The sequence below is a fragment of the Heteronotia binoei genome, chromosome 13 (genome assembly GCF_032191835.1).
Source record: "Heteronotia binoei isolate CCM8104 ecotype False Entrance Well chromosome 13, APGP_CSIRO_Hbin_v1, whole genome shotgun sequence".
NCBI classification, from domain to species: domain Eukaryota; kingdom Metazoa; phylum Chordata; class Lepidosauria; order Squamata; family Gekkonidae; genus Heteronotia; species Heteronotia binoei.
Genome location: NC_083235.1, coordinates 6,309,301 through 6,429,914, shown reverse-complemented (window position 1 = coordinate 6,429,914; position 120,614 = coordinate 6,309,301). Strand labels below are relative to the sequence as shown.

The following is a 120,614-nucleotide window of genomic DNA, read 5'->3' as shown; positions in this document are numbered from 1 at the left end:
TTTGTTTTCAATTCCCTTCCTAATAATTCCCAGCATGGCGTTGGCCTTTTTTGTTGCAATCGCAAACTGTCTTGCCATTTTCAGTGAGTTCTCTACCACGACCCCAAGCCTTTTCAAGTAACATAAGAACATAAGAGAAGCCATGTTGGATCAGGCCAATGGCCCATCCAGTCCAGCACTCTGTGTCACATAGTGGCCAAAAAACCCCAGGTGCTATCAGGGGGTCCACCAGTGGGACCAGGACACTAGAAGCCCTCCCACTGCCCCCCCCCCCCCCGCAAAGCACAAAGGATATGGAGCATCACTGCCCCAAAGAGTTCCATCAATACCCTGTGGCTAACAGCCACTGATGGACCTCTGCTCCATATGTTTATCCAATCCCCTCTTGAAACCGGTTATGCTTGCAGCTGCCACCACCTCCTGTGGCAGTGATTTCCATGTGTTAATCACCCTTTGGGTGAAGAAATACTTCTCTTTATCAGTTCTAACCCGACTGCTCAGCGATTTCATTGAGTGCCCAGGAGTTCTTGTATTGTGAGAAAGTACATCTCTTCAGGTACAATCCTAACCTTTCAGAGCCAGAACCATCAAGCTATTTGAGAAAGCGGGCAGGCCAGGTGGGATTTCTTCCAGGTAGGGCTTGCGATTGGCTGTGCTGATGAAAAGGTATCCTATCAAATAGGTCTTCTGCCTGAAACACTGAGGCATATAGAACTGCCCTCCCTAACGTTTTGCAGTTGGCTGCGTGATCGGCTTCAGCAGAGAGGGCGGCCACCTTGTGGCTGCGCCCACCACCCTACCTCAGGATTCCGGAGGTGCCCAAGGGCAAAAAAGTTCAGGGACCCCTGACCTAGAATCTGGGATAACATGGCTCAAATCTCCACAGTGCCATGGAAGCTCACTATGTAATCTTGGACCAGTAATGCACACTCTCAGCCATCTAGTCCAGCTTCCTGTCTCACACAAGGCCAACCAGTTCCTGTGGAGGGCCAACAACAGGGCAGAGAGGCTGAGGCCTTCCCCTGAGAAGAACCTCAGAAGAGCCCTGCTGGATCAGACCAGGGAGGGTCCATCTAGTCCAGCCTCCTCTCACACAGGGGCCAGCCAGTTCCTCTGGAGGGCCAACAACAGGGCAGAGAGGCTGAGGCCTTCCCCTGAGAAGAACCTCAGAAGAGCCCTGCTGGATCAGACCAGGGAGGGTCCATCTAGTCCAGCCTCCTCTCACACAGGGGCCAGCCAGTTCCTCTGGAAGGCCAACAACAGGGCACAGAGGCCGAGGCCTTCCCCTGAGAAGAACCTCAGAAGAGCCCTGCTGGGTCAGACCAGTGAGGGTCCATCTAGTCCAGCCTCCTGTCTCACACAGTGGCCAGCCAGTTCCTATGGAGGGCCAACAACAGGGCAGAGAGGCCGAGGCCTTCCCCTGAGAAGAACATCAGAAGAGCCCTGCTGGATCAGACCAGGGAGGGTCCATCTAGTCCAGCCTCCTGTCCCACACAGTGGCCACCCAGTTCCTCTGGAAGGCCAACAACAGGGCAGAGAGTATGAGGCCTTCCCCTGAGAAGAACATCAGAAGAGCCCTGCTGGATCAGACCAGGGAGGGTCCATCTAGTCCAGCCTCCTGTCCCACACAGTGGCCACCCAGTTCCTCTGGAAGGCCAACAACAGGGCAGAGAGTATGAGGCCTTCCCCTGAGAAGAACAGCAGAAGAGCCCTGCTGGATCAGACCAGGGAGGGTCCATCTAGTCCAGCCTCCTGCCTCACACAGTGGCCAGCGAGTTTCTCTGGAGGGCCCACAACAGGGCAGAGAGTATGAGGCCTTCCCCTGAGAAGAACATCAGAAGAGCCCTGCTGGATCAGACCAGGGAGGGTCCATCTAGTCCAGCCTCCTGTCCCACACAGTGGCCACCCAGTTCCTCTGGAAGGCCAACAACAGGGCAGAGAGTATGAGGCCTTCCCCTGAGAAGAACAGCAGAAGAGCCCTGCTGGATCAGACCAGGGAGGGTCCATCTAGTCCAGCCTCCTGCCTCACACAGTGGCCAGCGAGTTTCTCTGGAGGGCCCACAACAGGGCAGAGAGGCCGAGGCCTTGCAGGTTTGTTGTGAGGATAAAACAGGAGAAGAGAAAGACAAGCAACCTCGGGTACCTTCTGGTGGTGTATGGATGAAGGAAATAATTTTTACATTTATTTATGTCCCATTCAATGTTCCCTCTAAGCTGTGGAGTCTTGTGAGCAAAAAAATCTACTTTGTGAGCTGCTGGCATTAAAGTTGTTAGCTGCTGCCCCAATGAGTTTGCTCTGGGGCCATTTTTCATGAGCTAAGACAAAAATGGGTGAGTCGGAGGCTAAAATACTGTGAGCTCACTCACGCTTACTCAACTTAGAAGGAACACTGGTCCAATTCCCCTACTTTCATTATTGGGACTCAAAGTAGCTTGAAGCCGTCTTGATTCTGAATCAGTGGAACAGTCCATCGAGGTCAGTATTGTCTACACGGACTGGAAGCAGCTCTCCCGGGTCTCAGGAAGAGAAAAGTCTTTCCCATCCCCTCCTGCCTGGTCCTTTGAACTGGAGATGCCGGGGATTGAACCTGGGACCTTCTGCATGCCAAGCAGAGGCTCTGCCACTGAGCCAGGGTCTCAGGTCAAGGTCTTTCCCATCCCCTCCTGCCTGGTCCTTTGAACTGGAGATGCCGGGGATTGAACCTGGGACCTTCTGCATGCCAAGCAGAGGCTCTGCCACTGAGCCAGGGTCTCAGGTCAAGGTCTTTCCCATCCCCTCCTGCCTGGTCCTTTGAACTGGAGATGCCGGGGATTGAACCTGGGACCTTCTGCATGCCAAGCAGAGGCTCTGCCACTGAGCCAGGGTCTCAGGTCGAGTTCTTTCCCATCCCCTCCTGCCTGGTCCTTTTAACTGGAGATACTGGGGACTACTGCACCCTTCTTAAATCTTCGTTCACGAAGTCAAGCCGAGAGAGAGAGAGAGAGACTGGGGATTGAACCTGGGACGTTCTGCATGCCAAGCGGAGGCTCTGCCACTGAGCCAGGGTCTCAGGTCAAGGTCTTTCCCATCCCCTCCTGCCTGGTTCTTCTAACTGGAGATGCTGGGGATTGAATCTGAGACTTTCTGCATGCCAAGCAGAGGCTCCTCCACTGAGCCAGGGTCTTGGGTCGAGTTCTTTCCCATCCCTTCCTGCCTGGCCCTTTCAACTGGAGATGCTGGGGATTGAACCTGGGACCTTCTGCATGCCAAGCGGAGGCTCTGCCACTGAGCCAGGGTCTCAGGTCGAGTTCTTTCCCATCTCCTCCTGCCTGGTTCTTTTAATTGGAGGTGCTGGGGATTGAGTCTGGGACCTTCTGCATGCCAAGCAGGCCCTGAGAGCAGCTGCCAGTTCCCCCTCTTGCATCGAAGAGCTTAGGAAATCCCACCCTTTGGCCTGCGGGCTCCAGACCCTTCTCTGCCGTCAACAGCTTTTAAAGAAGCCACCGACAGAATCGAGAGGTGGAAACAAGAGGCAGAATCAAGAGGCAGAATCACCATTCTGAGTTTATTTGAAGAAAAACGTAAAGATCGTTACACGCGGTCGGCGGCTCTAGCAGCTGCTAGACAAGTACTTAAGGAGCACCTTCACAGTACAGACAAGTTTGCAACGAAGAATCGCCCTCTCTCTGCACGCACACAGAGAGCAATGTGCGTATGCGCGCACAGGCCCAAAACACAGAGGGAGGGAAGAAGGCTGTGGCTGAAGCTTTTCCGTGCTTCTATGGAGGGGGGAGGCCCTTACCTCTGGGCGGTTCTTCAGTGCAATTCCAGGCAGAAAAGGCACAATGCTGTGGGCACTCCAGATCAGGCGTTGAACGCTGAAAGGCAACGGGTCAGCAAAGAAAGGTGGCGGCACGGCTCCATACTCGAGAGTCAAGCTCTTGCAATACAGTTATGGAGCAGAAAACAAATGGACGGGGGCTTTTTTGCCTTTTCTGGGGAATTGGGAAGGTTTTTAAGGCCAACGGTAAAAGCTAACCAAACGTTGCAGCTGCAGCTTCCAAAGCAACGGTGACTTTTTAAGAATTCCGGAAATGCCTCTGTTACCCAAAGGCGGTCCCCGAAGACTAGAGAGCCACACACCCCCACACACTTTCACAACAGAAAACCCCTCAGGGGCAGGTTCTATCAAGCCATTCGTGTTCCTGCAAGGAGATTCAACCAAGCCGTTATGGGATCTTTCTGTCGCCCTCCATCTCGGAGACCTTTTGGGCTTGTGCGCTGTGCCTGCCCCACTCCAAATCTATATAAACCCAAGAACCCGCCACTGTAAAAAAAGCCAATACAGTAAAAGACATCCAACTGTGTAGTGCTACAGTAACATTTCTTTGTTCCAATTTTTGCAGTGTTTCTCTGTAACTATTTACTTTATGATCCCATGGAGGAACAGTTAACAGTATAATCAAACAATAACAAAGAGTATCGGTTGAGCTTATAGAAGATATTGGATTTATATCCCGCGCCCTATACTCTGAATCTCAGAGCGGCTCACAATCTCCTTTATCTTCCTCCCCCACAACAGACACCCTGTGAGGTGGGTGGGGTCGAGAGAGCTCTCACAATAGCTACCCTTTCAAGGACAACCCCTACGAGAGCTGTGGCTGACCCAAGGCCATTCCAGCAGCTGCGAGTGAAGGAGTGGGGAATCGAACCCGGTTCTCCAAGGTAAGAGTCCGCGCACTTAACCGCTCTCATTCCAAGTGTTAAATTCCAGTGCCTTGTAGGTAAAAAGGATTCCAAATGAACCAAAAACTGCAATAAAGTCACTCCCAAAATGCTGCTCCCAGATCTGGCCAATGTTTCCAACCTTCTTCAGATCCAGAAAAAATCGGAGCCCGGTTCTGGATCTCAGCCCTGCATGCAGGAAAAGGCGGGATATAAATCCAAATAAAAATAAAATAAAAAACGGATCCTTGATGCGACTACGATGTGAATAAGCCCACAGAAACACATTAAAAGTACCCAACGATATCACCAGGATACTTCCAAGCGGAAATATTTGGGAATATAGGAGCCACGGGGGGGGGGGGGGTTTGAGCAGGAATGCAGTCCCGGCTGGCTTGGTGCCAGGGGTGTGTGGCCTAATATGCAAATGAGTTCCTGCTGGGCTTTTCCTCCAAAAAAAGCTGTGCGAAACAATGGCGACATCAGGGGGTATGGCCTGATATGCAAAGGAGTCCCTGCTGGGCGTTTTCAACTAAAAAAAGCCTTGTTTGAAACAATGGTGACATAAGGGGGTGTGGCCTAATATGCCAAGGAGCTCTTGATGGGCTTTAGATACGCTGGTATTTAACCCCTGCCCAATTATCACACACAGTACCCTGAATATTCCTCCTTGGTGTTGGAAAAGCTGTGGTAAACGGGGCACCTATTTTCGTAACGGGTGGTCTTGTCTGGCTATTCAAGTATTTTGGAATCAAATACTGGTAGAAATTGCAATATTACTTGGTTGTGTAGTACCCTTGACCCCTCAGATCCCTCTTCTGAATTTATGGGACAATTATAACATCTCTACACACACACACATATATGAACATATGAAGCTGCCTTCTACTGAATCAGACCCTGGGTCCATCAAAGCCAGTATTGTCTACTCAGACTGGCAGCGGCTCTCCAGGGTCTCAGGCTGGTTTTTCACACCTATTTGCCTGGATCCTTTTTTGGAGATGCCAGGGATTGAGCCTGGGACCTTCTGCTTACCCAGCAGATGCTCTACCTCTGAGCCACCGTCCCTCCCCAAAACCTCACAACTGATTGCAATTATGTTTATGGTAGCCAAATCTGCCATCACATTGAAATGGAGAACTAAGGAACCCCTCTAAGCAGACAGGGTCTAATAAGTTGTGGGAATACCTTATATTGGATAAATTTGCCCATGATATGCAAAAGAAGTCCTAGGCTGTTTCACAATCTTCATTTCTAAAAAATTGGTTACCTCATTAGGAGGCGGCTGACAGGTGATATGATCACCATCTTCAAGGACTTGAAGGGCTGTCATCTAGGAGATGGGGTGGAATTGTTTTCTGTGGCCCCAGAAGGCAGGACCGGAACCAATGGGTTGAAATTAAATCAAGAGTTTCTGGCTCAACATGAGGAAGAACTTCCTGACCGTTAGACTGGTTCCTTCCTCCTTGGGAGGTGGTGGGCTCTCCTTCCTTCGAGGTTTTTCAACAGAGGCTAGATGGCTATCTGACAGCAATGAAGATCCTGTGAATTTAGGGGGAGGTGTCTGTGAATTTAGAGCAGTTCCTCAGTGGAACAGGCTTCCTCCTTGGGAGGTGGTGGGCTCTCCTTCCTTGGAGATTTTTCAAGAGGCTAGATGGCCCTTTGACAGCAATGAAGATCCTGTGAATTTAGGGGGAAGTGTTTGTGAGTTTAGAGCAGTTCCTCAGTGGAACAGGCTTCCTCCTTGGGAGGTGGTGGGCTCTCCTTCCTTGGAGATTTTTCAAGAGGCTAGAGGGCCCTCTGACAGCCATGAAGATCCTGTGAATTTAGGGGGAAGTGTCTGTGAGTTTAGAGCAGTTCCTCAGTGGAACAGGCTTCCTCCTTGGGAGGTGGTGGGCTCTCCTTCCTTGGAGATTTTTCAAGAGGCTAGATGGCCCTTTGACAGCAATGAAGATCCTGTGAATTTAGGGGGAAGTGTTTGTGAGTTTCCTGCATTGTGCAGGGGGTTGGACTAGATGACCCTAGAGGTGACTTCCAACTCTATGATTCTATGGTTCTATGATTCTTCTTCAAGAGTTCAGACACAAAAGGTTTTCCTCACCACAATAATGTGACACTCTCCACTCTGGCTTTCAATCGACTATTTTATATTTGCTTTTCTTTTGTGTGTGTACATACACACACGAGAGATATTTCATGACTATGGTTTAGTCTGTGCTACCGTGGGTATGTCCTTTTGTTACGAACACAAAAAGTAGCTTTGGTTTTCTTTCTTTTGCAAACGATTTGGATGGCGCTGTGCTGCGGTTGCGCTCTTGTTTAACGCTCAATGACGCTGTTTAAAAGCTAAAAAAACAAAAAAGCACACAGAAACCCTGCAATACATAGCGATCAAGGGATTTTTACTGCAGCGCTAAACAGCTGGATATCTATTGTATTGACCGTTCCGAAATAGAGACAGTGCCACAAGATGGACATCGACGATAGCTGCTCCCACCTTACGTTCCACTGGTCGAAGGTTTAAGAGGACGGCTTGGTGTAGTGGTTAAGTGTGCGGACTCTTATCTGGGAGAACCGGGTTTGATTCCCCACTCCTCCGCTTGCACCTGCTACAATGGCCTTGGGTCAGCCATAGCTCTGGCAGAGGTTGTCCTTGAAAGGGCAGCTGCTGTGAAAGCCCTCTCAGCCCCACCCAGCTCAGGGTGTCTGTTGTGGGGGAGGAAGGGAAAGGCGATTGTGAGCAGCTCTGAGACTCTTCGGAGTGGAGGGCGGGATATAAATCCAATATCTTCATCTACCTCAGAGGGTGTCTGTTGGGGAGGAAGGTAAATGAGATTGTGAGCTGCTCTGAGACTCTTCGGAGTGGAGGGCAGGATATACATCCAATATCTTCATCTACCTCACAGGGTGTCTATTGTGGGGGAGGAAGGGAAAGACGATTGTGAGCCGCTCTGAGACTCTTCGGAGTGGAGGGCGGGATATAAATCCAATATCTTCTTCTAAGGAATGCAATGCCTAGCATAAGTATTTCAAGACACACCTCCTCCCTGCCAGCCACAAAACGTGTGGGTGTTGGTGGGTCAGACCCGCGGGTCAACAAGGAGATCGCTGAACCCCAAACAGTTCAAAGTCCTGAAATATTTGAAGGGTGGTAAATGCAGAACGGGGGACTATCTTCACCTTTTTTAATGCAGAAGGCCATCCTTACGCGCACCCCCCTTCCCCCTCGGCAACCTTTCCCCAAGCGGCATTCCGCTGAGCTGCGACCAAGAAGTAGGGCAGGGGCTGCTTCTAGTCTGTGGCGCTCTGGAATGATAGGAAAAGGCTCAGCAGTCGACGGCTGCATTACAGCCATTCGCCACTCCTGCTCACAAGACGTGAAGGGGGGGTGAGGTTTGTCAGAGCTTTTTTTGTACCAGGAACTCCTTTGCCTATTAGGCCACACTCCTCAGGTGCAGCCAGTACTCCAAGAGACAAAGACAAAGTGTGCGGACTCTTATCTGGGAGAACCGGGTTTGATTCCCCACTCCTCCGCTTGCACCTGCTGGAATGGCCTTGGGTCAGCCGTAGCTCTGGCAGAGGTTGTCCTTGAAAGGGCAGCTGCTGTGAAAGCTCTCTCAGTCCCACCCACCTCACAGGGTGCCTGTTGTGGGGGGAGAAGATACAGGGGATTGTAAGCCGCTCTGAGTCTCTGATTCAGAGAGAAGGGCGGGGTATAAATCTGGAATCTTCTTATCTGGGAGAATGGGGTTTGATTCCCCACTCCTCCACTTGCACCTGCTGGCATGGCCTTGGGTCAGCCGTAGCTCTGGCAGAGGTTGTCCTTGAAAGGGCAGCTGCTGGGAGAGCCCTCTCCAGCCCCACCCACCTCTCAGGGTGTCTGTTGTGGGGGAGGAAGGGAAAGGAGATTGTGAGCCGCTCTGAGACTCTTCGGAGTGGAGGGCGGGATATAAATCCAATGTCATCATATTCTTCTTCTATATCTTCTCCCCCCACAACAGACACCCTGTGAGATGGGTGGGGCTGAAAAGGCTCTCACAGCAGCTGCCCTTTGAAGGACAACTCCTACAAGAGCTATGGCTGGCCCAAGGCCATCCCAGCAGCTGCAAGTGGAGGAATCAAACCCCGTTCTCCCAGGTAAGAGGCCGCACACTTCACCACTACACCAAACTGGCCCTAAGAGCTTACAGGGCTCTTCGTACGGGGCCTACTGTAAGCTCCAGGAGGATTGGCTACATCGGGGGTGTGGGGCCTCATAGGCAAAGGAGTTCCTGTTACAAAAAAAAGCCCTGGGGTTTGTCATTTGCAGGAATCCTGACTCCCCCACCCTTTTCTATCCTCTCCAGAAAACCACCGCTGCAAGCCAACGAGACAGGATTCGAGTGCAAATCTGAATCTCTCAAGGTGCCCTTTGGTGGAACGAGCCACCCGAGAGACGAGTCTGTTGACAGCTGTCTGCCCCCCCTCCCTGCCCCTCTCAAAAGGAGGAGCAGCCTGGGACAAAATTCAGCGTCCTCCAGAGACAGGTCAGACAAACGCAACGTGGGACAGATCCCGCTACTAGAAAGAGAATCGCGTGACCCAAAGAACAACGGGGACACGTTCGCACCGAAGGTGGCCGTTAACTGGTTTCGCGGCGCTCCCTCGAACGCGGCAGCCATCTTACAGCTCTGCCGCCTCGGACAGGATCCAAAACGGGTCCGTGAAAAAAGAAGTCACCGTCCAAGAGGGGAGTCGCCTGGGCGTAGACAGGAGCCAGAAGCTGGCAACGAAAGCAAACGTTCTTGTGGTTCCAGATGCAAAAAAGGCATGTTTATCAAAAGGCAAGGTGTCCCTTGCTCGGAGGAATACGAGGCAGCCGGTTTCTCCAAGATGCCGGCTGGCCGGCAAGGACTGCGGTCGCTACTCAAGCTTGGTTAATGGGTAGCGGCTTCCACGGCAGCCGCTGCAAAGCTTCGCTCTTTTTTTACCGTTTCGGCACGAGTCGCAGGCCCGCCGTTTCCTGCCCGCCCCCTGCTCCTCCGTCAAAATTCACATTTTCCGGGTGGCGACGGCAAGGGAGGGAGCGGAAGGGAGACTTGAACGGTTCCCGAGCAAACCGGGTGCACGATGCAGCCCCGAGAACAGTCACGGGCAACGAGCTGCGGCGGCCGCAAACCGTCCGAGCCATCTGGGAAGGCAGGCGGGAATTGTCCTTTGGGAGGAAAGCCAAGGCCCCTCCGCGGAGACGCACCAACCTTTAGCGTAAGACATTCTGCACAGGGAATTCCCTTGGAATCCAGCCCGCTTAACCCTCTCGTGGGTAGACGAGGACTCCTTCCAGCGAAGGGAGGCAGAGAGGCAAACAGCATCTTGGAAATGTCGACGGTCCAGCGATTGTTAAGTAAACGGGGAAATGGGAAAGAAAGACACGTTCACATATCTTTGGGCATCCAAAGCGTTGGCTTTGGATGTAGATTAAAGGCAGGTTTTGAGGGGTGGGGGTGGGGGGGGGAATAACACACACACACATTTCTTTAGAAAAGTGTTGAAGGGAACAGGAAACAGACAGACAGTGTTGGGTTCCTTCTGTCCGGTAAGCAGATGTAGCCCTAACTGCTCTTAAGCGTCACACATCTGCTCCAACGCAGCTCTTGCCCACGGCTGGGACCTTGGACGTCCTGCCTTCCTAACCCGGCAGCATCCTTTTAACCGTAGCTGCTCACTTAGTCCGCGCTAGACCGACCAACAGGCCCAGAGGTCCGTGAAGGCGTAAGTGCACGTCAGCACAGCGGCTGACTTCTATGCGCTCGCATCGAGCATGGCGCCTCCTTCGCACCGCTCAGGCAAGCCGCGCAAACGGACGGCAGACGCGGTTTCCTAACCCCGCCTCTGCCTTCGTTCCAGGCAGAGCAGAAACCAGGTGGGCTCAAGCGGCATCACATTTGGTGGGAGGGGGACCGGCCCCCCTTCGCCGAGGTGGGGGCGTTCGGCATCAGTTCTGGAGGTCAGGTGGCAGAAGTCGCGCCAAAGCAGTCTCCGCACCACCGCGGCTTTCCAGAGGTGGAGATGGCGTCGAGACACTGAGTGCAAACGGGAGCGTGGGCTCCGGGCGAGGGTCTCCGCCCTCCCGCTCAACAGACGCTGAAGACCGAGGGCGCCTGGGCCCTGTACTTCTCGTGGAAGGCCTTGAGGATGGGCACGAGGTTGGCAAAGGTGGGGCGGAAGGCGGCGTCCGATTCCCAACAGTTTTTCATCAGGCGGTAGATCTAGGGGAGACGGGAAAGAGGCACAGGTGAAGGAGGAGCGTAAGAACATTTCCCTGCGAAGAAAGGTTAAAGCGTTTGGGGCTCTTCGGCTTGGAGAAACGTCAACTGAGTGCTGACATGATAGGGGTCGGCAAGATTCTGCATGGGATGGAGAAGGCAGAGAAAGAAGTCCTTTTCTCCCTTTCTCACAATACAAGAACTCGTGGGCACTCAAAGAAAATTGCTGAGTAGTTGGGTAAGAACAGCGGAAAGGAAGTATTTCTTCACCCAAAGGGTGATTAACACGTGGAATTCACTGCCACAGGAGGTGGTGGTGGCTACAAGCAAAGCCAGCTTCACGAGGGGACTGGATCAACATCTGGAGCGGAGGTCCATCAGTGGCTGTTAGCCACAGCGTATTGTTGGAACTCTCTGTCCAGGGCAGTGATGCTCTGCATTCTTGGTGCTTGGGGCAGGGAACAGTGGGAGGGCTTCTAGTGTTGTGGCCCCACTGGGGGACCTCCTGATGGCCCCTGGGTTTTTTGGCCACTGTGTGACACAGAGTGTTGAACTGGAGGGGCTACTGGCCTGATCCAACAGGGCTTCTCTTATGTTCTTATGTGACTCAGAGTGTTGGACTGGAGGGGCCATTGGCCTGAGCCAACAGGGCTTCTCTTATGTTCTTATGTGACACAGAGTGTTGGACTGGAGGTGCCATTGGCCTGATCCAACACGGCTTCTCTTATGTGACACAGAGTGTTGGACTGGATGGGCCACTGGCCTGATCCAACAGGGCTTCTCTTATGTTCTTAGGTGACTCAGAGTGTTGGACTGGTTGGGCCACTGGCCTGATCCAACAGGGCTTCTCTTATGTTCTTAGGTGACTCAGAGTGTTGGACTGGATGGGCCACTGGCCTGATCCAACAGGGCTTCTCTTATGTTCTTAGGTGACTCAGAGTGTTGGACTGGAGGGGCCACTGGCCTGATCCAACATGGCTTCTCTTGTGTTCTTATGTGGCACAGAGTGTTGGACTGGAGGGGCCATTGACCTGATCCAACATGGCTTCTCTTATGTTCTTATGTGACACAGAGTGTTGGACTGGAGGGGCCACTGGCCTGATCCAACAGGGCTTCTCTTATGTTCTTAGGTGACTCAGAGTGTTGGACTGGAGGGGCCACTGGCCTGATCCAACATGGCTTCTCTTGTGTTCTTATGTGGCAGAGAGTGTTGGACTGGAGGGGCCACTGGCCTGATCCAACATGGCTTCTCTTATGTTCTTATGTGACACAGAGTGTTGGACTGGAGGGGCCACTGGCCCGATCCAACAGGGCTTCTCTTATGTTCTTATGTGGCACAGAGTGTTGGACTGGAGGGGCCACTGGCCTGATCCAACATGGCTTCTCTTATGTTCTTATGTGACACAGAGTGTTGGACTGGATGGGCCACTGGCCTGATCCAACATGGCTTCTCTTGTGTTCTTATGTGACACAGAGTGTTGGACTGGAGGGGCCACTGGCCTGATCCAACAGGGCTTCTCTTATGTTCTTAGGTGACTCAGAGTGTTGGACTGGAGGGGCCACTGGCCTGATCCAACATGGCTTCTCTTGTGTTCTTATGTGGCACAGAGTGTTGGACTGGAGGGGCCACTGGCCTGATCCAACATGGCTTCTCTTATGTTCTTATGTGACACAGAGTGTTGGACTGGATGGGCCACTGGCCTGATCCAACAGGGCTTCTCTTATGTTCTTAGGTGACTCAGAGTGTTGGACTGGAGGGGCCACTGGCCTGATCCAACATGGCTTCTCTTGTGTTCTTATGTGGCACAGAGTGTTGGACTGGAGGGGCCACTGGCCTGATCCCACACGGCTTCTCTTGTGTTCTTATGTGGCACAGAGTGTTGGACTGGAGGGGCCACTGGCCTGATCCAACATGGCTTCTCTTATGTTCTTATGTGACACAGAGTGTTGGACTGGAGGGGCCACTGGCCTGATCCCACACGGCTTCTCTTGTGTTCTTATGTGGCACAGAGTGTTGGACTGGAGGGGCCACTGGCCTGATCCAACATGGCTTCTCTTATGTTCTTATGTGACACAGAGTGTTGGACTGGAGGGGCCACTGACCTGATCCAACATGGCTTCTCTTCTGTTCTTATTTGACTCAGAGTGTTGGACTGGAGGGGCCATTGGCCTGATCCCACACGGCTTCTCTTCTGTTCTAATGTTCTTATCAAAGAAGCCATGTTGCATCAGGCCAGTGGCCCATCCACTGTGACTCTGTGTCACACAGTGGCCAAAAGGCCAGGTGCCACCCGGAGGTCCATCAGTGGAGCCAGGACATTAGAAGCCCTCCCACTGTGCCACCCCAAGCACCAAGAATACAGAGCATCACTGCCCCAGACATGTATTCAAGACAGGCCCCCACAGGGTTACCAGCTCCAGGCCTTTTCTCGGAGCCAGTCTCATGCTCAGCTCTGGTTTTTAAATCTATTGCTGGATTGTAAAAAGGCACTTGGATTTTCAGTGGTTTACTGGCCTTCCAGAGACCTTTCCCAAGCCTCTGGCGTGATGTTCCAAAGAGAGCCAGTTTGGTGTAGTGGTTAAGCGTGCGGACTCTTATCTGGGAGAACCGGGTTTGATTCCCCACTCCTCCACTTGCACCTGCTGGAATGGCCTCGGGTCAGCCGCAGCTATTGCCGAGCTGTCCTTGAAAGGGCAGCGTCTGGGGGAGCTCACTCAGCCCCACCTATCTCACAGGGGGGCCTGTTGTGGAGGAAGAAGATATAGGAGATGGTGAGCCGCTCTGAGACTCTGATTCAGAGAGAAGGGCCAAGCTACAGGCATAGACAGCTTCAAGAGGGAAATGAATACACATGTAAAGCAGAGGTTCATCAGTGGCTATGAGCCACAAGGCAGTGATGGCACACTCTGTGTAGGGCAATGAAGTTCTGTCTTCTTGGTGCTTGGTGGGCAACAGTGGGAAGGGTTTTGGAGTTCTGGCCTGGCTGGTGGACCTCCTATGGCCTCTGGGTTTTTGGCCAGTGCGTGACACAGAGCGTTGGACTGGAGGGGGCCACTGGCCTCATCCAACATGCCTGTCCTTGAAAGGGCAGCTTCTGTCAGAGCCCTCTCAGCCCCACCCACCTCACAGGGTGTCTGTTGTGGGGGAGGAAGGGAAAGGAGATTGTAGGCCGCTCTGAGACTCTGTCCTTGAAAGGGCAGCTTCTGTCAGAGCCCTCTCAGCCCCACGCACCTCACCGGGTGTCTGTTGTGGGGGAGGAAGGTATGGGAGATGGTGAGCCGCTCTGAGTCTCTGATTCAGAGAAGGGCGGGGTATAAATCTGCGGTCGTCGTCTTCTTGGCCTGCAGATCTGCTCCTCTAACCTGTCCAGGACTCACCTCACAAGGGCAATCCTTGGGGCTGGGCAGTCGCCTCCCTCTGTCCAGCAGTTCTATCAGCCTCAGCACCGTCATCTGCCCCTGAGTTACGCCGATCATCTCAATGAATTTCTACAGCAACAGGGGAGGGAAACAAACCGTCAGAGCGCGCAGACAGGAGCAACCCAATTCCGCATGCCGTGGAGACCCGGTCTGCGTAACAACTGTCTCCTCCAAATGCACAAATAGACTGGGGTTCCTTGTACTTCCGATGGGATGCTGGCTGGTTCCATCAGGCGCACAGAGAGCATACCAGGAAACGGAAAGCACATTCTCAATGCAGAAAGCACAAGGCATCTAGGAATACAAGTGAAGCTGCCTTATACTGAATCAGAAAAAAGAAGGGCAAAAACCTCTGGAACGATAGAAAAAAGGGAGATGTGCAGAACACACCAGAACAGGGGTGGCAAGGCTTGCTTAATGCAAGAGACGTGTAGAAGAAATGTCAGGTGTTTGAGAGCTGGAACACATGGATGTCAGATGTTGGAGGGAGGGAGGGGCAAAGGGAGGAAGGAAGAGAGGAGGGAGGGAAGGGAGGGAGAAAGGAAGGGAGGGCAGGGAGAGGTGGAAAGAAAGCATATGTGGCTCTTTCACACATATTGTGTGGCTCTCAAAGCCCCCATTAGCACCATTGGCTGGTGGCTTGGAGATTGCATTTAAAAGTAAAGCTGCTTTCTTTCCACCTCCACCTCCATCCCCCATCTATTTCCTTCCTTCAACTCTCCCAGCTCATGTCTTGCGGCTCTCAAACATCTGATGTTTATTCTAGGTGGCTCTTGCGCTAAGCAAGTTTGGCCACCCCTGCCCTATAACATAAAAAACCAAGAAACTGTCTTATACTGAATCAGAACTTTGGTCCATCAAGGTCAGTACTGTCTGTTCTAACTGGCAGCAGAACTCTAGGGTCGCAGGAAGAGGTCTTTTACACCATCTCCTACCTGGTCCCTTTAACTGGAGATGCCGGGATTGAACCTGGGACCTTCTGCATGCCAAGCAGAGGCTCTGCCACTGAGCCAGGGTCTCAGGTCTTTCCCATCACCTCCTGCCTGGTCCTTTTAACTGGAGATGCCGGGGATTGAGCCTGGGACCTTCTGCATGCCAAGCAGAGGCTCTGCCACTGAGCCAGGGTCACAGGTCAAGGTCTTTCCCATCCCCTCCTGCCTGGTCCTTATAACTGGAGATCCTGGGGATTGAACCTGGGACCTTCTGCGTGCCAAGCAGAGGCTCTGCCATTGAGCCAGGGTCACAGGTCAAGGTCTTTCCCATCCCCTCCTGCCTGGTTTTTCTAACTGGAGATGCCAAGGATTGAACCTGGGACCTTCTGCATGCCAAGCAGAGGCTCTGCCACTGAGCCAGGGTCACAGGTCAAGGTCTTTCCCATCACTTCCTGCCTGGTCCTTTTAACTGGAGGTGACAGGGATTGAACCTGGGGCCTTCTGCATGACAAGCAGAGGCTCTGCCACTGAGCCAAGGTCTTTCCCATCACCTCCTGCCTGATCCTTTTAACTGGAGATGCCGGGGATTGAGCCTGGGACCTTCTGCATGCCAAGCAGAGGCTCTGCCACTGAGCCAGGGTCACAGGTCAAGGTCTTTCCCATCCCCTCCTGCCTGGTCCTTATAACTGGAGATCCTGGGGATTGAACCTGGGACCTTCTGCATGCCAGCAGAGGCTCTGCCATTGAGCCAGGGTCACAGGTCAAGGTCTTTCCCATCCCCTCCTGCCTGGTTTTTCTAACTGGAGATGCCAAGGATTGAACCTGGGACCTTCTGCATGCCAAGCAGAGGCTCTGCCACTGAGCCAGGGTCACAGGTCAAGGTCTTTCCCATCACTTCCTGCCTGGTCCTTTTAACTGGAGGTGACAGGGATTGAACCTGGGGCCTTCTGCATGACAAGCAGAGGCTCTGCCACTGAGCCAAGGTCTTTCCCATCACCTCCTGCCTGATCCTTTTAATTGGAGATCCCGGGGATTGAACCTGGGACCTTCTGCATGCCAAGCAGAGGCTCTGCCACTGAGCCGCGGCTGTTGCTCCATACATGGGTCTTTGACTCATTCCCCACAGCTCAACCGGGCTCAGCCCAGGCTACAGCAACTGAACTGCAAGGACTGGAAGCAGTGAACCCTGACAGCCAGTCCTTTGATTCTGTACTAGCCCTCAACGGGAATCACACGGAGGCCTCTTGGCTTTGCCATTCCCACCGCTGTGCTCCCACCCACCAATATCCCCACTCACGGGACTCACCGTTGGGGGGCTCTGACCAGGATCACAGTGTGTCAACAGCTCGTATAAAGTCACCCCAAAGGACCAGACGTCAGAGGCATAGTAAAACTTGCACTCCTTCAGGCACTCCATGGCATACCTGCGGCACAGAGAAAACAGAAATGAAGAGCTGCTGAGTAGTTCAAAGGGCAAGATTTGCCTCCTCTGATGGAGGAAACGGTCCATCTACTATAAACTGAAGAGCCCTGCTGGATCAGTCTAGTGAAGGTCCATCTAGTCCAGCATCCCATCTCAATTAGTGGCCATATGTAGGGTCAACAACAGGGCAGAGAGGCTGAGGATTTCATAAGAACATCAGAACAACCCTACTGGACGAAACTAGGGGTCCATCTGGCTCAATATTCTGTCTCACACAGTGGCCAGCCAGTTCCTCTGGAGGGCCAACAACAGATGAGGCCTTCCCCTGAGAAGAACATCAGAAGAGCCCTGCTGGACCAGACCAGTGAGGGTCGTTCTAGTCCAGCCTCCTGTCTCACACAGCGGCCAGCCAGTTCCTCTGGAGGGCCAACAACAGGGCAGAGAGGCCGAGGCCTTCCCCTGAGAAGAACATCAGAAGAGCCCTGCTGGGTCAAATCAGCGAGGGTCCAGCCTCCTGTCTCACACAGGGACCACCCAGTTCCTCTGGAGGGCCAACAACAGGGCAGAAAGGTCCAGGCCTTCCTCTGAGAATAACATCAGAAGAGCCCTGCTGGGTCAGACCAGGGAGGGTCCATCTAGTCCAGCCTCCTGTCTCACACAGGGACCACCCAGTTCCTCTGGAGGGCCAACAACAGGGCAGAAAGGTCCAGGCCTTCCTCTGAGAATAACATCAGAAGAGCCCTGCTGGGTCAGACCAGGGAGGGTCCATCTAGTCCAGCCTCCTGTCTCACACAGTGGCCAGCCAGTTCCTCTGGAGGGCCAACAACAGGGCAGAGAGGCTGAGGCCTTTCCCTGAGAAGAGCATCAGAAGAGCCCTGCTGGATCAGACCAGGGAGGGTCCATCTAGTCCAGCCTCCTGTCTGCAGTTCCTCTGCAGAGTCAACAACAGGGCAGAGAGGCTGAGGCCTTCCCCTGATAAGAACATCAGAAGAGCCCTGCTGCATCAGACCAGGGAGGGTCCATCTAGTCCAGCCTCCTGTCTCACACAGGGGCCAACCAGTTCTTCTGGAGGGCCAGCAACAGGGCAGAGAGGCCGAGGCCTTCCCCTGGGAAGAACCTCAGAAGAGCCCTGCTGGGTCAGACCAGGGAGGGTCCATCTAGTCCAGCCTCCTGTCTCACACAGGGACCGACCAGTTCCTCTGGATGTTGCCAACCTCTTCCTCTAGATAGCCAACAACAGGACACAGATGCTGAGGCCTTTCCCTGATGTTGCCTCCTGGCATTTGGATTGCATTAGTCCCCATGGCTTGAATGGAAGACCACCGAGGCAGGCCAGGGTTGTTACGCAGAGGGAGGGAATGGCCAACCACCTCTGTGTGTCTCTTGCCCTGACCGGGAGGGCCCAGGTGAGCCTGATCTCACCAGATCTCAGAAGCTAAGCAGGGTCAGTCCTGGTTCATACTTGGAGGGGAGGCCACCAATAAATCCCAGGGCTGCTATGCAGAGGCAGGCCAGGGCAAAACTACTCCTGTCCATCTCTTTCCTTGGAAGCCTTATGGCAGGAGTGGCCAACGGTGGCTCTCCAGATGTTTTTTGCTTACAACTCCCATCAGTCCCAACCATTGGCCACGCTGGCCAGGGCTGATGGGAGTTGTAGGCTAAAAAAACATCTGGAGAGCTACATCTGGCCCACCCCTGCCTTATGGGATCGCTGTGAGTCATCTGTGAGCCGACAGCACTTTCCAATCCCCCCGCCTCTAGGTGCCCAGGTGTTCTGCAGCTGTTTACCTACCAAAAGACAGGGCTGTCTCCATCTTCACACACCCGGTAGTACTCGTGTCCTTCCGGGATGGCTTTGGCCAGGCCGAAGTCCCCGATCTTGACCACATTCTCATTCTCCAGGAGGACGTTCCTGGCTGCCAGATCCCGGTGGATGTAGCGGAGGGAGTGGAGATAAGCCATCCCCTGGCAAGAGCAAACACAGGGTGAGCACCCAGCTTCCTCAGCTCAGCAGGCCCAAAAATCCGGTCACCAAAGGGCTTGAGGGGAAGACGATGACTGTAGATTTACACCCCGCCCTTCTCTCAAAGAGGCTCACAATCTCATTTCGCTTCTTCCCCCGCAACAGACAACCTGTTAGGTGGGTGGGGCTGACAGAGGTCTGACAGAAGCTGCCCTTTCAAGGACTGCTCTGCAAGAGCTCTGACTGACTCAAGGCCACTCCAGCAGATGCAAGTGGAGGAGTGGGGAATCAAACCCAGTTTTCCCAGATAAAGAGTCTGCGCACTTAACCACTACGCCAAACTGGCTCTCTAAGATGATGATACTGGATTTGTATCCTGTTCTTCACTCTGAATCTCAGAGCGGCTCACAATCTTCACCTTCCTCCCCCACAACGAACACTCTGTAAGGTGGGTGGGGCTGAGAGAGGTCTCCCAGAAGTTGCCCTTTCAAGGACAACTCTGCAAGAGCTATGGCTGACCTAAGGCCATTCCAGCAGCTGCAAGTGGAGGAGTGGGGAATCAAACCCGGTTCTCCCAGATAAGAGTCCGCACCCTTAACCACCACCCCAAACTTCTCTCAGTGACCCTGAATCTCAGCTTCTGATTTAAAGGACACCTTCCCTTTTCAGAACCAGAGAAGAGGTAAACCAGCATCCCCCCACCCCCCCCACACAACAGTTCACTCTGTTCCCACCGCAGGAAAGAAAAATCTCCAGGCACACAAATTCAGGGCCTGAAGGGGGATGACGCTCACCTCGCAGACCTGCTGGGCGAAGAGAAGGATGTGAGCCAGGCTGACGTGGTGCTTCGGAAGGTAGTCCCTGAGGCTCCCCAAAGGAACGTACTCCATGATCAGCTGCACGACCTTTTCCCCTGCAAACGGAGATGGGAACTGGCACTTGAAACTATTCCATCCAAACTTCCTTCCCCTCCAAAATCACCCCAGAGAGAAGAAGCCAAAGGGAAGGCAGAGGGGGAGGCGGAGCCAGAAAGGAAAGTGGAGGCAGAGAGGGAGGAGGAGCCAAAAAGGGAGTTATAGGCAGAGAGGGAGGCGGAGCCAGAGTTAGAGAGGGAGGCGGAGCCAGAAGGGGAGCCAGAGCCAGAAAGGAAAGTGGAGGCAGAGAGGGAGGAGGAGCCAAAAAGGGAGTTATAGGCAGAGAGGGAGGCGGAGCCAGAGTTAGTGAGGGAGGCGGAGACAGAGTTAGAGAGGGAGGTGGAGCCAGAAGGGGAGGCAGAGCCAGAAAGGAAAGTGGAGGCAGAGAGGGAAGAAGAGCCAAAAGGGAGTTAAAGGCGGAGGTGGAGCCAGAGGCAGAGAGGGAGGCAGAGCCGGAAAGGGAAGTGGAGGTAGTGGGAGAGAAGGGAAGTGGAGCCAGATAAGCCTTCGATATTTCCTCTGCTTACCCTGCATGAGTAGAATGCAGAGTGGAAGCCTGGAGGAGAGATCCCCCGCCTCCCATCAGCCCCTGGGGCGAAGTGCCCGTACCTTGCTGGCTGCAGCAGCCCTTGTACTTGACGATGTTCTCGTGGTAGAGGGTCTTCAGGATCTCAATCTCCTTCTTCCAGCTGGCCAGGAGCTGCTGGCTGCAGCCCGACTTCAAGGCCTTGACGGCCACCATCTCGCCCGTCCCGTCGTTGGTGGGGTCGTAGCAGTACAGGCTCACCTTCCCGAAGTGGCCCTAGAAAAGCCGGTGAGGAAACAAAGGTGGGGATTTGGCCACTGCAGGAGGCGGCGTCTCTTTGACAGCTGTCACTGGGCGTGGCCGGGGTTAGGGTTTGGGATTAATTTGCTCAGAACAAGAACAGAACGTGCTCCGGTGGGAACGCTCTTTGCCGCAACCCTGCGTAGAAGTTCTTCTGAGAAGAGGACGTTCTCCCACCAATTTTGGCAAACACAGGAATTCATGACTTCCTCGGGCTCTCAATTCACAGCCTGGCAGCCAATCCTCAGACCAGGGATCTCCAGTGGTTTTAGAAAATGGGTGGGGCCCAGTCGCACTTTTGCCCAGCAAAGCCTGAGATGGGCCACTTTTGCCCAGCAAAGCCCATGACGGGCCACTTTTGCCCAGCAAAGCCCGTGATTGGCCACTTTTGCACAGCGAAGCCCGTGATTGGCCACTTTTGCCCAACGAAGCCTGAGATTGGCCACTTTTGCCCAGCGAAGCCTGAGATTGGCCGCTGGGGATTTCACTGGCTGTGCAGATTTTTTAATATGTTGCTTTGGCAGCAAGCTGACGCCACACAGCAAGATTCTTCCCTGTGTGACTGAAGGTCCGCCACAGCAGCCATTTTTATTTCGTTTCATTTTAATTTTTAAAGATTTATACCCTGTCGTATGCCGCAAACAGGCTCAGGACGGCTTATGGGTGGGGCTCTGCCCCGTGGGAGCCATCCCGCTGTGCCAGGATTCCAAAGGTGCCCACAAATACAAACAGAGTGTTGGACTGGATGGGCCACTGGCCTGATCCAACATGGCTTCTCTTATGTCCTTCTGTGACACAGAGTGTTGGACTGGATGGGCCAATGGCCTGATCCAACATGGCTTCTCTTATGTCCTTCTGTGACACAGAGTGTTGGACTGGATGAGACATTGGCCTGATCCAACATGGCTTCTCTTATGTCCTTCTGTGACACAGAGTGTTGGACTGGATGAGACATTGGCCTGATCCAACATGGCTTCTCTTATGTCCTTCTGTGACACAGAGTGTTGGACTGGATGAGACATTGGCCTGATCCAACATGGCTTCTCTTATGTCCTTCTGTGACACAGAGTGTTGGACTGGATGGGCCACTGGCCTGATCCAACAGGGCTTCTCTTATGTCCTTCTGTGACACAGAGTGTTGGACTGGATGAGACATTGGCCTGATCCAACATGGCTTCTCTTATGTCCTTCTGTGACACAGAGTGTTGGACTGGATGGGCCAATGGCCTGATCCAACATGGCTTCTCTTATGTCCTTCTGTGACTCAGAGTGTTGGACTGGAGGGGCCACTGGCCTGATCCAACATGGCTTCTCTTATGTCCTTCTGTGACACAGAGTGTTGGACTGGATGAGACATTGGCCTGATCCAACATGGCTTCTCTTATGTTCTTCTGTGACACAGAGTGTTGGACTGGAGGGGCCACTGGCCTGATCCAACAAGGCTTCTCTTATGTTCTTCTGTGACACAGAGTGTTGGACTGGATGAGACATTGGCCTGATCCAACATGGCTTCTCTATGTTCTTATGGCTGGAAGGCTGAGTCAACCTTGAGCCGGCTACTTGAGCCCAGCTTCTGCTGGGATCGAACTCAGGCCGTGAGCAGGGCTTGAGCTGCAGTACTGCAGCTTTCCCACCCCGCACCACGGGGCTCCCTGGAACTAGTCACGGACGAACAGGACAAATCAGAACACTCTACCTCTCCCAGATCTCGGATCTTCTTCAAGTATCGCTTCTGAAAGACTGTGGGGTCGGAGACGGGGCTGACGGGGTCGACGGAGGTGATGTCGAGGAGATCTGGAGAAAAGAGAGAAAGAGCTGAGAGGCGGCCCAGCGCTGTACAGAAGGAAGCAGGCTCTGGCGGCAACATCCGCTGGTTGACAAACACGCTGCGGCCTGTGGGAGGAGCACTGGATTCTCCAACAGGTTGGTCTCAAGAGCGCAGCTCAGGTGGCTTTAGACCAGGTCTGTCACGATCTGTGCTGTGCGTCAGAGGCCTAGTGGGCCTAGGGAGTCTGTGAGGCCTGTGTCGCAGCAGGGAGAGGCAGCCTACAATCCCCAGAATGCTTGGCGCTGGTCTTAGCCAATCGGCGTCCGAGTAGGCTCTGAGGGGAATTGTTTAAAAGCTCTCTCAGGGACAGACGCTGTTCTTTCCTCCTAAGAGCCCGAACAGGCAAGGGTCTAAGTGTCTAGAGCAGGGATGGCCAACGGTAGCTCTCCAGATTTTTTTTTTTTGCCTTCAACTCCCATCAGCCCCAGCCAGCATGGCCAATGGCTGGGGCTGATGGGAGTTGAAGGCAAAAAAAAACAAAACATCTGGAGAGCTACCGTTGGCCACCCCTGGTCTAGAGCACTTCAGTTTAGTGGCATTAGGGGGCTTCATTTGCCTTCACCCACGTGACTATAGCTTTAAAGCACCTTATCCGTTCACTTGCCCTTTATTGGTTTTCCTAAAATAAAACCTTTCTGTTGTTCTTTGTTCCCCTGCCTCGTCTATTTTCTTGGCCAAAGCAAGGGGAATCTGAAGGGCTTGGGAGGGGACTCTGCGCCTTCCCATGGGACCCTAATTCCAGAGTGGGGGCAGCGTCAGAGGGCGCCCCCATCTGGGTCACGACCTCAGGGATCACTACTGGGGCGGCCCTGTTGCGCCTACCAACACCCTTCTGGACACTCACCCAGTGCTTGTAGAAAGTGGGTGGAGTCAAGTGGGGCTTTTGCCCACCAAGGCTTCTGATTGCCTACCAAGGATTTGATGGCTTGCAGCTGCCACCGCAACAGAAAGATCTGTGAGGTGGGTGGGGCTGAGAGAGCTCTGACAGAAGCTGCCCTTTCAAGGACAGAGCCTTAGAGCAGCCTACAATCTCCTATATCTTCTCCACCCACAACAGACACTCTGTGAGGTGGGTGGGCCTGAGAGAGCTCTCCCAGAAGCTGCCATTTCAAGGACAGAGCCTCAGAGCAGCCTACAATTTCCTTTATCTTCCTCTCCCACAACAGACACCCTGTGTGCTGGGTGGAGCTGAGAGGGCTCTCCCAGAAGCTGCCCTTTCAAGGACAGAGTCTCAGAGCGGCCTACAATCTCCTTTATCTTCTCTCCCCACAACAGACACCCTGTGAGGTGGGTGGGCTGAGAGGGATCCCTTTCAGCGACAGAGAGTCAGAGCAGTCTACAACCTCCTTTCCCTTCCTCCCCCCACAACCAACACCCTGTGAGCTGCCCTTTCAAGGACAGAGTCTCAGAGCGGCCTACAATCTCCTATATCTTCTCCCCCCATGACAGACACCCTGTGAGGTGGGTGGGGCTGAGAGAGCTCTGACAGAAGCTGCCCTTTCAAGGACAGCTCTGCGAGAGCTCTGGCTGACCCAAGGCCATGCCAGGAGGCGCAAGTGGAGGAGTGGAGAATCAAACCCAGTTCTCCCAGATAAGAGTCTGCACACTTCACCACTACACCAAACTCAGGGTTTCCCCTTGGTCGGGTTCAAAACGTCTCTGTGCCAAGCTTACTGTTTGGCTGCAGCTGGGTGAGGTCTCGCAGGATGGTGCGGAAGGAAGGCCGCTCCTCCGGAGTGTAGTTGAGGCACTGGCTGATCAGGGTGGCCAGCTCCTTGAAGGACGGCTCCGGCAGGCGGTGCTTCTTCTCATAGAAACGCTCCTTCTGTGGGGAGGAGGAGGAGAAGAGAGCGTCAAGACAGGAGGCTGGCCGCACGGTCAGTTACATCATCGGACTAAAAATGGAAAACTGTCAGATGCCCCTTTGGTAATATGCACAGGACTAATAAAAAGAAACACTTGCATATGAAACAGGGAGGGAGGAAGGAAGAAGGAGAGGGCAGACGTGGAAAGAAAGCAACTTTTAATGCATTCTCCAAGCTGCCAGCAGGCTTGGCTTGGAGAAGTAGTTTAAAGAGAGAAATCCCTTCTCCAAGCTGGAGGAGGAGGAAGAAGAGGAAGAAGAAGAAATTGGATTTTCATCCTGCCCTATACTCTGAATCCCAGAGTGGTCACAATCTCCTCTACCTCCCCCCTACAACAGACACCCTGTGAGGTGGGTGGGGCTGAGAGATCTCTGACAGCAGCTGCCCTTTCAAGACCAGCTCTGCGAGAGGTCTGGCTGACCCAAGGCCATTCCAGCAGCTGCAAGTGGAGGAGTGGGGAATCAAACCCGGTTCTCCCAGATAAGAGTCCGCGCACTTTTGTATGAACACAGATATGACAGATAAAAATCTGGAATTTCCCACTAAATAGTAGGTTTTTATAGTATATCAAAAAGTCTGTAGACTTTAAAAGTAATATGTACTACTTTTGGATACTTGCAGATATAATGAATTTTACTTTTTTTCCCTTTCTTGATGTAGTAATAAATGTAATCTGCTCTTTTATTTTCTGTACCTTATCCCTGATCCTCTCCTCGATTTCCTAACCTTCCCTGTTAAGACTTAATAAAACTTGCTTACACCTCTAAGAGTCCGTGCACTTAACTGCTACACCAAACTGGCTCTCAGAAGGGGCGGGGGAGGGGGGTTGAGGGCCACACAATGTGTGTGAAAGAGCCACCCCTGTCCCAGACATTTCCCTGTCTTCCAATATATAGAAACACAGAACTGGAAGGAACCCTGAAGGTCATCTAGCCCAACCCCCTGCGCAATGCGGGACATTCAGAGTTCCCTTCCCCACTCCTCTGGTGACACCCACTCTATGCCCAAAGTAAGGCAGACAAAGCCCCTCCAGGTTCATTGAGCCAATCTGCCCTGGAGAAAAATTCCGTCCTGGCACCCAAATGGTCACTGGTATCACCCCAGGCAGAGAAGAAGGGCCACAAGAGCCAAGAACCGTCTCACCCCCTTTTGCCCTCCCTCTCATGATCTGTCTAAACCAGGGGTGTCAAACATGCAGCCCAGGGACCGAATCAGGCCCCCAGAGGGCTCCTATCAGGCCCCTGAGCAACTGGCTCCTGTCTGCTTCGTTCTCCCTCTCTCTTGCTTCCTTCTGCATCTCAGCTTGCTTTGCCAGGCTCTCTCAATCGCACAGCAGAGCTACTTAACCAAGCCTCTCTTCTTTCTATTGGCTGAGGCTCCTCCCCCTCCTGGTCCCCTGGGGAAGGAATGAAAGAGCCAGAGCTTCCTTTGCCCAGTTCCCTGGATCCCCTGGGAGAGATGCAAAGAAAGCACCTTTAAGACCAACAAATGCTAATGTTTTAAGCATGTTTTAAAGTCTTTTTTTTTTAAAGTCTTTAATTGTGTTTGTGTCCTTTATGAAGTTTATATCTCTGCGACCTAATCTTAAATCGGAATACACATGGTGTGGCCCAGCCTGATATGGGTTACCATATTTTGGAAAACAAAACAGAGGACCAGGCTTCATTTTGGGCAGGAGCTCACAGGAGTGGAGTTCTGGAACCTCTAAATCAAAGGTGTCGAACATGTGGCCCCGAGCAGCTGGCTATCATCTGCTTCCTTCTCTCTCTCTCTCTCTTGCTTCCTTCTCCATCACAGCTTGCTTTGCCAGGTTTGCTCAGTCACACAAGAGCACAGAGGAAGGGGGGAGGCAGAGCTTGCCTTGCCTGACTTTCTCAATCACACAGCAGAGCTACTGAACCAAGCCTCTCTTCCTTCTACTGGCTGAGACTCCTCCCCCTCCCTGTCTCCTGGAGAAGGAAGGAAAGAGCCAGAGCTTTCTTTGCCCAGTTCCCTGTATGCCATGGGAGAAATTAAAAGAAATCACCTTTTAAGACCAATGAGCACTAATGTTTTAAGCATATTTTATCTTTTTCTTTTGCTGTGTTTGTGTCCTTTATAAAGTTTATATCTCTGCTACCTCATCTTAAACAGGTACACACGTGGCCCGGAAGGGAGGGAGGGAGGGAAAGAAAGCAACTTTTAATGCATTCTCCAAGCTGCCAGCTGGCTTGGCTGAGACTCCTCCCCCTCCTTGTCCCCTGGAGAAGGAAGGAAAGAGCCAGAGCTTCCTTTGCCAAGTTCCCTGTATGCCATGGGAGAAATTCAAAGAAAGCACCTTTTAAGACCAACGAGTGCTAATTTGTGTCAGATCCGGCCCTCATGACAAATGAGTTTGACACCCCTGGTCTAAACACTCCGGGGAGATCCCAAAAGCGCACGTGCGCAACAGGAGAGCATGGGCGGACCCTACCTCGGAGGGGGTGCGCTCTTTCAGGGGCACATCCGCGTCGAAGCAGATCTCCAGCAGCGTCGCTCCGAAGCTCCACTTGTCGGCCGCGGTGCTGAGGTTGCCGACATCTTTGACGCACTCGGGAGCAATCCACGGGATCCTGTCGACTCGCTCTTGGGGACGGGGGAAGAGAGAAACTGAGAGTTGAGGCTCGCAGAAGGAAGGGAGGCGTTAAAACAAGCAGACAGCAGGCTGCCCCCGAGGTTCGGCGACAGCTAAGCAGGCGTCCCTTGCAAAACAAAACAGAAACTCTGTTCACAGGGACGGGGAGGTGTGGTGAGTTCTGGTCAACGCACCTCAAAAAGGACATTCCAGCATTGGGGAAAGTGCAGAAAAGGGCAATTCGAATGATTCAAGGGTTGGAACCCTTTCCCTACGAAGAAAGGTTAAAACGCTTGGGGCTCTTTAGCTTGGAGAAACGTCGACTGCGGGGTGACGTGATAGAGGTTTACAAGATTATGCATGGGATGGAGAAAGTAGAGAAAGAAGTCCTTTTCTCCCTTTCTCACAATACAAGAACTTGTGGGCATTCGATGGAATTGCTGAGCAGTGGGGTTAGAACGGATAAAAGGAAGTCCTTCTTCACCCAAAGGGTGATTAACATGTGGAATTCACTGCCACAGGAGGTGGTAGCAGCTACAAGCATAGTCAGCTTCAAGAGGGGATTGGATAAACAGAGGTACATCAGTGGCTCTTAGCCACAAGGTCTAGATGGAACACTCTGTCTGGGGCAGTGATGCTCTGTATTCTTGGTATTTGGGGGGGGGGGGGCACAGTGGGAGGTCCTCTGATGGCACTTGGTTTTTTTGGCCACTGTGTGACTCAGAGTGTTGGACTGGATGGGCCATTGGACTGATCCAACATGGCTTATGTTCTTATGGGCCATAGGCCTAATCCAACATGGCTTTTCTTATGTTCTTCTGTCTGGGGCAGGGATGCTCTGCATTCTTGGTGCTTGGGGTGGGCAACAGTGGGAGGGCTTCTAGTGTCCCGGCCCTACTGATGGACCTCCTGATGGCACCTGGTTTTCTGGCCACCACGTGACACAGAATGTTGGACTAGAGGGGCCACTGGACTGATCCAACATGGCTTCTCTTATGTTCTTATGTCTGGGGCAGTGATGAGCTTGCTTCTTGGTGCTTGGGGGGCAACAGTGGGAAGGTTTCTGGAGTTCTGGCTGCACTGATGGACTTTCTGATGGCACCTGGGTTTTTTGGCCACTGTGTGACACAGAATGTTGGACCGGATGGGCCATTGGCCTGATCCAACATGGTGGTGGTTTGCCATTGCCAGCCTCTGTGGAACAACCTTGGGCTTCCTTAGCAGTCTGCCATCCAAGTGCAAACCAGGGCAGACCCTGCTGACCTTCCCGGATCTGACTAGATCGGGCCAGCCTGGTCAAGGAAAGAGACAAGCAGAGGTGGGCTTGCCATTGCCTGCCTCTGCAGAGCAACCCTGGTGGTCTCCCATCCAAGTACAAACCAGGGCAGACCCTGCCTAGCTTCTGAGATCCAACAACATCAGGCTAGCCTGAGCCATCCCGGTCGAGGCAAGAGACGAACACAGGCGGGGAATTCCGAGGAGGAGAGGGCGTACCTTCTCGGGAGAGGACGGTGAAGCTGACTCCAGGGTCGCTGAGCTTAATGAACGGCTTCAAGCCGTCTTCCAGGCCTTTCCTGGCCAACAGGATGTTCTTGGCGCAGACGTTCCCGTGCACCAGGTTTTTGTCTTCCTGGGTCAACAGAGAAAAAAGCATCTTGTGAGAAATCTCTGATGTCGGTGCAGGCTGAGCCAGTTCAGAAGCCCCGCCACCCCCCCCCCCCCCACACACACAAAAGAGCTTCCCGTCAGCAGCAGGAACTAGGAGGAGGAAAGCATGGAGTTAGGAGGGCAAGGGTGTCAAACATGCAGTTCGGGGCCTGAATCAGGCCCCCGAGCAACTGGCTGTCACCTGCTTCCTTCTCCCTCTCTCTTGCTTTCGTCTGCATCGCAGCTTGCTTTGCAAGGCTGGCTCAATTGCAAAGCAACTGCTACGAAGCAAAACCTCTGTTGTCTCCATTGGCTGAGGCTCCTCCCTTGGGGAGCATGGGGGGGGGAGGGAGAGCTTGCTTTGCCGGGCTCTCTCAATTGCACAGCAGAGCTGAGCCAAGCCTCTCTCCCTTCTATTGGCTGAGGCTCCCCCCCCCCTACAGTCCCCCGGGGAAGGAAGGAAAGAGCCAGAGCTTCCTTTGCCCGGTTCCATGGATCCCAAGGGAGAAATACAAAGAAAGCACCTTTAAGACCAATGAGTACTAACGTTTTAAGTTTTAAAAAATATATATTTGTGTTTGTCTGTGTCCTTTATAAAGTTTCTATCTCTGCTCCCTAATCTTAAATAGGTACAAACATGGCCAGCTCCTACATGGCTTGGCCCAACCCCACATAACCCAGCCCAACAAAGTCTCATTTATGTCAGATCCAGCCCTCATAACAAATGAGTCTGACACCCCTGTAAGGGGTTCCCCATTTTGCTGAGCCTGCAGGCCCCCTGGGAATTCCAACACAGCCAGGCGGGGGCTGCCCTGGAATGGTTGCCACAGGTCACCTTCAGTCACCCTGTGACAATCTTCTGAGCTGTGGTCAATTGATAAGAAATTACTGTTGCATTGTAATTTCAGCAGCCATTCTATAATCACATTCGTTCGACCACTGAAAAAGGCCCAATGGGCCACAACGCATATGGTCAATAAGGGTCAATAATGGCCATTTTTGGTTGTCATGGTAGAAGAAGAAGAAGATATTGGATTTAAATCCCGCCCTCCACTCCGAAGAGTCTCAGAGCGGCTCACAATCTCCTTTCCCTTCCTCCCCCACAACAGACACCCTGTGAAGTAGATGAAGATATTGGATTTATATCCTGCCCTCCAATCCAAAGAGTCTTAGAGGGGCTCAAAATCTCCTTTCCCTTCCTCCCCCACAACAGACACCCTGTGAGGTGGGTGGGGCTGGAGAGGGCTCTCACAGCAGCTGCCTTTTCCAGGACAACCTCTGCCAGAGCTATGGCTGACCCAGGGCCATTCCAGCAGGTGCAAGTGGAGGAGTGGGGAATCAAACCCGGTTCTCTCAGATAAGAGTCCGTGCACTTAACCACTACACCAAACCGGCTCTCCACTTAAAACACACAGCGCACTTAAAAAAAAAGAAGTATTTATTACACAGTGTAACAATTGACAATTAAAAGCAAGCTAGATACACAGAAATGCTAAAATCCAACATAGAAATTACACATCAACTGAACATGAATCACATAACAGATTATCTAAAAAAACAAACAAACAACCCACTAGGCCAGATGCATTTCGTCTATAAGAGCCTTCCTCAGTGGCCAAAGCAGTGCGCACTTAAAACAAATCTTCTCACGATGTGACCGAACTGCCACAGCCTCAGTTGACTCATTTTCGCTGCTAGGAAGAATCCTGCCAGAATTCACCTACCAAGTAACTCAGGGCGCTCGCTAACTGCGCAGCGACAGTGAACTTCCAGCCGACCGTTATCCGCCCTTTGTTTTTGCGCAAGAAGACATCCAAAGGGCCATGTTCAATGTACTCTTCCACCATTATGTCTGAGGGCAGCAATGAAAAAGAGAGAGAGAGAAGGTGAGCATGCTAAGGTGAAGATGGAGGAAGCATCGTTGCTTTGAATTTGTAGGTCACTGGATTGGATGCAAAGCCACAGGGGGCCATGGAACGGGCCCTGTTAAAAGGCCAGATACAAAAAGAAGGCAGAACACAGTCCAGGAAGCTGGGGAGCACGAGGGAACTCAACCACAGCCAGCGCTGGATGGTGTCACCACGTGACGCCCATCTTTTTTCTCCATACATATATCTATATCTAACTCTATATCAGGATGGCCAAACTTGCTTAATGTAAGACCCACATAGAACAGGGGTGGCCAACAGTAGCTCTCCAGATGTTTTTTGCCCTACAATTCCCATCAGCCCCAGTCAGCATGGCCAATGGCTGGGGCTGACGGGAGCTGTAGGCAAAAAACATCTGGAGAGCCACCGTTGGCCACCCCTGACATAGAATAAAAGAGCTGCGAGATGTGAACGTCAGAGAGCTGGGAGGGAGAGAGAGAGGGAGGAGGGAGGGAGGGAGAGAGGGAGGAAAATAGATGGGGGAGGGAGGGAGGGAGGGAGGGAGGGAGGGAGGGAGGGAGGGAGGAAGGAAGGAAGGAAGGAAGGAAGGAAGGAAGGAAGGAAGGAAGGAAGGAAGGAAGGAAGGAAGGAAGGAAGGAAGGAAGGAAGGAAGGAAGGGAGGGAGGGAGGAGGGAAGGGAGGGAGGGAGGAGGGGGAAGGGAAATAGGAAGGAAGGAAAGTAGGAAGGAAGGAGGGAGGGAGGGGTGGGAGGAGGGAAAGAGAGAGGGAGAGTGGGAGGGAGGAAGAGAGGGAGGGAGGAAAATAGATGGTGGGTGGGAGGGAGGGGAGGGAGGGAGGGAGGGAGGGAGGAAGGAAGGAAGGAAGGAAGGAAGGAAGGAAGGAAGGAAGGAAGGAAGGAAGGAAGGAAGGAAGGAAGGAAGGAGAGAGGGAGGGAGGGAGGAGGAGGGGGAAGGGAAATAGGAAGGAAGGAGGGAGGGAGGGAGGGTGGGAGGAGGGAAAGAGAGAGGGAGGGTGGGAGGGAGGAAGAGAGGGAGGGAGGAAAATAGATGGTGGGAGGGAGGGAAGGAGGGAGGAAGGGAGGGAGGGAGGGAGGGAGGGAGGGAGGAAGGAAGGAAGGAAGGAAGGAAGGAAGGAAGGAAGGAGGGAAGGAGGGAAGGTAGGAAGGAAGGAAGGAAGGAAGGAAGGAGAGAGGGAGGGAGGGAAGAGGGAAGGAGGAAGGTAGGAAGGAGAGAGGGAGGGAGGGGATGGAGGGAGGAAAATAGATGGGGGAGGGAGGAGGGAGGGAGAGGTGGGAAAGAAGCAATTTTAACTTTATATACGTTCTCCAAGCCATAGGCTGCCATTGGCTTGGTGAAGTGACTTTAAAGAGAGAAATGCCTTCTCCAAGCTGGCTCATTGGGCAGTGTGGGCTTCAGGAGCTAGACAATATGTGCAGAAGAGCCATGTGGCTCCCAAGCCACAGTTTGGCCACCCCTGGCTCAGAGGAAGCGCTGCTCAGAAGACCAGATTACAGCCTCTCCAAGAGGCAGGCACGAGGCAAGGCGAGAAGCCCTGCAGAAGACAGAGTGGGGTGGGGGTGGGGTGAGGCGGAGGTCATACTTACTCTCGGAGCCCCGCACGCACACCCCGTGCACAAATGCCAAGTGGATGTGGGAGACCTGGTTCATGAGGCTTGCGGTCTCGAAGAACGCCTGTGGGTAAGAGAGGGCAGGCCGTCACCACGCGAAGGGTACAGCCGAAATACAGAAGCGGGATTCTACTGGCTGACCGAGAGCCTGCTGAAGGTGGGGCGTGGGGAAGGGGAGCCCACTATGGAACTTCCGCTACCGTCGACCGTTTTAGGACAGCGGTAAGAAATGCCGTCAAGCGGGGCAAGATCAGAGAGTCCTCAAGGCAAGAGATGGTGGTTTGCCACTGCCGGTCTCTGCGCAGCAGCTCTGGATTCCCTCAGCGGTCTCCCGTCTAAGGATCAGCCCCGCGGCTTATCTTTCCACAGCTGATGAAAGCAGGCTGGCCTGGGCATTCGAGGTCAAGGCAGGAGATGTTCAGAGGTGGTTTGCCGTTGCCTGCCTCTGCGTAGCAACCCTGGACTCCCCTGGTGGGTTCCCATCCAAGGACTGATCTGAGCCCACCTTGTTTCGCTTCCAAGATCTGACAGGATCAGGCTAGCCTGGGCCATCAAGGCAAGACACATGCAGAGGTGGTTTGCCCTTGCCTGCCTCTGCATAACAACCTTGGACTTCCCTGGTGGGTTCCCATCCAAGAACTGATCCGGGCCCACCTTGTTTCGCTTCCAAGATCTGATGAAAGCAGGCTAGCCTGGGGCATTCAGGTCAAGGCAAGAGACATTCAGAGGGGGTTTGCCATTGCCTGCCTCTGCAGCGGCCCTGGGATTCCTGGGTGGTCTCTCATCCAAGTGCTGACCAAGGCCGTCCCTGCTTAGCTTCCGAGATCTGATATTGGGACAGCCTGGGCTATTCCAGGTCAGGGCAAGAGACAAACAGCAGCGTTTTGCCGTCAGCTGCCTCTGCATAGTGACCCCGGGGAACCTTTTTTTTCTGACAAGGACCATTTGGATATTTATAACATCATCCGCGGGCCGTGCAAAATTATCAACTTAAAAAACAGTGCTCCGCCAAGGGAGAATGATTCAGGCCGGCAGAATTAATGCAAATAATTTTTTTCTATCAGAAGTCATGTGGGGAGAGCCTAATTCAGCGCGCACACACACACACACACACTGGCCTGCCGCTCTAGGCAAATGCCTAAGTCCAGGCATATTAGACCGCATCCCCTAATATTAGCATATTAGGCCACACCATCTGGGGTAATCACATGCAAATTGAACTGGTGGTAGCTGGCTCCCACCCCTGCCAGCCCTCCCTCCCTCTCCCTTCAGCTGCTCCCAGCAGACCTTTAGAAACACCCTCATACCCCAGCAGCAGTCCTTCACAATGCCCACAAGAGAGAGGGGGGACTCAGCCCAGCAACCCCTGACCAAGCGATCTCGAGGGCCGTAAATGGCTCTCGGGCCTGATGTTCCCCACCCCTGTCCTAGAACTATCCACCTTCATACTATCCGGTGCCAACCCTGTTTGCTTCTGAGATTGGACAAGATCAGCCTAACCTGATCCAAATCAAGGCAAGAGAGGTGGTTTGTCACAGCCTGCCTCTGCATAGCCACCCTGGACTTCTTTGGCAGTCTCCAATCCAAGGGCTAACACTGCTTATCTTCCAAGATCTGATAAGACCAGGCTAGCCTGGGCCATCGAAGTCAAAGCAAGAGACATTCAGAGGTGGCTTGCCGTTGCCTGCCTCTGTGTAGCAACCCTGGAGAGTTCCCTCGGGGTTCCCATTGAAGGAATGATCTGGGCCCACCTGGCTTATCTTCCAAGATCTGATAAGATCAGGCTAGCCTGGGCCATCGAAGCCAAAGCAAGAGACATTCAGAGGTGGCTTGCCGTTGCCTGCCTCTGCGTAGCAACCCTGGAGAGTTCCCTCGGGGTTCCCATCGAAGGAATGATCTGGGCCCGCCTGGCTTAGCTTCCAAGATCTGACCATATTGGGCTAGCCTGGGTTGGACGAGAAGGGAAACAGGCAGTGTGTGAAGTGGCCCTGTCTCCCAGGCCCTTCTCCATCTCTTGCTTCTGGTCCGAATTCAGGATGCCAGAGAAAGTAGGGGACGGAGTTGGCCCTGTGCAGTCCATTATACACACAAAGCGGCCTTCTAATGAATCAGGCCTTTGGTCCATTGAAGCCCGTATTGCCTACTAAGACCGGCAGCAACAGTTCCAGGGTCTCAAGGAGGTATTTCCCATCCCCTCCTGCCTGGTCCTTTGAAGTGGAGATGCCAGAGATTGCGCCTGGGAGCTTCTGCATGCCAAGCAGAGGCTCTACCCCTGTAACCTTATAAGTGAATCAGACCCTTAGCCTATCAAGGTCAGTACTATCTACTCACACTGGCAGCTGCTCTCCAGGCAGAAGTCCTTCACATCACCTCCTGCCTGGTCCTTCTAACTGGAGATGCTGGGGATTGAACCTGGGACCTGGGAAGGGTCCATCTAGTCTGCATGCCAAACAGAGGCTCTACCACTGAGCCAGGGTCTCAGGTCAAGGTCTTTCCCATCCCCTCCTGCCTGGTCCTTTTAACTGGAGATGCTGGGGATTAAACCTGGGACCTTCTGCATTTCAAGCAGAGGCTCTGCCACTGAGCCAGGGTCTCAGGTCGAGGTCTTTCCCATCCCCTCCTGCCTGGTCCTTTCAACTGGAGATGCTGGGGATTGAACCTGGGACCTTCTGCATGCCAAGCAGAGGCTCTGCCACTGAGCCAGGGTCTCAAGTCAAGGTGTTTCCCATCACCTCCTGCCTGGTCCTTCTAACTGGAGATGCCAGGAACTGAACCTGGGACCTTCTGCATGCCAATCAGAGGCTCTACCACTAAGCCAGGGTCTCAGGTCAACGTCTTTCTTATCACCTCCTGCCTGGTCCTTTTAACTGGAGATCCCGGGGATTGAACCTGGGATCTTCTGCATGCCAAGCGGAATCTCTACCACTGTGCCATGGCCACCTCCCAAACAATGGAAGTTGTTGCCCTAAATCCAGAGCTTCCAAAATAAAGAGGGCCGCCCATCCAGGCAGGCAGGCCGAGGGCATGCTCTGCTCTGGGGCCGCCCATCGCGTCTACTCACCAGTGCGATGTCCCTGTGGCTGGGGTCCAGCATCTTGAGCACCACCCGCATCTCCCGGCTGTTGTTGTTCTGCTCCGTGGAGAAATACTCTGTCTCGTCGTCACCGCCGGTCCCACCACACACGCGCAACAAGCCGTCGTAGATGTTGGTTCGTGTTCCTTGTCCCAGGTGGGCTCTCTGAAGGAGGTGAAGACCCCAGTGTGTTAGCAGAAAGCGTTCCTTCGCCCCGAAAGTAAACCCTATTGGGCTCAAAGGAATCTTTTTCCACAAGAAAGGACGCTGCTCACAGCATCCCAAAGACCTTGCTATGAAGCAGTGGAGCTTTTCCCCCATCAATAGTCCCGGTTAGGGACTATGGCTTGCTTTAATACAGTAAATCAAGGGTGTCAAACATGCAGCCCAGGGGCTAAATCAAGCCCCCGGAGAGCTCCTATCAGGCCCCCAAGCAAGTGGCTGTCATCCGCTTCCTTCTCCCTCTCTCTTGCTTCCTTCTGCATCTCAACTTGCTTTGCAAGGCTTGCTAAATCGCACAAGAGCTACAGAGCAAAGCCTCCACTTTCTCCATTGGCTGAGGCTCCTCCCTTTTAAAAAAACCCATTTAATTGTGTTTGTGTACTTTATAAAGTTTATACCTGTTCTAAGGTAAAGGTAAAGGTAGTTCCCTGTGCAAGCACCAGTCGTTTTCGACTCTGGGGTGACGTTGCTGCCACGTTTTCACGGCCGACTTTTTACGGGGTGGTTTGCCATTGCCTTCCCCGGTCATTACACTTTCCCCCCAGCAAGCTCCTTTGACTGACCTCGGAAGGATGGAAGGCTGAGTCAACCTCGAGCCGGCTACCTGAAAACCCAGCTTCCACCGGGGATCGAACTCAGGTCGTGAGCAGAGGGCTCCGATTGCAATACTGCAGCTTTAACACTCTGCACAGGAAGGAAGGAAGGAAGGAAGGGAGGGAGGGAGGGAGGGAGGGAGGGAGGGAGGAAGGAAGGAAGGAAGGAAGGAAGGAAGGAAGGAAGGAAGGAAGGAAGGAAGGAAGGAAGGAAGGAAGGAAGGAAGGAAGGAAGGAAGGGAGGGAGGGAGGGAGGGAGGGAGGGAGGGAGGGAGGGACTGGTGTGCAAGCACCAGTCGTTTCTGACTCTGGGGGGACATTGCTTTCACAACGTTTTCATGGCAGACTTTTTACAGGATTTTTTGCCGTTGCCTTCCCCAGTCATCTACACTTTCCCCCAGCAAGCTGAATACTTAGTTTACCGACCTCGGAAGGATGGAAGGCTGAGTCAACCTCAAGCTGGCTTCCTGAAAACCCAGCTTCTGCCAGGGATTGAACTCAGGTCATGAGCAGAGCTTAGGACTGCAGTACTGCAGCTTTACCACTCTGAGCCATGGGGCTCTTTTTTCTTTACCTGTTCTACCTAATCTTAAATAGGTAAATGCATGGCCCGGCCCGAAAAGGTCTCATTTACGTCAGATCCGGCTCTCAAGGGGCTAACGCCCCTTGTAGTAAACAGTTTCTCTAGTTCCCTGGGAAACAAAGAATTCACCCCAAACTTGACATATTAGGAGCTACTAAGCCACCGGATCTCCTACATTGAGAGTTAGATTGGGGCGCAGAGTTCCTTACACAGGAGGAGAATGTAGAGTCCTTCTTAGGCTGCGTTAGCCTTAGCCAGGACTATTCTTTCAGCCCCAAAAGATGAAAGAGAGCTGACCTGGGTGATCTCGTCCTTTCGGATCTGGTGGAAACTCAGCTGGCTCAAGTTTAGAATCTGACGGCTGCCGTCTTTCACCTTCCGCGTGATCAGCAAGTCTGAGATTTCTGCAAAAGGAAACGGAGTTTGAGGTTCGGCAGGGAAAAACCCACCAAAGAAAGAATGCAAAAGAAGGCAAGTTGGATCAGTGGCCCACCCAGTCCAACACTCTGTGCCACACAGTCCACCAGTGGGGCCTGAGCTTCAGAAGACTTCCCACCATTGCCCCCCTCAAGCACTGCCCCATACATAAGAACATAAGAGAAGCCATGTTGGATCAGGCCAGTGGCCCATCCAGTCCAACACTCTGTGTCATGCAGTGGCCAAAACCCAGGTGCCACCAGGATGCCATCAGTGGGGCCAGGACACTAGAAGGACACTGTTGCCCCCACAACCACCAAGAATACAGAGCATCACTGCCCCAGACATAAGAACATAAGAGAAGCCATGTTGGATCAGGCCAATGGCCCATCCAGTCCAACACTCTGTGTCACGCAGTGGCCAAAACCATGATGCCATCGGGAGGTCCACCAGCAGGGCCAGAACTCCAGAAGCCCTCCCACTCTTGCCCCTCCAAACAGCAAGAATACAGAGCATCACTTGCCCGGACATAAGAACATAAGAGAAGCCATGCTGGATCAGACAATGGTCCATCCAGTCCAACACTCTGTGTCACACAGTGGCCAAAACCCAGGTGCCTTCAGGAGATCCACCAATGGGGCCAGAACTCCGAAAACCCTCCCACTGTTGCCCCCACCCAAGCACCAAGAAGAAGACAGCAGATATATACCCTGCTCTTCACTCTGAATCAGAGTCTCAGAGCAGCTTACAATCTCCTTTATCTCCTTCCCCCACAACAGACACCCTGTGAGGTGGGTGGGACTGAGATAAAAATAAAATGATGATGATGATATTGGATTTATATCCTGCCCTCCACTTCGAATCTCAGAGTCTCAGAGCGGCTCTCAATCTCCTTTATCTTCCTTCCTCACAACAGACACCCAGTGAGGTGCGTGGGGCTGAGAGAGCTCTCCCAGAAGCTGCCCTTTCAAGGACAGAGTCTCAGAGTGGCCTACAATATCCTTTATCTTCCTTCCTCACAACAGAAGTGAGTGGGGCTGAGGTGGGTGGGGCTGAGAGGGCTCTCACACCAGCTGCCCTTTCAAGGACAACCTCTGCGAGAGCTCTGGCTGACCCAAGGCCATTCCAACAGCTGTAAGTGGAGGAGTGGGGAATCAAAAACGGTTCTTCCAGATAAGAGTCTGCACACTTAACCACTACACCAAACTCCGGTTCTCCCTGATAAAGAGTCCACACACTTAACCACTACAACAAACCACTACACCAAAAGAAGAAGACGACATTTATATCCTGCCCTCCATTCCGAATCTCAGAGTGGTTCACAATCTCCTTTATCTTCCTCCCCCGCAACAGATGCCCTGTGAGGTGGGTGGGGCTGAGAGAGCTCTCCCAGAAGCTGCCCTTTCAAGGACAGCTCTGCAAGAACTATGGCTGACCCAAGGCCATTCCAGCATCTGCCAGTGAAGGAGTGGGGAATCAAACCCGGTTCTTCCAGATAAGAGCCCGCGCACTTCACCACTACACCAAACTGGCTCTCAATCATCATCATCATTATCATCATATTAATGGGATATATATCCCACCCTTCCCGCCAAGGTGGCTCAGAGCAGGTATTGTGCCCGCCTCCACTTGGCCAAGGTGTCTTCCCGCGTTGGCCTATACAACTGAAAGCAGGTTAATGCAGCCGACTCTTTGTACCTCCTGGTTTGGGGAGGCAGCACCTCTTCAAAACAAAGGTCTCGTTTCCCGATCGTAACGTGCATCCTTTGAGAGCGTTCATCAGTTCCTGCACGCTGGAAAACTTCTGCTCCCAGCCTTCCAGCACGAAGGAGCTTCCTTTCCTCTGGATCCGGAACTGTCTGTAGCTGGTGGCATCCTGGACCCGGCCGTTCTGGAGCAAACAAGGAAGAATAAGCGAGGGACGGAAGCCCACCAGCTTGGACAGCCAGCACCACTGCTGGGCGGCTCCATCCAAGTACGAACCGCAGCCAACCTGGCCTAGATTCCAAGATTCGGCTAGCCTAGGGTATCCAGGACAAGTCAAGAGATGGACAGAGTAGCCTCGCTGTTGCCTGCCTCTGCAAAGCAACCCTGAACTTCTCTGGTGGTCTCCCATCCAAGGAGCAACAGGGGCTGACCCTGCCTAGCTTCTGAGATCCAACGACAGCAGGCTAGCCTGAGCCATCCCGGTCAAGGCAAGAGACTAACACAGGCGGTGGTTTGCCATTGCCTGCCTCTGTGGAACAACCTTGGGCTTCCTTAGCAGGCTGCCATCCAAGTGCAAACCAGGGCAGACCCTGCTGACCTTCCCGGATCTGACTAGATTGGGCCAGCCTGGTCAAGGCAAGAGACAAGCAGAGGTGGGTTTGCCATTGCCTGCCTCTGCAGAGCAACCCTGGTGGTCTCCCATCCAAGCACAATCCAGGACAAACCCTGCCTAGCTTCTAAGATATGATCAGAGCCATTCAGGCCAAGACTAGAGACAAGCAGAGGTGGGTTTGCCATTGCCTGCCTCTGCAGAGCAACCCTGGTGGTCTCCCATCCAAGTACAAGCCAGGGCAGACCCTGCCTAGCTTCTGTGGTCTGATGAGATCAGGCTAGCCAGGGCCATTCAGGCCAAGTCTAGAGACAAGCAGAGGTGGGCTTGCCATTGCCTGCCTCTGCAGAGCAACCTTGGTGGTCTCCCATCCAAGTACAAACCCAGGCAGACTTTGCCCAGCTTCTGAGGTCTGATGAGATCAGGCTAGCCAGGGCCATTCAGGCCAAGTCTAGAGACAAGCAGAGGTGGGTTTGCCATTGCCTGCCTCTTCAGAGCAACCCTGATGGTCTCCCATCCAAGTACAAACCAGGGCAGACCCTGCCTAGCTTCTGAGGTCTGATGAGATCAGGCTAGCCAGGGCCATTCAGGCCTAGTCTAGTGACAAGTAGAGGTGGGTTTGCCATTGCCTGCCTCTGCAGAGCAACCCTGGTGGTCTCCCATCCAAGTACAAACCAGGGCAGACCCTGCCTAGCTTCTGAGGTCTGATGAGATCAGGCTAGCCAGGGCCATTCAGGCCTAGTCTAGTGACAAGTAGAGGTGGGTTTGCCATTGCCTGCCTCTGCAGAGCAACCCTGGTGGTCTCCCATCCAAGTACAAACCAGGGCAGACCTTGCCTAGCTTCTGAGGTCTGATGAGATCAGGCTAGCCAGGGCCATTCAGGCCTAGTCTAGTGACAAGTAGAGGTGGGTTTGCCATTGCCTGCCTCTGCAGAGCAACCCTGGTGGTCTCCCATCCAAGTACAAACCAGGGCAGACCCTGCCTAGCTTCTGAGGTCTGATGAGATCAGGCTAGCCAGGGCCATTCAGGCCAAGTCTAGAGACAAGCAGAGGTGGGTTTGCCATTGCCTGCCTCTTCAGAGCAACCCTGATGGTCTCCCATCCAAGTACAAACCAGGGCAGACCCTGCCTAGCTTCTGAGGTCTGATGAGATCAGGCTAGCCAGGGCCATTCAGGCCTAGTCTAGTGACAAGTAGAGGTGGGTTTGCCATTGCCTGCTTCTGCAGAGCAACCCTGGTGGTCTCCCATCCAAGTACAAACCAGGGCAGACCCTGCCTAGCTTCTGAGGTCTGATGAGATCAGGCTAGCCAGGGCCATTCAGGCCTAGTCTAGTGACAAGTAGAGGTGGGTTTGCCATTGCTGGCCTCTGCAGAGCAACCCTGGTGGTCTCCCATCCAAGTACAAACCAGGGCAGACCCTGCCTAGCTTCTGAGGTCTGATGAGATCAGGCTAGCCAGGGCCATTCAGGCCTAGTCTAGTGACAAGTAGAGGTGGGTTTGCCATTGCCTGCCTCTGCAGAGCAACCCTGGTGGTCTCCCATCGAAGTACAAACCAGGGCAGACCCTGCCTAGCTTCTGAGGTCTGATGAGATCAGGCTAGCCAGGGCCATTCAGGCCAAGTCTAGAGACAAGCAGAGGTGGGTTTGCCATTGCCTGCCTCTTCAGAGCAACCCTGATGGTCTCCCATCCAAGTACAAACCAGGGCAGACCCTGCCTAGCTTCTGAGGTCTGATGAGATCAGGCTAGCCAGGGCCATTCAGGCCTAGTCTAGTGACAAGTAGAGGTGGGTTTGCCATTGCCTGCCTCTGCAGAGCAACCCTGGTGGTCTCCCATCCAAGTACAAACCAGGGCAGACCCTGCCTAGCTTCTGAGGTCTGATGAGATCAGGCTAGCCAGGGCCATTCAGGCCTAGTCTAGAGACAAGCAGAGGTGGGTTTGCCATTGCCTGCCTCTGCAGAGCAACCCTGGTGGTCTCCCATCCAAGTACAAACCAGGGCAGACCCTGCCTAGCTTCTGAGGTCTGATGAGATCAGGCTAGCCAGCGCCATTCAGGCCAAGACTAGAGACAATCAGAGGTGGGTTTGCCATTGCCTGCCTCTGCAGAGCAACCCTGGTGGTCTCCCATCCAAGCACAATCCAGGGCAGACCCTGCCTAGCGTCTGAGATATGATCAGAGCCATTCAGGCCAAGACTAGAGACAAGCAGAGGTGGGTTTGCCATTGCCTGCCTCTGCAGAGCAACCCTGGTGGTCTCCCATCCAAGCACAATCCAGGGCAGACCCTGCCTAGCGTCTGAGATATGATCAGAGCCATTCAGGCCAAGACTAGAGACAAGCAGAGGTGGGTTTGCCATTGCCTGCCTCTGCAGAGCAACCCTGGTGGTCTCCCATCCAAGTACAAGACAGGGCAGACCCTGCCTAGCTTCTGAGGTCTGATGAGATCAGGCTAGCCAGGGCCATTCAGGCCAAGACTAAAGACAAGAAGAGGTGGTGCTGCCCTTCCCTGTCTCTGCGGAACAACCCTGGACTTAGCTTCCGAGATCTGTCGAGATTGGGTTAGAGTGGGGCATCCAGGATAAGTCAAGGGATGGACAGAGAAGGCTTGACATTGCCTACCTCTGCATAGGGACTCTGAACTTCTCTGGTGGTCTCCCATCCAAGCAGTAACCGGGGCTGAGCCCTGACTAGCTTCTGAGATCTGATGAGATCCAGTTAGCTTGAGCCATCCTGGTCAGTGCAAGAGACTAAGACAGGTGGTGGTTGGCCCTTGCCTGCCTCTGGGGAGCAACTTGGTCTTTCTTGGTGGTCTCCCAGCCAAATATTAACCAGGGCTGACCCTGCTTAGTATCCCAAACCTGGGAAGATTGGATTAGCCTGGTGATCTGTCTAAGTCAAGAAGAAGATATTCAGAGCAGTCACAATCTCCTTAACCTTCCCACCCCCCCACCCACAACGGACACCCTGTGAGGTGGGTGGGGCTGAGAGGGCTCTCCCAGTAGCTGCCCTTTCAAGAACAGCTCTGCGAGAGCTCTGGCTGACCCAAGGCCATTCCAGCAGCTGCAAGTGGAGAAGTGCGGAATCAAACCCCGTTCTCCCATATAATCAAAGGCCTTTCACTTGGGAGTCTCAGAGCGGCTTGCAATCCCTTCCTTTCCCCACAACAGACACCCTGTGAGGCGAGTGGGGCTGAGAGAGCTCTCCCAGAAGCTGCCCTTTCAAGGACAACTCCTACAAGAACTATGGCTGACCCAAGGCCATCCCGAGAAACAAATCATAGGAGGAAGCCATGCGATGGAACACTGCACAGAAGCAAAAAGCTCACGTCACAATACTGCAAATGGTATAAATTGTATTGAGAAATATACAATAAAACACACATGCTTCTTTTCTATTGGGACTTCTGGACCAAGTTCTTTTTGAATCCACGTGAGCAACAGAACGCAGAGCATGGCTCTTTATTATTTTCAACAGCTCCTACGTGGACGTTGATTTAGGTCTATTGCATTTTGCATTAAGGTGTGTCAGTTTCAAGGCAGCGTTGAAATCAAGCGTCTGTGCACAGTATAGAATGATTGGGTGACAAGAACGTTTTCATAAGTGTTTTACTGTACATTTCTCAATACAATTTATGCCACTATGCTATGAGCTTTTTGCTTCTGTATAGTGTTCCAAGGCCATTCCAGCGGCTGCAAGAGGAGGAGGGGGGAATCAAACCCGGCTCTCTCAGATAAGAGTCCGCACACTTCACCAATACACCAAACTGGCTCTCGGGAGACAGACACCCTGTGAGGTAGGTGGGGCTGAGAGAGCTCTGACAGAAGCTGCCCTTTCAAGGACAACTCTTGCGAGAGCTATGGCTAACCCAAGGCCATTCCAGCAGCTGCAAATGGAGGAGTGGGGAATCAAACCCGGTTCTTCCAGATAAGAGTCTGCACACTTAACCACTGCACCAAACTGGCTCTCAGGAGACAGACACCCTGTGAGGTAGGTGGGGCTGAAAGAGCTCTGACATAAACTGCCCTTTCAAGGACAGCTCTGCTAGAGCTCTGGCTGTCCCAAGGCAATTCCAGCAGCTGCAAGTGGAGAAGGGGGGAATCAAACCCGGTTCTCCCAGCACACTTCACCACCACACCAAACTTGCTCAGAGCTAATTTGCCTAGGAGGGTCATTAGGCTAAGCGGCCTGCTCCTCTGTAGAGCGCCAGAAGCAACCCACCACCGGTCCGAAGCAGACCGCAGAACATTTTTTTTAAAGGCCACTGTGCCGTTTTCCTAGAAACTCACCTGGCCTCTCCTCATCACAGACAAGATCATCCTGTTGAAGTCCAGGACGCTCCAGCGAAGGGCGTACAGGCCGTCCTCCTGCTCCTCCCGCTTCAGTTTGGCCAGGATGAACTCTTCCCTGGGAACGCAGGAGCAGGAAACATTTCAGAGAACAGCCTCTCAAAAGATCCTTCGCCCCCCATTTCCAAAATGCACGTTACTCCCAACAGCTATCCTGTCACTTTCCAAATAATGCAGCAGTGAGATCTGAGGAAAGAATAGCCACATCGCATTCTTGGAACTCTTGGTCTGAGGCAGTGATGCTCTGTATTCTTGGTGCTTGGGAGGGGCACAGTGAGAGGGCTTCTAGTGTCCTGGCCCCACTGAAGGAACTCCTGATGGCACCTGGGGTTTTCGGCCACTGTGTGACACAGAGCGTTGGACTGGATGGGCCATTGGCCTGATCCAACATGGCTTCTCTTATGTTCTTATGTGACACAGAGCGTTGGACTGGATGGGCCATTGGCCTGATCCAACATGGCTTCTGTTATGTTCTTATGTGACACAGAGTGTTGGACTGGAGGGGCCACTGGCCTGATCAAACAGGGCTTCTCTTATGTTCTTATGTGACACAGAGTGTTGGACTGGAGGGGCCATTGGCCTGATCCAACATGGCTTCTCTTATGTTCTTATGTGACACAAAGTGTTGGACTGGAGGGGCCATTGGCCTGATCCAACATGGCTTCTCTTATGTTCTTATGTGACACAGAGTGTTGGACTGGATGGCCCATTGGTCTGATCCAACAGGGCTTCTCTTATGTTCTTCTGTGACACAGAGTGTTGGACTGGATGGGCCATCAGTGTGATCCAACATGGCTTCTCTTATGTTCTTCTGTGACACAGAGTGTTGGACCGGATGGGCCACTGGCCTGATCCAACATGGCTTCTCTTATGTTCTTATGTGACACAGAGTGTTGGACTGGATGGGCCATTGGCCTGATCCAACATGGCTTCTCTTATGTGACACAGAGTGTTGGACTGGAGGGGCCATTGGCCTGATCCAACATGGCTTCTCTTATGTGACACAGAGTGTTGGACTGGGTGGGCCATTGGCCTGATCCAGCACGGTTTCTCTAATGTTCTTATGTCTGGGGCAAGTGATGCTCTGTATTCTTGGTGCTTGGGAGGGGCAACAGTGGGAGGGCTTCTAGTGTCCTGGCCCCACTGATGGACCTCCTGATGACACCTGGGGTTTTTTGGCCACTGTGTGACAGAGTGTTGGACTGGATGGGCCACTGGCGTGATCCAACATGGCTTCTCTTATGTTCTTAACTTGAAGTGATATATATCAGACTGCCTCCCCCACCCCAACATCCATGTTTCTCAACATGAATACACTGACTCCTGGCTCCCACAATGCTAGTAGAGCCTGGTCAAAATATTCAATTTAATATTTCAGTTTCTGGCTGGCTTGGCACCAGAGGGTGTGGCCTAATACGCAAATCAGTTCCTGCTGGGCTTTTTCCACCCAAAAAGCCCCATGTGAAACAATGGTGGTGTCAGGGGGTGTGGCCTAATAGAATCATAGTTGGAAGGGACCTCTAGGGTCATCTAGTCCAACCCCCTGCGCAATGCAGGAAACTCACAAATCCCTCCCCCTAAACTCACAGGATCTTTATGCAAATAAGTTCCTCCTGGGCTTTTTCTACAAAAAAAAGCCATCTTGTCATGCGGCAACCGGCAATACAATTTCTTGCAAGAAATAACATAATTTCAGACACTATTTTTAAAGATTGGTTATATTTTTGAAAGGCTCATTTATGACTGAACAGTAGTGCCTTCCCATTACTCCCACTGTTTGGATGCTTGAGTTTGGCTCTTTCTTTAACCTGTCACTATCTCATTGTTCTTTGCTGATTTTGACACAGACAGACAGACAGGCAGGCAGGCAGGCAGGCAGATAGATAGATAGATACGATGACAGATGATTGATAGATGATAGATAGACAGACACAGACAGATACGGATCAGCTTTTTTCGTAGCAGGAACTCCTTTGTATATTAGGCCAATCCTCTAAGAGCTTACAGGGCTCTTCGTACGAGACCTCCTGTAAGCTCTTGGCTACATCAGGGGTGTGTGGCCTAATATGAAAAGGAGTTCCTGCTACAAAAAAAAAAAAGACAGAAAGAGGGAGAGAGAATTATTTAATAAACAGGGAAACGGTAACAGTACACAGAATTAACCATTCCGTTTTATCTAATGTATAGAACCCTGTGGTAAAGCTGCAGTACTGCAGTCAGAGCCCTCTGCTCACCACCTGAGTTCGATTACAGCGGAAGCTGGTCCAGGTAGTCGGCTCCAGGTTGACCCAGCCTTCCATCCTTCCGAGGTCGGTAAAATGAGCACCCAGCTTGCTGCGGGGAAAGTGTAGAGGACTGGGGAAGGCAATGGCAAACCACCCCATAAAAAGTCTGCCGTGAAAGCAACGTCACCCCAGAGTCGGAAACGACTGGTGCTTGCACAGGGGACGACCTTTACCTTTACTATCTAATGTGCATGCTGTTACTTCAAAATTTTCCATTATTAAGTTAACAAGGTTATAAAATATGAAGCCACAAAATTTTTAAAGATGACAATAATTTGACATGAGCTAATGAATATCTGTATTCGCTGGATCTGTTTGGCAATGTATTTTGGGCTAAGGACATAACAGGATGAGGCTTACAAACATCACTAACGTAAGGACATAAGAGAAGCCATGTTGGATCAGGCCAATGGCCCATCCAGTCCAACACTCTGTGTCACACAGTAGCCCAAAAAAACCCCCACAAGTGCCATCAGAAGGTTCACAAGTGAGTCTAGAAGCCCTTCCACTCCCCTCCCCCCACCAAGCACCAAGAATACAGAGCATCACTGCCCCAGACAGTTCCAATAATATACTGTGGCTAAGAGCCACTGATGGACCTCTGCTCCATATTTTTATCCAATCCCCTCTTGAAGCTGTCTATGCCTGTAGCCGCCGCCACCTCCTGTGGCAGTGAATTTCACCTGTTAATCACCCTTTGGGTGAAGAAGGACTTCCTTTGATCCGTTCTAACCTGACTGCTCAGCAATTTCATTGAATGCCCATGAGTTCTTGTATTGTGAGAAAGGGAGAAAAGTACTTCTTTCTCTATTCCATGCATAATCTTGTAAACCTCTATCGTGTCACACCACAGTTGACGTTTCTCCAAGCTAAAGAGCCCCAAGCGTTTCTACCTTTCTTCATAGGGAAAGTGTTCCAAGCCTTTAATCATTCTAGTTGCCCTTTTCTGGATTTTTTCCAGTGCGATATCCTTTTTGAGGTGTGGTGACCAAAATTGTACATTCTTATGGGAATAAACCATGCAAAACTGACCATATGTAACTTAATAGGACACTGCTTTTGAACTGTGTTTATTTATGATTGGATGCAACAGAAGAAGGAGGAGGAGGAGGAAAGAGGAGATGATACTGAGTTTATACCCTGCCCTCCGCTCTGAATCTCAGAGTAGCTTCCAATCTCTTTTACCTTCCTCCCCCATAACAGACACCCTGTGAGGTAGGTGTGGCTGAGAGAGCTCTCCCAGAAGCTGCCCTTTCAAGGACAGCTCTGCGAGAGCTATGGCTAACCCAAGGCCATTCCAGCAGCTACAAGTGGAGGGGTGGGGAATCAAACCCGGTTCTCCTAGATGTCCGCACACTTAACCACTACACCAAACTGGCTTCCAAACATATTCTTATAGGGAATAAACCGTGCAAAGTCGGCCATATATGACTTAGTAGGACATTGCTTTTGAACTGTGTTTATTCCTGACAGGATGCAAGTATGTAAGAACTGATTCTTACGTATTTGTAAGTTTATTTATGAGTTTTTGTGAGCTATTTGCAAGTTTCCTGCATTGTGCAGGGGGTTGGACTAGATGACCCTGGAGGCCCCTTCCAACTCTATGTTTCTAAGGGCTGCTGCACTCAAACTTTGTTCCTTAGAGAAATATGCAGAGGCAACGTTTGACGCCAAGGAGGCAAATAATATCACCTACTATATAATTTCCCATTAAGCCTCTGCTAAACGGACATTTTTTCCCCTCCAGGCAGCTGGCAACCCTATTTTGGTGCAAAGTATGGGGAAAAAATAAACTGCAGCCATGAAAAATAAGTTGCCACTTTTTAGCTGGCTTGGATCATAAACATTTATAGGCTTGCCAAATCTGGGTTGGGAAATGCCTGGCTATTGGGGGGGGGGGTGTTGAATCCTTGGGAGACTGGGGTTTAGGGAAGGAGGGAACTCATCTGGTGCCTAATACTTTAGAGCCCACCCTCCAACACAGCCAGTTTTGGCAAATAGTTTGGGGAGGGACCACGACTCAGACACTGAGTGTCTGCGTAGCATGCAGAAGGTCCCAGGTTCAATCCCCCTAGCATCTCCAGTTAAAAGGACCAGGCAGGAGGTGATGAGGAAGACCTTGACCTGAGACCCTGGCTCAGTGGCAGAGCCTCTGCTTGGCATGCAGAAGGTCCCAGGTTCAATCCCCGACATCTCCAGTTCAAAGGACCAGGAAGGAGGGGATGGGAAAGACCTTGACCAGAGACCCTGGCTCACTGGCAGAGCCTCTGCTTGGCAGGCAGAAGGTCCCAGGTTCAATCCCCGGAATCTCTAGTTAAAGAACCAGGCAGGAGGTGATGGGAAAGACCTTGACCTGAGACCCTGGCTTGGTGGCAGAGCCTCTGCTTGGCAGGCACAAGGTCCCAGATTCAATTCCCAGCATCTCTAGTTAGGGGAAAGTGTTTGTGAGTTTCCTGCATTGTGCACGGGGTTGGACTAGATGACCCTGGAGGCCCCTTCCAACTCTATGATTCTAACTTCTCGACACTCAAGAAGGATGCTCTGAGCCTCAAGTCCCACGTGTGGACCTGTCTGAGTAACAGAAAGAGGGGCCACTTACTGCATTGGGCCGTGGATCCCGTTCAAGACGCTCATCACAAGCCGTGGTGGAGCGACTTCGTGGCACAGGTAGTGGCTAGAGTCCGCGGTCAGCCTGAAGTAACCGTCCACCAAAGACACCAAGGACAGGGCAGCCTCGTGGGACGGAAGAGTCAGATCCTGGATTTAAAAAAAAGGTGCAGAGACATTAAGATGCATTAGAACCACCATGATGGCTGAGGGACTGAGCCTCTGGACCCCAAAACCAGGAGGAAACACCAAGAGAAGGCCTCGGCCTCTGCCCTGTCGTCGGCCATCCGGAGGAACTGGCTGTCCACACTGTGAGACAGGATGCTGGAATATATGGACCCTCAATGGTCTGATCCAGCAGGGCTCTTCTACTGTTCTTCTCAGGGGAAGGCCTCAGCCTCTCTGCCCTGTTGTTGGCCCTCCAGAGGAACTGGATGGCCACTGTGTGAGACAGGAGTCTGGACTAGATGGACCCTCACTGGTCTGACCCAGCAGGGCTCTTCTGATGTTCTTCTCAGGGGAAGGCCTCAGCCTCTCTGCCCTGTTGCTGGCCCTCCAGAGGAACTGGATGGCCACTGTGTGAGACAGGAGTCTGGACTAGATGGACCCTCCCTAGTCTGATCCAGCAGGACTCTTCTGATGTTCTTCTCAGGGGAAGGCCTCGGCCTCTCTGCCCTGTTGCTGGCCCTCCAGAGGAACTGGTTAGCCACTGTGTGAGACAGGAGGCTGGACTAGATGGACCCTCCCTAGTCTGATCCAGCAGGGCTCTTCTGATGTTCTTCTCAGGGAAAGGCCTCGGCCTCTCTGCCCTGTTGTTGGCCTCCAGAGGAACTGGGTGGCCACTGTGTGAGGCAGGAGGCTGGACTAGATGGACCCTCCCTGGTCTGATCCAGCAGGGCTCTTCTGATGTTCTTCTCAGGGGAAGCCCTCGGCCTCTCTGCCCTGCTGTTGGCTGTCCAGAGGAACTGGTTGGCCACTGAGTTAGACAGGAGGTTGGCCTAGATGGACCCTCCCTGGTCTGACACAGCAGGACTCTTCTGCTGTTCTTATCAGGCAGACTTAGCCTCCATGCCCTGCTGGTAGTCCTTCAGAGGATCTGGTTGGCCATTGTCCAGAAAAGGGCAACTAAAATGATTGAAGGTTTGGAACACTTTCCCTATGAAGAAAGGTTAAAACTCTTGGGGCTCTTTAGCTTGGAGAAACGTCGACTGCGGGGTGACATGATAGAGGCTTACAAGATTATGCATGGGATGGAGAAGGTAAAGAAAGAAGTCCTTTTCTCCCTTCCTCACAATACGAGAACTCGTGGACATTCAATGAAATTGCTGAGTAGTCAGATTAGAACGGATAAAAGGAAGTACTTCTTCACCCAAAAGGTGATTAATGCGTGGAATTCACTGCCACAGGAGGTGGTGGTGGCTGCAAGCATAGACAGCTTCAAGAGGGGATTGGATTGACATATGAAGCAGAGGTCCATCAGTGTATTAGCCACAGGGTATAGCTGGAACTTTCTGTCTGGGGCAGGGATGCTCTGTATTCTTGGTGCTTGGGGTGGGCAACAGTGGGAGGGCTTCTAGTGTCCTGTCCCCACTGATGAACCTCCTGATGGTCCCTGGGTTTTAGCCACTGTGTGACACAGAGTGTTGCATTGGATCGGCCATTGGCTTGTTCCAACATGGCTTCTCAGATGTTCTTATGTTCTCTTTTTCTCTCTGTGTGAGAGAGGCATACCAGCGTGACAGTCTCCTACTTACCAGGCACTTGTTGTCTTGACGGTGGATGCTGACTTTGCAGGCCTTGACAACGATGTGCGTGATCTCCTGGAACTCACAGAAGCGCGCCCACTTGGGCTCGCGTTTTTCCACTGGCTGGTAGGACCAGTTGGCTTTGTGGTCCTTCGTCTTGGCCTTCTTCCCCAAATAACCTCGATGCGGGTGGCTTTCGACTCTCTGCAAGATCAAGAGATACAAGTGTCCGCCTCTGAACCTGTCAGCCTGTATTCTACTCGCTACAGCGACGCTGCGGAATAGTCGGCTTGGGTCTCCCTTCTCACCCGCACTGGAAGGCGAGTAACAAAACCTCAGGATCATAGGCGGAAGGGTAAGACAGGAAGCCTCTGGAAAGGTTTAAGCTTTCCATTGTTCTGTGTGTTTTCAGAAATATCAAGGCCACACGTGAAGAATACATAATTGGGGAAGAAGAAGGAAAATGAAGAGGAGAAGAAGGAGAAGGAGAAGAAGAAAAAGGAGAAGGAGGAGGAGCAGTAGGAGGAGAAGAAGGAGGTGAAGGAAGAGGAGGAGAAAGAGAAGGAGGAGCAGGAGGAGGAAGAGGAGGAGGTGAGGAGGAGAAGGAGCAGGAGAAGAAGGAGAAGGAGGAGGAGGAGAAGACGGAGAAGGAGGCAAAGGAGGAGGAGGAGGAGGAGAAGGAGGAGGAAGAGGAGGAGGAGCAGAAGAAGAAGGAGAAGAAGGAGGAGGAGGAGCAGAGGAAGAGAAGGAGCAGGAGAAGCAGGAGGAGGAGCAGAAGGAGGAGGAGGAGAAGGAGCAGCAGGAGAAGAAGGAGGAGGAGCAGCAGCAGGAGGAGGAGAAGGAGCAGGAGGAGGAGGAAGAGGAGGAGGAAGAGGAGGAGGAGCAGGAGGAGGAGGAGGAGAGAAGGAAGAAGAAGAATAAAGAAGAAGAAATTGGATTTATATCCCACCCTATACTCAGAATCTCATAGTCTCAGAGTGGCCTACAATCTCCTTTCCCTTCCTCCCTCACAACAGACACCCTGTGAGGCTGGTGGGGCTGGAGAGGGCTCTCACAGCAGCTGCCCTTTCAAGGACAACCTCTGCCAGAGCTATGGCTAACCCAAGGCCATTCCAGCAGCTGCAAGCGGAGGAGTGGGGAATCAAACCCAGTTCTCCCAGATAAGAGTCCACGCACTTCACCACTACACCAAACTGGCACCAAACATACTCCCTGAGCAAGGTTTTCCATAACTTAAAAATTTCCTAGCTGGTAAACAGAATGCCCTGCTTGCCGCAGGAGGTGGTGGCGGCTACAAGCATAGCCAGCTTCAAGAGAAGACTGGATCAACATATGGAGCAGAGGTCCATCAGTGGCTATTAGCCACAGCATATTGTTGGAACTCTCTGTCTGGGGCAAGTGATTCTCTGTATTCTTGGTGCTTGGGAGGGGCAACAGTGGGAGGGCTTCAGATGATTTTTTGGGGACACTGTGTGACACAGAGTGTTGGACTGGATGGGCCATTGGCCTGATCCAACATGGCTTCTCTTATGTTCTTATGTGACACAGAGTGTTGGACTGGATGGGCCATTGGCCTGCTCCAACATGGCTTCTCTTATGTTCTTAAGTAAAGAAGAGATTCAGAGAACTGTCCCAGAGAAATAGATTGTACTAAGCGGAGTAAAAAATAAAAAGAAGATTTTTATGTAAAAGAAAGGTTGAACATATGAAGCTGCCTTAGACCCTGGGTCTATCAAAGTCTATCTTGTCTACTCAGACTAGTTGTGGCTCTCCAAGGTCTCCAGCTGAGGTTTTGAACCTGGGACCTTCTGCTTACCAATCCCCTATCATATAAGAAGCTGTCTTGTACTGAATCAGACCCTCAGTCCATCAAAGGCAGTCTTGTCTACTCAGACGGGCAGGGGCTCTCCAGGGTCTCCAGCTGAGGTTTTTCACACCTACTTGCCTGGACCCTTTTTAGTTGGAGATGCCAGGGATTGAACCTGGGACCTTCTGCTTACCAAGCAGATGTTCTACCACTGAGCCACCGTCCCTTGCCTAAATCCGCCATGGATTCTACCTCCTAGCACTGCAATTCAGAGACTTGACTGCCTCTGGATGTGGAGGTTGAACATATATGAAGCTGCCTTCTACTGAATCAGACCCTCAGTCCATCAAAGTCAGTCTTGTCTACTCAGACTGGCAGCAGCTCTCCAGGGTCTCAAGCTGGGGTTTTTACACCTATTTGCCTGGAGCCTTTTTAGTTGGAGATGCCGGGGACTGAACCTGGGACCTTCTGCTTACCAAGCAGATGCTCTACCGCTGAGCCACCGTCCCTCCCCAAAAAGAGGTTTATTATAAAAAGAGGGAAGGAGAAGGGAACAAAAGAAAAGGGTGGTTGGATTTAAAAGGGATGGGGAAAGGGCAGAAAAAGGCAGGCAGAGAAACACACGAGAACGCAGAATTTCAAAATAAAACGCCATGAAGTTCAACTGACTCAGCTAAGCAGGCTGTACTGTAGCAGGTTCTCCAGAGCACAGCGCATGGCCCCAAACCTTCTTAAAAGAAAGACAACAGCCTTCTTTTCTCTGCCCTGCCCTCTAGCACTTTGAAAGGGAACAACGGGTCAGAAGCCAAAAGAAACCTTAAATGCATTTTAAAATACATCTTCTTAGACATTCAGCTTACAGAGGAATATTCTGGAATATTCTATTCAAATGTTCTTTATGGAGTGGCCAAGTCTCTTCACCTCACTGCTGCCTGGCGCCCCTTCAAGCTGATAATCTGGATGTTTTTAAAAGGAGCCTGCGCTGCTCCAACCACCCACTCTAAATAACATTCATAAGAATTTTTCTGCATCTTGTAGAAAGACATGTGGTAACTCAGCAACTTTCCTACACTGTTGGGAGGGACGGCGTGAAAATGCAAGCATTTTGGCACAATGTTTGTCAGCAAATCGAAGACGTAACAGGCTACTCTATACCTTTTCCACCTGAGACTACACTGTTGAATAAAGGAACAGAGCCTAAGATTCCCAAATCAAAAGTAGAACGGACATCAATCCTTCTGTCCGCTGCTAGGCCAATTAACGCAGCCAAGCGGATAGATCACCCCACTCCAAGTATAAATTTCTGGCACCAAAAGAAGAAGAAGATATTGGATTTATATCCCGCCCTCCACTCCGAAGCGTCTCAGAGCGGCTCACAATCTCCTTTCCCTTCCTCCCCCACAACAGACACCCTGTGAGGTGGGTGGGGCTGGAGAGGGCTCTCACAGCAGCTGCCCTTTCAAGGACAACCTCTGCCAGAGCTATGGCTGACCCAAGGCCGTTCCAGCAGCTGCAAGTGGAGGAGTGGGGAATCAAACCCGGTTCTCCCAGATAAGAGTCCACACACTTAACCACTACACCAAACTGGCTCTCAAGAAAAGAAAAGATATGGGAACAGTTCATTATGTACAAACCGGATCAATGTCTCTACAATTTGTCACCCGACCGATATCAAAACAAAGTTGTAGCAATACGGTCAGAACATAAGGCCAAATGCGATACTGCTCCAAGAAATCATTATTACAGGGGAGGGACGGTGGCTCAGTGGTAGAGCATCTGCTTGGTAAGCAGAAGGTTCAATCCCCGGCATCTCCCACTGAAAAGGGTCCAGGCAAGTAGGCGTGAAAAACCTCAGCTTGAGACCCTGGAGAGCCGCTGCCAGTCTGAGTAGACAAGACTGACTTTGATGGACCAAGGGTCTCATTCAGTATAAAGCAGCTTCATATGTTCATATATTTTAATATAATTAAATCTATTTAGAATATATTAAGTAGAGCCCCGTGGCTCAGAGTGGTAAATCTGCAGTACTGCAGTCGGAGCCCTCTACTCACAACCTGAGTTCGATTCCAGCGAAAGCTGGTTCAGGTAGCCGGCTCGAGGCTGACTCAGCCTTCCATCCTTCTGAGGTCAGTATAATGAGTCCCCAGCTTGCTGGGGGAAAAGTGTAGATGACTGGGGAAGGCAATGGCAAACCACCCCATAAAAAGTCTGCCGTGAAAACGTTGTGAAAGCAATGTCACCCCAGAGTCGAAAACGACTGAAGATGAAGAAGATATTGGATTTATATCCCACCCTTCACTCCGAAGAGTCTCAGAGCGGCTCACAATCTCCTTTACCTTCCCCCCCCCCCCAACAACAGACACCCTGTGAGGTAGATGAAGATATTGGATTTATATCCCGCCCTCCACTCCGAAGAGTATCAGAGCGGCTCACAATCTCCTTTCCCTTCCTCCCCCACAACAGATACCCTGTGAGGTGGGTGGGGCTGGAGAGGGCTCTCCCAGCAGCTGCCCTTTCAAGGACAACCTCTGCCAGAGCTATGGCTGACCCAAGGCCATGCTAGCAGGAGGAGTGAAGAATCAAACGGAGGAGGAGTGAAGGTGAAAGCGGAGTGAAGAATCAAACCCGGTTCTCCCAGATAAGAGTCCGCACACTTAACCACTACACCAAACTGACTGGTGTTTGCACAGGGGACTATTTTTACCTTTTAATATATTTTTAGTTTTGCAATAAGTTCCTGTTATTGTAAACAAAGTGCCAAAAACATTTTGCTTTTGTCCTAGTTTTCCTTTGTGTTTCATGCTATCTTAATAAAATTTTCAAATTAATTAAAATAATATTAATATTTTAAAAAGCAGCCTGCGCTTCTCAGCCTCCGTGACGGCTTTCAAAGAACCGCTCAGGCTCCGTTCTACTTCAAGGGGTAGTTTTGGCCCAACCCACCCCCTCCCCCGGCCTGTTTTTGATCTCTCGCAAATCCAGGTTTTTAATTCTCCCGACTCTCTTTGAACCCTCAGGACTGGCTATAAATCAAGCCGATTTGATTCGATACGGGATGGAGCAACGCGCGGTGCCAAATTCCCCTGAGAAAGTGGAGCGCTCCAGTTCCCAAGCGAAACAAGCTTTGTAAAGGTACAGAGAGGCGGAGATGTACCGGCAACGAGAAAGAGTGGCTGAGGAACCGACCTCTAAGACGCTTAAATAATAAAGTCTACATTCTTAACAAGTGTACAAGTTACAAAGAATCATAATTATTGTTCTTAATAAATAGCTTTAACCAGGCCTTGAATTCAGCAGGAGCTCGCAGGAGCACAGCTCCTGAACCTTTCCTTTCTGAGGGTTCCCCCTCTTCCACCCCACTTGCCTAAATTGTCCATCGAATAGGAGGTGCAGCTGCATAACAATCTCCGGATTAGGAGAGCGGGAGCCAGCCAGCCCCCAGGGCCTTTGCCCTCATGAACCCCTGGAGAAGCCCACGCCACCCTTTCTCCAATTCTTAAGTCATTTTTGGCGGTGGGTAGCTTGCTGCCCTTATGACTGGAGGGGAGGGGGCAGGAGAGCCCCAGGCGAGCGAGGCCTGCTTGGGCTGGCTGGATCTCTAGCCAGCCCAAACAGGCCTCGCTTGCCTGGGGCTCTCCTTTCTTGCATTGGGTTGCTTTTGGCTGGGGAAGGGAGGGTGGCGGCATGTACTAATGTGTTATGCTAATAAGCTCCGCCACTTATTTTTCTACAAAACGACGCCTGCCTTTAACACACTGGATGTTTCCTGAATTAATAGTAAACAAAATTCAGTCCATGGGAGCATGAAAAAGTACTCTTGAAAGCACAGAGTAGCCTTAAAGGGGTAGAGAGGCAATACCCGAGACTCTGAGGAAGTTGAGCTTTGCCACTTTGCAGAACGCAACCAGGACCTCGATAAGTAAAGTTGATAATATAAAGGGGATATTTCCTCTTCTTATAATGCCAGCCTGAAGAAGGGCTTTGATTCCTGAAACGTGGATTTCTCCGAAAATTGCGTAAAAGAATAGAGAAATACTGTGAAATGCTGCTGAGAAATACTGAGAAATATTGCTCAGAATTCTTTTCTGTATGAAAGCATTTTAGTGATTTTTTCCAAGAAGGACCGAACTGCAATGACTCTATATGGAGAGCCAGTTTGGTGTGGTGGTTAAGTGTGCAGACTCTTATCTGGGAGAACCGGGTTCGATTCCCCACTCCTCCGCTTGCAGCTGCTGGAATGGCCTTGGGTCAGCCATAGCTCTGGCAGAGGTTGTCCTTGAAAGAGCAGCTGCTGTGAGAGCCCTCTCAGTCCTACCCACCTCATAGGGTGTCTGTTGTGGGGGACGGAGGGAAAGGAGATTGTAGGCCGCTCTGAGACTCTGTCCTTGAAAGGGCAGCAGCTATGAGAGTCCTCTCAGTTCCACCCACCTCACAGGGTGTCTGTTGTGGGGGAGGAAGGGAAAGGAGATTGTGAGCTGCTCTGAGACTCTTCGGAGTGGAGGGCGGGATATAAATCCAATATCTTCTATACCAGGGATGGCCACACTTGCTTAATGTAAGAGCCATACAGAATGAATGTCAGATGCAGGAGGGAGGGAGGGAAGGAAGGAAGATAGATGGGGAGAGGGGAGGGAGGGAGAAGAGGAAGGAAAGCAACTTTAACTTTAAAGATAGTGATTTAAAGAGAGAAATGCCTTCTGCAAGCCAGCTGACGGGGCTATGGGGGCTTCAAGAGCCACAAAATATGTGTGAAAGAACCACATGTGGCTCCCGAGCTGCAGTTTGGCCATCTCTATGCCTTTAAGAGTACTTTTTCATGCTCCCATGGTCTGAATTTTGTGTACTACTGATTCAAGAAACGTCCAGTGTGTTAAAGCTTTTCATTTGTAACAATAATTGCAATTCTTTGTAACTTGTCTACTTGTTAATATAGACTTGATTATTTAAGCGCCTTAGAACCTAGAGCGCACTATGTTGTTTGTTCCGTGGTCTCCTCATTATTGTATTGATCAGGGGTGTCAAACAAGTGGCCCGGAGGCTGAATCAGGCCCCTGAGCAACTGTCTCCTGCCTGCTTCTTTCTCCCTCTCTCTTGCTTCCTTTCTGCATCACAGCTCGCTTTGCCAGGCTTGCTCAATCGCACAGGAGCTACAGAGCAAAACCTCTACTTTCTCTACTGGCTGAGACGCCTCCCTTAGGGAGGAAGGGGGAAGGGAGAGTTTGCTTTGCCCGAGCAACTGTCTCCTGCCTGCTTCTTTCTCTCTCGCTCTTGCTTCCTTCTGCATCTCAGCTTGCTTTGCCAGGCTTGCTCAATCACACAGGAGCTACAGAGCAAAACCTCTATTTTCTCAAGTGCCGCTGAGAAAAGTGTGTGAGTGTGTGTGTGTGTGTGTGTGTGTGTATATATATATATATATATATATTTTTTTTTTATTTTTTTTTTTGCCACTGCGTGATACAGAGTGTTGGACTGGATGGGCCATTGGCCTGATCCAACCTGGCTTCTCTTATGTTCTCCACTGGCTGAAGCTCCTCCCTTAAGGAGGAAGGGGGAAGGGAGAGTTTGCTTTGCCCGAGCAACTGTCTCCTGTCTGCATTTGCTTTGCCCGAGCAACTGTCTCCTGTCTGCATCTCCTTCTGCATCTCGGCTTGCTTTGCAAGGCTTGCTCAACTGCACAGGAGCTAAGGACCAAAACCTCAATTTTCTTCATTGGCTGAGGCTCCTTCCCCTCCTGGTCCCTTGGAGAAGGAAGAAAAGAGCCAGAGCTTCCTTTGCCCAGTTCCCTGGATCCCATGGGAGAAATATAAAGAAAGCACCTTTAAGACCAATAAGTGCTAATGTTTTAAACGTGTTTTATTTTAAGGTGTTTTTTAAAAAAATTATTTAGTCATGTTTTTTGTGTTCCTTAAAAAGTTTGTATGTCTGCTACCTCATCTCAAATAGGTATACACACGTCCCGACCCAACTTCCCCCTTCCGCCCTAAGGGAGGAGCCTCAGCCAGTGGAGAAAATAGAGGTTTTGCTCTGTAGCTCCTGTGCGATTGAGCAAGCCTGGCAAAGCGAGCTGTGATGCAGAAGGAAGCAAGAGAGAGGGAGAAGGAAGCAGGCAGGAGACAGTTGCTCAGGGGCCTGATTCAGCCTCCGGGCCACTTGTTTGACACCCCTGATCAATACAATAATGAGGAGATGTCAGATCCGGCCCTCGTAACAAATGACCTCGCCACCCCTGAACCTACCTCGGCAGAGATGAGCCGCCACTGAATGCCTTCGGTACCCGTAATCATGACCTCGTGGGTGGCAGGTCTGTTGCTGTCCGGGGACTCGTGGGAGTTCTCCAGAGGGGCGTGCCCGCCGTTGATGTAGAGCGGCACCTTCTCGCCTTCCGAAATCGTTTCCAGGGAGAGGACCGGGAACACCTCGCTCCCGAACCGAGGGGCCAGGTTCTCCAAGGTCACCAGGTACTTGTACATGATGTCCTGCTCAGTCAGCTTGCCGGCGCTCATCGTGTGCCGCTGGAAGCGCTGCAGGAACTTCTTGAAGATGTTCCTCATGCGGAACTTGGTCAGGTAGTTGTTCTGCTGGATCTGGCGGCAGAAGGAACGAGGGATGCACTCCTTGAAGCTGCGGGGGGCCAAGCGGACACGGAGGAAACGGTGTGAGTGGCAGGACGGTCGGAGAACAACCTCAACAGAAACCGGGGTGGAGCTCAACAACCGGTGCTCGCCTGATGCTCAACTTAGCTCCAATGATACGCACGTTAACTATCACAATACCAGGGTGGAATCTAGCAGGAGCTCCTCTGGGTATTAGGGCACACCCCACTGATGTAGCCAATCCTCCAAGAGCTTACAAAAAAGGGCCTTGTAAGCTCTTGGAGGATTGGCTACATCAGGGGAGGTGTGGCCTAATATGCAAAGGAGCTCCTGCTTAGAATTCTACCCTTGACCAATGCTAACTGCTCCAAGGAGAGGAACCTCTACTTGGCAGGCAAAAGGCCCCCAGAGTCTCCAGCCAAAAGAACCAGGCAGCCAGTGATGGGAAAGACCTCAGCCTGAGACCTTGGAGAGCTGCTGCCAGCCAGAGCAGACAGTACTGACCTTGATGGACCGAGGGTCTGAGTCAGTCGAAGGAGCTTCGTGGGGCGGAGCGGGGAGGTGTGTGGCACAGTGTTAGAGGCTCTGCTTGGCATGCAGAAGCTCCCCAGATCAATCCTAACGTCTCCAGCTAAAAGGACCAGGCGGTAGGTGAAAGGCCTCCGCCTGAGACCCTGGAGAGCAGCTGCCGGTCTGAGTAGACAATACTGATCCTGATGGACCAAGGGTCCGATTTAGTAGAAGGCAGATCCATATGTATATATGTGCTTAAAATACTGCCTTGCATTTACAGTGGCTAGATTTATCATTACTGCAGGCGACGAACATGGTGAGAGGTCTGGAGATCTATGAAGAAAGGTTGAAGGAGCTGGGCATGTTTAGCCTGGAGAGGAGGCAGCTGAGAGGTGACGTGATCACCATCTTCAAGGGCCAGAACCAATGGGTTGAAATTAAATCAAAAGAGTTTCCGGCTCAACATGAGGAAGAACTTCCTGACCGCTAGAGCGGTTCCTCAGTGGAACAGGCTTCCTCCTTGGGAGGTGGTGGGCTCTCCTTCCTTGGAGGTTTTTCAACAGAGGCTCAATGGCCATCTGGCAGCAATGAAGATCCTGTGAATTTAGGGGGAGGTGTTTGTGAGTTTCCTGCATTGTGCAGGGGGTTGGACTAGATGACCCTGGAGGTCCCTTCCAACTCTATGATTCTACAGTAAAAACCCCAGATCCCAGGGCTGGGAACCGTATTTTGCACGTTGCTCCTACCCAGTGTTCCCTCTAAGCTTAGTGTGAGCTAGCTCACAGTTCTTTAGCTTCCGGCTCACACATTTTTGTCTTAGCGCAGGAAAAATGGCCCCAGAGCAAACTAATTGATGCACCGGCTCACAATTTTACTGCCAGCACAGCTCACATATTTAAGGCCAGCAGCTCACAAAGCAGACGTTTTGCTCACAAGACTCCACAGCTGAGAAGGAACGCTGCTCCCACCCGGATTGGTGATCACCTGGTTTTCTCCGCCACCTCTTCCAGAGAGACGCCTCTCCGGAGGGCCATGTGACAGAGATGGAGGACGGCCATCCCCAAACTCTCATTCTTGAACTGGTGGATTTCTTGCTCGCTGTGAAGGTCTTTCAGGGAGGTGACGTCGTTAACGAAGTCGTATTTCCCCTGGAAGGAAAAGAAAAAGGGGACGGGGGGGGGGGGGTTCAGCCTCTGATTGGTGCAGCTCAGAATCACATGACCTCTCCGTGACAACCACCAGGCTGTCCTGGAACGTCCTTGTTACACACACATGCCGGATAGCTTCACAGCTGTAGTAGAAGAGCTGGGTTTGAGTCCCGCGCACCTTAGAGCGCGATGAGATTTTTAGGGTATGAGCTTCTGACCCTCAAAGCTCCCTTTGTCAGACACAAGTTGGAATCAGAATCCCCAGGTCCGTACATCCCAGACTGAAGGTGGGAGAGGTGTTACAAAGGATGCAGAGGTAAAATGCAGTGTCCAGATGCAGAGGTACTGTGCACAATTGGATTACCTCTGCATCCTAGCTCCTTTCGTTTCAGCACCCCTCCCTTCTTCAGATACGGGCTGGAATGGAGATCCCTGAGTCCTTCTATCCCAGTTTGAAGGCGGGAGGGGCGTTACAAAGAAGGACGCAGAGGTACAGTGCACAATGGAATCACCTCTGCAGCCCGACTCCTTTTGTTTCAACATTCCTCCCTTTGTCAGATACAAGCTGGAATGGAGAGGCGGAGTCCTTATATCCCAGTCTGAAGGGTGCAGAGGTACAATGCAAAGGAGTCCGGATGCAGAGGTACAGTGCCAAATGGAATTACCTCTGCAGCCTGGCTCCTTTCGTTTCAACACCCCTCCCTTCTTCAGATATGGGCTGGAATGGAGACCCTGGAGTCCTTCTATCCTAGTCTGAAGGCGAGAGGGGCGTTACAAAGGAAGACGCAGAGGTAAAATGCAGAGGAGTCAGGATGTCGAGGTACAGTGCAAAATGGCACTTTTTGTAGAAAAAAGTCCAGCAGGAACTCATTTGCATATTGGGCCACGCCCCCTGACATCATTGTTCTACGCAGGGCTTTTTCCCCAGAAAAGGCCAAGCAGGGGCTCATTTGCATATTAGGCCACACCCCCTGATGTCAAGCCAGCCAGAACTGCGTTTCTGTTCAAAAGAAAAGCCCTTGAATCACCTCTGCAGCTTGGCTCCTTTTATTTCAACACCCCTCCCTTCGTCAGGTACAAGCTGGAATGGAGATTCCCGAGTCCTTATATACCAGTCTGAAGGCCGGAGGGGCATTAAAAAGAAGGATGCAGAGGTACAACATAAAATGGAATCCCCTCTACTTCCCGAATCCCTTCTTCACTATGCCCTTCTGACTGGGATAAAAGGACTCAGGGACTTCCATCCCAGCTTGCGTCCGACAAAAGGAGTTCTGACTCTCCAAAGCTTATACCCCAAAAAACTTGTGGGTCTACCGGACTCAAATCCAGCTACTAATGAGACAGGCCCATTTGATTTCCCATGCAGTCATGAACGCCGTCGGTTGTTTTATTGCCTGAGTCAAGCTGCAATCTGCTCTGCAGTTGTCGGTTAGGAGAACAGGGGAGCAAAGAAACCTACCTGGGGCTACAGGCAGAAAGGTTTTCTGCTATGTGGGGATGGGTTTTTGAGAACCCAGAATTAAAAGCAACAACAGCTTAAAAAGTGGAACAAAGCAGGAATCAAGTTGCACCTTCAGGACCAACAAAGTTTCATTCAGAAATCAAGCTTTCATATGCTTCATACTTCTTCAGACGAGGGGACGGGGTACAGAGCTGAAATACATATAGCTGGTGGGCTAAGAGTGTAAACTGATACAAAGACCGGATCAAATGGTAAAACAGTGAAATAAATTGGAAGCCCATTTGGTCTGGATAGCAAGAAAAGGTCATAAAAGCTGCCCGTTAATTGCTGTTGCTGCAAGTCCAGGTAAAACAAAAGGTCACGGATTTCCTAGCAATATTCTTGCCCACCTAATTTGTGATGTTAAAAAGCAAATTACTGCTATCCAGACCAAATGATCTTCCAATTTATTACACTGCTTTGCCATATGAACCTAACTTTGTATCAGTTGACACTCTTAACCCTCCATTGTATTGGAGAGCCAGTTTGGTGTAGTGGTGAAGTGCACGGACTCTTATCTGGGAGAACCGGGTTTGATTCCCCGCTCCTCCACCTGCACCTGCTGGAATGGCCTTGGGTCAGCCATAGCTCTGGCAGAGGTTGTCCTAGAAAGGGCAGCTGCTGTGAGAGCCCTCTCAGTCCCACCCACCTCACAGGGTGTCTGTTGTGGGGGAGGAAGGGAAAGGAGATTGTGAGCCGCTCTGAGACTCTGTCCTTGAAAGGGCAGCTTCTGGGAGAGCTCTCTCAGTCCCACCTGCCTCAAGGGATGTCTGTTGCAGGGGAGGAAGGGAAAGGAGATTGTAGGCTGCTCTGAGACTCTGTCCTTGAAAGGGCAGCTTCTGGGAGAGCTCTCTCAGTCCCACCCGCCTCACAGGGTTTCTGTTGCGGGAGAGGAAGGGAAAGGAGATTGTGGGCCGCTCTGAGACTGACCTTGAAAGGGCAGCTTCTGGGAGAGCTCTCTCAGCCCCACCCACCTCACAGGGTGTCTGTGGTGGAAGCAGAGTGTCTGTTAATACGTAGCAGAGAGAAAGTATAAATGGGCAGTCTTCGCAGTGGAGGATAGTAAGCAGTGGGGTGCCACAGGGCTCGGTACTGGGTCCCATCCTCTTTAACTTGTTCATAAATGATTCGGAGTTGGCAGTGAGCAGTGAAGTAGCCAAGTTTGCAGATGACACTAAATTGTCCAGGGTGGTGAGAACCAGAGAGGATTGTGAGGCACTCCAAAGGGATCTGTTGAGGCTTGGTGAGTGGGCGTCAATGGGGCAGATGTTCAATGTGGCTAAGTGCAAAGTAATGCACATTGGGGCCAAGAATCCCAGCTACAAATACATGTTGATCGGGTGTGAACTGGCAGAGACTGACCAAGAGAGAGATCTTGGGGTTGTGGTAGATAACTCACTGAAAATGTCAAGACAGTGTGCGATTGCAATAAAAAAGGCCAATATGGAGCAGAGGTCCATCAGTGGCTATTAGCCACAGTGTGTGTGTGTGTGTGTGTATATATATATATATATATTTTTGGCCACTGCGTGACACAGAGTGTTGGACTGGATGGGCCACTGGCCTGATCCAACATGGCTTCTCTTATGTTCTTATGAGGGGGAGGAAGATAAAGGAGATCGTGAGCCGCTCTAAGATTCGGAGTGGAGGGCGGGATATAAACCAGTATCTTCTTCTTCTTCAGTTATGTATATTTCAGCTCACTGTACCCCATCCCCTCGTCTGAAGAAGTATGTATGCATATCAAAGCTTACATTCTGAATAAAACTTGGTTGGTCTTAAAGGTGCACTTGACTCTTACTTTGCTCTGCTGCTTCAGACCAACACAGCTGCCCATTTGGATCTAACAGCTCAAAAAGACACACTGTCAGGCACTTGCTGTCAGACACCGCGGGCTAAATCTGAACAAAGGTGCGTACTTGCTCAAAGAGATACTTGAAGGACGATCTATCCAGCAGGGCACTGCCTTGTTCCCCCCTCTTGTCCTCCGCGTCGCTCAGGCGAGGAATGCTGCGACAGACGGCCGGCTCTTTATCGTTCATCCCGTGCCAGTTTCGGAAATAGTACCTGGGAGAGAGAAATCAAGTCAATGTGGTGTCCGGATGTAACAGAGCAGGGGTTCCCAACGCGGTGACCGTGGGCATCACGGTGCCCTTCTACACCTTTTCTGGCACCTGCCAGGCATTTTTATAAAGTGGGCAGGTCCAGATTAGGCTTCCACTCAGCAAGGCTTCAGATTGGCAGAGCAGATTTTTTGAAATGTTGCCTCAGCAACAGCTGCCACCCCGGCAACAGGATCATCACTGTGCGACTGAAGGAGAAGAAGAAAGAAGACTGCAGATTTATACCCCGCCCTTCTATCTGGATCAGAGACCCAGAGCGGCTTACAATCTCCTCTCCCCACAACAGACACCCTGTGAGGTAGGTGGGGCTGAGAGAGCTGTCCCAGAAGCTGCCCTTTCATGGACAGAGTCTCAGAGCAGCCTACAATCTCCTTTCCCTTCCTCCCCACAACAGACACCCTGTGAGGGGGTGGGGCTGAGAGGGCTCTCCCAGAAGCTGCCCTTTCAAGGACAGAGTCTCAGAGCGGCCTACAATCTCCCATATCTTCTCCCCCCACAAAAGACACCCTGTGAGGTGGGTGCAGCTGAGAGAGCTCTCCCAGAAGCTGCCCTTTCAAGGACAGAGTCTCAGAGCGGCCTACAATCTCCTTTATCTCCCTCCCCCACAACAGACACCTGTGAGGCGGGTGGAGCTGAGAGAGCTTTTTACAGCAGCTGCCCTTTCAACGACAACCTCTGCGAGAGCTCTGGTTGACCCAAGGCCATTCCAGCAGGTGCAAGTGGAGGAGTGGGGAATCAAACCCGGTTCTCCCAGATAAGAGAGCTCTGGCTGACCCAAGGCCATTCCAGCAGGTGCAAGTGGAGGAGTGGGGAATCAAACCCGGTTCTCCCAGATAAGAGAGCTATGGCTGACCCAAGGCCATTCCAGCAGGTGCAAGGGGAGGAGTGGGGAATCAAACCTGGTTCTCCCAGATAAGAGAGCTCTGGCTGACCCAAGGCCATCCCAGCAGCTGCAAGTGGAGGAGGGGGGAATCAAACCCGGTTCTCCCAGATAAGAGAGCTCTGGCTGACCCAAGGCCATTCCAGCAGGTGCAAGTGGAGGCGTGGGGAATCAAACCCGGTTCTCCCAGATAAGAGAGCTATGGCTGACCCAAGGCCATTCCAGCAGGTGCAAGTGGAGGAGTGGGGAATCAAACCCGGTTCTCCCAGATAAGAGAGCTCTGGCTGACCCAAGGCCATTCCAGCAGGTGCAAGTGGAGGAGTGGGGAGTCAAACCCGGTTCTCCCAGATAAGAGAGCTCTGGCTGACCCAAGGCCATTTCAGCAGGTGCAAGTAGAAGAGTGGGGAATCAAACCCGGTTCTCCCAGATAAGAGTCCGCACACTTAACCACTACACCAAGATGACCCCCTGTAACACAGCTTTGCTCAGTCAAGGGACATCTCCCTCAAAGAAAGCAAGACCCAAGATTGGAGGCGCGCTTCTTACTGCAGCTTCCATATTTCTGGCCGATAGCAGCTGCCTCTGTATTTCCCAGTGGCCTTGTGAATAAGACCACAGACATGTTTACTAGCATCCATGTGCATCTAACTTCAATAGATTAATTGGAAGGGGGGTCATCTCTTTCAATTTTCTTTTTTACCATTTTTATCACAGATTGTTTTACAACAGGTATTTAAAAAAAGAAATACGTTAAAGAAAACGAAGAGATAAAAAGATGAGAGAAAGAGAAAATATATCAAGAATATAAAGAAGAGACTCCCAGTTTTCTCTATGACAAATGTAAGTTACAAACTTGACAATAACCCTGAAATTACCAAAAAAAGCTCTTTTTTTCTATGATCTAATCCCCCCCCCCTTCATCATCAAATCCACTCAAAAAAAAAAAATCTTCCAATTTTCAATGATTTCACTCCCCCCAGGTTTCCTAACAAGAGACTACCAATAAGTAGAGATGTAAAATTTCCGGAATTTTTCGGGGAAAAATGGAAATTTTTGGAAAAATGGAAAAAAATGCTACATTAGCACTTTTTTTTTCTTTTCCGGATTGAAAGTCATTCTGTTACTTCAGGAACATAAAATATGCCTATGGACAATTTTACTTGGCATGAAATTATCACAACTAGCGTATTAAAAATACAGCGTATCCAAACAATTATTACAAACAATTGACTTTTAAAATAATATTTATTTGTAATTGTAGCAAATGGAGCAACAATCTCCTGAACTGTTTACTAGTTTATGTGGAACAGACAAAAAAAAACTTCCACCAAACAATTTTTAAAAATCCAGAAGTAACAATTATTCATATTTCCTCTCCGCAGTATTCAATGAATATAAAAAAAACTCATTCTCATAAAAATAACTGAAGAGGGGGGGGAAGTGTATAGAAGGGAGTGTAGAACTAAGTTTCAATGAATGGGCCTGACCTAGGACACACAAAGTAGAATAATCTGATAACATACCTATTTTTTAGAAATGATTTGGAAAATATCTGAACATCTTGTCTTACAATATTTTCTTCACCATGTTAAAATAAAACGTTCCATAATCATTTTTCCCCCCTTTTCTTTTCTTCAATTTTTCGGAAAACGACAAAAAAGGCTTCAGGGGGAAAAAATGGGGGAAAACCCCGTTTCCCCCCCCCCCCCCAAATTTTCTGGTTTTTTTCCAGGTCTTCACATCTCTACCAATAGGCAGCTTTTTGTGTTTCTTTTGTATATCTTGTACTACGCAAGGTATTATTTTAATGCCCTTTTGGCCCAATGTACCTTAGTACAATGTTTCCAGACAGGAACTTGTAGTAACTACTGTCCAGACTGAGAAAACAGAAATTATTGTAAATTATCAATGAGCAACAGAAGCTGCCTTCCCCAAACTCGGGGTCCCCAACCCTTTTGACCCTGCAAGGACTTCTGGAAAATCCTACAAGGCATTATTGCACTCAGTCACTTGCTGGCAGGCACACATTAAAGATCCTGGTACTTTGGTGGCAGCTGCCGCTGAGTCAATTTTTTTTAAAAAAAATCTGCTCAGTCAATCAAATGCCCAAGGGCCAATCAGAAGCCTTACTGGGCAAAAGCCCCATCTGGCCCTGCCCACTTTCTAAAAGCACATGGCAAGCAACAGGAATGGTGTCCATTTGACGGTAGATCATTTAGGGGAGGGACGGTGGCTCAGCGGTAGAGCATCTGCTTGGGAAGCAGAACGTCCCAGGTTCAATCCCTGGCATCTCCAACTAAAAAGGGTCCAGGCAAGTAGGTGTGAAGAACCTCAGCTTGAGACCGTGGAGAGCTGCTGCCAGTCTGAGTAGACAAGACTGACTTTGATGGACCCGGGGTCTGATTCAGTAGAAGGCACCTTTATATGTTCGCATGATAAGGGAGGGATGGTGGCTCAGTGGCAGAGCATCTGCTTGGTAAGCAGAAGGTCCCAGGTTCAATCTCCGGCATCTCCAACTAAAAAGGGTCCAGGCAAGTAGGGGTGAAAAAACTCAGCTTGAGAAAACTCAGCTTGAGACCCTGGAGAGCCGCTGCCAGTCTGAGTAGACAAGGCAGCTTCATATGTTCATATATATGAGAATTGAAGCCCATTCTAAAGTGGGATTGTGGCTCAGTGGCAGAGTATCTGCTGGGTAAGCAAGAAGGTCCCAGGTTCAATCTTGGCATCTCCAACAAAAAAGGATCGAGGCAATAGGCGTGAAAAACCTCAGCTTGAGACCATGGAGAGCCGCTGCCAGTCTGAGTAGACAAGACTGCCTTTGATGGACCCAGGGTCTGATTCAGTAGAACGCACCTTCATATGTTCATATGATAGGGGAGGGATGGTGGCTCAGTGGTAGAGCATCTGCTTGAGAAGCAGAAGGTCCCAGGTTCAATCCCCGGCATCTCCAACTAAAAAGGGTCCAGGCAAGTAGAGGTGAAAAACCTCAGCTGGAGACCCTGGAGAGCTGCTGCCAGTCTGAGTAGACAATACTGACTTTGATGGACCCAGGAGGGTCTAATTCAGTAGAAGGCAGCTTCATATGTTCATATATAGATCTCACTCTGACAGCATGTCATCTAGATCAGAGTTAGTTGACAGCTCTAAATTAGATCACGTGCAGGACTGGCCAATCAATTAGTTACTTATGTAACAACTGGGATATAATCTGGCTAGAAGCCACACCAAGACAGATCACAGATAGGAAGATCACAGACATTATCAAGACGATAACTGTGTCGTGGAATGCTACACGGTCAAGTGTAGGAGCTAGTTGGCTGGCTGCCTATAGACTTTTATTTTGAGCGTTTTCCTCTGCGCACACTGTGTTATCTTTTGTTTGGTTTTATGTTCCCCTTTCGCTTTTTAAATAAAGCCTGTGTATATTTTTCTACAGTTTGACTTGTTATTTTGCAGGCCTGTGACCAGTAAAGCCACTAGACCACAAGAACCCTTAAAAAAACAGGCTTTGCAAAGTTATAAATTATTTTTAGCTATTTTTTTTCTCCTTCCCCTCCCAGGTTTGAAAGGGCATAGCCCAAACCCCTAGACCTGTGTGTGTGTGTGTGTGTGTGTGTGTTCGACACTCTGCGAAGAAGATGGACTGAAGTAACAGTCACGAGAAAGGACAAAAAGAGAAAAACGGAGGAAAAGATCAATTTCTGTTCACAGAGACGGACACAAGCCCAGGAAGGTCAAAGTCCTGATCTCAAGCTCCGTTCAGCACAGCCGACATGTCTAGAGAACAGATCTTATCTCCGGCAAGAAGAAAATCTGATGTAAAAATTGAAATAGAGCAAGAAGCAACATTTGTACTATACGATGTGCTATAACTGGTTGCCTGTGGCGTTCCAGATTCGCTTCAAGGTGCTGGTTATAACCTTGAAAGCCCTATGTGGCCTGGGACCCGTCTACCTTTGGGACCGCCTCTCCCCATACGCACCCCAGAGAGCACTATGTTCAGGGTCTCAAAATCTCCTTAAGATCCCTGGGCCGAAAGAAGCTCGATTGACCAGCACTAGAGCCGGAGCGTTCTCGGGAATAGCCCCCACTTTGTGGAATGCCCTCCCCGAAAACAGCAGGGCCCTGCGGGACCTGCCACAGATCCGCAGGGCCTGTAAGACTGAACTATTCAAGCTCGCCTTTAATGGTTAGGGGGAGGTGGCTATTACCTTCAGCATTGACGATCTCACTGAATTAATATAATGGAAATCGGAAACTGGCCATCTTGGATTTTTAATATGTATGGAAATGCTTTTATGTACTTAATTTTAATATGTTTGTAAATTGCTAATCCAGTTTGGTGTAGTGGTTAAGTGTGCGGACTCTTATCTGGGAGAACCGGGTTTGATTCCCCCCTCCTCCACTTGCACCTGCTGGCATGGCCTTGGGTCAGCCATAGCTCTGGCAGAGGTTGTCCTTGAAAGGGCAGCTGCTGGGAGAGCCCTCTCAGCCCCACCCACCTCACAGGGTGCCTGTTGTGGGGGAGGAAGGGAAAGGAGATTGTGAGCCGCTCTGAGACTCTTTGGAGTGGAGGGCGGGATAGAAATCCAATATCTTCATCTACCTCACAGGGTGTCTGTTGTGGGGGAGGGAGGGAAAGGAGATTGTGAGCCGCTCTGAGACTCTTTGGAGTGGAGGGCGGGATAGAAATCCAATATCATCTTCTTCTAATGTTTTTAAACTGTCGTTAGCCGCCCTGAGCCTGTCGGGGGAGGGCGGGATATAAATCTGATCAATCAGTCAATCAATCGGACTTCCCACTGGGTAACAAAGCTTGGGGATTTCCTGATCGCTGTCAGTTGATACTGTGTGGTCTCCACAAGATGCTACGAGACTATTTCTCAAATATGGCCTAAGTGTTAACCGAAGCAACGTCTGTGGTACGATTCACAGCAACGTCTGTGCTACGATTCACAGCTACACGGCTACAACAGCAAAACAGATGCGACAAGCACTCTTTATCGGCAAAGCAGCCTTGCTGGATCAGACCAGTGGAGGTTCACCTAGTCCAGCATCCTCGTGGACATTCAATGAAACTGCTGAGCAGCCGGGTTACAACTGATAAGAGGAAGTCCTTCTTCACCCAAAGGGTGATTAGCATGTGGAATTCACTGCCACAGGAGGTGGTGGCAGCTACAAGCATAGACTGCTTCAAGAGGGGAGTGGATCAACATCTGGAGCAGAGGTCCATCAGTGGCTCTGGAGAAGACTCTTGAGAGTCCCTTGGACTGCAAAAAGATCAAATCAGTCAGTCCTAAGGGAAATCAATCCAGACTGTTCCCTGGAAGGTCAGATGCTGAAGCTGAAGCTCAAATACTTAGGCCACCAAATGAGAAGGGAGCACTCCCTGGAGAAGATCCTGAAGCTAGGAAAGACAGAAGGCAAAAGAAGAAGGGGACGGCAAAAGACGAGATGGATGGACAGTGTTACTTTGCAGATAAAATCTCATTGCTCCGCCAAGACCTGCCTACCACCTTGGATACAGTGAGCGAAATTGAGGCTCCGTGCCTATCTTCGGATCTGGTACTGGATCACTTCGACCCACTCAACCTGGAGGAAGTCGATGGGATCCTCTCCGCTGCTCGCCCAACAACATGCGATTTGGATCCTTGCCCCTCTTGGCTGATTAAATCTTGCCAGAGGGAGCTTAGATGTCCTTTATGGGACATCATAAATAGATCCCTCACTGAGGGGCATTTTCCAACGCCCTTGAAAGAGGCGTTGGTTCGCCCTCTCTTAAAAAAATGCACAGCAGACCCGGCCGAATTGGCGAATTACCGCCCGGTGTCTAATTTACCGTTTTTAGGTAAAATCATTGAGAGGGCAGTGGCGTTGCAGCTGCAGAGGTTCCTAGATGACGCTTCCGTTCTCGACCCGTGCCAGTCTGGGTTCCGACCGGGCCATGGGACGGAGACGGTGCTGGTCGCCTTGGTAGATGACCTTCAGCGACATCTGGATCGGGGCGGGACTGCGGTACTGATGTTATTAGACCTGTCGGCGGCATTTGACACAGTCGACCATCAGTTGCTAAAGCGCCGCCTTGCCGACATAGGGGTTGGGGGGCTGGCCTTGCAATGGCTTTCCTCCTTCCTCTCTGGTCGGGGACAAAGGGTGGCTATTGGGGGTGGGCGATCCCAGAGGCACACACTTGATTGTGGGGTGCCTCAGGGGGCAGTTCTCTCCCCAATGTTATTCAACATTTATATGCGCCCCCTTGCCCAGATTGTCCGGAGGTTTGGGCTGGGTTGCCATCAATATGCAGATGACACCCAGCTCTATCTGTTAATGGACAGCCGGCCCGGCTTCGCCCCAGGGAATCTAGATCGGGCGCTGCAGGCTGTAGCGACGTGGCTCAGATTGAGTGGGCTGAAGTTGAACCCAGCGAAGACAGAGGTCCTTTGTGTGGGTCGCGGCGCGCTAGGAGGGGAAATAGCTCTCCCAACCTTCGACGGCGCACCATTGAAACCAGTGCGCCAGGTAAAGAGTTTGGCCGTTTTACTGGAGCCTTCATTATCAATGGAGGCCCAGATAGCAGCCACTGCCAAGTCAGCATTCTTCCACCTGAAGCGGGCGAGGCAGTTGGCCCCCTTTCTAGAACGCCGCGACCTCGCAACAGTGATCCATGGTCACCTCAAGATTGGACTACTGTAATGCCCTCTACTTGGGGCTACCTCTGTGCCGGACCCGGAAGTTGCAGCTGGTGCAGAACGCGTCGGCCAGGCTACTATTGGGGCTCTCGAAATGGGAGCACATACGGCCGGGGCTGCGCGAACTGCACTGGCTGCCAATTACCTACCGAGTCCAGTACAAAGTGTTGGTTATTACCTTTAAAGCCCTATATGGCCGAGGACCAGCCTACCTAAGGGACCGTCTCTCCCCATATGAACCCCAGAGGGCACTGAGGTCAATGGGTAAAAATAAAGTGACCATCCCTGGGCCGAGAAAGGTCAAACTTCAAAACACCAGAACACGGGCCTTTTCAGCCGCGGCTCCGGCACTGTGGAACCAACTTCCGGAGGAAGTGCGGGCCCTGCGGAACCTTGACCAGTTCCGCAGGGCCTGCAAGACCGCCCTTTTCAGACAAGCCTATGCCGATATCGACTGCTGAGTTGCTAAGAATAAAGAACCGCCATCTATAATACGATCACGGAACTTTCTAAACTGGCAGAACCAGCGCCAAACAATTTTATTGCTGCCAGATATATTTAATGTAATTTGAATTATGTATTTTAACTTAATTAACTGGTTTTTATGTTTAATTTCTTTTTAATTGTTAAATTTAAAGTTTTATCTATTTATGTTAATTGTGTGAAATGTTGTTAGCCGCCCTGAGCCGCCTAGACGGGGAGGGCGGGATATAAATAAAAATTATTATTATTATTATTACTGATGTAACAAACACGAATTTGAGTAGACTTCGGAGGATGGTGGAAGACAGGAGGGCCTGGTGTGACTTTGTCCATGGGGTCGCAGAGTCGGACTCGACTGTGCGACTGAACAACAAAAAATTGTTGGAACTCTCTATCTGGGGCAAGTGATGCTCTATATTCTTGGTGCTTGGGGGGGGGGGCAACAGTGGGAGGGCTTCTAGTGTCCTGGCCCCACTGATGGACCTCCTGATGGCCCCTGGGTTTTTTGGCTGCTGTGTGACACAGCGTTGGACTGGATGGGCCATTGACCTGATCCAACATGGCTTCTCTTATGTTCTTAAGGACAGATAGCTTCAAGAGGAGATTGGATCAACATCTGGAACAGAGGTCCAACAGTGGCTATTAGCCACAGCGTATTGTTGGAACTCTCTGTCTGGGGCAAGGATGCTTTGTCTTCTTGGTGCTTGGGGGGGGGGGGGGCAACAGTGGGAGGGTTTCCAGTGTCCTGGCCCCACTGATGGACCTCTTGATGGCACCTGGTTTTTTTGGTCACTGTGTGACACAGAGTGTTGGACTGGATGGGCCACTAGCAGATCCAACATGGTTTCCCTTATGTTCTTATCCTGTCTCACGCAGCAGTCAACCAGTTCCTCTGAATGGCCAACAACAGGGCAAAAAGACCAAAGTAAGAAGAGCGCAGTGAAGGTCCATTTGGTCCAGCACCATGTCTCGCAACCATTTCCTTTGGACAACCCACAACAGGGCAGAGAAGGCATGGCCGCCCCTTGATGTTGCCCCTGGCACTGGGATTTAGAGTTTGCTGCCGCTGAAGATGAAGGCCCCCTTCACTCACTATGGCTAGTAGCCACCCATAGACCTCTCCTCCATGAATCTGAGGAACCCTCTTTTAAAGCTGTCTATACTTATGGCAATCACTAGAATCACAGTCATAGAATTGGAAGGGACATCCAGGGTCATCTAGTCCAACCCCGCCTGCACAATGCAGGAAACCCACTAACACCTCCTCCTAAGAACATAAGAACAAAGAGAAGCCATGTTGGATCAGGCCAACGGCCCATCAAGTCCAACACTTTGTGTCACACAGTGGCAAAAAATTTTATATACACACATACACTGTGGCTAATAGCCACTGATGGACCTGTGCTCCATATTTTTATCTAAACCCTTCTTGAAGGTGGCTATACTTGTGGCCGCCACCACCTCCTGTGGCAGTGAATTCCACATGTTAATCACCCTTTGGGTGAAGAAGTACTTCCTTTTATCCGTTTTAACCTGTCTGCTCAGCAATTTCATCAAATGCCCACGAGTTCTTGTATTGTGAGAAAGTGAGAAAAGTACTTCTTTCTCCATCCCATGCATTATCTTGTAAACCTCTATCATGTCACCCCGCAGTCGACGTTTCTTCAAGCTAAAGAGTCCCAAGCGTTTTAACCTTTCTTCATAGGGAAAGTCTTCCAACCCTTGAATCATTCTAGTTGCCCTTTTCTGGACTTTCTCCAATGCTATAATATCCTTTTTGAGGTGCGACGACCAGAACTGCACACAGTACTCCAAATGAGACCGCACCATCGATTTATACAGGGATATTATGATACTGGAGGATCACAGGATCCTCATTGCTGTCAGATGGCAATCTAGCCTCTGTTTAAAAACCTCCAAGGAAGGAGAGCCCACCACCTCCCAAGGAGGAAGCCTGTTCCATGAAGAACCACTCTCACGGTCAGGAAGTTCTTCCTAATGTTGAGCCAGATTCAACCCCATTGGTTCTGGTCCTACCTTCTGGGGCCACATAAAACAATTCCACACCATCCTCTATAGCACAGCCCTTCAAGTATTTGAAGATGATGATCCTATCACCTCTCAGCCGCCTCCTCTCCAGGCTAAACATGCCCAGCTCTTTCAAACTTTCCTCATAGGACTTGGTCTCCAGACCCCTCACCATCTTCGTCGCCCTCCTCTGGACCCATTCTATCTCCTTAAAATGTGGTGCCCAAAACTGAACACAAGACTCCAGGTGAGGTCTTACCAGAGCAGAGTAGAGTGATACCATCACTACATCCTCTGGCAGCGAATTCCACATTTTAATACCCCACTGTGTACAGAAGTATTTCTTTTGTTCCATCCTGAATCTCCTGCCCGCCCACCAGCTTCATCGGGTGCCCTCACATTCTAGGACTTTGGAAAGGAAGAAAAAGTTCTCTTTCACAGAATCACAGAGTTGGAGGGTACCCCCAGGGTCATCTGAGAGAACGGTTCAAACAAGCTTTTAACATCTACTGGAGGCGTCCAGCACAATGCAGGAAATTCACAAACGCCTCCCCCTATATTCACAGGATCTGCACTGCTGTCAGTTGGCCATCTAGCTTTTGCTGAAAAACCTCCAAGGAAGGAGAGCCCACCACCTCACGAGGAGGAAGCCTGTTCCACTGAGGAACTGCTCTGTCAGGAAGTCCTTCCTAATGTGTAGCCGGAAACTCTTCCGGTTTGTCTACTCTTTACTCTCCCCACCCTGTCCTTAAATCACAAGTCTCCTTGGAGAGCCAGTTTGGTGTATTGGGTTAAGTGTGCGAACTCTTATCTGGGAGAACCGGGTTTGAGTCCCCATTCCTCCACTTGCAGCTTCTGGAATGGCCTTGGGTCAGCCATAGCTATCGCAGGAGCTGCCTACCTTAGGGACCATCTCTCCCCGTATGAACCCCAGAGAGCACTGAGGTCAGCAGGGAAGAACCTGCTGACTATTCCCGGGCCAAAAGACGCAAAACTCCAGAGTACCCGTACTCGGGCTTTCTCTGTTATGGCTCCACAGCTGTGGAATCAGCTTCCAGAAGAAATGCGGGCCCTGCGGGACTTTGAACAGTTCCGCAGGGCCTGCAAGACCGTTCTCTTTCGAATGGCTTTCACTGAGTAAATTGCTAAGTAAATTCATCATCTGAATAGCGCCAACATATCAACTTACTAACACTAACTTATTGTTTTTAGAATTTTAATAGTTTTTAATTACCTGCTGGTTTATATTGCTAATTATAACCTAATGTATTTTAACTCAATGTATAATTCAATGAATTTTGTTGTGAGCCACCCTGAGCCTGCTCCGGCGGGGAGGGCGGGATATAAATAAAATGTGTTGTTGTCCTTGAAAGGGCAGCTGCTGCAAGAGCCCTCCCAGCCCCACCCACCTCACAGGGTGTCTGCTGTGGGGGGAGGATATATAGGAGATTGTAAGCTGCTCTGATTCAAAGAGAAGGGTAGGGTATAAATCTGCAATTCTTCTTCTGCTTCCTCTTGCGTGTATGCACACACGCACCCCCAGCACGCGCACACACAGTGCACCAGAAACTTCTGTCAATAAGACAGTGTCCTACACAAGAGGCAATTTCCAGGGAACAGTCACCCAATACAAAAATCACGATAATAACTTCTGCATGGGGCAGGGGGGGAGAGAGACGACAATACTTTTGTCACGTCACTTAAGAAAGCTGTGCCAGCAGAAAGGCTTTATGATGCCAGAATGACATCAATAGTTAAAGATCACCACTAGGCGTCACTATACATATATTTGGGGGGCCAAACTGTGGCTTGGGAACCACATGTGGCTCTTTCACACACATTGTGTTTTTCTCGAAGTCCCCACCACCCTGTCAGCCGGCATGGAGAATGGATTTAAAGTTAAAGTTGCTTTCTTTTCACCTCTCCCTCCTACCCCCCCATCTATTCAACTTCCTTCCTTCCGGCTCTCAAGTATCTGATGTTTATTCTATGTAGCTCTTACATTAAGCAAGTTTGGCCACCCCTGCTATACCCAGCAGTAAACTAGGGAGAATAGTGTCAATTGTGAGGGGTGGAAGAACAGTGGGGTCACCCACAGAAAAGTCAGAGGCTAAATACTTGGGGGGGGGGGGGGGCTCCCAGAAATGCAGGGGAAAAACAAAATCATAAATTATTTATTTACATTATTTCTCATCCACCTTTCTCACTGGGACAGACTCGAGATGGGTTACACAGAGTAAGACAATATAAGCAGCATGCTGGGAATTATCAGGAAGGGAATTGAAAACAAATCAGCCAGCATCATAATGCCCCTGTATAAATCGATGGTGCGGTTTCATTTGGAATACTGTGTACAATTCTGGTCACCGCACCTCAAAAAGGATATTATAGCATTGGAAAAAGTGCAGAAAAGGGCAACTAGAATGATTAAAGGGTAGGAGCACTTTCCCTATGAAGAAAGGTTGAAATGCCTGGGGCTCTTTAGCTTGGAGAAACGTCGACTGCGGGGTGACACCATAGAGGTTTACAAGATTATGCATGGAAGAGAGAAAGAAGTCCTTTTCTCCCTTTCTCTCAATACAAGAACTGGTGGGCATTCGATGAAATTGCTGAGCAGACAGGTTAAAACGGATAAAAGGAAGTACTTCTTCACCCAAAGGGTGATTAACATGTGGAATTCACCGCCACAGGAGGTGGTGGCAGCTACGAGCACAGCCAGCTTCAAGAGGGGATTGGATAAAAATATGGAGCTATTAGCCACCAACCAGAAGTTTAATAATAATAATAAAAAAACCCTGAAGCAAAGTCGAAGTCTTAACATGATGCATCGAATGATGCCAAAACCCCACGGTAGGATCCCAGTTTCAGCAAGCCAGTACAGGCCATAGCCGGAGACGCAGGGTTGCCAGCTCTGGTACTGGGAAGTAGCTGGAGATTTGGGGGTGGAGCCTGAGGAAGGCGGGGTTTGGGGAGGGGAGGGACTTCAGCGGGGCATCGTGCAATAGAGTCCGCCTTCCAATGCGGCCATTCTCTCCAGGGGAATTGAACTCTGTCGCCTGGAAACCAGCTGTAATCCCAAGAGATCTACAGCCACTACCTGCAGGCTGGGGGGGGGGGGGGGACCAGAACTTCGGTTTCCGTGACCAACCAGCCTCAAAAACCCCTCACAAATAGTGTGAATGCATAAAGATATATTCAATCTAAAAGGTAAAGGTCGTCCCCCCGTTACAAGCACCAGTCGTTCCCGACTCTGGGGTGACGTCACGTCACGACATTTTCATGGCAGACTTTTTACGGGGTGGTTTGCCATTGCCTTCCCCAGTCATCTACCCTTTCCCCCCAGCAAGCTGGGGACTCCTTTGACCCACCTCGGAAGGATGGAAGGCTGAGTCAACCTGGAGCCGGCTACCTGAACCCAGCTTCTGCTGGGATCGAACCCAGATCGTGAGCAGAGAGACTGGACTGCAGGACTGCAGCTTTACCACTCTGCGCCGCGGGGCTCTTGAAAGTTAAAGGAAGTCCCCTGTGTAAGCACCAGTCGTTTCCGAGGCTGATGTCACATCACGTTTTCACGGCAGACTTTTTATGGGGTGGTTTGCCATTGCCTTCCCCTGTCATCTACACTTTCCCCCCAGCAAGCTGGGGACTCATATGACCAACTTCGGAAGAAGAGAAGGCTGTCAACCTCAAGCCGGCTACCTGAACCCAGCTTCCACTGGGATCGAACTCAGGTCATAAGTAGAGAGCTTGGACTGCAATACTGCAGCTTTACCACTCTGCACCACGGGGCTCTCTATATTCAATCTACAAAGATTATCTCTTATGGATGAAATGTCCATAGAAAAGGTATCCTAACCCACATACAAAGACACCCCCCTTTTCCAAAAAAATCCCCCCCCCCCGTCCGAAATGATATTCAAACAATCCACAAAGCAGTCCACAGTTCTTATCAACTTGAATAAACGAATTTCAATCTTCCATGGGGTGCTGCATTCGTAGCAACAAGAAGCTCTCGTTTCACTTTCGTTTTTTCCAACTGCATGGAAGATCGAAGAATAAATGAAGATACGGAGGGAAAAAAAAACAAACCCAAGGCTACCCTGTTGAAATTATACCTAAAAATAGCATAGCTTACCTTACACCTATAGCAGGGGTGGCCAACGGTAGCTCTCCAGATGTTTTTTTGCCTACAACTCCCATCAGCCCCAGCCAGCATGGCCAATGGCCGGGGCTGATGGGAGTTGTAGGCAAAAAAATCTGGAGAGCTACCGTTGGCCACCCCTGACCTATAGCATTTAGATCTTGGCAAGGACACCTATAAGCACAGCTAACTCTCCAGTGCAGTAGTCAAAAGTCTTGCAAATGTTAACCCTGAATGGTAGGATTTCTTTTAGTTAGGTAGGTTTTTAAATGATCTTTTTAGTATCCTTTTTTTTAAAAAAACCAATGAATTGAAGAGGAGGAGATTGGATTTATACCCCACCCTTCAGGGGTCTCAGAGCGGCTTACAATCTCCTTTCTCTTCCTCTCCCCACAACAGACACCCTGTGAGCACTGTTCCCTCTAAGCTGCAGTCTTGGGAGCAAAAATTCTACTTTGTGAGCTCCTGGCCTTAAAGTTGCGAGCTCCCGCATCAGTCAGTGTGCTCTGGGGCCCTCCTTTCTGAGCTAAGACAAAAATGTGTGAGCTGGAGGCTAAAAATCTGTGAGCTAGCTCACGCTAACTCAGCTTAGAGGGCACACTGCCTGCGAGGTAGCTGGGTCTGAGAGAGCTCTGACGGAAACTGCTCTTGAGCAGAACAGCTCTGAGAGAACATGCGGCTGACCTAAAGTGCACGTGGAGGAGTGGGCAATCAAACCTGGTTCTCTCAGATAAGAGGATGCGCACTTAACCACTACACCAAACTGGCTCTCTCAAGTAGGTGTGATGTATGCGGATATTCTATGTAGACAATTTCTAATAGTGTTTCACTGCCCCCCGCCCAAGGCTGTAATAAAGGACAGGGCATGGACACCCCTAGCCTGATATTAAAAGCCAAGGACTTTGAGCTCTTAATGTAGGGCCATTTCAGTGCTAGCTATTATCACGGCCACTGCAGAGCACACGAGACAGACCAGGGGTGGCCAAACTTTCTTAACATAAGAGCCACATAAACATCAGATGTTTGAGAGCCGAAAGACATTGAATGTCAGATGTTTGAGAGCCACAAGATGGAGGGAGGGAGGGAGCAAAGGAAGGAAGGAAGGAGGGAAGGAGGGAAGGAAGGAAGAAGAAAAGAAGGAAGGAAGGAGAAGGAGGAGAGAAAGGAAAGGAAGGAAGGAGGGAAGGAGAAGGAGGAGAGGAAGGGAAGGAAGGAAGGAGAAGGAAGAGAGGGAAGTAAGGAAGGAGGGAAGGAAGGAGAAGGAGGAGAGGGAGGGAAGGAAGGAAGGAGAAGGAGGAGAGGGAGGAAGGGAGGGAGGAGAAGGAGAGGGAGGGAGGGAAGGAAGGAAGGAAAGAAGAAAGGAAGGAGAAGGAGGAGAGGAAGGGAAGAAGGAAGGAAGGAAGGAAGGAAGGAAGGAAGGAAGGAAGGAAGGAAGGAAGGAAGGAAGGAAGGAAGGAAGGAAGGAAGGAAGGAAGGAGAAGGAGGAGAGAGAGGGAAGGTAGGAAGGAAGGATGGAAGGAAGGAAGGAAATAAAATGGATGGGGAAAGGGAATAGGGAGGGTCAGAAAGAAAGCAAATTTAACTTTAAATGCCTTCTCCAAGCCAGCTGATGAGGCGGTGGGGGCTTCAAGAGCCACGCAATGTGTGAAAGAGCCACATGTGGCTCCCGAGCCACGATTTGGCCACCTCTGTGATAGACACTGCCAAGTCCCTGTGATGTTGCTTCAGCTGGCTTCTAAGGCCTGTTCTCTCCAAAAGAGATAAGAAGAGCCATCCCCGTTGAGTTTGCCACAAAGAGGTGAGAAAACAAGCAATGGAAGTTGTATCTGAAGCCAAAGTTCTCCCACCGCATCCAGCCAGACGACTTGGGTCTGCCCCGCAGGGAAAGCAGGTGTCTTCCGTCAATGTTGGCAATAAAGCACCAGCCAACCAAAAAGCTTTGAGAAAGCTGCCTGGGCGCTTCGCTTGATTGACTTTGGGCTGGGCTGTCTCCAAGACGAGCAGGTGAGGAATGCCGATGAATCATCTTTGCTTGGAGACCCAAAGTGAAAACAACGGCCTGCCCGAGCAGCCAAGCTTCATGGGTGATCTCCAGCCGTCTTGCCAAGAGCTCTGCCCCTCTAGGCAGCCTGGGAGGAATCTGGCCTGAATCAGGGAGCCGCTGCCAAGATTAGGAGCCGGGATTTGCAAACCCCCTTTACTCAAAATGTGCTGATGGGGGTATAAAACAAGGGTGGCCGAGCTTGCTTAACGCAAGAGCTACATAGAATAAACGTCAGATGTTTGAGAGCTGCAAGAGATGGACATCAGATGTCTGACAGCTGCAGGTCATGAACTTCAGATGTGGGAGGGAGGAAGATGGGGCAAGGGGGAGAGAGAGGTGGAAAGAAAGCATCTTTAAATGCATTCTCCAAGCCGCTAGTTGGCTTGGCGAAGAGGAGGAGGAGAAGGACAAAGATGAGCAGGAGAAGGAGAAGGGGAAGGAGGAAAAGGAGGAGGAGGAGAAGGAGAAGGGGAAGGAGGAGAAGGAGGAGGAGGAGAAGGAGAAGGAGAAGAAACTAGATTTATATCCCACCCTATACTCTGAATCTCAGAGTGACAGAGCGGTCACAATCTTCTTTACCTCTTCCCCCTCCCCACCCACAACAGACACCCTGTGAGGTGGGTGGGGCTGAGAGGACTCTCACAGCAGCTGACCTTTCAAGGACAACTCCTGCGAGAGCTATGGCTGACCCAAGCCCATGCTAGCAGGTGCAAGTTGAAGAGTGGGGAGTCAAACCCGGTTCTTCCAGATAAGAGTGCGCACTTAACCATTACACCAAACTGACTCTCTATAAGCCTCATGGGGTCAAAGGCAGGATATCAGTGAAGTAAACGAATGAATAATAATTAAGATAAGACTAAAAGCTTGTCAGTTTGCTCTACCAGGGGCAACGAGGTGCCTTCCCTGTGACTGAGCAACCCTGAAACGAAACGAAACAAAAAAAGTAAATAAGAGCAGAAGTATAATTCTTGAGCAGACTTTGTCAGCAGGGGAAATGCGGGTGAAGAGGAAACTTCCGCTCTGAAGTCTGCCTTCTGCAAAAAGCCCTCTCTCGGAAGGCGGTTCTGACCGCCTGATAAAGTTCTGATGGCTTGCATATGGAAAAAAAAAAAGAGGAGTAATTTCTCCATCTCCAAAATGACATTGCAGAGTGTCATGAGCCCTGACGAGGGGAGCTAGAAGGGTTAACAGACCTGGAAGAATTGCCAGTCAGCTCCTCAGCCAAACAACCAACAGCTGGCCCATCAATCACTCTCCCCATATTCCAGGCACCAGTGTCTGCTGTTGACAATCTCCTCCAAGCTCTCCCCCTCCCATCTCAAGAGCTCGAAGCAGGCTCCGGAAAGAACTTTCAGAGCGAAGACATGAGGCACGCTGATGCTTCAGCTCTCTCAACCCTGAGTTCTAGCAGAGTCGCTGCCATCCAGGCTGATGGAGGCTCCCACAGAACTCCCACCCAGGATCTGGTAACCTTAAGAATATAAGAGAAGCCATGTTGGATCAGGCCAATGGCCCATCCAGTCCAACACTCTGTGTCACATAGGAACATGAGAGAAGCCATGTGGCAGTGAACCTTGTGGAAGCAACAAGTCTATTCTCCGGCTTGCATCCACGCTCCTTCCTGATTCCTGATCGTGACCTGCTTGAATCCCTTGGCACCCTGACCCTTTGGCTTTTGGACACGGACTTCCGATTCTGGTTTGCGATTTTGTTTTGGTGACTTGGCTCCTGCTTGACTTCCTGGGCTTTAACCTTGGACTGGCTTTGGACTCCCGCCTGCCTGCGCCCGGAGAACGTGACACAGAGCTAGGAAAAGTACAAAGGAGGGCAACCGACAGGATAGTGGGGTTGGAGCCCCATCCCTAGGGGGGAAGGCTGAAGAGTCAATCAATCAATCAATCAACATTTTATTTATATCCCGCCCTCCCCGCCGAAGCAGGCTCAGGGCGGCTAACAACATCTAATACAACAGATTATACAATAAATATTTAAAATCAGTATCTAGCTTTAAAACAGTCTAATTTAAAATTTAAAATGAACATTCTGGTGCTATTTCCACTAAGCATGATGGCGAAGATCACTTAGGCAAGTCCCTCTGTCATTTAATCGGTAAAGGCCATCCCAAAAAGGATGGTCTTGCAGGCCCTGCGGAACTGTTCAAGGTTCCGCAGGGCCCGCACTTCTTCCGGGAGCTGGTTCCATAGGTGTGGAGCTACGATAGAGAAGGCCCGCATACGAGTACTCTGCAGTTTTGCCTCCTTTGGCCCAGGGATGGTCAGTTGGTTCTTCCCTGCTGACCTCAGTGCTCTCTGGGGTTCATATGGGGAAAGACGGTCCCTCAGGTAGGCAGGTCCTCGGCCAATATAGGGCTTTAAAGGTAATAACCAGCACTTTGTAACAAATCCGGTATGTAACTGGCAACCAGTGCAGTCCACACAGCCCCGGCTGTATGTGCTCGAAAGGAGTCTGGGACTCTTTTCGGTTTAGAAAAGAGACTGCTAACGGGGAACAAGATGGAGGTTTCTAAAATGATGCACGGGGTGGAGAGAGCTGATGAACGAATGTTTTCTCCCTCTCCCAAAATGATCCCCAACCTTTTTGGCACCAGGGATCAACTTTGTGGAAGACAATTATTCCAAGGACTTGGGGAGGGTGGGGGCGGGGCAATGGATTCAGGATGATAACAATTGTGCACTTTATTTCTATTCATTTGGTGTGGTGCTTACGCGTACGGATTCTTATCTGGGAGAACCGGGCTTGATTCCCCCACTCCTCCACTTGCACCTGCTGGAATGGCCTTGGGTCAGCCACAGCTCTCGTAGGAGTTGTCCCTGAAAGGGCAGCTTCTGTCAGAGCCCTCTTAGCCCCACCCAGCTCACAGGGTGTCTGTCGTGGGGGGAGAAGATATAGGAGAGCCGCTCCGAGTCTCTGATTCAGAGAAAAGGGTGGGGTATAAATCTGCAGCCTTCTTCTTCTTCTTCTTCCAGTTTGGCATAGTGGTTAAGTGCACAGACTCTTATCTGGGAGAACTGGGGTTTGATTCCCCACTCCTTCGCTTGCAGCTGCTGGAATGGCCTTGGGTCAGCCATAGCTCTCGTAGGAGTTGTCCTTGAAAGGGCAGCTTCTGGGAGCGCTCTCTCAGCCCCACTCACCTCGCAGGGTGTCTGTTGTGGGGGAGGCAGATAAAGGAGATGGTGAGCCGATTTGAGGCTCTGAGATTTGGAGCGGAAGGCAGGGTGTAAATTCCAACGTCGTCCACTTATCGTAATTATTATTACTACATTGTAATATATAAATGAAATAATTATACAACTCACGGCCCGGTTGCTAACAGGCCACAGACTGGGACCGGTCCACAACTTGGGGGTTGGGGACTCCCGTGCTAGAAGGCATCCAAAGAAGCTGATGGGCAGTACGCTCAGGAGAGAAAAAAGGAAACGCCTCTTCAAACAGGAAAGGAAAGGAAAGGTCCCCTGTGCAAGCAACAGTTGTTTCTGACTCTGGGGTGACGTTGCTTTCACGACGTTTTCACGGCAGACTTTTTACGGGGTGGTTTGTCATTGCCTTCCCCAGTCATTACACTTTCCCCCAGCAAGCTGGGGACTCCTTTGACAGACCTCGGAAGGATGGGAGGTTGAGTCAACCTTGGGCCGGCTACCTGAACCAGCTTCACCGGGATCGAACTCAGGTCGTGAGCAGAGGGCTCCGACTGCAGCTTTTCCACTCTGCGCCGCAGGGCTCTTTTTCTTTACACAGAGCGTGATTAAAATGTGGGATTCGATGCCAGAGGAGGTGGTGACGGCCGCAGGAATAAACAGCTTTGAAAGGGGATTTGAAAGTTCAGAAGCAAGTCAACCTCTGAATATCAAGAAGAAAATTGTGGATTTATATCCCGCCCTCCACTCCAAATCTCAGAGCAGCACACAATCTCCTTTACCTTCCTCCCACACAACAGACACCCTGTGAGGTAAGTGGGGCTGAGAGGGCTCTCATGGAAGCTGCCCTTTCAAGGACAACTCCTGCAAGAGGTATGGCTGACCCAAGGCCATTCCAGCAGGTGCAAGTGGAAGAGTGGGGAATCAAACCCTGTGAGGTAGCTGGGACTGAGAGAGCTCTAACAGAAACTTTTAAGGACAACTCTTCCCCCACAACGGACATCCTGTGAGGCAGGTGGGGCTGAGAAAGCTCTGACAGAAACTGTCATTTCAAGGACAACTCTTCCCCGACAACAGACACTCTGTGAGGCAGGTGGGGTTGAGAGAGCTCTTACAGCAGCGGACCTTTCAAGGACAGCTCTGTGAGAGCTATGGCTGACCCAAGGCCATTCCAGCAAGTGCAAGTGGAGGAGTGGGGAATCAAACCCTGTGGGGTAGGTGGGGCTGAGAAAGCTCTGACAGAAACTTTCAAGGACAACTCTTCCCCCACAACAGACATCCTGTGAGGCAGGTAGGGCTGAGAGAGCTCTGACAGAAACTGTCCTTTCAAGGACAACTCTTTCCCCACAACAGACATTCTGCGAGGCAGGTGGGGCTGAGAGAGCTCTTACAGCAGGTGACCTTTCAAGGACAGTTCTGCGAGAGCTATGGCTGACCCAAGGCCATCAAGTGGAGGAGTGGGGAACCAAACCTGGTTCTCCCACAAAAGAGTCTGCACACTTCACCACTACAGCAAACTGGCTCCCTCAGTGACAGGAAGGCAACACTGGAGAAGGCCTCAGCCTCTCTGCCCTATTGTTGGCCGTCCAGAAGAAACCGGTCAGCCACAGTGTGAGACAAAATGCTGGACTAGATGGGCTCTTGGCTTGATCCAACAAGGCTCTTCTTACGTTCTTACAATCAGAGCATTTGGCAGCAAGCTGAAGCGAGTTCTTTTCCACCCCCGTTTTCAACACCCTATTAGCTTCCTTCCCTGCGTAGAAGGTGTCACGTGCTCGGTGGTTTCTGAAGGTCCACAATGTGCAGCCCGCAGCTAGATCTGCACAGGAAGCAGCTGCAGTGTGTTGAAAGGAGGGGGTAGCCACACAGAAAAGCTCACCAGCTCAGCATCCGCACTATCCTTTGTCCAAACGTATCTCTGCCGCTTGAAGGATGCTAAATGCCCAGCCAAGTACATAAGAACATAGAGAAGCCATGTTGGATCAGGCCAGTGGCCCATCCAGTCCAACACTCTGTGTCACACAGTGGCCAAAAAACCCAGGTGCCATCAGGAAGTCCATCAGTGGGGCCAGGACACTAGAAGCCCTCCCACTGTGCCCCCACCAAGCACCAAGAAGACAGAGCGTCACTGCCCCAGACATAAGAACATAAGAGGCGCCATGTTGGATCAGGCCAATGGACCATTCAGTCCAACATTCTGTGTTACATAGTGGCCAAAAAAACCCAGGTGCCATCAGGAGGTCCACCAGTGGGGCCAGAACACTAGAAGCCTTCCCACTGTGCCCCCCCAAGCAACAAGAAGACAGAGCATTACTGCCTCAGAAAGTTCTGTCTATATCAGGGGTGTCAAACATGTGGCCTGGGGGCCAAATTAGGCCCTGGAGGGCTCCTATCAGGCCCCCGAGCAACTGTCTGCCATCTGCTTCCTTCTCCCTCTCTCTTGCTTCCCTCTGCATCACAGCTTGCTTTGCAAGGCTTGCTCAATCACACAGCAGAGCTATTGAGCCAAGCCTCTCTTCCTTCTATTGGCTGAGGTTCCTCCCCCTCCTGGTCCCTTGGGAAAGGAGGAAAAGAGCCAGAACTTCCTTTGCCCAGTTTCCTGGATGCCATGGGAAAGATACAAAGAACGCACCTCTAAGACCAATGAGTGCTAATGTTGTAAGCATCTTTTATTCCTTAATTGTGTTTGTCTGTGTCCTTAAAGTTTATATTTCTGCTACCTAATCTTAGATAGGTACACATGTGGCCTGGGCCGACATAGCCTGACCCAACAAGTCTCATTTATTTCAAATCCAGCCCTCATAACAAATGAATTTGACACCCCTAACCTGTGGCTAATAGCCACTGATGGACCTCTGCTCCAGATGCTGATCCAATCCCCTCCTGAAGCCATCTAATCTGGCAGCTGCTACCACCTCCTGTGGCAGTTGAATTCCATGAGCCAATCACCCTTTGGCGAAGGAAGGACTTTCTTTTATCAGTTCTAACCCAACTGCTCTGCAATTTCATGGAGTGTCCACGAGTTGTCTTCTGAGAAAGGGAGAAAAGGACTTCTTTCTCTACCTTCTCTATCCTGTGCATCGTCTTGTAAATCTCTATCATGTCAACCTTTCTCAAAGCTAAAGAGCCCCAAGAATGTTAAGTGCTCAACCAGCACACCGGGAAAGAAACTGGAAACATCTGAGCTAGGGTAATAAGCAAGGGTGGTCCCAGGTTCAATCTCCGGCATCTCCTGTTAAAAGGAACAGGCAGGAGGGGATGGGAAAGACCTTGACCTGAGACCCTGGCTCAGTGGCAGAGCCTCTGCTTGGCATGCAGAAGGTCCCAAGTTCAATGCCCAGCATCTCCAGTTAAAAGGACCAGGCAGGAGGTGATGGGAAAGACCTTGATATGAACCCCTGGCTCAGTGGCAGAGCCTCTGCTTAGCATGCAGAAGGTCCCAGGTTCAATCCCCAGCATCTCCAGTTAAAAGGACCAGGCAGGAGGTGATGGGAAAGACCTTAGCCTGAGACCTTGGCTCAGTGGCAGAGCCTCTGCTTGGCATGCAGAAGGTCCCAGGTTCAATCCCCAACATCTCCAGTTAAAAGGACTAGGCAGGAGGAGATGGGAAAGACCTTGACCTGAGACCCTGGCTCAGTGGCAGAGCCTCTGCTTGGCATGCAGAAGGTCCCAGGTTCAATCCCCGGCATCTCCTGTTAAAAGGACCAGGCAGGAGGGGATGGGAAAGACCTTAACCTGAGACCCTGGCTCAGTGGCAGAGCCTCTGCTTGGCATGCAGAAGGTCCCAGGTTCAATCCCCAACATCTCCAGTTAAAAGGACTAGGCAGGAGGAGATGGGAAAGGCCTTGACCTGAGACCCTGGCTCAGTGGCAGAGCCTCTGCTTGGCATGCAGAAGGTCCCAATTTCAATCTCTGGCATCTCCAGTTAAAAGGACCAGGCAGGAGGTGATGGGAAAGACTTTCTTCTGCCTGAGACCCTGGAGAGAAGTTGCCAGTCTGAGTAGACTATACGAAACTTGAAACTTGAGTATTGAGTGTAAGGCAGTTTCATGTGTATTTTGTATGGTGGGTTGAGTTTCCCCATAGAGATTTAAAAAAAAAAGGTAACACAATTCCAAAAGAGGGCACTATAACAATTAAGCTTAGGGGAGGTTGAGAACAGCCACACTCAAAGTCCTCCTCCGTCAAAAACCACTTGCTTTGGGTACGGCAAGCAGAATTCTATTTTTGCCCATTGGTGATATTTTCTGATGGAGGCAAATAACTCTGTCAAAACCCACAGCCAAACCACACTAACCAAGATCCGGAAGCATGTAGTCCAAACAAAGGAGTCCACAAAGTGACAGAGAGCAAACTATTTAGTTCTCACATCGAAAGCATTGCTTTTTTTGAGAAGGAACACCTGGCTGGCTTGGCGTCAGGGGGTGTGGCCTAATGCGCAAATGAGTTCCTGGATGGGCTTTTTAACATAAGACCATAAGAGAAGCCATGTTGGATCAGGCCAATGGCCCCTCCAGTCCAACACTCTGTGTCACATAAGAACATAACAGAAACCATGTTGGGTCAGGCCAATGGCCCATCCAGTCCAACACTCTGTGTCACATAAGAACATAAGAGAAGCCATTTTGGGTCAGGCCAATGGCCCCTCCAGTCCAACACTCTGTGTCACATAAGAACATAAGAGAAGCCACGTTGGATCAGGCCAGTGGCCCATCCAGTCCAACACTCTGTGTCACATACGAACATAAGAGAAGCCATGTTGGATCAGGCCAGTGGCCCATCCAGTCCAACACTCTGTGTCACATAAGAACATAAGAGAAGCCATGTTGGATTAGGCCAGTGGCCCATCCAGTCCAACACTGGGTCACATAAGAACATAAGAGAAGCCATGTTGGATCAGGCCAATGGCTCATCCAGCCCAACACTCTGTGTCACAGAAGAACATAAGAGAAGCCATGTTGGATCAGGCCAGTGGCCCCTCCAGTCCAACACTCTGTTTCACATAAGGACATAAGAGAAGCCATGTTGGATCAGGCCAGTGGCCCATCCAGTCCAACACTCTGTGTCACACAATATGTGTGTGTGTGTGTGTGTATATTATACACACACACACACACACATATATATATACACACACATACCGTGGCTAATAGCCACTGATGGACCTCTGCTCCATATTTTTATCTAACCCCCTCCTGAAGCTGGCTATACTTGTAGCCGCCACCACCTCCTGTGGCAGTAAATTCCACATGTTAATCACCCTTTGGTAAAAAGGACTTCCTTTTATCCGTTTTAACTCGACTGCTCAGCAATTTCATCGAACGCCCACAAGTTCTTGTATTGTGAGAAAGGGAGAAAAGCACTTCTTTCTCTACTTTCTCCATCCCATGCATAATCTTGTCAACCTCTATTATGTCACCCCGCAGTCGACGTTTCTCCAAGCTATAGAGCCCCAAGTGTTTACCTTTCTTCATAGGGAAAGTGTTCCAGACCTTTAATCATTCTAATTGCCCTTTTCTGCACTTTTTCCAATGCTATAATATCCTTTTTGAGTTGCGGTGACCAGAATTGTACACAGTATTCCAAATGAGACAGCAAAAAAGACCTACAAAAAAGTCCTGTGTCTGGAGGTGTGGCCTAAAATGCAAATTAGTTCCTGCTGGACGTCTTCTACCAAAAAAGCCCGGGATACATTCTTTCTTTACGATCCAAAAATCAAACAATGTTATAACAACAGAGTATGCATCTACTAAATATAGGCGTAAGCGTTAAAGTAAAACTCCTTCCAAGGGCAGCTCCAAGCGGAGTGGATTTCAGCAGTCAAGAGCTTACGGAGGACAAGGAGGGAACAAAATCCTTTTCCAAGGATCCTTCCTCTGTTACAGAACAGTTGTGACTGACAGCAGACACTCCCTGTACCAGCCACAGGTGTTACTTGGGCCTCCAGGGGAAAGAACGTGATCCAAACATCACGCCCAGGCTCTGAAAACGTTCTTGCAAGCCCATCAACAGCAGGTTAAAAAACAACCTGCCACTCTCACAACTGATTCGGTCTGGATTCTTGCATGGCTTCATCAGTTCGATTACAACCTTCCAAAGCCAGATTAGTACTAAGACCGCAGCCCCTAGCTCAGGCATGTTGAACTCATATGTTATGAGGGTCGGATCGGACATAAATGAGACCTTCTTAGGCCGAGCCATGTCGGGCCAGGCCTTATGTGTCCCTATTTATGATTAGGTAGCAGAGATATAAACTTTATAAAGGACACAGACAAACACAATTAAACTTAAAACATGCTTAAAACGTTAGCACTCATTGGTCTTAAAGGTGCTTTCTTTGTATTTCTCTCATGGGAGCCAGGGAACTGGGCAATGGAAGCTCTGGCTCTTTTCTTCCTTCTTCAAGGGACCAGGAGGGGAAGGAGCCTCAGCCAATGGAGAAAATTGAGGTTTTGGTCCTTAGCTCCTGTGCAGTTGAGCAAGCCTTGCAAAGCAAGCCGAGATGCAGAAGGAAGCGAGAGAGAGGGAGAAAGAAGCAGACAGGAGACAGTTGCTCGGGCAAAGCAAACTCTCCCTTCCCCCTTCATCCTTAAGGGAGGAGCTTCAGCCAGTGGAGAACATAAGAGAAGCCATGTTCGATCAGGCCAATGGCCCATCCAGTCCAACACTCTGTATCACGCAGTGGCCAAAATATATATATATATATATATATACACACACACACATACTCACACACACACACACACACACTCTCACACACTTTTCTCAGCGGCACCTGAGAAAATAGAGGTTTTGCTCTGTAGCTCCTGTGTGATTGAGCAAGCCTGGCAAAGGAAGAGAGGCTTGGCTCAGTAGCTCTGCTGTACAACTGAGAGAGCCTGGCAAAGCAAGCTTGCCCTCCCCCCTTCCTTCCCTCAGCCAATGGAGAAAATAGAGACTTTGCCCTGTAGCTCCTGTGCATTTGAGCAAGCCTGGCAATGCAAGCTGTTACGCAGAAGGAAGCAAGTGAGAGGGAGAAGGAAGCAGATGACCGCCAGTTGCTCGGGGGCCTGATAGGAGCCCTCTGAGGGCCTGATTCGGCCCCCCAGGCTGCATTCTTGACACTAGCTGCTTCGTGAAGCAAGGAACCACGGTGGGCTCTGTCACCATGTTGTGGATGCTCAGCTCCACACTTTAAACTGCAACCATCTGTTGGCTTGCTGTGAACCAAGAGGCAAGCTGTTGTTCCCCTGCCAACCAGATGTCTGAAATTGGCAGCTGGATCAAGAGCAGAGCCCAATAATGCCCCTTCCCCCCCCCAGACACCAGATGTTCTAGTCCCTGGAACAAGAGGTGATGGGTGGTGCTCAACGATCCACAAGTACCAACAGGGAAGAATTCTCCCTCTCACGCTCTAGGCGCAGATTATCCAGAAGGGCTGTCTCCGTGCCATAACCAGGGCAGAAGCCAAGCCAAGGAACTTCAAGGGGAAGCGCCTCGTTGAGATATGCCTTAATTCTCCCCCGAGAAAGGGAAATGGATTAAAACCTTGCTCTCTCTCATCCTTGCTCAATGACTGTTTGATTGAACGCAGATCGTGGTGAAAAAGTCTTCAAGACCACTTAAATCCTTTGCAAACCAAATTATATTATGTTCATAAAGGTAAAAAAAAAGGAAAAGGAAAGGTCCCCTGTGAAAGCAACGTCACCCCAGAGTGAGAAACGACTGGTGCTTGCACAGAGCCAGTTTGGTGTAGTGGTTAAGTGTGCGGACTCTTATCTGGGAGAACCGGGTTTGATTCCCCACTCCTCCACTTGCACCTGCTAGCATGGCATTGGGTCAGCCATAGCTCTGGCAGAGGTTGTCCTTGAAAATGCAGTTGCTGTGAGAGCCCTCTCAGCCCCACCCACCTCACAGGGTGTCTGTTATGGGGGGGGAAGGGAAAGGAGATTGTGAGCCGCTCTGAGACTCTTCGGAGTGGAGGGCGGGATATAAATCCAATATCTTCTTCTCTTCTTTTTTTTTTTTTAATGCAACTGAAATTTACATCGTATTACTATTTTAATAAAAATAATCATAATATGTCGCAAAAATTTTAATTGTACCTTTTTGCCACTACTGCATTTTTTGTTTTTTTTTAAATTTATTTCTTATAAAAAATAAATGATAGCCTCATAGTTGTGGGTGGGCCCCCTTTGTCTCCTTAAAAAGGTCAAGGTCGTCCCCTGTGCAAGCACCAGTCGTTTCCGACTCTGGGGTGATGTTGCTTTCACAACGTTTTCACGGCATACCTTTTTACGGGGTGGTTTGCCATGGCCTTCCCCAGTCATCTACACTTTCCCCCCAGCAAGCTGGGGACTCATTTGACCGACCTCGGAAGGATGGAAGACTGAGTCAACCTGAAGCCAGCTACCTGAACCCAGCTTCTGCCGGGATCGAACTCAGGTTGTAAGCAGAGACTGGACTGCAGAACTGCAGCTTTACCACTCTGCAAAATGGGGCTCTTGAAAGTTAAAGGTAGTTCCCTGTGCAAGCACCAGTTGTTTCCGACTCTGGGGTGATGTTGCTTTCACAACATTTTCACGGCAGACTTTTTACGGGGTGGTTTGCCATTGCCTTCCCCAGTCATCTACACTTTCCCCGCAGCAAGCTGGGGACTCATTTTACTGACCTCGGAAGGATGGAAGGCTGAGTCAACCGTGGGCCGGCTACCTGAACCCAGCTTCTGCTGGGATCGAATTCAGGTCGTGAGCAGAAGGTTCCGACTGCAGTACTGCAGCTTTACCATTCTGCGCCACGGGGCTCTGAGCTTCTCATATATTACATACATTATTCATATCATTACATTTAGAACATAAACCCTTATCGAAATTCTTAAAGTCACAGTCCCATGCACTCGCAATTAGGGTGTCCGGCAGTCATCCCTCCACGATTTAAATATCCAGCACAAAACCCAGTTGCCAACTTTTCTTCTCTGATGGATGATACTGTCAGGTAGTACTACTTGCAGACTGTAAAGTACCTGCATTTCTTTCAAAAAACAGGCCACCTTCACAGTCCAGAAGCGCTACCTGACAGCATCGCCCATCAGAGAAGAAAAGTTGGCAACTGGGTTTTGTGCTGGATATTTAAATCGTGGAGGGATTACTCCAGGCACTTAACCACTACTCCAAACTGGCTCTTGTAAGTGATCAAGAGAGAATCTTCCTTCTTTTCCACCTTTGAGTCTCTGATTCAGGGAGAAGGGCAGGGTATAAATCTGCATCTGCTGGAATGGCCTTGGGTTAGCCCAGGGGTGGGGAACAGCGGCTCTTCAGATGTTTTTTGCCTACAACTCCCTTCAGCCGCAGCCACTGGCCATGCTGGCTGGGGCTGATGGGAGTTGTAGGCAAAAAAACATCTGGAGAGCCACTGTTCCCCACCCCGGGGTTAGCCATAGCTATCGCAGGACTTGTCCTTGAAAGGGCAGCTGCTGTGAGAGCCCTCTCCAGTCCCACCCACCTCACAGGGTGTCTGTTGTGGGGGAGGAAGGGAAAGGAGATTGTGAGCCGCTCTGAGACTCTTCGGAGTGGAGGGCGGGATATAAATCCAATATCTTCATCTACCTCACAGGGTGTCTGTTGTGGGGGAGGAAGGGAAAGGAGATTGTGAGCCGCTCTGAGACTCTTCAGAGTGGAGGGAGGGATATAAATCCAATATCTTCATCTACCTCACAGGGTGTCTGTTGTGGGGGAGGAAGGGAAAGGAGATTGTGAGCCGCTCTGAGACTCTTCGGAGTGGAGGGCGGGATATAAATCCAATATCTTCATCTACCTCACAGGGTGTCTGTTGTGGGGAGGAAGGGAAAGGAGATTGTGAGCCGCTCTGAGACTCTTCGGAGTGGAGGGCGGGATATAAATCCAATATCTTCATCTACCTCACAGGGTGTCTGTTGTGGGGGAGGAAGGGAAAGGAGATTGTCAGCCGCTCTGAGACACTGATTCGGGGAGATGGGCGGGGTATAAATCTGCAATTCTTCTTCACCTGCAGAAAAGCTGGTCAGATTCAACCCAAAGATCTTCCCATGAAGCAGTTTTCAGAGAAGGAAGGATGCCACCTGATCAGAAGCCGCAGGCTAATTTAACCAACAGGTTAGGTTTGTTATTTAACATACTGAACAAAACAAAGGTGCAGCCGAAAACAAGAATCTGAATACAGATTCCAATTTATGAGCCCTAGATGACACAGGCGGGCAATTATACCTTGCTTTGTCCCAGGGGCCAAAATCAAAGCCCTTCTCTGTCTTTTTGGCAGAACATACTGAGCGGAATTCAACACAAGCAGCTTTGGCTACAAATGGAAGGTAACTTATCGACAGACTTAGCCACGTTTTCTCAGAAAAACCTAACTAGAAAACCCACCTGAAGCTAACAAGGTAATGTAGATAGATCCAAATAGGCAGCCGTGTTGGTCTGAAGCAGCAGAACAAAGTAGGAGTCAAGTGCATCTTTAAGACCAACAGAGTTTTATTCAGAATGGAAGCTTTCAAGTGCATGCATCTGTAGACCACATCCTTGCCAGATGGCCACTTCCAATGTTCCCTCTAAGCTGAGTTAGTGTTAGCTAGCTCACAGTTTTTTAATCTCCAACTCACACATTTCTGAACGTAACGTAAGAACATGAGAAGCCATGTTGGATCAGGCCAATCACTCATTCAGTCCAACACTGTGTCAAAAAAACCCCAGGTGCCATCAGAAGGTCCATAAGAAGAACGTAAGAGAAACCCTGTTGGATCAGGCCAATGGCCCATCCAGTCCAACACTCTGTGTCACACAGTGGCCACAAAACCCCAGGTGCCATCAGGAGGTCCATCAGTGGGGCCAGGACACTAGAAGCCCTCCCACTGTGCCACCCCCCCAGCACCAAGAATACAGAGCATCACTGCCCCGGACACTGAGCCACTTGTGGGAAGGGCGGGATATAAATTCTAAATAAATAAATAAATAAAAACATAAGAACGTAAGAGAAGCCATGTTGGATCAGGCCAATGGCCCATCCAGTCCAACGCTCTGTGTCGCACAGTGGCCAAGAAAAATCCAGGCACCATCAGGAGGTCCATCAGTGGGGTCAGGACACTAGAAGCCCTCCCACTGTTGCCCCCCCCCCCAAGCACCAAGAATACAGAGCATCCTTGCCCCAGACAGAGAGTTCCAACAATACACTGTGACTAAAAGCCCCTGATGGACCTCTGCTCCAGATGTTGATCCAATCCCCTCTTGAAGCTGGCTATGCTTGTAGCTCAGGAAGGATGGCCCCAGAGCACAGTAATTTATGCAGTAGGCAAATCACTCGCTCACAGCTTTAATGCCAGTAGCTCACAAAATAGAATTTTTGCTCACAACGCAGCTTACAGGGAACATTGGCCACTTCATACTGAGGATACCGCGGGTGCAGGCTTATCAAGTTAATAATTCAGACAACTTAACAGAAGATTTAAGGGTATACGGTGGGGAGTCAAGGAGCCTGGGTTGGCGTTTTAAAGCAAGAGGAAGAGTGTTTTGATATTGTGTTATTAGAAACCAGACCGCTGCACTCCTAGGTAACATATGAACCGTCCCTTGTAATCCGCTGCACAGCAGCTGCGGAGAAGACAACTTAAGATCGGCTTACAGAGAATTGAAACTAAGATTACAGCACGAAATATTTCATGTATTTTATGTTATTCTATGGTTTATGATTTTAATGTATTACTGCGTTTACTCATGCACATGTGTGTCTACGTGAGCCGCCCTAAGCCCGCCTAGGCGAGGAGGGCGGGACACAGAAAGAAAGAAAGAAGGAAGGAAGGAAGGAAGGAAGGAAGGAAGGAAGGAAGGAAGGAAGGAAGGAAGGAAGGAAGGAAGGAAGGAAGGAAGGGAGGGAGGGAGGGAGGGAGGGAGGGAGGGAGGGAGGGAGGGAGGGAGGGAGGGAGGAGGGAGGAAGAAAGAAAGAAAGAAAGAAAGAAAGAAAGAAAGAAAGAAAGAAAGAAAGAAAGAAAGAAAGAAAGAAAGAAAGAAAGAAGAAAGAAAGAAAGAAAGAAAGAAAGAAAGAAAGAAAGAAAGAAAGAAAGAAAGAAAGAAAGACAGACCAGGAATCAGAAAGGAAAGAAGTTAAGCTTGTTGGAGCTCCTCGTCTAAGCACGACCCTCTGGCCTGATCGCCGCTCTTCAGGGCAGACGCCAAAACAGATCACGGGAACGGGACATTCCGATTACACAGATTTCAAAGTTCTCCTCAGAGACCCACCTGGGTCATCAGCAAATCGGCCTCAGGGCACTTTCATGCAAACAAAATCATGCACTGTCCACTCCCAGTGCCCTTTGCAACTGGATTTTGCTGCGAGAAACGGCAAAATCCGCTTGCAAACAGTCGCGAAGCGGACTGAAACTGCATTATTTAGCATAGAACCATAGAGTTGGAAGGGACCTCCAGAGCCATCTAGTCCAACCCCTGCACAATGCAAGGAACTCACAAACGCCTCCCCCTAAATTCACAGGATCTTCATTGCTGTCAGAGGGCCATCTAGCCTCTGCTTAAAAACCTCCAAGGAAGGCGAGCCCACCACCTCCCAAGGAGGAAGCCTGTTCCACTGAGGAACCGCTCTAACAGTCAGGAAATTCTTCCTAATGTTGAGCCAGGAAATCTTTTGATTTAATTTCAACCCATTGGTTCTGGTCCTACCTTCCGGGGCCACAGAAAACAATTCCACACCATCCTCTATATGACAGCCCTTCAAGTCCTTGAAGATGGTGATCCTCTCACCTCTCAGCCACCTCCTCTCCATGTTAAACATCCCAAGCTCCTTGAACATATATATGAACATATGAAGCTGCCTTATACTGAATCAGACACTTGGTCCATCAAAGTCAGTATTGTCTTCTCAGACTGGCAGCGGCTCTCCAGGGTCTCAAGCTGAGGTTTTCCACACCTATTTGCCTGGACCCTTTTTTGGAGATGCCAGGGATTGAATCTGGGACCTTCTGCTTCCCAAGCAGATGCTCTACCACTGAGCCACCGTCCCTCCTTCAACCTTTCCTCATAGAACTTGGGACGCCAGACCCCTCACCATCTCCGTCGCCCTCCTCTGGACCTGTTCAGCGTATTTAGCATTATTTACCACGCTAATGCAACCCAGATCAAAGGGTTTCTGAATTGGTTAATTTTACTATTCTGCTATTCGATTTTAACTTTGTACCACTTTGCATTCCAGAACCCACACGCTGTATGTAGCTCTGCTCACTGTACCTGATGCAGTGTGCTTAGAGCACACGAAAGCTTACGCTCTGAATAAACGTTTGTTGGTCTTAAAGGTGCCGCTTGACTCCTGCTTTGTTCTACTACTTCAGACCAACACGGCTGCCCACCTGGATTCAATTAGCAGGGGTGACAGCGCTCTTGGTGCTGACGCAACGCTGAACCGCCGAGGAAGAAAGGTGGGAGACACCTGGAGAGCCAAGGGTTGCTTACCTCATCCGAAACTGCAGAGTATGCTTGAATCCGCTGCTGATTTCGAAAACGTGGTTGGGAGGGAGCCACAGCGTGGCTTCCGGGTCGTAGAGAGCGAACAGGCTGTAGCAGATCGGGGTGATCCCTGCGGATAAAGACATTATTCCCGTGTGAATTCTACCGCTACAGTTTCTAGAAAGATACCCCTCGACAGTTAGCCAGTTCCTTGACCAACAAGAAGAAGATGATGATATTGGATTTATATCCCGGCCTCCACTCCGAAGAGTCTCAGAGCGGCTCACAATCTCCTTTATCTTCCTCCCCACAACAGACACCCTGTGAGGTGGGTGGGGCTGAGTGAGCTCTCACAGCAGCTGCCCTTTCAAGGACAACCTCTGTGAGAGTTATGGCTGACCCAAGCCATGCTAGCAGGTGCAAGTGGAGGAGTGGGGAATCAAACCTGGTTCTCCCAGATAAGAGTCCGCATACTTAACCGCTACACCAAACTGGCTCTCAATGGGATTCTTTCCCAGACTTCTTATTTGAAACAATTTCATTGTCACCAGCTAACCCCAGTGACAATTAAATTGTTTAAAATAAGTTGTTTAGAAATGGTAAGAGTCCACACACTTAACCACTACACCAAATGGCTATCTAAGAAGAAGATATTGGATGGATATCCCGCCCTCCACTTTGAATCTCAGAGCAGTCACAATCTCTTTTATCTTTCTTCCCAACAACAGACACCCTGTGAGTTAGGTGGGGCTGAGAGAGCTCTGACAGAAGCTGCCCTTTCAAGGACAACTCTACAGAAGCTATAGCTGACCCAACGCCATTCTAGCAGCTGCAAGTGGAGGAGTGGGGGAATCAAACCCGGTTCTCCCAGATAAGAGTCCATGCACTTAATCACTACACCAGAACTGCCTTCTTCCCAATGAGAGATCGTCAGAAGAGCCACAGAGCCCCACAGGCCGCTTACCGATCTTCTGCGCGATATCAATGCAGATCTCTTCGGCACACAGAGACCCCTGAGTGTAAACCAGATACCGTTCCTCTTCCTCCTCCCCCTTCCAGTGAAGGGACACCTTCAGTCCTCCGACCGGCGAGAAACGGCACCCCTCCATGTCGGACTCGCTGTGTTTCACCGCACAGTGGCACAGCGGCATTCTGGCAGCATCCGTGTGTCCTTAGAGAGAGAGAGAAACAAAAAGCTTCCTTAAAAGCAAGGAAACAAAATGGTTTTTGAAGAACCAAATGCAATATTGAGCAAGACATCCTCTTAAAAATTTAAGTGTGTCTGTGGTCAGCAGACACACACGCTTGGGCCTTTTCTAAGCCCTACAGCAGTAAGAAATTTCACAATTTAAGAAAAGAAGACCAAAAGCTTACAAATTTTGGTTAGCAAAGATGGGCCAAGGATCCTGGTGTCAGGTCAAATCCATCTCATAAGAACATCAGAAGAGTCTGGGTCAGACCAGGGAGGGTCCACCTAGTCCAGCCTCCTGTCCCACACAGTTCCTCTGGAAGGCCAACAAAAGGGCAGAGAGGCCGAGGCCTTCCCCTGAGAAGAACATCAGAGGAGCCCTGCTGGATCAGATCAGGGAGGGTCCATCTAATTCAGCATCCTGTCCTACACAGTGGCCAACCAGTTCCTCTGGAGGGCCAACTACAGGACAGAAAGGCCAAGGCCTTCCCCTGAGAAGAACATCAGAAGAGCCCTGCTGGATCAGATCAGGGAGGGTCCATCTAGTCCAGCATCCTGTCCCACACAGTGGCCAACCAGTTCCTCTGGAGGTCCAACAACAGGGCAGAGAGGTTGAGGCCTTCCCCTGAGAAGAACATCAGGAGAGCCCTGCTGGGTCAGACCAGTGAGGGTCCATCTAGTCTAACCTCCTGTCTCACACAGGGGCCAACCAGTCCCTCTGGAGGGCCAACAAGAGGGCTGAGAGGCTGAGGTCTTCCCCTGAAAAGAACATCAGAAGAGCCCTGCTGGATCAGACCAGGGAGGGTCCATCTAGTCTAGCCTCCTGTCTCACACAGGGGCCAACCAGTCCCTCTGGAGAGCCAACAAGAGGGCTGAGAGGCTGAGGTCTTCCCCTGAGAAGAACATCAGAAGAGCCCTGCTGGGTCAGTCCAGTGAGAGTCCATCTAGTCCAGCATCCTCTCTGACACAGTGGGCAACCAGTTCCTCTGGTGACGCCAGCCAACAGTAAAATCCTGAGACCAAAGCCACCAAGTAATACACCGTCTTACAGTTTGCAAAAATATATTACAAAGATTGCGTACAACGCATAATAAGCAATACAATATCGATAGAGGCCAGCGGTGCTGAGGCCTTTTAAAGAAACAGAAACCCCGAGAGGGCTTACTCTGCTACTTTAAAAGGCCTTCGCACCGCCGGCCTCTATCGATATTGTATTGCTTATTATGCGTTGTACGCAATCCTTGTAATCAGTGTTCCCTCTAAGCCGAGCGAGCGTGAGGCAGCTCACAGATTTGTAGCCTCCAGCTCATGCGCTTTTGTCTTAGCTCAGGAAGGACGGCCCCAGAGCACAATCGTTTATGCAGTCGCTCACAACTTTTGATGCCAGGAGCTCACAAAGAAGAAATTTTTGCTCACGGGACTCTTCAGCTTACAGGGAACACGGCTTGTAGTATATTTTTGCAAACTGTAAGACGGTGTATCGCTTGGTGGCTTTGATCAGTCTACTAATTACATCAAGTGCCCTTCAAGCAGCAAGCAGTAAAATCCTGGGCTGCGGATTCGCTTCACTAGTGCTTCACAACAGCAGGCATCCGTCCTTCCAGTTAAGCTGTGTACCTGCTCCGGTCCCTGATAGAAACATACGCCAGTTGTTTTGAAGAAGAAAAAGACTGCAGATTTACACCCCCGCCCTTCTCTCTGAAACAGAGTCTCGGAGCAGCTTACAATGTCCTGTATCTTCTTCCCCCACAACAGACACCCTGTGAGCCTGGTGGGGGTGAGAGGGCTCTGACAGAAGCTGCCCTTTCAAGGACAACACTTGCAAAAGCTATGGCTGACCCAAGGCCATTCCAGCAGCTGCAACTAGAGGCGTGGGGAATCAAACCCGGTTCTCCCAGATAAGAGAGCTCTGGCTGCCCCTAGGCCATTCCAGCAGGTGGAAGTGGAGGAGTGGGGAATCAAACCCGGTTCTCCCAGATAAGAGAGCTCTGGCTGACCCAAGGCCATTCCAGCAGGTGCAAGTGGAGGAGTGGGGAATCAAACCCGGTTCTCCCAGATAAGAGTCCGCACACTTAACCACTACACCAAACTGGCTCTCCAAAAGGGGGGGGGGCGCAGGAGCTTCAGCTTTTGCAATCCAAAGGTATGCACCATGACAGGGAAAGACGTCTGAGGAATCTGCCACTGTCTCTTGCAGGGAAAGATACCTGGCCAAAGGTTAGCGTTTGTGGGATTTCCCCAGAGGCTTTTCTGCTATTGCCACAAAACAGCAAATCCAGAAGCAGCCTTTTTGGCAAGCAAAGTTATATGCACAACCACAGAGCATGCAAAAGTCCGCTTTGCAATTGCACTCAAAACGAAAGAGGACTTGTCCTGTGCCTTTGACTCCAGCTCGGGAATCTAGACTTAGTACAGAAACTCAAACAAAACTTGTGGCGTGAGGCGGGGGAGGAAACAGCAAAAGTTCAGGGACAAAAAGCAAGCAGGTAAGATGCGGGGAGAAGGGCCCCGTGGCGCAGAGTGGTAAAGCTGCTGTACTGCAGTCCTAAGCTCTGCTCACGACCTGAGTTCGATCCCGGCAGAAGCTGGGTTTTCAGGTAGCCGGCTCGAGGTTGGCTCAGCCTTCCGTCCTTCCGAGGTCGATCAAATGAGTCCCCAGCTTGCTGGCAGGGAAGTGTAGATGACTGGGGAAGGCAAGACAGGGTCAAAAGCCTGGGGGTGCTGTTGGAGCCGTCCCTAAAGATGGAGGCTCAGATAGCAACCACTGCCAAGTCCGCGTTCTTTCATCTTAGACGGGCAAGGCAGTTGGCCCCCTTCCTGGACCGCGACGACCTAGCGACAGTGATCCATGCTACGGTCACCTCGAGATTGGATTACTGTAATGCCCTCTACATGGGGCTGCCCCTGTGCCGGACCCGGAAATTGCAGCTGGTGCAGAATGCCGCGGCCCGGCTGTTATTGGGCCTCCCAAGGTGGGGGCACATCCGGCTGGGCCTTCGGGCTCTGCACTGGCTTCCAATAACATACCGAGTCCGGTACAAGGTGCTGGTCATTACCTTTAAAGCCCTATATGGCCTGGGACCTGCCTACCTGAAGGACCGTCTCTCCCCACACGTTCCCCAGAGAGTACTGAGCTCTGGGACTCAAAACCTTCTCACCATCCCCGGGCCCAAGGAAGTCCGTCTCAAGACAACCAGAGACAGGGCCTTTTCTACAATGGCCCCCACATGGTGGAACCAGCTGCCGGAAGAGGTGAGGGCCCTGCGGCTTAGTACAGAAACTCAGTTTCCGCAGGGCCTGTAAGACAACCCTCTTCCGGTTAGCTTATGCCGACTAGATAAATGTAGCTTATCAGATTTTAGTGAAATATACTGGATAGTTTTAATGTTAAGATTTTAAGGTTTTTAGGTTTTTTAAATGTTTTGACTTTTAAATGTATTAATTTTGTACCTTGTCTATTGCTTTGTCGTTGCTGTGAGCCGCCCTGAGCCACCTTGTGGGAAGGGCGGGATATAAATTATAGAATAAATAAATAAATAAAAAATAAAGGGCAAACCACCCCGTAAAAAAGTCTGCCGTGGAAAAGTCATGATGTGATGTCACCCCAGAGTCGGAGACGACTGGTGCTTGCACAGGGAACTACCTTTACTGCACAGAACTCTGGCCCCTTTCAGACAGCCTTTGTCATCTGTTTTGGGAGTTGATTGTTCGTGGATTTTTTTGCTGTCGTTTCAGACCCAACCGTTTTAGCAACCGGCTGCTAAATAAAACCTAAATTAAATAAAATGAACCTAAAGCTGCTCTGAGACCCAACTACGGGGAGCAAAGCAAGACGTCAATAAGAAACTGAAATCGGAAACATCGGAATAATCAGAATATCAATGTGCATTGTGGACGTGATGATCGTAAAACGAGTCCGTTAGGGGAGGGCGGGATATAAAGTTGATAAAATAACTTAAAATAAAATAAATGCAAGGGCATATTTGGGGAAATTTAAGAAGGCTGTCAAGGTTTCAGGATTCCACAGGAAACACCAGAAAGGTGCCAGGGTTTGTACACTTGCAATCCTAAATGGAGTCAATCAATAGGCCGAGATTGGAGCAGATCTGCAAAGGATTGCACCTTTAATCTGTCGCAGGAGCAGCAAATGAGAATCTTATGGCACCTTAAATAGAGGAGCGTTTTATTCCCGCACCCAGCTTTCACGGACTAGAAGCCCACCTCTTCAGAGGCAACAAGGGAATCCTTGTGATGCAGACACATTATGCGGGGGGGGGGGGGGGGATAAAAAAAACTAAACAACAGAAGAGTTAAAAAGCCATGAGTTGCAGAGTGTACAGACAGGCATGCCCAATCTTGCTTAATGTAAGAGCCACAAAGAATAAACGTCAGATGTTTGAGAGCCACATGACATGAAGAACGCCAGATGTTTGAGAGCCGCAAGAGAGAGAGAGGAAGGAAGGAAGGAAGGAAGGAAGGGAGGGAGGGAGGGAGGGAGGGAGGGAGGGAGGGAGGGAGGGAGGAGGAAGGAAGGAAGGAAGGAAGGAAGGAAGGAAGGAAGGAAGGAAGGAAGGAAGGAAGGAAGGAAGGAAGGAAGGAAGGAAGGAAGGAAGGAAGGAAGGAAGGAAGGAAGGAAGGAAATAGATGGGGAGGGGGAAAGAGAGCAACTTTAACTTTAGATGCATTCTCCAAGCTTAGCTTGGAGGGTTTTACAGTTGCAATCCTAAATGGAGTTAATCAATAGGCCGAGACTGGAGTAGACCTGCAAAGGATCGCACCATTAATCTGTCACAGGAGCAGCAAATGAGAATCTTATGGCACCTTAAATAGAGGAGCGTTTTATTCCAGCACCCAGCTTTCATGGACTAGAAGCCCACCTCTTCAGAGGCAACAAGCTTAGCTTGGAGAAGTGATTCCAAGACAGAAATGTCTTCTCCAAGCTGGCCGACAGGGCGGTGGGGCCTTCAGTTTGGTGCAGTGGTTACGTTTGGAGTAGCCAGTTTGGTGTAGCGGTTAAGTGTGCGGACTCTTATCTGGGAGAACCGGGTTTGATTCCCCACTCCTCCACTTGCACCTGCTGGAACGGCCTTGGCTCAGCCATAGCTCTGGCAGGAGTTGTCCTTGAAAGGGCAGCTGCTGTGAGAGCCCTCTTCAGCCCCACCCACCTTACAGGGTGTCTGTTGTGGGGGAGGAAGGGAAAGGAGATTGTAGGCCGCTCTGAGTCTTTGTCCTTCAAAGGGCAGCTGCTGTGAGAGCCCTCTCAGCCCCACCACCTCACAGGGTGTCTGTTGTGGGGAAGGAAGGGAAAGGAGATTGTAGGCCGCTCTGAGACTCTGTCCTTGAAAGGGCAGCTGCTGTGAGAGCCCTCTCCAGACCCACCCACCTCACAGGGTGTCTGTTGTGGCAGAGGAAGGGAAAGGAGATTGAAGGCTGCTCTGAGTCTTTGTTCTTCAAAGGGCAGCTGCTGTGAGAGCCCTCTCAGCCCCACCCACCTCACAGGGTGTCTGTTGTGAGGGAGGAAGGTAAAGGAGATTGTAAGCCACTCTGAGACTCTGTCCTTGAAAGGGCAGCTGCTGTGAGAGCCCTCTCCAGCCCCACCCACCTCACAGGGTGTCTGTTGTGGGGGAGGAAGGGAAAGGAGATTGTGAGCCGCTCTGAGACTCTGAGCAGAGGGCAGAATATAAATCCAATGTCTTCTTCGTCTTCTTCAAGAAGAGCCACAGTTTGGCTACCTCTGGTACAGAGCAATATGCAGAATTCTGCTTTCCCTAAACAAAATACGGAGACTAGTCACTATAATGGGGAGGGACGGTGGCTCAGTGGTAGAGCATCTGCTTGGTAAGCAGAAGGTCCCAGGCTCAGTCCCCGGCATCTCCAAAAAAAGGGTCCAGGCAAGGAGGCGTGAAAAACCTCCACTTGAGACCCTGGAGAGCCGCTGCCCGTCTGAGTAGACAATACTGACTTTGATGGACCCAGGGTCTGATTCAGTATAAGGCAGCTTCATATGTTCATAGGCGAGAGAGAGAAGATCCTAAGGCAGTTAACACTTGTCATGGGTGGGGTCTTCCCGGTTTTGCCAAGATGGTTAATGCACGTAACCGTTAAGAATTCCTGATACTTTGTTTTTTAAAAAAAGAAAAGAAAACAAACTCAATCTTCTTCTTGGAAGGAGGGAAAGGAATGCAAGAACAAGAAGTTCTTTCAGCCCAAACGTGCATGAACAAAACAGGCATACTAAGATACGCAAAGAAGGTTCTCAGCACCACCGTGTTCCAGGCACTCGGAGTCTAGAAGTCAAGCTTCTGCAAAACCCCTCATTTTCTTACCAGCCGTGAAGATTTTCAGGGCGAGAAGCAGAGGGCGAGTCGAAGTTTCTTTTAAAAATCCTGGCTTCCTTCAAAGCCACGAGGGGAGGGACGGTGGCTCAGTGGTAGAGCATCTGCTTGGGAAGCAGAAGGTCCCAGGTTCAATCCCTGGCATCTCCAAAAAAAGGGTCCAGGCAAATAGGCGTGAAAAACCTCAGCTTGAGACCCTGGAGAGCCGCTGCCAGTCTGAGAAGACAATACTGACTTTGATGGACCAAAGGTCTGATTCAGTATAAGGCAGTTTCATATGTTCACAAGACGACTGGTTTCCCCTTTACCTCTGCGGTGGAAAGCGACTCCAAGCCACAACTGACTTACGCGAACCCACTGGGATTTTCAAACAGGGTTGCCATTCCCCAGATGGGTAAAAGCTGTGTACGGTATACTTCAGATACTTATATTACAACATTTATTCCCGTGACCCTTTAACCAACATGCCTGTGTCCTTATAAGTTGCTTCAGAACCGCTGTGGGCAGGTTGTGAGTGGAGCTTGAAAGCTTGAAAGCGGCTGCCTGAGCACGGGTTCCTAGTGCAATACCGCAGCCTGTTGGAAGTATAAATGAAACACGGGAATAACCGGAATCGTGCGGCTGCCCCGGGTGGACAGCGGACTGCTGCTGGAAGGAATTTGAACATACGATACTTTCTGCGAACAGAAGCTTGCCTGGACAGCAGGAGTTGGTACCTTTCGTCGGATTTAGCATCCAGGATTGGATTTTTTAGTTTTTTTTTTTTTTAATGAGATGGATTTTGAAAGGTTCTGAAACAACTTATAAGGACACAGGCATGTTGGCGAAGGGTCATGTGAATAAATGTAATATAAGTATTTGAAGTATACCACACACAGCAGCCAAGAAGGTCAGAGCGCCTGCTCCGGCTGCAACGCCACTGAGGATGTTCTCCGCAGCTGAGAGCGAAACGTCTGGAAGGAAAACTTTCTCCAGTAGAACGCGGCACTTGAGCCCGAAAGATTCTACAAACCCTAATGATGTTGCCAGCCGTGAAAACCTGAAATCTTTGATTAACTAAATTGACAATCTAAATGGGAACTTACGATACGACTCTATATGACTAATGCGATAAGAGGCTAAATGTGCAATACTAATGATACGATGGAATGTCTTTATATTTGGTGAGACACTGTTATGCAGAACGTTTTCTATATTTTTGAACAGATGTTTTATTACTTTTCTATATCCTCTTCCCCTTTCCCTTTTTCATTTGAAAAAAATAAAAATCTTTAAAATGAAAAAAAGGACCTTTTCAGTCTTGGCCCCGGCCTGGTGGAACGCTCTGCTGGAAGACGCCAGGATCTTTTACAGTCGCAGAGCTGTAAAAGTCAGGCAGAGCTGGTCTCCCAAGCTTTTTGCTTGAGGACAGTGACAGTCGCTGAGCTGGCACCTCTACCCTCCCTCCCTTTCAGCCCCTCCCCTCCAACTGCAGAGTCTGGAAAACTGAATGAGTAGCACTTCAAGAAAACACCATTGGGGGCTGTACCATGTTTTTAGTCTCATTAATTTTTACTGGCTAAATGTATGTAGAAGATGATGACATTGGATTTATATCCCACCTTATAACTCTGAATTTCAGAGTCTCAGAGTGGCTCACATTCTCCTTTACCTTCTCCCACCACCACAACAGACACCCAGTGAGGCGGGTGGGGCTGAGAGAGCTCTGACAGAAGCTGCCCTTTCAAGGACAACTCATGCAAGAGCTATGGCTAATCCAAGGCCATTCCAGCAGCTGCATGTGGAGGACTGGGGAATCAAACCTGGTTCTCCAAGATAAGAGTCCACACATTTAACCACTATACCAAAATGACTCTCAGTATTTTTGCCCTCTGTTGTACATCATAAAAATAAGGGGAGTCATTAAATCAAATAAACAAATAAAATGCCTTCCACTGGATTATAAACCCCCGTTTTCACCTCCCTCCCAGAGATTAATCTGTTCAAAAGTAGCAGAAACATAAGAGCCCCGTGGTGCAGAGTGGTAAAGCTGTAATCCTGCAGTCCAAGCTCTCTGCTCACGGCCTGAGTTCAATCCCAGCAGAAGTTGGTTCAGGTAGCCGGCTACAGGTTGACTCAGCCTTCCATCCTTCCGAGGTTGGTCAAATGAGGACCCAGCTTGCTGGGGGGAAAGTGTAGATGACTGGGGAAGGCAAGGGCAAACCACCCCATAAAAAAAAAGTCTGCTGTGAAAACATCGTGAAAGCAACATCACCCCAGAGTCAAAAACGACTGGTGCTTGCACAGGGGACTACCTTTACCTTTAGCAGAAACATAGAATCATAGAGTTGGAAGGTATCTCCAGGGTCATCTAGTCCAACTCCCTGCTCTAAAGTAGCACAAACAGAACCATAGAGTTGGAAGATACCTCCAGTATCATCCACTCCAGGGGTGTCAAACATGCAGTTCAAGGGCCAAATCAGGCCCCCGGAGGGCTCCTATCCAGCCTCCAAGAAACTGGCTGTCATCGGCTTCCTTCTCCCTCTCTCTTGCTTCCTTCTGCATCACAGCTTGCTTTGAAAGGCTTGCTCAATCACACAGGAACTACGGAGCAAAACCTCAATTTTCTCCATTGCCTGAGACTCCTCCCTTGGGGAGGATTAGTTTGCTTTGCCACTCTCAATCGCACGGCAGAGCTATTGAGCCAAGCCTCTCTTCCTTCTATTGGCTGAGGCTCCTCCCCCTCCTGGTTCCCTGGGGAAGGAAGGAAAGAGCCAGAGCTTCCTTTCCTCAGTTCCCTGGATCCCACGGGAGAGATACAAAGAAAGCATCTTTAAGACCGACGAGTGCTAACGTTTTAAGCATGTTATAAGTTTTTAAATATATATGTTTAATTGTGTTCGTGTCCTTTATAAAGTTTATATCTCTGCTACCTAATCTTAAATAGGTACACACATGGCCCGGCCTGACATGGCCCGGCCCAACAAGGTCTCATTTGTCATAAGAACATAACAGCAGCCATGTTGGATCAGGCCAGCGGCCCATCCAGTCCAACTCTTTGTATCACACAGTGGCCAATAATTTATTTATATACACACACACACTGTGGCTAATAGCCACTGATGGACCTCTGTTCCATATTTTATCTAACCCCCTCTTGAAGCTGGCTATGCTTGTAGCCGCCACCACCCCCTGTGGCAGTGAATTCCACATGTTAACAACCCTTTGGGTGAAGAAGTACCTCCTTTTATCCGTTCTAACCTGACTGCTCAGCAATTTCATCGAATGCCCACGAGTTCTTGTATTGTGAGAGAGGGAGAAAAGGACTTCTTTCTCTACCTTGGCTCCCCAATGGTGGAATCAACTTCCAGAAGAGGTGCGAGCCCTGCGGGACTTAAATCAGTTCCGCAGGGCCTGCAAAACTGCCCTCTTCGAGCTCGCGTTAAGATGAAACCCGGGAAATGACATCTAGCCTTCTTATATACAACTGAATTGTAGCACTGAAACTTAGAATTCATAACGGTTTAACTGTTGATTTAATTTTAACTTAACTTATGATTGTAATTTATTTGTTTTAACTGTCTAATTGTTTGTAATAATATTGTATTTTACTGTAATCATGGTATATACCGTGTCGTGTTAGCCGCCTTGAGCCTGCCTTTGGTGGGGGAGGGTGGGATATAAAAATAAATTTATTATTATTATTATTATTACTACCTTCTCCATCCCATGCATAATCTTGTAAACCTCTATCATGTCACCCCGCAGTCGACGTTTCTCCAAGCTAAAGAGCCCCAAGCGTTTCAACCTTTCTTCATAGGGAAAGTGTTCCAGCCCTTTAATCATTCTAGTTGCCCTTTTCTGCCCTTTTTCCAATGCTATAATATCCTTTTTGAGGTGCGGTGACCAGAATTGCACACAGTATTCCAAATGAGACCGCACCATCGATTTATACAGGGGCATTATGATACTGGCTGATTTGTTTTCAATTCCCTTCCTAATAATTCCCAGCATGGCGTTGGCCTTTTTTATTGCAATCGCACACTGTCTTGACATTTTCAGTGAGTCATCTACCACGACCCCAAGATCTCTCTCTTGGTCAGTCTCTGCCAGTTCACACCCCATCAACTTGTATTTGCAGCTGGGATTCTTGGCCCCAATATGCATTACTTTGCACTTGGCCACATTGAACCTCATCTGCCACATTGTCATCATAACAAATTAGTTTGACACCCCGGATCTACTCCAACCCCTTAACAAATCCCTCCCCCCCCCACACACACACACATCTAATGACACCTGCTCCACACCCAGTAGGTAGCAAAAAACAAAACAAAACCTCCAGGGGGGAAAAAACAATTTGAGAAAACGCAAGTAAAATGTCCGAAAACACACCGAAGAGCCAGAACGCATAAATCACAACAGACAAAAAGTTAAAATGCAAAAACCAAGCTAGGAAGGAACTAGGGCTCAACCTGACACTAACATCTATCTACTTGCCCGCTGGCATGGAATGCGGAGATGCTGGTGTGGAAAGGTCTTTAAAATCATGGCACCCAACCCCGTCTCCCCCTTCCGCTTTATAATTTATTTATTTATTTATATTTTGACTTATATCCCACCCTTCCCACCGAAGTGGCTCAGGGCGGCTCACAACATATAAACTTACATAAGTTTAGCTTAAAAACAATTACATAGTAACAGTTAAAACAATAAATTAATAAAACATAGAACATAAAAACCAGCGGTCTGTCAAATGCATTCTAGCTCCATCCAGAAATTCTCAGTGTCAGTTAGTTGTTGTAGGCCAGCCGGAAGAGGACTGTTTTACAGGCCCTGCGGAACTGCCCTAGGTCCCGTAGGGCCCTCACCTCCTCCGGCAGCTGGTTCCACCAGTAAGGCGCCGTTACCGAGAAGGCCCGATCCCTGGTGGATTTCAGACGGGCCTCCTTTGGCCCGGGGATTACTAACAGGTTTTGTGAGCCCGATCTTAGTACTCTCTGGGGAACGTGTGGGGAGAGACGGTCCCTAAGGTAGGCAGGTCCTGGGCCATATAGGGCTTTAAAGGTAATGACCAGCACCTTGTACCGGACTCGGAATGTTATTGGCAGCCAGTGCAGATCCCGAAGCCCCGCCCGAATGTGCTCCCATCTTGGGAGACCTAATAACAGCCGGGCAGCGGCATTCTGCACTAACTGCAGTTTTCGGGTTCGGCACAGGGGTAGCCCCATGTAGAGGGCATTACAGTAGTCCAACCTCAAGGTGACCGTGGCATGAATCACCGTTGCTAGGTCGTCGTGCTCCAGGAAAGGGGCCAACTGCCTCGCCTGCCTAAGATGAAAATTGTGTAACAGCCGGCTGGAAGAAGAGCTCTGGAAAGCTTGCACAGAGTTTTGTATCGCTGTCATAAGAACATAAGAAAAGCCATGTCGAATCAGGCCAATGGCCCCTCCAGTCCAACACTCTGTGTCACATAAGAACATAAGAGAAGCCATGTCGGATCAGGCCAATGGCCCATCCAGTCCAACACTCTGTGTCACAGAAGAAAATAAGAGAAGCCATGTCGGATCAGCCAATGGCCCATCCAGTCCAACCCTCTGTTTCAGTGGCCATCAGGAGGTCCATCAGTGGGGCCAGGACACTAGAAGTCCTTCCACTGTTGCCCCCCCCCACACCAAGAATACAGAACATCACTTCCCCAGACAGAGAGTTCCAACAACTCTGTGGCTAATAGCCACTGATGGACCTCTGCTCCATATGTTTATCCAATCCCTTCTTGAAGCTGGCTATGCTTGTAGCTGCCACCACCTTCTGTGGCAGGGAATTCCTCGTGTTGATCACCCTTTAGGTGAAGAAGGACTTCCTTTTATCCATTATAACCTTACTGCTCACCACTTTCATTGAATGTCCACAAGTTCTGGTATTGTGAGCAAGGGAGAAAAGTCCTTCTTTCTCTACCTTCTCTATCTCATGCATAATCTTGTAATCCCCAATCGTGTCATCTCTCAGTCGACGTTTCTCCAAGGTAAAGAGCCCCAAGCGCTTTAGCCTTTCTTCAGAGGAAAAGTGTTCCAACCCTTGAATCATTCTAATTTGCCCTTTTGTGGACTTTTTCCAATGCTATAATATCTTTTTTGAGGTGTGGCGACCAGAATTGTATATAGTACTCCTAATGAGGCCGCACCATCGATTTATAGAGGGGCATTATGATACTGGCTGGCCTTTCTGCAAACTACACAAAAATGGAACTATAGAGCAGCAGCTACGTTGCCCTGAAATCTTTATAAGACGTCTGGCTTTACCGTCAACCAGAAATTCATGAGAGCGCAAACCAGACAAGATCACTGAGCAAACAAAGATTCTTTGGTACTTCCGATTATGAAGAGATAAATACCTGAAGCCTAACACCCCTGACACAACCACTGCAGACAAAACGAGAAACAGTTTGGATCGTTGCCATAGCAATCCCAGGAGATGGAGCAGAAAGAACAGGAGACGACCACGAAATACCAGAACCTACAAACAGAGTTAGAGCGCCTCTGGGAGAAGGTGGTTACCATCATGCCAGTTGTCACTGGAGCCCTTGGAGCAGTGCCTAGAAGTATCAAGAAACATCTGGACATTCTGGGCATTGAACAAACAACACAGCTCAGATCCAGAAGGCAGGGCTGCTTGGAACAGCAACAATTCCCAAGGGGGAGGGACGGTAGCTCAGTGGTAGAGCATCTGCTTGGTAAGCAGAAGGTCCCAGGTTGAATCCCTGGCATCTCCAAAAAAGGGTCCAGGCAAAAAGGTGTGAAAAACTTCAGACCCTGGAGAGCCGCTGCCAGTCTGAGTAGACAATACTGACTTTGATGGACCAAAGAGGGTCTGATTCAGTATAAGGCAGCTTCATATGTTCAACTGCAATTTCCAAGAACTTGGCTAGATCTCAAATTGCAGAAAACAACCCCAGCAGTCAAATATCTGCGAGAATTCATCATCACCACATGGATTGTAAGTCTGTGTTCCAGTTCTGAACCACGTATGGCTGTAAACACTTCTGTTGCACCAAATGCCTGATGAACCAGACAGGTATTTTACCTGGTGCCTCAACACTCAAAACGAATGCACCGGGAACAACTCAAAGGGTAGAATATTCCAAGAGGCAGCAGTCCAATTAAGAAGCCCCCTTTCTCAAGCCTTGCCTCCTATCCCTCAGTTCTTTGGAGGCAGATCTCTACTGGCAAGCTCTCATAAAAATAAGGAGCCCTTCCCTTATCTTGGTCCTTAACTGTTTTAAGACTTTATATAGGTCAACACCAGCTGAATTTCATCTGAAGCCAAACCAGTTCTTGCAAAACTGAAGTAAAAACGATCACTGCGGCACATCTCTGCCAACAACTTTGATGCGCCGTCTTGGACCAGTTTCAGTTCCCATGAGCTTTTCCAATCGGGCACAGAGCCTTAACGTGACCAGAGCATGGATAACCTAAGTCATGAAGATATTGGATTTATATCCCGCCCTCCACTCCGAAGAGTCTCAGAGTGGCTCAAAATCTCCTTTCCCTTCCTCCCCCACAACAGACACCCTGTGAGGTAGATGAAAATACTGGATTTATATCCTGCCCTCCACTCCAAAGAGTCTCAGAGCGGTTCACAATCTCCTTTTCCTTCCTCCCCCACAACAGACGCCCTGTGAGGTAGATGAAGATACTGGATTTATATCCCGCCCTCCACTCCGAAGAGTCTCAGAGCGGCTCACAATCTCCTTTCCCTTCCTCCCCCACAACAGACACCCTGTAAGGTAGATGAAGATACTGGATTTATATCCCGCCTTCCACTCCGAAGAGTCTCAGAGCGGCTCACAATCTCCTTTACCTTCCTCCCCCACAACAGACGCCCTGTGAGGTGGGTGGGGCTGGAGAGGGCTCTCACAGCAGCTGCCCTTTCAAGGACAGAGTCTCAGAGCGGCCTACAATCTCCTTTCCCTTCCTCCCCCACAACAGACACCCTGTGAGGTGGGTGGGGCTGAGAGGGCTCTCTCAGCAGCTGCCCTTTCAAGGACAACTCTGCCAGAGCTATGGCTGACCCAAGGCCATTCCAGCAGGTGCAAGTGGAGGAGTGGGGAATCAAACCCGGTTCTCCCAGATAAGATTCCGCACACTTAACCACTACACCAAACCTGCTCTCCAGTATGAAAGACATTCTTGGAACCACCGGGGCGACCAACGATCATACAAACAGAGCCGAGACCTATGTCATTTTAGTAAGAGCGCAACCCCACTCAGAAAAGGCCAGAAGCCACCGCTCTGGTCTGGAGCCCTCCCCAATAACAGGACCTGTTCTTGTCTCCACCAACCTTCAGTTTTCTTCCCTGTCCAGCCCGCCGGTGACTGCAGCCGCTTGGCACAGCCGATCTGCGGTGTCATCCGACCGATTTAAAACCAAACAGAGCCGGGGTGTCTTCAGCATGCCAGTGACACCTCATTCCAAACTCTTAACGATGACATCATCTAAATGTTTCACTTAGCTCAATAGCATGGTAAGCAAAACAGAGTCAGGTATACAGCCAGGGGCGGAGGTGTAAACCCTTTCGACACTGTTTTCTAGAGCCCGTCTTCCGGCTCAGATCTTGTCAAATCTCAGAAGCTAAAGAGGATCAGTGCTGGTTTGTACTTGGGAGACCACCAAGGAAGTCTGGAGCTGCGATGCCGAGGCAGGCAACAACAAACCACCTCTGCTCAGCTCTTGCCTTATGAATCAGACCCCCCTTTGGTCAGTCTTGTCTATTCAGACTGGCAGCGGCTCTCCAGGGTCTCAGGCTGAGGTTTCTCACGCCTACTTGCCTGAACCCTTTTTAGTTGGGGATGCCGGGGATTGAACCTGGGACCTTCTGCTTACCAAGCAGGTGCTCTACCACTGAGCCACTGTCCCTCCTCATGAACATATGAAGCTGCCTTCTACTGAATCAGACCCTGGGTCTATCCAAGTCAGTCTTGTCTACTCAGACTGGCAGCAGCTCTCCAGGGTCTCAAGCTGAGGTTTTTCACCCCTACTTGCCTGGACCCTTTTTAGTTGGAGATGCCGGGGATTGAACCTGGGACCTTCTGCTTACCAAGCAGATGCTCTACCGCTGAGCCACCGTCCCTCCCTTTGACCTGGATGGCCAAGGTTAGCCCCATCTCACCAGATCTCTGAAGCTAAGGAAGGTCAGCCTTGGTTAGTACTTGCATGAGAGGCCACCTAGGAAATCCAGGGCTGTTACGCAGAGGCAGGCAACAGCAAACCAGCTCGGTTAGTTTCTTGCCTTGAAAACCCTGCAGGGTTGCAACTCAAGAGCACTTTTCCACCGCAGAGTCTCCTAGAGAAAAAGACAATGGATTTGTATCCTGCCCTCCACTCTGAATCTCAGAGTCTCAGAGCAGCTCACAATCTCCGTCCTCCCCCACAACAGAAACCCTGTGAGGTAGGTGGAGCTGAGAGAGCTCTGACAGAAATTGCCCTTTCAAGGACAACCTCTGCCAGAGCTATGGCTGTCCCAAGGCCATTCCAGCAGCTGCAAGTGGAGGAGGGGGGAATCGAACCAGGTTCTCCAAGATAAGAGTCGGTATACTTAACCACTACACCAAACTGGCTCACCGAAGAGGTGAGCCACCAAATCCCAAGCTGGCGTTTCCAAGCAGGATGCTGTCAATTCCCAGTTCTACCGATTCTATGAATTGGCAATCGGCAGCCTGAGTCCTTACGCCTAACTGTCAGCTGGTTTTCCGCTTGGAGGAACAGAGAAAGCAAGTGGGAGGGTTTCTAGTGCCCTGGCCCCACTGGTGGACCTCCTGATGGCACTGGTTTTTTGGCCACTGTGTGACACAGTGTTGGACTGGATGGGCCATTGGCCTGATCCAACATGGCTTCTCTTATGTTCTTATGTGACACAGAGTGTTGGACTGGATGGGCCACTGGCCTGATCCAACATGGCTTCTCTTATGTTCTTATGTGACACAGAGTGTTGGACTGGATGGGCCACTGGCCTGATCCAACATGGCTTCTCTTATGTTCTTCTGTGACACGGAGTGTTGGACAGGAACGGCCATTGGCCTGATCCAACATGGCTTCTCTTATTTTCTTATGTGTGACACAGAGTGTTGGACTGGATGGGCCATTGGCCTGATCCAACATGGCTTCTCTCATGTTCTTCTGTGACACAGAGTGTTGGACAGGAACGGCCATTGGCCTGATCCAACATGGCTTCTCTTATGTTCTTATGGAGGCAAAAAATCTGTGAGCTAGCTAATGGTAACTCAGTCTAGAGGGAGCACTGCCTCCTGCCTGGAGATGCCGGGGATTGAACCTGGGACCTTCTGCCTGCCAAGCAGAGGCTCTGCCACTGATCCAGGGTCTCAGGCTGAGGTTTTTCACATCACCGACTGCCAGATCCTTTAACTGGAGATGCCAGAGATTGAACCTGGGACCTTCTGCATGCCAAGCAGAGGCTCCAGAGGCCACGGGCCCTCCCCACAACAGGCACCTTGTGAGGTAGGTGGGGCTGAGAGAGTTCAAAAAAAACTGAGACTGGCCCAAGGTCACCCAGCAGGCCTCATGTGGAGGAGCAGCGGGGAAGCAAACCAAGTTCTCTAGATCTAGAGTCCATCACTCTTAAGAAGAAGAAGAATTGCAGATTTATACCCTGCCCTTCTCTCTGAATCAGAGACTCAGAGCGGCTTACAAACTCCTACATCTTCTCCCCCCACAACACACACCCTGTGAGGTGGGTGGGGCTTGAGAGGGCTCTTACAGCAGCTGCCCTTTCAAGGACAGAGTCTCAGAGCAGCCTACAATCTTCTTTCCCTTCCTCCCCCACAACAGACACCCTGTAAGGTGGGTGGGGCTTGAGAGGGCTCTTACAGCAGCTGCCCTTTCAAGGACAGAGTCTCAGAGCGGCCTACAATCTTCTTTCCCTTCCTCCCCCACAACACACACCCTGTGAGGTGGGTGGGGCTTGAGAGGGCTCTTACAGCAGCTGCCCTTTCAAGGACAGAGTCTCAGAGCGGCCTACAATCTTCTTTCCCTTCCTCCCCCACAACAGACACCCTGTGAGGTGGGTGGGGCTGGATCAGGCCAATGGCCCATCCAGTCCAACACTCTGTGTCACACAGTGGCCAAAAAAACCAGGCGCCATCAGGAGACTCATCAGTGGGGCCAGGACACTAGAAGCCCCTCCACTGCTCCCCCGCCCCACCCCAAGCACCAAGAATACAGAGCATCACTGCCCCAGATAGAGTTCCATCTATACCCTGTGGCTAATAGCCACTGAGAGACCTCTGCTCCATATGTTTATCCAATCCCCTCTTGAAGCTGGCTATGCTTGTAACCGCCGCCACCTCCTGTGGCAGTGAATTCCACGCATTAATCACCCTTTGGGTGAAGGACTTCCTTTTATCAGTTCTAACCCGACTGCTCAGCAATTTCATTGAATGTCCACAAGTTCTTGTATTGCCTTCTCCATCACTACCACCTCCACCCTATCTGGATCCATTCACTTTGTTTAGCTTCAGCCTCTTGACCGCGGCCGGGAGACACCAAACCAAGAGCTTCACGGCTGCTTCCGGAAGCCTAGATAAGGAAAGATTTTCCTCCCTCTCTCGCAAAACGAGAACTCCTGGGCGCTCCACAAAATTAATGGGCTTGCAACAAATAAAGGAAGTATTTCTAAGTATTTCTTCACGCAAAGAGTAATTACTATGTGGAATTCATTGTCACAGGAAGTGGCAGAGGTTACAAGCACAGACAGCTTCAAGAGGATAAACGTACAGAGCAAGGACCCGTGAGTGACTGTTAGCCCCGAGGTATCGATGGAACACTCTGTCTGGGGCAGGGATGCTCTGTGTTCTTAAGTGCTTGGGGGCACAGCAGGAGGGCTTCTGGAGTTCCAGCCCTGCTGGTGGACCTTCTGATGGCACCTAGGTTTTGGCCATTGTGTGACACAGAGTGTTGGACTGGATGGGCCATTGGCCTGATCCAACATGGCTTCTCTTATGTTCTTATGTGACACAGAGTGTTGGACTGGATGGGCCATTGGCCTGATCCAACATGGCTTCTCTTATGTTCTTATGTGACACAGAGTGTTGGACTGGATGGGCCACTGGCCTGATCCAACATGGCTTCTCTTATGTTCTTATGTGACACAGAGTGTTGGACTGGATGGGCCATTGGCCTGATCCAACATGGCTTCTCTTATGTTCTTATGTGACACAGAGTGTTGGACTGGAGGTGCCATTGGCCTCATCCAATATGACTTCTCTTATGTTCTTATGTGACACAGCGTGTTGGACTGGATGGGCAATTGGCCTGATCCAACATGGCTTCTCTTATGTCTTTGTGTGACACATAGCGTTGGACTGGATGGGCCATTGGCCTGATCCAACATGGCTTCTCTTATGTTCTTATGTGACACAGAGTGTTGGACTGGATGGGCCATTGGCCTGATCCAACATGGCTTCTCTTATGTTCTTATGTGACACAGAGTGTTGGACTGGAGGGGCCATTGGCCTCATCCAATATGACTTCTCTTATGTTCTTATGTGACACAGCGTGTTGGACTGGATGGGCAATTGGCATGATCCAACATGGCTTCTCTTATGTCTTTATGTGACACATAGCGTTGGACTGGATGGGCCATTGGCCTGATCCAAGATGGCTTCTCTTATGTTCTTATGTGACACAGAGTGTTGGACTGGATGGGCCATTGGCCTGATCCAACATGGCTTCTCTTATGTTCTTATGTGACACAGAGTGTTGGACTGGATGGGCCACTGGCCTGATCCAACGTGGCTTCTCTTATGTTCTTATGTGACACAGAGTGTTGGACTGGAGGGGCCATTGGCCTCATCCAATATGACTTCTCTTATGTTCTTATGTGACACAGCGTGTTGGACTGGATGGGCAATTGGCCTGATCCAACATGGCTTCTCTTATGTCTTTATGTGACACATAGCGTTGGACTGGATGGGCCATTGGCCTGATCCAACATGGCTTCTCTTATGTTCTTATGTGACACAGAGTGTTGGACTGGATGGGCCATTGGCCTGATCCAACACGGCTTCTCTTATGTTCTTATGTGACACAGAGTGTTGGACTGGAGGGGCCATTGGCCTGATCCAACATGACTTCTCTTATGTTCTTATGTGACACAGCGTGTTGGACTGGATGGGTGATTGGCCTGATCCAACATGGCTTCTCTTATGTGACACAGCATGTTGGACTGGATGGGCCATTGGCATGATCCAACATGGCTTCTCTTATGTTCTTCTGTGACAGAGAGTGTTGGACTGGATGGGCCATTGGCCTGATCCAACAGGGCTTCTCTTATGTTCCATACAAAGCTGAGTGCTATCAGCATATTACACTTGGAATCTCTTGATGATCTCAGCCAATGATCTTACACAGAGATTTAAAAATATCTGAGATAAAACAGACTCTTGGGAATCCAACTGGGAGTACTGGGGATAAAACAGTGTGCATAACATCAGGTACCAAACACTTGCCTCTGCAATAAGCATTTATTTAAAACGTTTTCATACCACCTCCCCACCAGATCAGGGTCCACAGTGGCAGTGACTATTTTTAAAACACCATTTAAAACATCCGAATAATTAAAATACAGTTACAACGATAAAAGAATTCAATTAAAAACACACAAACTAGAAGGACGACCGGTGACTGTGGCAAACAGCTCTCTGTTTCTCGCTAAGAAGAAATGAGTGAAACCGGCAGAAGGGGCTGTTATCCCAAACCCTGTGTGCAGTCGATCCACCGAAATGTCACAATCGTTTGCAATGCTGCCGACAGGCTTAACAACATCGACGGTGATGGACTGCCCTTATGATCCAAGGGACAATCGTCACCCAAGGCTAAATAGTGCAGTTGCAGCCCCAAACCTCGGCCTAAAGCTAGACTAAAATGGGTCAAGGGTGAAAGTCTTATCCAGAAATGTCTGCAAATGCTCTGCCCTAACTATCTGAGCCACCTCGCCCAGAAAGCAGAGATTAGACACAGATTGATGAGCGCCCGCATCTCTTATCTAAGGATGAGTTCTTAAGAATTGCATTCTTTGAAAGAGGGACACATCCATAATCTTCCCCAAAGAACATAACAGAAGAACATTAGAGAAGCCATGTTGGATAAGGCTAATGGCCCATCCAGTCCAACACTGTTTCACACAGTGGCCAAAAAAATTAAGCGCCATCAGGAGGTCCACCAGTAGGGCTAGAAGTCCTCCCACTGTGCCCCCCGTCAAGCACCAAGAATACAGAGCATCACTGCCCCGAACATATGAGAAGCCATATTGGATCAGTCCAACACTCTGTGTCACACAGTGGCCAAATAAACCAAGTGCCATCAGGAGGTCCACCAGTGAGGCTAGAAGCCCTCCCACTGTGCCCCCCCCCCAAACACCAAGAAAATAGAGCAGCACTGCCTCAGACATAAGAACATAAGAGAAGCCATATTGGATCAGGCCAATGGCCCATCCAGTCCAACACTCTGTGTCACACAGTGGCCAAAAAAATCAAGTGTCATCAGGTCTACCAGTGGGGCTAGTCCTACCATTGTGCCCCCCCCCCACAAGCACCAAGAATACAGAGCATCACTGCCCCGAACATAAGAGAAGCCATATTGGATCAGGCCAATGGCCCATCCAGTCCAACACTCTGTGTCACACAGTGGCCAAATAAACCAAGGGCCATCAGGAGGTTCACCAGTGGGGCCAGGACTACTAGAAGCCCTCCCACTGTGACCCCCCCCCCCAGCACCAAAAATACAGAGCATCACTTGCCCCAGACAGAGAGTTCCAACAATACGCTGTGGCTAAGAGCCACTGATGGACCTCTGCTCCAGATGTTGATCCAATCCCCTCTTGAAGCTGTCTATGCTTGCAGCCGCTGCCACCTCCAGTGGCATTGAATTCCATGTGTTCATCACCCTTTGGATGAGGAAGTGCTTCCTTTCAGAGTTCAGCACCTTCCCTTGGCATGATTTTAACAGCCAGGATGGGTCGAAGATTCAGTATACAGGAAACGGCTTCGATACCATATTTGTTTGCACTTTCTATAATCAGCCTAAAGGCGCCCAACTATCAATATATCATTTTATATTAAGTTGATGTTTCTCGAGTTTTCACCGCGATTAGAAGCTTTTCAGGGAAGATGAATAATCAACCACAGATGTTACTTCCTCTCTCATACCGACCCACCCACAACTGATTTCTTACTCGCACAATATGATCCTACACAGTTACTGAGAAATAAGCACCAAAGAATTCAACGAAGTTCGAGAACAGTTTACTTCTGGGTATAAGTTTTCGTGTGCATGCACACTTCTTCTGAAGAAGTGTGCATGAGTATATGGCTGCAAAGAACATTTCAAAATTATCCACCTAAAAAAAATTATGACAGTTTTCTAACCCGTCTTTAGGCTAGACATGTTATAGCATTCCTGACATTTGTCCATTGGTAAAGTCATACTATTTAGTTAGTTTCACTACGGTGGCTCAGTGGTAGAGCATCTGCTTGGGAAGCAGAAGGTCCCAGGTTCTATCCCTGGCATCTCCAACTAAAAAGGGTCCAGGCAAGTAGGCGTGAAAAACCTCAGCTTGAGACCCTGGAGAGCCACTGCCAGTCTGAGTAGACAATACTGACTTGATGGATCGAGGGTCTGATTCAGTATAAGGCAGCTTCAGATGTTTATATGTTCACATTCTTCTTTAAACAGGTTGATGGCTCCATTGTTAAATATGTATGTAGCAACACTTGCAAAATGTAGAACTCTTCTTGTTCTTAGTCCTTTCATTTACACATCTGGTATGACGTTATCTTATGTTGATCAGTTCCTCTTGTTATGATGTTAAAATGAAAAAAAAATTATCAAAATCAACAATTGCTCTATCATGGAAGAGTGAAAGAAAGCCAGCTATAACTCTTTGGCATATAAAACTATGGAATCTTTATACTATGAGTAAAATCTCTGCAAATATAAAATATACATCAAATCGAACACAACTTTTGAACTGACATGCTATCCAATATTGGAATACCTAATCTCTCAAGGTGAGGTTCCTGACATTATTAATAGGTTATATCTTTACGGAAATGTATTTATTTGAATGTATATATGCTTTAATATATATGGGTATATGTGTACATGTAAGTATATATATACTCCTATAATTACATTTGGTATGTTATTTAATGGATAGGTGGGTGGGTGGGTGGATGGAGGATGGATGATGGATGATGGATAGATGATAGATAGATAGATAGATAGATAGATAGATAAATAGATAGATAGATAGATAGATAGATAGATAGATAGATAGATAGATAGATAGATAGATAGATAGATAGATAGACAGACAGACAGACAGACAGACAGACAGACAGACAGACAATGACACCAATTTCTTGAGTCATCTTATTAGGCTGTTATAAGGTTATATGTTACTTATTAATACAAACA

General features: G+C 50.3%; 1 protein-coding gene across 2 annotated transcripts; it reads right to left on the bottom strand.

The window, feature by feature from the left end:
* Nucleotides 1-10,216: 10,216 nt before the first annotated feature.
* TYK2 (tyrosine kinase 2) lies at nucleotides 10,217-97,786 on the bottom strand. Of its 2 annotated transcripts, none has more exons than XM_060253469.1 (23): nucleotides 97,585-97,786; nucleotides 96,627-96,750; nucleotides 63,540-63,687; nucleotides 59,956-60,119; nucleotides 58,102-58,486; nucleotides 50,068-50,262; nucleotides 48,306-48,463; nucleotides 43,362-43,479; nucleotides 38,464-38,656; nucleotides 36,646-36,752; nucleotides 34,939-35,115; nucleotides 31,854-31,941; nucleotides 30,086-30,213; nucleotides 28,209-28,344; nucleotides 26,574-26,725; nucleotides 23,931-24,081; nucleotides 22,125-22,222; nucleotides 20,212-20,404; nucleotides 19,483-19,601; nucleotides 18,518-18,690; nucleotides 16,609-16,726; nucleotides 14,329-14,439; nucleotides 10,217-10,953 (listed from the first exon to the last, which is right to left on the bottom strand). In XM_060253469.1, exons 1-23 carry the CDS (start codon nucleotides 97,769-97,771, stop codon nucleotides 10,819-10,821), a joined length of 3,558 nt encoding a protein of 1,185 aa, XP_060109452.1. In that variant the 5' UTR covers nucleotides 97,772-97,786; the 3' UTR covers nucleotides 10,217-10,818. The 2 variants fall into 2 exon arrangements, with proteins under 2 accessions (XP_060109452.1, XP_060109453.1); XM_060253470.1 differs by having other exon boundaries at nucleotides 28,209-28,348; nucleotides 30,090-30,213.
* Nucleotides 97,787-120,614: the final 22,828 nt, after the last annotated feature.

Bases quoted from the DNA above. Each gene is read 5' to 3' on its own strand.
- TYK2 (XM_060253469.1), bottom strand. From the start codon at position 97,771: ATGCCGCTGTGCCACTGTGCGGTGAAACACAGCGAGTCCGACATGGAG. The intron at 38,657-43,361 runs GTGAGTTTCTAG...TGTTTGCTCCAG, and splicing joins CTGTGATGAGGAGAGGCCAG to AACGGCCGGGTCCAGGATGC. The intron at 18,691-19,482 runs GTGAGCGTCATC...TGCTCTTGCCAG, and splicing joins TCGCCCAGCAGGTCTGCGAG to GGGATGGCTTATCTCCACTC.